At 47.6% G+C, this 140,023-nt stretch overlaps 7 protein-coding genes across 13 annotated transcripts; 2 read left to right on the forward strand and 5 right to left on the reverse strand.

Annotated features, from left to right (window-relative positions):
- Window positions 1-8,726: 8,726 nt before the first annotated feature.
- Window positions 8,727-17,120, reverse strand: SFXN3 (sideroflexin 3). Its single transcript, XM_060033605.1, has 12 exons — window positions 16,827-17,120; window positions 15,879-16,053; window positions 14,553-14,716; window positions 13,716-13,890; window positions 13,277-13,371; window positions 12,865-12,940; window positions 12,394-12,479; window positions 12,045-12,172; window positions 11,841-11,890; window positions 10,927-10,976; window positions 10,397-10,444; window positions 8,727-10,124 (listed from the first exon to the last, which is right to left on the reverse strand). Exons 3-12 carry the CDS (start codon window positions 14,711-14,713, stop codon window positions 10,028-10,030), a joined length of 966 nt encoding a protein of 321 aa, XP_059889588.1. The 5' UTR covers window positions 14,714-14,716; window positions 15,879-16,053; window positions 16,827-17,120; the 3' UTR covers window positions 8,727-10,027.
- A 157-nt stretch (window positions 17,121-17,277) lies between these two features.
- Window positions 17,278-36,121, forward strand: PDZD7 (PDZ domain containing 7). Its single transcript, XM_060034232.1, has 18 exons — window positions 17,278-17,351; window positions 18,008-18,395; window positions 22,573-22,713; window positions 23,018-23,192; window positions 23,698-23,874; window positions 24,111-24,258; window positions 25,455-25,515; window positions 25,881-26,288; window positions 26,789-26,986; window positions 28,161-28,253; window positions 28,565-28,615; window positions 29,207-29,382; window positions 32,418-32,509; window positions 32,635-32,726; window positions 32,878-32,949; window positions 33,807-34,400; window positions 34,709-34,809; window positions 35,231-36,121. The coding sequence occupies exons 2-18, from the start codon at window positions 18,173-18,175 to the stop codon at window positions 35,444-35,446; spliced, it is 3,018 nt and encodes a 1,005-aa protein (XP_059890215.1). The 5' UTR covers window positions 17,278-17,351; window positions 18,008-18,172; the 3' UTR covers window positions 35,447-36,121.
- Window positions 36,122-36,252: 131 nt separating this feature from the next.
- LZTS2 (leucine zipper tumor suppressor 2) lies at window positions 36,253-46,359 on the reverse strand. 2 transcript variants are annotated; one of them, XM_060034233.1, is made up of 5 exons: window positions 46,260-46,359; window positions 40,514-40,963; window positions 39,233-39,880; window positions 38,432-38,683; window positions 36,253-37,609 (listed from the first exon to the last, which is right to left on the reverse strand). In XM_060034233.1, the coding sequence occupies exons 2-5, from the start codon at window positions 40,919-40,921 to the stop codon at window positions 36,926-36,928; spliced, it is 1,992 nt and encodes a 663-aa protein (XP_059890216.1). In that variant the 5' UTR covers window positions 40,922-40,963; window positions 46,260-46,359; the 3' UTR covers window positions 36,253-36,925. The 2 variants fall into 2 exon arrangements, with proteins under 2 accessions (XP_059890216.1, XP_059890217.1); XM_060034234.1 differs by lacking the exon at window positions 46,260-46,359 and adding an exon at window positions 43,468-43,601.
- Window positions 46,360-48,603: 2,244 nt separating this feature from the next.
- On the reverse strand, window positions 48,604-54,256 carry TWNK (twinkle mtDNA helicase). Of its 2 annotated transcripts, none has more exons than XM_060033607.1 (5): window positions 52,824-54,256; window positions 52,391-52,622; window positions 52,148-52,255; window positions 51,698-51,839; window positions 48,604-50,617 (listed from the first exon to the last, which is right to left on the reverse strand). In XM_060033607.1, exons 1-5 carry the CDS (start codon window positions 54,064-54,066, stop codon window positions 50,297-50,299), a joined length of 2,046 nt encoding a protein of 681 aa, XP_059889590.1. In that variant the 5' UTR covers window positions 54,067-54,256; the 3' UTR covers window positions 48,604-50,296. The 2 variants fall into 2 exon arrangements, with proteins under 2 accessions (XP_059889590.1, XP_059889589.1); XM_060033606.1 differs by having other exon boundaries at window positions 52,391-52,631.
- Window positions 54,257-54,752: 496 nt separating this feature from the next.
- Window positions 54,753-56,209, forward strand: MRPL43 (mitochondrial ribosomal protein L43). Its single transcript, XM_060034237.1, is given in 4 exon segments — window positions 54,753-54,918; window positions 55,009-55,115; window positions 55,228-55,424; window positions 55,427-56,209. Coding segments are annotated over 4 exon segments (465 nt in total). The 5' UTR covers window positions 54,753-54,787; the 3' UTR covers window positions 55,457-56,209.
- Window positions 56,210-56,408: 199 nt separating this feature from the next.
- SEMA4G (semaphorin 4G) lies at window positions 56,409-69,973 on the reverse strand. 2 transcript variants are annotated; one of them, XM_060034236.1, is made up of 16 exons: window positions 69,885-69,973; window positions 66,451-66,929; window positions 66,208-66,356; window positions 65,879-65,941; window positions 63,074-63,172; window positions 62,859-62,952; window positions 62,599-62,712; window positions 62,240-62,409; window positions 61,987-62,156; window positions 61,577-61,721; window positions 61,226-61,448; window positions 60,708-60,823; window positions 60,406-60,566; window positions 60,145-60,206; window positions 57,706-58,760; window positions 56,409-57,580 (listed from the first exon to the last, which is right to left on the reverse strand). In XM_060034236.1, exons 2-15 carry the CDS (start codon window positions 66,572-66,574, stop codon window positions 57,934-57,936), a joined length of 2,517 nt encoding a protein of 838 aa, XP_059890219.1. In that variant the 5' UTR covers window positions 66,575-66,929; window positions 69,885-69,973; the 3' UTR covers window positions 56,409-57,580; window positions 57,706-57,933. The 2 variants fall into 2 exon arrangements, with proteins under 2 accessions (XP_059890219.1, XP_059890218.1); XM_060034235.1 differs by having other exon boundaries at window positions 60,391-60,566.
- Window positions 69,974-72,654: 2,681 nt separating this feature from the next.
- Window positions 72,655-115,227, reverse strand: SLF2 (SMC5-SMC6 complex localization factor 2). 4 transcript variants are annotated; one of them, XM_060034240.1, is made up of 20 exons: window positions 114,962-115,227; window positions 112,280-112,323; window positions 111,063-111,775; window positions 109,661-109,718; window positions 104,185-105,170; window positions 103,127-103,197; window positions 100,088-100,210; window positions 98,958-99,125; window positions 97,731-97,833; window positions 93,978-94,053; window positions 93,035-93,176; window positions 88,904-89,006; window positions 87,815-87,991; window positions 86,348-86,445; window positions 85,520-85,607; window positions 83,150-83,281; window positions 82,658-82,735; window positions 80,917-81,003; window positions 78,695-78,763; window positions 72,655-76,248 (listed from the first exon to the last, which is right to left on the reverse strand). In XM_060034240.1, the coding sequence occupies exons 1-20, from the start codon at window positions 115,099-115,101 to the stop codon at window positions 76,213-76,215; spliced, it is 3,492 nt and encodes a 1,163-aa protein (XP_059890223.1). In that variant the 5' UTR covers window positions 115,102-115,227; the 3' UTR covers window positions 72,655-76,212. The 4 variants fall into 4 exon arrangements, with proteins under 4 accessions (XP_059890223.1, XP_059890222.1, XP_059890224.1 ...); XM_060034239.1 differs by having other exon boundaries at window positions 104,185-105,173; XM_060034241.1 differs by lacking the exons at window positions 72,655-76,248; window positions 78,695-78,763; window positions 80,917-81,003; ... (6 more) ...; window positions 93,035-93,176; window positions 93,978-94,053 and having other exon boundaries at window positions 97,524-97,833; window positions 104,185-105,173.
- Window positions 115,228-140,023: the final 24,796 nt, after the last annotated feature.

Here is a 140,023-nt window from a genome sequence, read left to right on the forward strand (position 1 = left end):
ATACGAATTAGAAGAAAGAGTGCAGGTGCTGTGAGGGTGCTTAAGAAGGTGGTGGGGGAGTTTACACAGGAAACAGATATTTCAATCGAAAAACACAGGGAACAAGCCTGTTGCCCACTCATCCATTCAACACACAATTACTGAAGGTGCTCCAGAGCTCATGGTGAGCAAAGCGATAGTCCCTTCCCCCTGGAGCCCCCAGTCCAGTGGTGGAGACAGACAATAACGTAATCACACAGATAAAGGTGAAAGCACACATATGGTACATATACTGAAAAATATGACACGGGGAAATGAGCAAGAATAAGAAAAGGAATTGACTTGGGGGAGAGGGGGTCAAGGAAGCCTCTCCGAGAAAGCGAAGGTCAGTCCATCATTTAAGGTCAGAAATCCTTCAATCAAACCCTGGGGTTGGTGGGGGAGACCCCTGAAGAGGGTGCACCTGCCTCCCCTACTCGCCTAGCCTCAGAACAAGCCCAGGTCGGAGACAGAGCAGGGCCTAGAATTCCGGTCTCTGACACTCCCGACACCACTGTGGGACTCATCCGATAGCCTCAGGGACGCCTGGGGGCGGAAAAGGAGGTGGCAAGAGGGATGGCGGCGGCGAGTGGTGCGCCCGGCCCGCGCAAGGTTGGCCCGGCGCGGAGCGAGCGGCGCTGCAGCCGTATCTGGGCTCATCTCCCTGCCCCGAAGCTGGGCAACTATTAATCTTGGTTGACGGTTTCTAATGTCCTAATTGGGAGGTGGGGAGAGCGGCCCAGTCCGCCCTAAAGGTAGAAGCGGCTAATGGGCCTCTTCATCACCGCCAGGAGCGGGTGCCTGGCGGAGCGCAAGGCGTTGCTGCAGCAGGTGAGACGCGGAGCCGGCGGCGGCCCTTAATGAAGCTGTCGGGGCTGCGGCGGACCGAGAGGAAGCTTGGGGAGGGAGGCGGTTCCGGGGGTGAGAGGACGGGTCGCCCATTCCCGTCCGAAATCCCAGCTGTGGGGCTCACCTGGGCGCCCTTTATCTGAAGAGGCCTCCTGGGGGCGCAGGGCTGGGGGGAAGGTGCTGGGTTAGACCTGCGTAGTTAGGGATCTTTTCAGAGGAGTTGGGTGGGATACACGGGGAGGTGGAAGGTCTGAAAGCCCGAGTCTCCCTGCCGTAAGCAAGGGCCGGGCACAAAGTGGGCGCTCCGATGTTTGCTGACCTACGAGGCCTGTGCCCGACGTGTGCAGGGGGTAGATGTTAGGAGCAAGTGTGAATTCGCGGGCATCCATGACCCCATGGCTCCAGAGCGCCTCGTCTTTTCCTATTTGCGCTCCTTCCCCCTCTGTGACTCACCTTCCCTTCTGGGGCGGGTCTGTGAGCTCCCAGTCCTCCAACTCTCAAGCGCGTCCCCTCCTCCGGCATATGCTAGCGGGACCTGCCGCTAACCCAATCCTCCCAAGGCAGCCCTCCTCACCCCCACCCCCATCCAGGTCCAAACTGCCCGGGGAAGCAGGGTTGGGAGGGGATCGCCCACGCAGCCGCTCCTCAGCCCTCCCTTGGGGCCCGCCGCGCCGTGGAGCCCCGGCTTCTCTGCGGGATTCGCCGTCTCTCGCTCGCTGTCAGCCTCTTTCCCGCCCGCTCCCCGCTCCAGCCGCATCAGAAATATATTGTATTCTCACCTAATCCTGTTCAATTACAGCATAATAAAACACATAATAAAAACCTAATTCATTTTTCTCCCGTGCCCACCATCTCCCGGCATCTTTTTGCTCGGGATTAAAAATTTGTCTTCATGTTTGTGGCACCGCAGTCCCGGCGCCTCCGCATCTTTAATATATGAGCCGGGGCGCTAGGGACCCGCCAGTTCTGCAGTCTTCGCGCCGGGAAGGCGCCCACCAGTCACCTGAGGATGCGGGCGGGGAAGTAGAGAGAAGCATAGACCTGCATGGGGGCCCAGCGGCACCCACCCCCTCTCTCCCCGGGGATGGGGGCGGATCAAAGGCCCCAGATTTCCAGGGGCTGAGAGATAGCGCGTCTATTTGTCCAGCAGACCCAGTGTGGCCTCCAGGGGGCGTAGTGTGGGGCAGGTCTCTGGAGATTTTACCAAGGAGACTGGGCTACCTGGTGCAACCCAGCTGAAGGTGCAGAGCAGAGCCGTCAAGGCGGCGCCCCACTGTCCTCAGCCTCTATCCTCTCCTTTGCTTCTGATCTTCTGAGCTGACCAGGTCAACACGGCTCTGACTTCCAAGTTACCACCACCATCCCCAGTCCCTAGGGACACTCTACCACCCTCTGATCACATTGTGAACACCTGTATCACTGAAACAAGATTAGGACTCCCCAGAAGCAATTATTAAGAATTTAATAAGAGAAAGTTTCCTACAGAGGCACAGTACTTGCTGAGCTTACAGAGGGGCCAGGTCTGAGACCCAAATGCAACCCAGTGATATTCCCTCATTCCTTCATTCATTTAGGGCAGGGGTTCCCAAATTTTCTACATTCATGGAGCCCTTAGTTTTTCAGTGATTTTTTCACAGTACCCTAGGCCAAAAGAAATATCTTAACAATTCCCTTTAAATACTTAGGTCTAGGGCTTCCCTGGTGGCTCAGTGGTTGAGAATCTGCCTGCCAATGCAGGGGACATGGGTTCGAGCCCTGGTCCGGGAACATCCCACATGCCGCGGAGCAACTAAACCCGTGTGCCACAACTACTGAGCCTGTGCTCTAGAGCCTGTGAGCCACAACTACTGAGCCCGCGTGCCACAACTACTGAAGCCCGTGCGCCTAGAGCCCGTGCTCCGCAGCAAGGGAAGCCACGGCAATGAGAAGCCCTCACACCACAACAAAGAGCAGCCCCCACTCGCCGCAACTAGAGAAAGCCCATGCGCAGCAACGAAGACCCAACACGGCCAAAAAAAAAAAAAAAGTACTTAGGTCCAAACAATTTAATAAATATTTACATCCTAACTCCTTCATAGCCATTTGAAAAACGAACACACATAAATTGGAAGAAAAAAAGAATATTTTTTACATTATTCTTAAGTTCGATTACTAATGAATGGAATGTGTGTCTGTTGGGCTCTGCATAACTTCTCAAAACTTGGAATCAGCTTGGATACTGCCACCAGTTCCTGTTCCACACTGACTTTTGTGTAATTCTTGCTGTTTGTCACAGCAACCATCAAAAACCCAGTTTTGCAAAGACATCATTGAAAGTGATGTAGCACAAACTAATTTTGAAACTGTGAACTACCTCAAGCTAGTAGTTTGTGCAGTGTCTAGCAAATGTCGAGTATTGCTGGATTTCCCTCAAAAACTTTAAATGTCTGGCAGTCCTATGAGTTCATTGTGTCTCAGTATACAGTTTGGAAACCACAGACTTAGGGAATCTACCTGTTTTCTTTAAGCAACAAGCCTCCTTAGTGGTCTTGGAAAGGTTGGGACGGCTGAACAGAGGTCATCTGATTTGGCCACAGGAAAAGAACTTGAATCTTATGCACAACTCAGAGGTCAGATATAAGGAGGGGAGTCTGACAGCCTGGGGGTTGAGGTGTTAGTCTTACATCACTGTTATCCAGCACCACCTTCCACCCCACTGTACCTTGGTGCCCTGGAAAGGAGGTCATGACAATGAAACTATATCACCAGAGACCAGCAACTCTGCGTGGGACTACTCTATAGGAACTGGACAAGAATGAGGTGAAGGTGTCTCCTTTCCAGCATGCCTTAAATGATGGCTGCTCGGTGCCCTCCCCAAGAAGTGGCAGAGGTGGAGGGCAGGTCAGTACCCCCGGGAACTGCCAAAAGGAAAAGGCATTGGCATGTGCAAGGAAGCAGACAGCACAGTTGGAGACAGTGGCTCTGATTACATGTTAGATACTTTCTCCCTCACCTCCCTGCATTTAGGACTCCTAGAGAGACACAGAAGAGGGAGGGCTGAGCTCCTTCTCTTACTGGCTATCATATGTAGGGACATCTCTAGGGACAAGCTTCATTTTGCCTAGGGGACTTTTCAAGCCACATTACCCCCAAGATTCTGACATGCCTCCTTGGGAGGACATGCTCCCCATCCTCGAGGCTGAAAATCACTGAAGCTGTGAGCCATTGTTTCTGTTGTGAATATGTCATATCTTTTAGGTTTGTTGAGGAGTAGAACAGATTGAGAACCACTCGGTTAGTGGTTAGTAACCTAGGACCAACATATGAGTGGGGTTTAGGGCACTTCTGGATTCCACATTCATTTATTCAGGAAACATGTATTGTGTACCTACTGTGGTTCGGGCACTATTATAGGTGCTGTGGGCATATAAAAGTAAGATATGAGTAGTTGCTTAATGGGTAGAGAGTTTCAGACATGCAAATGAAAAAGTTATGAAGATCAGCTCCACAACAATGTGAATATACTTAACACTACTGAACTTAAACATGGTTAAGACGGTTTTTATGTTATGAGTTTTTCATCACAATAAAAAGTGAGTATCGGGCTTCCCTGGTGGCGCAGTTGTTGGGAGTCCGCCTGCCAGTGCGGGGGACATGGGTTTGAGCCCTGGTCCGGGAAGATCCCACATGCCACGGAGCAGTTGAGCCCGTGCGCCACAACTGCTGAGCCTGCGCTCTGGAGCCTGCGGGCCACAGCTGCTGATCCTGCGTGCCACAACTGGTGAAGCCCACATGCCTAGAGCCCATGCACCGCAACGAAGAGTGGCCCCCACTCGCGGCAACTAGAGAAAGACCGCGTGCAGCAACAAGGACCCAACGCAGCAAAAAATAAATAAATAATTTTTTTTAAAAAGTGAATATCACAATAAAATGCTGCCTGCCCTCAGGTTTTTCATTTAAGCTGGAGAAAATCATTCGTATAGGATCAATAGGAATGTGTTGTAGCAAATACCAATCAAGTTAAGTCCCAGCCAAAGTGAGCGAGTGGCATGGACATATACACACTACCAAATGTAAAACCGATAGCTAGTGGGAAGCAGCCGCATAGCACAGGGAGATCAGCTCGGTCCTTTTGACCACCTAAAGGGGTGGGATAGAGAGGGTGGGAGGGAGGGAGGGAGACGCAAGAGGGAGGGGATATGGGGATACATGTATACATATAGCTGATTCACTTTGTTATACAGCAGAAACTAACACACCATTGTAAAGCAATTATACTCCAATAAGGATGTTAATAAATAAATAAAGAGCAGTAATTATAAAAAACAAAACTTACGTCCCAGCTCACAACTGCCCTTCTTTGAGAACAGCCCCAACCACAGAGGTGGACCTGAAGTAATGATGTGTAGTGTCCTTGCAACTTGACCCTGACCTCTGGCCACCTCCTAGGGGTAGACAACTGATCTAAGCTGTACCAATTTTTCAAACTTGAACAGAGAGACTGAAGCTGGCTGAAGCTGTTACCTTCATGGCAGTGTCCATATACTCCCATTGCTGAGGCCTCCAGAACTGCCCAGCTTCTTGCCCTTTCCAAGGCCTGGTTGGTTAGCTCCATGTCTGATTCTGAGAGCTATGGCAGAATCCTTCCAATACATCCCTCCATTTACCGAAGCTAGCCACAATCATTCTCTGTTGCTTTCTACAAATAACTTCAATTATAACCCAAACCAGTGGTGCTCCTTCTAGGAAATAAAAGTTGTCAATTGAGGATTTGCTGGTGATAGGGGAGGGGAGGTCTTCAATCAGAAAATAGCATGGGTGGTTGATTTATAGATTAAAATAGCAAACTCCTGTTGCATAAGCAAACACTTTACCCTGAAGGAGCTGTGTATTGCTTGCTACAGGCACAGGGTTATTTTCCTACTGGAGGTATGGGGATGGGAGGAGGACAGAGTTGTGTAAGTAGCCTAAATTATTCCGAGTTCCTCCCCCATTCTCCTGGTCGTTATTCAGTTGCCAAATGTCGCTGGTCTGAGAAGACTGGAAGGAGGAAGCTGGAGGAGGCTGTGGCCTGAAGCTGAGGCTGCTGTTGCTGGGCTGGGACTGCCAGTCAGGAAAAAGATGTGTATAAAAGAAGAGAGAAGGGAGCAGCCCCAGAAGCTGTCTTTTGGACACTGATCCAGCTGGTTCGAGGTTCCTCCACAATTCCTAGCAAAAGGTTGCCCGGCATCAGGACCTGAGATCACTGCAACGTGCGGGGAGACTGAGGAAGAGGGGACCGAGAGAGGTGCCTTAATGCCTGCCCTGCACGGGGCTGTGTCCCTGCAGATGGGAAGGCCCTCTTCACCCAACAGCCCATTTCTACTCAGCGCCAGGCACAGAGCCACACTTAGCAGAGTTCAGTGAACTGTGGGATACAAGGGTGGAGAGACGGAGAGGCCACGGCAGGCGCAAGAGGCAGGACCAACAGCCTCGCAGGCCACTGGAAAAAATCGGGGCTTGGGACCCAGGAGGGGCCTCGCGTGATTCCTCACTAACCTCGCGGATTTCTAGGCGGGAAGTCAAAGGGCGGGCCCTGGGATGCTCTTGGATTTCGAAACTGGAAAGTAGGGAGGGAATTTGGCGGATTTAACGGTTCAGTACCGAGGTCATCAAGGAAGCGGATCTTTGACGTAGGTTCCAGGATCAGGTAGGCGAGGCGAATCGTATCCCCGGCCTGCGGCGCTGAAGTCACTGCCCGGGAAACGGGAAGGAGGCGGAGCCGGCCGAATTTTGACTGACAGGAGCCAAGCAGGGGCGGGACTCTGCTTCTGACTGGCTGTGTCCCCCACGAGGGGCGTGGCTCACCTATGACTAACAGGCCCAGGGGCGGGGCTGGCTTGAGACTGACAAGCTTGACGGGGAGGAAATGGGACTTGGTTTTGGCTCTTTGGACACCAGCCAGGGTGGAACTAGGGTAGTCTGACTGGCATGAGTCCACAGGGCCTGAGCTAAAGCTGGCCCAAACCACCTGTCCTTAAGATGCCGGCCATTAGCCCCAGCGACCAAGGAAAAGAGCAGGATATGGCCACCTGGTCCCCTCCCTATGGCCAGGGTAAGCCAGGCCTCCAGGTCCAAGCCATTTTTTCACTTCGAACATAGGCCAGGAGAGAGGAAGAAGGCTGGGGAGGAAGGCCAAGGATGCAGATGCAGGTTCCCAGAGAGGGTTCCTGGAGTCTGAGCACTGGGAGGAAGAGAGGAGGCCCAAGAATGGGGCCGATTATTTAACTGTGAGAAAAGTGCTATCTCTACCCAAATGCTGACTTCCGAGGAAAATTCCAAGCATGTGGAGGCAGTCTGGAAAACATGCCTGGCTAGGATTTGCCCCTAGAGAACCTGTGAAATTAGCTTAAACCAACCGTTTTTTCTTTGAGAAGCTGGTATGGAACTAGGAATGAAAGATGGCAGGAAAGCCTTCCTTCTAACTGGCCCACTGGTGCCCTGACCAGCCTTCTCTCTGACATGGTTTAGTATTATCTGCAGAGCACAGATAATTGTTATTAAATGTTCTTAATGATTTTGTTTTACAGAGATTCCAGCACCTCACTCCCCAAGTGGGTTTCTTTTACCTAGATTTTCCAGTAAAAGTGCAAGGCCTCTTTTCAAGGGTATAGCTGTGGGCAACTTCCTTAATGTCTTTAATAAGCCTGTGTCTTTGCTATGAATGGACATAACATGTCCGGCCTCACAGGGGTGGTTGTGGAGATCGAAGGAGACAATGAACTTAAAGTACTTGGCTTCAGTAAGCCTGCCTGGCACAACAGGGAAGGACTCAATGAGCAGTAGCTGGTGTCACCCCCACTGCCCATCAAGTAAACTCCTACTTCCTAAGAGGATCGAGTGAGCGCAGGCCAGGGTAACAGGTCACTTGAGGCTGTTGTGGGACCATTCAGCTCTAAAGATTTCTCCTGACCACCTAGTGTGAGAGCTTTAGGCTGGAAAAAAAGGGAGATGAGGGGTATTTCCTGCAGGGAATAGGGAATGGATTTTGTTATAGATTCATTCACGTTTATTCTTTTGAATCTTCCTAAGCCGAGACTTGGGGTAAGAGAGGCAACTATTGGGGGAATTCCCTGGTGGTCCAGTGGTTAGGACTCTGAACTTTCACTGCTGAGGGCAGAGGGTGCGGGTTCAATCCCTGGTCAGGGAACTAAGATCCCGCAATCCACAGGGCCAAAAAAAAAAAAAAAAGACAACTATACACTGTTTAATAGTAGCTCTCACCAGTTTTACATAGGCATGAACAGGACTTTGGGCCTTATTTTTCCTGGAAAAAAAAAAGGCGGGGGTCATAAGCAGGGAGGGAGTAGAGGGCCCTGGGGTCGGGGGAAGGGGTGTTAACTAGCAAATGGTCCCGACCAGGCTTGTTCCAGTGTTGCATCAATGAGAGTGTGTAGGGGTGTAGAGGTGTGCTGGCGCCCTAACAACTTCTCTGATGGAGCCAGGCAGTCCTTAGCCCTCTAGCCTTCCTCTCCCAGAGGCCACCACCCCATGCCAAATGCCTGAAGGGAACCAAGAAGCCCAGAGCCTGAGTTGGTTTGTAGGTGTGTGATCAGCAAACCCGCATCCCCCGCCACCGCCCCCGTCCAGAAAAGAAGGAAATGAAGCCAGCACTCCATCTCCTGAGGGAATAGAAGGTGGAGGCAATCTACCCACATCCCTCCTACTTTAGTACTCAGGGTGCTGATGGAGGACTGATTTTTCTATACTCAGAGCTCCCTCTGCTGGGGGCTGAGGCTCCCTACAGAAGGGGAGGGAAGAGACTAAGAACTGAACTTTGTAGGGAGAGAATGGAAGGCCGCAGGCAGCAAGCTCTTCCTGGACACTCAGGACATAGAATTGAATGAAGATCAAGAAGTAGACAGGTTTTCGGTTTATTGAGTAACAGTGGCACCATACTTTTATTACTGGTGGCGGTTGTTTGGGGGAGCAAGAAAGTGCTCTTAGAGGATCGCACTGGGGCCTTCACCCCACTTCAGCCAGAGGTCACAGGAGTTGGAGTCATGGTCCAGCTCTGCACTCCGTGAATTCACCAGCACATATTCCATCCCCAAGTCCACCTCCCCTATGGACCAGCCGTTGACTGCTGGGCCCTTCCTCCTCTTGGAGGTGGGGGTGTGGGGGAGCAGGGCCAAAAAGCCTCAAGAGAAGGAACTAAGATCAGGATCCTGCTGAACGTCCAGCAATATCAGTGGAACACAAAATCCCCTGTCTTGAGATCATATGCTCAGGGCCTAGTTGCCCTTGAGGTGTCCTAGTTACAGCCACTCAGACACCTGTGGAGTTTAAGCACCGTTCCCACGCTGTGTCCCTCCGTAAGAGGGTGCAGTGGGGGCTCTTAAACAGGAATGCTTGCTCTGCCTTTGTGGCTTTTTGGTTAGGGGAGGGGGTTGGGATTGTAACTTTAGACTTAAGGTTATGATGTCTTGCGGCCCAAGAACTCCTAAGATTGTGCCTGAAGATGCCCGTGCTACAGTGTGGGGGAGATGGGGAGATGGCAAGAGCAGTACAGGACACTGACACTCCTTTGTTCTAGCAGAGAAGAGGAGAGGAGATGACCCCTTCCAGGATGTAGGGAATGCGATAAGCCCCCTGCCTCCCTTATCTTGCCATGTCATCCTCTGCCAGCCCAGTTCCTGAGTCAGCTTCGGAAGCCAGGAAGCAGAAATCTGAAGGATTCAGCCCAGTTTAGCCTGCTAGTGTCCCTCAGTCTCTGTCCTGAGATCCTGGGTCTCCTCCTGTGTCCAGAAGGGGCAAGGTTCCATCAGGAACGACTCGGCTGGTGGAACTGTTTAGGCGAGAAAGTCCCATAGCCTGGCCGACTGGCAGGTGACAGGAGGCCAAGAAGGGAAGCCAGACATGAGGACATCCCAGGACAACCTGTACACACATGTATCACATATGTACATGTGTAGACACACTAGTGCAGAAGGGATCATGTGATCCTGCTCTTTGAAATCAGAGGAGAGAAAAAGGCTACGGGGGCACCTCTCCCAGCCCAATGGATTGCTGGTCTCAACGGCTGCTCCCACACCAGGCCCCCGCCCAGTACCAGGCAGATGGAAAAGTGGCAGGGACGGCAAGGCTCCACTAAAGCAGCAGCCCAAGGAGGTGAGAGAGGAGGCCAGGGGCTGACGCCCCCTCAAAGCCCCTTGTTGTAGTAAACCGCTTCGATACTGGGGTTTTGCTCATGGATCTGAGCTCTCAGCTCCGGCTCCAGCCTGCTCACGTGGATGGAGCTGCAACAGAACAGCGCAGGCAGGCTGAATGTCCCTTGAGCCCACCCCCTCAGCTGGGTGCCCCCCGATCACCACCCCTCTTCCTCCCAGGTTGCTGAATCTTCTCCTTCGACTGCCAGAGGCCCAGATCACTGTCACTCCCCCACCCCCAGAATAAGCTGAATGCCTGCCAGGCCTCCTCCGGGAACACACTGAAGGAACCTAAATCAGCTGCTCCCAGAGACGTGGAGACCTGTCTGAAGCCCCCAGCCAAACCTGGGGGCAACACTTACCTTCTCTGGGGGAACAGGGCACAGCACAGGGGGGTGGCAAATACCAGGCTGAGGGAGAAGAGTGTTGGAAAGGTTTGTGAAGCTCTGATCTAAGAGTGTTCCCTCCCGGCACCCCACCCCATCTCTGGAGACAGCCCCTAGGGGTGGAGACTGATGAAAGCCAACGATGACATTAGGTTCTGGCCAAGGAAAGAGCCTCCAGAGCAGTGACCCAGAGCGCCACAGCCAGTGACAGAATCAGGAATTAAATGTGCATGAAACTCTGGGCTGGTACCAAAAGGTATATTTCCATGGTTTCCGTGGTGGATGTAGAACCCCTTCGACTAGATTCTTGACCTTCAAGAACAGAGATCACTCCTAACACACACAGTATGCTCTACAGGTGTCCAAGACCCCTACCAGCTGAATGTATGATGTATTTAATGTATTAAATTATCTTAATTATCTTATCTTAAAAGCAATAAGACCCCCCCACATCCACCACAGAAAGGATACTCCCACACATTCTAGCTAACTCCCTGCACACTTACCAGAAGCCCACCAGTCCCACCTGCAGGGGCGCCCCCAGCCAGGGGCGGCGCTGTGGGGAGAGAGAGAGAATGTAATGGTGTGTGTCCCCTGGCCCCCCTCACCCCTACACATTCACCCACCGCGGCTCTATCCCATCAGCGCTGCCTTTGAGCCTCTGATATGTGGCCCTTTTCTTTCCCCCAGTCCCATAACAGGGACTCACCACCCTGCACTCCAGCCAGGCCCATTTGCTGACACCCTCCCTAGCGTCCCACCGCCCATCTTCACCTCTCTGAATCGCTTCCCACACTTCCTTCAGGAGCTGCTTTCTTCAGGAAGCCTCCTCTAACCCTCCACTCCCTCCCTCCCATCCCACTGCGTGAATCTGTCCCTTTCCAAACACATCTCCTACTCTGCACACCCTTCTTGATTTGCTCCAGCCTTAGAGGCCACCGATCTGTTGCTCCATGTACATGGCTGGCACTCAATAAATATTTGCGAATAAATGATTCAACAAATGAGCCAGAGCTTGTATCCCTGTGCCTTGCTTCTCCGTCCTGTTCGCATGCGGGTGAGCCTGTGTGTGTGTCTCAATGTTTTTTGTAGCTGACAGCACGAGCACGATATCAAGCGTGGCTGTGATAGTCCATCCCTATGTGTGTCAGAGGTCTCTGGAGTGACACCAGCTTTCTTCAGGACAGAAGCCCTTTCTTTCCTTCCCTTCCCTTCTCCTCCTGCACCCTCAGTGTTCCTTCCTTCCAGCTCAATTTATTCTTGCTGAATGAATTAATGAAGGTGGAAGGGGTAGCACAGGGGTGAGGCAAACAGGTAGCAAGTCTTAGACTCAAGTCAGGTTGGAGAGGAAGTTGGGGACCGGTCACTTCTGCCCCCAGTCACCACTATTTCTAGGACGGGAGAGGTGAGAGTGATGTACCTTTAGGAAGTCTTTCTTCTCCAGGGTGTCCATGATCACTGGGGGAATGGCTGAGGGGAGGCAAGGAGGGAGGGAGTTAGTAGAGTGAAAGTCAGGACCCTAAGGAAGGGGCGATCCCCCTTTGCAGCTCCTCCCACTCCCCCCAGAGTCCTCAAACCCCCCGAATAACGGCACCCCCTTCTCTTAGAGCCGCCCCTGCCTTACCCATGGCAGGAATCGCCATGCAGATTCTTGACGTCACCACCTGGAAGATTCCTTGCTTGGCTGCGGCCACCGAGTGGCCAAGCCTCTGACCCTGTTCATCGGTCACTGGGATGCCCACCTGCAGCTCTCTGAGAAGGGAAGGGGGTGGGGGTCAGATCACAGGCCCCAAATCTGACCTGCCATGCTCTCACGGGCAGCTAGTCCCCTCAGACAGCCTAGATTCAAAGGCTGGTTCTCCCACCCCAGGATCCCAGCACCAGACCGAGACTAGGCCCAGCAGCTCGTGTGGCTGGCTGGTGTGCCTACGTGCACCCTGGGCGTGCACACGCCCGGAGCTGGGGCCTCTCACCTCTGCCTCATCAGGGGGATGTTGATGCAGTTGGCAGCTGCCACAGCTGCAAAGGGCACGAATCTGCCAACCAGCGGGGGCAAATGCTGGGGGAGGAAAGATGTCATTTAGTGCAGGGGTCCCCAACCCCAGGGCTGCAGACCGGTACCTGTTAGGAACTGGGCCGCACAGCAGAAGGTGAGTGGCAGGCGGGCGAGTGAGCGAGGCTTCATCTGCCGCTCCCCATCGCTCGCATTACCGCCTGACCCATCTCCCCACCCCCGTCCGTGGAAAAACTGTCTCCCACGAAACCGGTCCCTGGTGCCAAAAAGGTTGGGGACCGCTGATTTAGTGACCCTAAGGGCCATGGGGTGGTAAGGAACTCTGAGGAGAGAGATGGGGAGCCTGTAGGTTGGGGTGGAGGAGTGGTAGGGAAAAAGGAGGCAGATAAAGCGTGAACTGAGGGGGGGCAGTGGAATGCGGGGGATTTACCTTAGTGAGGGATTTGAGTCCCAGGGCCGTGGCCACAGCCCCGGTGGTAGCACTCACGTAAGCCGTTCCCAGCTGCCTGTGGACGGAAGAGCCAGGACACAAGGTGGGAGGTAAACAGTCCAGCATGTGGCTCTTTGCTTCAGGGACGTGAGGCATGGGAGGGTGGCCTCAGTGCAGAGAAACGTCTCCCCTGCTCCAGGGCAGACTTGTCTGGAAGCCCCAATCCCTACCCTTGAAGAGGACTGGATCCCCCAAAGCATACACAAGAAGACCTCAGGCCCTCAGTCAGGCCAGGAAAGTGAGTGGGGGGCAGGCTGAGAGGAGGCCGCTGAGCCACTGGCTGCATAGGCCCAGGGGAACAGGAGAGAGCAATGGAGGGCCGGGAGAAGAGTCCCTGAGAACAAGCTCTCACCCCCCAGTGATGGGAGCATCGCCACTGCGGTTGGAGTAGTTAACGATGGCATTGAAGGACTGATTCACCCACTGCCAGAACACCACGGTTGGGGTCTTCCTGAGGGAACAAAGACACTTACTTCCACAGTGTCCCACATCCTTGGACACTGATAATAAAACCCCAAAGGTTAACCCCAAACCCTCAGGAGGGGCCCTGTTGATGCCCCTAGAACGTGCTCTGGTGACCCCTACATGACCCTCCTTACACAAACACACCCATTGTCTCTGGGGTGGGAGGACCCCGGGGGCTGAATTCTGAGGAATGGAAGGGATTCTAACGCAAGCTCTCACCCACCGACTATTTTCTGCCCAAACTGGCCCAGAGAGGAAGTGCCTAGTCATCAAGTCACACTGTACCTTGAACAGAGCACCCAGGGAGGAGACACACAGAATAGGACCTGCCTGTAGAAGGTGAGCATGCAGCCGGTGATGGTCATGTTCATGGGCACCTGGGCTGACATACGGCCAATCAGGACCACCTTCTCCCCTGTGTCCGGGTGGAAGGCAGAGTCGTACACATACTTGGCCCTCCAGAGCTGGTCCTCGGTGAGCCCTGGCGTCACCACGCCGGCCCTGCAGAGGTTGGCAAGGAGGAGACAGGCAATTCTAGGGGGTAGATCTGCCCTCCCAAGCCCTGCCCACCCAGCTCAGGGGAAGTCTGGGCAGAGGACCAGGCACTTTGGCTCCCAATTTCAAAACAAAGGAACTACTTGTCTCTGGGGAAGAATCATGTCTTGCCAGAGGGAGGGCTCCTATTTCTATTTCCCTTCTAGCCACACAAAGAGGGGTGCCCTTCTGTTTCTGCCCAAATGCTAGGTCAATGCTGGGTAATGGTGGTTTCCAATGAGTCAATGGCTCATTGGCTGGGGTGTTGCATGAGTTTTTCCTCCTGGAGACAAGGAGGCTGCCCTCCTACTTCCTTGGGACTCAGCTGAGCCCCTCTGTCCTTGCAGAGGATGGCCCAGCAGTGGGACAGGTCCTTGTACAGGGTTTGTGAAACACAGAGCAGCCCCCTACCCACAAATATCGACACCACCTCCTCAACCCAAACACCCTGAAATCCTTTAAGTTAAAGTTCTGTGCCCTAGTTGTCTGTGATTCCAACCGAGAGGGCAAGGGAGTGAAGGGGTGGAGGAGTGGAACAGGGTCACGCTCAAGTTAGGGGAGACAGGTGCAAAAGGTACTGTATTAACAGCAGGGAATGAGCCCCTGTGTTAAATGGGGTTGGGGGTCACCTGTAGTTCTGTACGATGTTCCGGGAAGCTTCTAGCTGTGCCCCAGACAACAGCAGATTTCGGGGGTCAGTCACAGTGAAGAAGTGCCGGGCTCTGCCCAGGAAAGTGCTCTGGTCCCAGCGAGGTTCCTGGATATTGATATCTAAGGGCAACTCACCCATTTTCTGCAGGGCAGGGACCAAAGTCAGAGGACTCCAAGGAGGGGTCCAAGGGGTCCACATGGGGGAGACTTTGGTGGTGCTGCCCTGGTCCCTGCCAATCCTTCTAGAGCTCAAGATGACTCTAGATAGGTAAGCAAGGATGTGGGGAGGAGCTGTGTTCTAGGCAATGTTCCAGCCCCCCTGGGCCACTAGAGAACATGGCCAGGAAAACAGATGTCCTTGCACTCTGGCCTGATACAGATTTTCATGAGTGAGGATTTACATGTGTGTGGTTGACGCATGAGCAGCAACTAATCCCATGCAGCTACTCCTGTGCTCTGTATGCACAGAAATGCAGATTATATGCATTACACATCCACGTTGATGTCAGCTTTAGGCCCCAGTTGCCTTGAGACCTACATACAAACCCCCAAGGCTGTTTGGGAAGATGGCATAAGCCATCTCACTCCCCAGGCCCTGACTGGAGGACAGCAAGGGTTCACTGGCAACTCCAGGGCTTACCTATTCCAGATCTCAAACAGGGGACTCTGATGCCAGCCAGCCAGGTGTGCTCGTGGGCATGCACAGTCCCCTCTCCAGACCCATCTTCCTCAGCCCACACTGTATGGCCCAAGGCTCGCCTTGTTCCCTAGCTGGGCAGGACTGGCAGGAACACACATCCACCTCTCCCTGAGCTACCTACCTCTAAAGGAGCAGGATTCAGTGAGTGAACCCTCCACTCGGCACAGAGAAGAAAGCCTGAAGCATTCATCTGGCCATGTTGGGCAATATCCTACAGAATGACTAATTCTCTCCAACCACACTTCCTCCCTCACAGGCAGACACACCCTCCCCTCTCACACACTTACATTCACATACCCACACACAAAGACACCAGCATACACGCCCTACACAGACCTGCAAACAGGGTGGACATGCCCTGCATACAAAGACCGTTACTTACACACACACACACACACAGCTCATATCCATCAGTTGCAGACACTTGAATGTGTGACCATACAGAGTCTCACCCCGACATTCCCTCCCCAACCAACCTCCCCTCGTGCTTTAGAGCCGAAGATGCTGAATCTCGCAGGACGGAGGCAACTTTCCTCTCTGACTCCCAGCCCTCAAGCCCCTCTCCCCTGACCCCCGAACCCCGCCCGGCACAATGGGCACTCACGATTTCCTAGGCTCCTGGGCTCCCGTCCTCTGCAGCTCTCAGTCCCGCCTTCCTCTCCGCGCGACGCCCCCGCCCTCACATCCATCACGGGTAACGTCACGCGTGACGCTCGCCAGCCTGAGGGGCGGGGACTCCCTTGGCGCATCCGCCCGGCGAGGCCAGGGATTGGCAGAGCCTGGGGGCGATGGGTGTCATTTAAGGGCGACGCCCCCAGCCCGGGCCACTGAGACCCGGCCCTACGCTGTCTCCCAGAGCCAATCCGACCTCAGGGATCAGTTCTGGTCACGTCCCCAACCCGAGAGAGGAGGGTAGGAGCTGCCCCATTTGCTTGCAGTCCCCTGGCTGGCCTCGGGAGGCACCCGGCCTCTGCAACCGGGGGTCTAGGTGCCCGGGGCGAAGGCGGGCGGCGTGGAGGGGCATCCTCTGACGGTACGCCCAGAGAGACTCGGGTTACCGCCCGGCTTGTTTACTTAATGGCTGCCTTGGCAGTGGCCTCTGCCTACTTGGACCCCTGGTCTCCTACCCCGGTTCCCTCAAGGTCCTCTCGCAGCACCTTGGCATTCTCACCCCTTCACAGTCCGGTTCTGCTCGTGCCTGTGCCTCTTCGGTGTCCCCAGCCCTTTCCTCCTCCCTAGTCCCCTTTATACTCCCCTCTATAACCTCTAGCTCCACTGAGTCCCCAGTTTCCTTATGCCCCAATCCCTACCCCTGCATCACAGACCCTGGCCGCAGTCCCTGCCCCGGATGTGAAGGGGCAGAAAGCTCAAGGTACCTCTGTCTGCATCAAGAAAGTGGATCAGAAAGAGTCTTCCTCCTTCTAGTGTCCTGGAACCAGCTTCCCTGCCTTGCGTCCTTTCCAGAACTGGGTGGCCAGAGAGACACTTTCTGACATAGGAGGATGCATATGAGGGCAGCGCTCAAACACACACACACACACTCCCAACTCACCCAGTCACCATACAGAGCATGCGTGCTGCACACCCAGGTGCCAGCCCGCGCTCCTGCCCACCGCAGGCTCACGCCCCGCTCTGCCCAGGTGGCATTCCCTCGCTGAGGCCTCAAGGGTGACCGCGGAGGGGTGGCAATTCCATGAGCCCTGGTAGCTGGTTTGGCTTGGAGAAGACGTGGTTCTGGGCTCCCCTGCGCTGAACCGGTAGCGGGAGCTGGGCGAGCTGAGTGAGACCAAAGGCCTAAGTTCGCGGTGCGGGATGGGGCACCAGAACTCGAACTGGAGCGAGTAGAACACAGAGGCCCCAGCCCAGATTACAAACGGCCGACCGGGGCACCCAAGGGAGGTGGCTGGAGGGAGTGATTGGCGGCCCTCCCAGCCAATGGGAGCCCGGGGCTGCGCTGGGCGGCCCTATTCCTTCAGCCTCGGCGAGGCCTGGGCGGGGATCCCCCTGCTGCTGCTGCTGCTGCTGTCGCCCGCGCCCGCGGGCGGGCGAGGCTGGCGGCTGCAGCACGCGCGAGCAGGTGAGGGGGGCCGGGAGGACCGAGCCGGGGGTAGGGTGCTGCGTTCTGGGTCCAGGAGCTGCTCTGAGGGATTTGGCCCAGGTTTTGCGCGGGATGTTGGGGGGCTCTCGCCAGCAGGTCCTTCCCCCAAGGCTGGGAGAGGTTCACGCCCCTCTTTGGACGGGAGGGAAGGGGGGACAGAGGGGACCGCAGCCTGGGGCCTGGGGATCTCTGGGGCCCTTGGCTGCAGCTGTCCCAGGTTCTGAAGCCCCTCGAGGCGCAAGTCCCTGGGGCTGGCCCCCTACCCACATACACAGGAGGGGTGGTTCAGCGAACTGTACTGGCCCAAATTTCTCTCACACTGCTTGCAGCCCTAGGGCCGGCAATAATCCCATCTCCACTATCTCAACCTCTACTGAGGACTGGGGACCTACCGGAGTAGATGAGAGCAGGAACTAGGGGTGAAAGAGAGGTTCTCACCCACCTTGTTGTATAAATGGCTCCAGAAGTCCACAATGGTGGCTGAACTGGGCAGTTCTCTGGCCAGGGGGTGGCAGAGGTGAGAGGCCTAAGGCATGGGAGGCAGGATGCTCCAAGCAGGGGGTGGGGTGGAAGTTCTGGGGGGCAGCGGAGGCAGCATTCACACCCCTTCCCCAATCTCTGCTCTCCTTGTGCAGGCCTGGAGCACACACTCCTGAGAGGCAGCAGAGATCAGGGACACCAGGTCCCTGAGATCCCAGTCAGCACAGAAGGCTCATGGAGCCTGGGGCACGTGGGGCCCTCCTCTCAAGGGCTAGCAGGTTCCCTCTGGACCTGTAGTGCACCACCCCCGTCTAGCCACCATGGCGCATGGCTTCCCAGTGGGCTTCGACCCAGTGGGCCTCAGAGACCTAAGCTCTGGCTCTCTGAGCTCCCTCTCCTCCCGAGGCCACCTGGGCAGCGAGTCAGGCTCTGCAACCCGATACCTGCTGAGAAAGCAACGGCGGCTGCTGAATGGGCCCCTCCGTGGAATCCGAGCCTCATCGCCCATGGGCCGTGTCATCCTCATCAACTCCCCCATCGAAGGTGGGAGCAGAGCCCAGCCACCGGGCCGGGAACTGCGGGTGGGGGTAGGGGACAGCAGGCACTAGGTAGGAGAGGGCAGAGCCAGTGTGGGTGGGGGAACTCAAGAAATGGCAATCATAGGGATGCAGGGAGAGAGAGCCTCTGGTAACCCATAGACTCTTCCTCATCTACCCTTTTCTCACCTTTAAGCCGATCCTTTAGTGTTCCAGGATTGTGGAGAGGTCAGAGGTGGGAGGTCTGGCATGAAGGTAGAGAAGGGGGGTGTGGTATGCCAGCCCCCAAGGAAGCAAGGCAGAGTATTAAATTGGCCCCTCACTCCTATGGACTCTTCCTTTCTCCAGACCCATTCATGTATGACTTTGGGGGGTGGGCAGGACGGAGAGGGACATTCTTCATCAACCAGTTCATTGTGAGCCCAGCTCTGTGCTGGGCTGTGAGGAGTGAATGTCCAGCTGGACAGAAAGAATTAAAGGCTTCAGGTGCAGAGGACGGAGACAGAGGTAAAGTGGAAGATGTTGCAAAGAGTGGGGAGAAAAGGAGGGTTGAGGATAGGGAGGGAGCCCCAGGTCTGGGCCCTGAGGGAGGGGGACACCTAATCTTATGTAGTTGCTTAACGTTTCATTGCACACCTATTGTATACCAGCTCTCGTTAGGTCCTGTGGGAACCTACAGAGAAATAAGGCTCAATCTTCACCTTCCAGAAATTTCCAGTGTAGCAGGACTTAGAGACAGAGCAATGACAGCAGCTGGTGGTGGGGTGGAGATATCACAGACAAGGTTGAAACAGAAAGCATGGAATATGATGGGTGGGCACTTAGGAGACAGCCTGGCTGCAGTGACAGATGTGAGGCGACAAAGAGCCGGTGACCAAGGCAGGACCTTGAATACCAGCAGGGGAGTGGGGCCCCCTGGGCCTGGGCTTTCCGTGGGTGGGACCAGATAAGTATCTCCAGCTCCGCTCTTCTCTCTCAGCCAGCAGGGCTCCCCTGGCTGGATCCCAGACTGGACTTTTCAGCCTGCTCCTTCCCGCTGACTCAGCTGGGTCCCTCTGTCCCCTACCCAGGGCACCAGGGCAGGGGAGGAGCATGTTGCTCAGGGAGCAGGCTTTCCTGCACCAGTGGCCCATCACGCTCACCCCCATCGTCCACCAAGCCCGGCCTCAACTTCAGGTGAGCAGCAGGGCGACATGTCATTCTGGACATGGAGCAGAAGTCGCCAGATAAGCTAGGAAACACAGAGGGGGAGAGAGGAGGTACTGTAGCACGGCCCTTGCAAGTCCCATCGTATTGGAAGAACTACGTCATACCTCCCCCTCACGTGCCCACATACTCCATGCCCAACTGTGATGCGAGGCCTATGCACACTGTCCCTCTTCCAGAAGTTCCATGAGGGCTCTCTCCCTCTGCCCCACCCCAGTGCCCTAGTGCAGCCAGGAGAGATGCATCCCCTAGCAATGGAAGGACTGGGGCATTGCTCCAGCCAGCTGGCTTCTCTGGGTTGGGGGCCTGTGAGCTCAGAATCATCCCCTCTGCCTGAGCACAAACATCTCCCAACTCACCACAGCCTGGAGCCCCTCCCCCACGTTATTATCAATATTTAGAACTTTCCAGAGGCCTAAAGTTAACTGATAAGGGAGACACAGTGGGAAGGGGAACACTACCACCCATATCACCCAGGAGTTCCCACCAACTCCTCAAACTCAGTGGGTCCCAGAGAAATGGTATAATCTTTAATCCCAACCAGCCCTTTCTCCTCACTCTCCTAATTCATTCATTTATTCATTATTCCACTTATTATTTCATTGATTAAAAGAAGACTTAGCAAATATCAAGCACAGTGCACAAAACTGGGGATACATTGGTGGAAAGAATTACTAAGTCCCTACCATGACTGAGCTTACAGTCCAGTGAAAAGAGAGCAAGGATAAATAATATACAAGTAAGCAAATGATGAGAAAGGATGGTAAGAATCTTGAAGGTACTAATTTGGATGATATGATAGAGCAGTGGTTCTCAAACTTCAGAATACAGCCGAATTGCCTGGGGGCCTTGTTAGATAGGTTACTGGGCCCTACACCCGGAGAATCTGATTCAGTGGGTCTGTGGTAAAACCCCCAAGTTCACATTTTTAATAACTTTCCAGGTGCTGCTATGCTGCTTGTCTGGAGAGCTCGCTTTGAGAACCATTCGAACAAAGACTACCTGGGAGGAGGGGGAAGGGACTTTCTTAGGTAGGGTTGTCCAGGAAGGCTTCTCTGAGAAAGTGGTGTTTGAGCCAGGAGGAAGTGGAAATAGGAGGTGGCTTTATGAAGGTCTGGGCAAGGGCATCGCAGGCAGAGGGAACACTGAAAGGACTGGCCGGTGAGAGGAACAGGAAGGTAGTCACTGTGGCTAAAGGTCATGAGGCTGGGGAGGGTGGCCAGAGGTGAGTGTAGAGAGGTGGGCAGAGGAAAGCCCAGGGAGGGCGTTATTGGGCATGGAAGGAATGTGGAGCTCCTTCTAGAAGCAGGGGTAGGCACTGAGGTTTTTAATCAGGGGAAAGGCATGATCTAGTATGAAAGTTGACTCTGGCCACTGTGTAGAGAATGGACTAAAGGAGGCAGGAGGGGAGGAGATAGTGAGGGGCTGCCGAGTGCCTGGAGGGATGCCTGGTGGCCCCAGGCTAGGGCAGTAGAGGTAGAGGATCTTCCCTCCTCAGAGGCCCCAAGCTCCTAGGCTCAAAACCCCAGATTTGACATCCCCCTGGCCCAGGGCCCTAGGGAGGCCCCCGAGGAGAGACTGAGGAGAAAGAGGGTTGGAGGGCGGGAGAGCAAAAGACTCCTTGTCTGGGCTGAGAAAGTCCTGGGACCTGTGCAGATAGAATCAGCTAGGAAGCCCCAGCATCTCCCACACCTCTGTCCTGCACTGTCCCCACCTACAGGCTGCCCTTGGGGATTACTTCCTGAGCTTCCCTGCTCACGTACTGTAACCTGATTTCTCTTAGATCGAATAGAAGTGTGTGTGTGTGTGTACGTGTGTGTGTGTGCGTGTGCGTGTGTGTGTGTGTGTGTGTGTGTGTGATATTTCTCCTCTCAAACACCTCTGAGTAAGCCTTCCCCAAGAAGAACTCTGACCTTCCCAACTGGGACCCAACTTACCCCTCCAGTCCCCTCACTTTTCTCTAACCAAAAGGCCACCTCTGAGCCTTTGCTCACTCCATCCCCTCATCAGTGCCTTTCCCTTCCCCTCCACCCATCCAAATCCCATCCTTCAAGAAACCTTCCCTGACAGCTCAAGTCCCTAAGGACCCCCTCCTCTGACTTTCCCCATCACTGATGGAGAGGACCACTTCTGTGCTCTGGGCACATACTGAGGCATGGTGGTTTGAGTTTCTTTCCTCATGTAGTCAGTTAGCTCCTAGAGCCCTCACCTCCAGGATCACAGAGTCTATGAGACACAAGGGGCCTCAGGGATCCTTCCACAACATCCCAGACAGGGACTTACTAGGTATCAGCTTGTATGCCTCCAGTGATGGGAAACTCACTACCTTTCCTTGGAAAATTCATTCCATTGTCTGCCAACTGAAGGTTTTAGAAAGTTTTCCCTGATTAAATCTTCCTCCATATAACTCCACTGCGTGGGCTTGGTTCTGCCTTATGGATTACACAGACAAAAACATCTAATGCCTTTTATAGAAGAGCTCTTCAACTATCTGAATATAGACTTACCATACTCATCTCTACTGCAAGCTGGAGAGCCCAGACTCCCTCAACTGTGCCTCGTAGAATGGAATCTTGAACATCTTTCCCATCCATCTGACTCTCAGAGTGGCAGGATTTTTCAGAATTTGGCCTATCCCAGGCCTGTGGTCATGGGTAGCTTAGTAAGGATTAGACACACACACACACACACACACACACACACACACACACACACACACACAGACCCTGCATTATGAGGAAAGGAGGACCGTGTCTTCTACCATAGAGTCCTGTCCTGCCTGTTCCCACACCCTCCCTGGCCCATGGTCTCAAAATCACCCAGAGAGGACTCAGAAATTAGCTACCTACCCCCTCATTTAGGGCCCTGGGTGCCGGTACCCAGCAACCCAGCCTTCGCAGGCCCCAAGCTGGGGAGGCCAGGGTCCCTCTCTGCCCAGAATGGGCAGGGGAGTCATGCCTGTGTCCCTACGCCAACAGCCAACAGCGATGAAAGTGACATCATCCATGCAGTTCGAGTGGAGAAGAGTCCAGCTGGGAGGCTGGGGTTCAGTGTGCGGGGCGGCTCTGAGCACGGCCTGGGCATCTTCGTCAGCAAAGTGGAGAAGGGGAGCAGTGCAGGTGAGTGGGGCCCAGGTCCTGGCTTCGGACGTGACCCCCACTTTGGTGGGGTGTGGAGATGCTGTTGTCAAGAATAAGAGGAGAGGGCCCTCAGCTTTGGAGGGCCTGATCCAATGGGGAGATGGAAGGGGCTAATGAACAGGTAGGTCCCTGTCTGATGGCAGATACTCAGACCCTACCTGGGGATCCCAATCTCATCAAAGAGGTTTTACCCCAGGGAGCCTAGTCTGATGGGAGAGGCTCAGCCTCAACCTGGGGGACTTCTCCCAAGTGGCCCATGCCAGCCATGCCTCCCCTGGTGCAGAGCGGGCTGGTCTGTGCGTGGGTGATAAGATCACCGAGGTGAATGGGCTGAGCCTGGAGAGCACCACGATGGGCAGTGCCGTGAAGGTGCTGACGGGCAGCAGCCGCCTGCACATGATGGTGAGGCGCATGGGCCGCGTACCAGGCATCAAGTTCTCCAAGGAGAAGACCACATGGTGAGCAGGCCTGGTCCCACCCCACCCACCCCAGCACCACCACCCAAAGCCGTGGAGGGAGAGGCCAATGGCACAGGGCTCAGCCGGGGGCCTGGCTAGTATGGCTTCCGTTCTTCCCATCCCCTGGCACTGGAAACACAGGGATCCGACAGCCTGACCTTGAAATGAGAAAAGACCATTTCTTTCCCCGAGCCCTCCTCTCAACACTCTGCTGTCTCAGACCCCAGTGGCCCTGCCCCTCCGTGCTGCGGCTGTGAGCCAGGGGCCAGTACAGGGCCTCTCCCTCGGGGCCTGGGGAGGATTTGAAATGGGGCCTGGCAGTTAGAGCTGCTCAATAAAGAGAGATTTGCATGGTTTCCCTGGCTTGATGAAATCTATGGCCCAGTGAAGATCTCAGGTCTGGGAGTCCCCCAGAGGCAGCCCTGCCTTTCCTATGCAATTGTCTTGGCTGCTGGGAGGTGAGGGGGTGGCCGGTGGTGGCTGAGGGCCCCGTGCTGTTGTCCAGGGTGGACGTGGTCAATCGGCGGCTGGTGGTGGAAAAGTGCAGCTCAACGCCCTCTGACAGTGGCTCAGAGGACGGCGCACGGCGCATCGTCCATCTCTACACAACCTCTGACGACTTCTGCCTGGGCTTCAACATCCGCGGGGGCAAGGAGTTTGGCCTGGGCATCTATGTGTCCAAGTGAGGGCCGGGGCAGGGTGTGGAACGGGGTTGGGCTGGAACCTGGGGATGGGTCAGCAAGTGAGTCCTGGCCAATGACCTAGGTCAGGGATGGCATCTGGAGAGGGGGTCGGGGGTCACCAGGCGGAGGGTCGAGGGGTTTGACTGGTGTATCCCTGTATGCAAGTGAAGAGTCTGGAAGAGGGTGAGGGAGAGCAGCCAGGTGGCCTATCAGAATGCCTCCTTTCTGACCCCAGAGTGGACCATGGTGGACTGGCCGAGGAGAACGGCATCAAGGTGGGGGACCAGGTCCTGGCGGCCAATGGTGTCAGGTTCGACGACATCAGCCACAGCCAAGCCGTGGAGGTGCTGAAGGGCCAAACACACATCATGTTGACCATCAAGGTGGGCAGGGCTGTGGGAGACAGGGAGAGGCCAGACTCTGGGAAGGACTTCCCAGGCCACTCTAGCACTTAGTGTTGCCCATCGCTGTGCAACTTATGACTTTCCACAGCCTCGTGAAAGGTAGGGCAGGCATTGTCCTCATACCTATTTCACAGAAGAAGAAACTGAGGCTCAGAGAGGCGACATAACTCAGGAATCACAGTCAATTACTCAGTTGATCAGTAGGAGGACCTGGTTTCTGTCCAGCTCCCCACCAGATGCGTAGGCCAGTGTCCCTTTGTATGAGTGGTGGACGTCTAGGGGCCTCCACCCAGAAAGGGGGGTGGTAGCTGTGGCTTTGGGCAGGACCTGGGTAGTGGGCATCCTCAGGGCACAGGGCAGGGAGGTCTGGGCTGGAGCCAGAGATTGTGTTTCAGGGGATACGCCTGGATTCATTATTCATGTGGGTCTCACACTTGCCTCAGGATCAAGTCCTTCTCACCCTGGCTCCCGGAGGAGGTGATGTCTCACTCTCCCCTAGCGCCCAACCCTGGCCCCTGCCCCCGTCGTCTCCCTTGTGAGACTTCTTCCCTCTCACCATTCAGTGCCTCCCCTGCCATCCCCCCCGCCACCGCCTCTATTTCCCACCTCTCCCACATCCCGTTTCTCTCTTTCCTTCCTCTCAGATTATCCCAAACACTCCTCCTCTCTCCCACTCTGCCCCCATTCATTCATTCAATATTTTTGAGTACCTACTACACGGCAGCCACTATGCCAGGTACTGGGTCACAGCAGTGAACAAGATAGACCAGGTCTCTGCTACTGGAGGGAAACAGACAAACTAGGTGCATGCGGACTGTGACAGCTGCTGTAGGGAAATTAACGGAGAGGTGGGATGGGGTAATTTGGGAAGGCTCTTTTAGCCAGGGGGGTCAGGACCTTTCAGCTCTGAGGAGGTGACACCTGAAGAGCTGGCCATAAGACGAGCTAAAGGAAGAGAAGCCAGGCAGAAGAGACAGCAAGTGCAAAGGCCCTAAAGTATAGAGGAACTTGGCACGTTCAGAAACAAAGTGGCTGGTGTGGCTAGAAGAACATGATGAGCTCGGAGGAGAGTAATCAGGTTGAAAAGTTGACTCCCGTCCCATCGCTCCTTCATTCTTACCCTCCCTCCTCACCCACTCCCCTGTGCCCTCCTGTGCCCACCATGCCCTCCCTAGGAGACTGGCCGGTACCCTGCCTACAAGGAGATGGTTTCTGAATACTGTTGGCTGGATCGATGTAAGTAGCCAAGCCTCCAAGGTTGGAAGGAAGGGGCTGAAATCTCTGAAGAATAAGTGGGCAGGGGCACCAAGATCTCCTCAGGACTTTCACACGCCCAGAGCCATTTATGGGCTCTCCTCCGAGAAGCTGCCGTTCCTTTACAGGCTCTCCTGGGGTCTGGAGTTGCAGGGGGTGGTTGAAGAAGTGACTTGCTTAAGATCTCTCAACCAGTCAGTGGCAAGACGGCTGAGCAGCTGGTTCCCTAGACCCCATGCTTACAACCTTGCTGCCGCCAAGCCCACGGGTGGCCTGCAGCCCCGGCAGGGCCCCAAAGCCACCCAGCCGGAATACTGAGACGCCCTTGCCCTCCCCACTGCCCGCAGTGAGCAACGGGGTGCTGCAGCAGCTGTCCCCCGCCTCGGAGAGCAGCTCCAGCGCCTCCTCGTTCGCCTCCAGTGCCCCCTACAGCTCGGCCGATGGCTGGAGCTCCCTGCCCTCGGACCACATGGATGTCTGCCTGGGGTCTGAGGAGCCGGGCAGCTGGGGGCCAGGCCGGGGGCGGGCAGACACGGCCATGCAGACGGAGCCAGACGCGGGGGGCCATGTGGAGACCTGGTGTAGCGTGCGGCCCACAGTCATCCTCAGGGACACGGCCATCCGCTCCGACGGCCCCCCGCCTGCCCCCCGCCTTGACTCTGCACTCTCTGAGTCCCCCAAAACTGCTCTGCTCCTGGCCCTCAGCCAACCCCGGCCCCCCATCACCCGCTCCCAGAGCCACCTGACCTTGTGGGGTATGTGGGGGATGGGTGGCTGCTGCTCTCTCCAAAGCCCCTGCTCCAAAACCTGTCCCGCACCCTGCCCTGGGCCCCAAAGCTTCCTTTGCGCCAGGCTTTGCCCCAGCGCCAGCTGCAGAGTACACTCAGACCCTGCTCTGGGCTCCATTTCAAACTAGCCCTGGACCCCAAACCTACCCTCAGCCCCAGCCCCAGCTTGTCATCCCTGGGCCCCAAACCAGCCCTAACCCAGCCCCTCCATCCTGGAGTTCCCAGCCCTGTCTACAGACAGACAGACACACGCACACACTCCTCACATAGCTGTAGCTGTGGGTGGGGGAGGGGTAGAAAGCTGAAAGAGGAACCCCAGCCCCGTGCTCATCCCCACCTCCCCACATGGCTGCAGATCCCGTCTGCCCCCTACTCTCCCTTTTCTCTGCCCCTCCCCACACCCCTGCCCCTCGTCCTTCCCTTCTGCCCACCCCTCCAGCCCCCCGGGTGCTCCCTCGTGTCTGCAGAGGAGAAGAAACAGCGGAGGAAGGAGAAGTCGGGGTCCCCTGGGGAGAAGGGGGCCCTGCAGCGCTCCAAGACCCTGATGAACCTCTTCTTCAAGGGAGGGCGGCAGGGGCGGCTGGCCGGGGACGGGCGCAGAGAGGCCTGGACGCTGGACAGTGGGAGCACAGCCAAGTCCCGCCCCCACCCGGACCTGGAGAAAGGTAAGTACTGGGCAGGTCAGCCAAGCAGGACAGAGGAAAAGTCCACTCCGGCCTCCAGCAGGTCTGAGCTTAAATCCCACACTGCTTCGTCCTAGCTGTGAGCCACCACTTCACCTTGCGAGCGTCATGAGTAAAATGAGAGTAATAATACCTATTTCTTTGGGAATAATGAGGAATAAGTGAATTAGTGTATGTTAATCATTTAGCACATGGTCTGACACACAGAAGGTGCTCAGAAAATATAATGGTCCTTGTTATACTGCCTTATCTTCCCATTTTACAGAAGGGAAAACTGATGAGAGTCACAGCATAGACGAGAAAGCCTTGGGTCAGATCCCCGTGCTCTTGGCACTGAGGGGAGGCAGGGCACTCCTTTCCTAGAGCATTTGGCTTCACCTCCCCTGGCCAGAGCTCCACAGGCTTTACCCAATTCTAGAACCATCTTGAGCAAGGCCATTTGTAGATCAAGGGCCAGGCAGGAAGGCCTAGACAGGCTTCACTCACGTCAGGGGCTTCCTAAGGACACTTACAGAGGGTGTCTCATCTCTCTCTGGTGAGATTCAGAGACTGGACCCAAAATGGATGAGTAGAGACTATAGGGGTTGCCTGTAACAGAAACTCAACTCAAGCTAGCTTTAAAAAGCGCTTCTTGGCTCAGCTACTGGTGGAAGCTGGGTCTGAACGTTTAAACAATCTTCCCAGACATCTGCCCCCTTCATCTTCTGGTTCCTCTTTCCCCTGGGTTGGCTTCATTATCTTCCTGGCTTTGCCACTTGGAGGTAAGAAGGCCACTGTCGCTTAGCAACCCAGGGGAAAGAGCTTCTCCTTAAATAGTTCCAGCTTAAGGCTCTCATTGGCCCAGCTGGGATCAGGCGCCCAACACATCACTTGTCATCTGGGAGAGAGAGAGGTGCTTTCATTGGCCAGCCTGGGTCATGTGTCCACCCTGGAGTACAGTGACTGAGAATGGGGTGGGGGGGGGTGGTCCCCAAGTAAAATCAGGGTGCTGTTTCCAGAAGGGAGAGTGGATGTTGGGTAGGCAAAAACAACCAGGGGATGAGGGGCTGGGCCTTGCCCCTCCCTGGGGTCTCAAGGTGACAGTCTCATGGGAGAGACAACCCCTTCAAATCAGGGCAGGCCAGCCCCCTCCCTAAAGCCATCTCTTTTTCCAAAGCCCTCAGGGCCCTGCTCTCTCCTGGTTCTCCTCCTACTTCTCTGGCCACTCCTCTCCTTCAAAGGCTCCTCTTTTTCTCTCTGTCCCTTGAAGGTAGGTGATTTGCCCTTGGGGTTCTTCCCTCCATTCATTTGCTTCCAAATGAACCTCCATGAGCAGGGTGCAGACTGGACCCTCTCTTGATCCAAAGCCTTCACTGACTCCCCATTGCCTGTGAATGAATCCCTGGCCTGAACATGGCCTTCAAGACCCTCCTCAATAGCCTGGCCTCTTGCTTCCCGGTCCTACCACCTTCCAGCCTTGAACGCTCCATTCCAGCCAGTGATCCAGCCAGTCCTGAGCCCCCAAACCCCATTTTCAGATTGGGGACCAGGGCTGCAACTGAGCCTCTTTCTTCTTCATAGCAGGGGGAGTGGGATCCATGCAGAAGTTTGTCACCTGGAGGCTGAGACGTGGTAATGCATGCATCCCTCTGCCAAGCCTGGTTTACAGTAGAGCTGCAGATGGGGTGCATATTGGGGGTAGTAGCTTAGGGGCTTTGGGCTAAACTCAGTTGGGGTCAAGCATGGGGGATCAGACAGATAGGAAGGTACACACTGGGGGGCAGCTAAAAGAATTGGACTATACTTTCTAAGAAAGATAGGGTTGCAGACAGATATTGGGGTGCATTTTTGAGGAATGGGAGCTTGAGTTGGGTCTCCCCAAAGACAGATTTTTGGAGAGATGAGGGAGGTAACCTTGCTAGAACTCCAGTGGGGACGTTCAGGGGGTCCAGGGGGCACTGGGCTAGGACTCCACTAAGGAACAGCCTGGGATAGGGGTCTGTGTTGGGGGCTGAAGGGCCTGGATTGGAGCTCCAATGATGAGCAGATTGTATGGGAGACCGTGGTGGGGAGCATCTGGGCTAGACTGGGATTCCGTCGGGGGTACATGGGCCCCTTAGCCAGTCTGTTCTGGGGTCTGACCCCACTGAGGGGAGCCCCCCTGCCTCCTCTTCTGGATGGCTCCTGGCTCCTTCATCATACCCTTTTGCTCCTGCCCTGCAGACCGGGAGAGGGGCCGGACTCTGCTCTCTGCCAGGTCCAGGAGCCCCTCCAGCCAGCTGCCCAATGTGGATGAGAGGGTGCAGGCCTGGGAGAGCCGAAGGCCCCTGATTCAGGACCTGGCCCGGAGGCTGCTGACTGACGACGAGGTGCTGGCTGTCACCCGCCACTGTTCCCGGGTGAGCCTCCAGCCCGTCCCCAGCCCTAGTACATGGTCACTCAGTCTCCCAACCCTTCATTCAGGCCACTATCAATTGACAAGTATCTGGGCTTGACACTGTGAGGCCAGTGGTAAATAAAAGCAGAAGTTACCCCTGTAACTCGTGAGTGCACACAGACACACAGACACATGGACACACAGACACACAGACACACACACACACACGCTGAGCTCACAGCCAGGAAGGGAAGATAGACAGTAACTAAAACCTAAGCACCCATACTGACAAATCATGTGAAGTACTGTGAAGAAAAAGAACAGGAGAAAATAACCTAAGAGGCACAAACTAGATGGCGTGGTCTGGGAGGGCCTCCCTGAGGAGGTGATATTTAAGCTGAGCGGAGAAGGAGCCAGACCAGACAGGTGATGAGTTCGGGACTTGAGTCCCTGCAGTCACCTGCTCTGTTCTCTGTTCTCTTCTAAACCCAGGCTTCCCCACCCCTCATGCCTCCTTCCACTCCTGGGTCAGCCAACAGGTCTGGCCTCATGCCAAGCACCCTCCCCTGTTACCCAAGTCAGTAATCTTTTGTCCTCCCAACATACCCCAAGCCTCCCCCAACACCTGCACTGTTGCTCTCTGTTTCGTTCAACTTCAGACAGAAGCAGAGGGCCCCACGGTGGGGCAGAGGGCAGATCTGAGGGAGTCTGTGTAGCCTGGGTGTTGGGGAGGCTGCAGGAGGCACAGGCCACGCCCTCCAGGAGGATTGGAAGGCCCTCTCCTACCCCTCTGCCTCAAGAACCTGCAGGTTTCCTGTGATGGGTTCCTTGTGCTCCATCTGCATCAGTGTGCGCGTGACCCTGTATACCAGGGCAAGCTGAGGAGTTTCAGGAAATTGTGGTTCCCCCGACCCCCTCACCTTGGCCACGGTGGGGCTGTGTTATGTCTGTGTGACATGTGCATTTGTTAATCTCTGGGGCACCTGAGTTTGTGTTGACTTAACTGTACGGTTGTATCTGTGTGTATGTCACCTGGAGACTGAGGCACACTAATTCATGCATCCTTTTGCCAATGCTTGGTTTACAGCAGAGCTACATATGGGGGTGCATCTGCGGGGCAGCTAAAGGCCTCTGGGCTAAACTCAGTTGAGTGTCACGCTCAGCTCTGAGCGCCATGTAGGGCTGTGCGTACCAAGCCTTTGTGAGCCTGCAACTCTAGGCCCTGGCCACTAGGTGGAGCTCTGCATCAGTTTCTTTGGTAGGCTCCTGTTCCTCCACCCCTCTGCTCCTCCCACCCTGCCCAGGCCAGGAGGGCCTCTCTCTGTGCCCCAGAGCACCTAGGGAGCAATGCCTACCACCCAACCTGACCCAAGCCCCACCCACACCAAGAGATCAGACCCTCGGGGTGGAGTCCTGGCTGGAATGATTAGTAAAGCTCCGCTAGTGACTTGGATGTGTGGTTCCCGAACCCCAAGCCTCCCTTCTCTCTCCCCCTCTGAGCCATCTCCCCACAGCCGCCAGACCAGGTATTATAAACCACCTCTCTGATCACTTTACACTCCCCAAGCCCCCTTGCAGCCTCATATCTTTGGCAGAATGGAGTACAAGTTCCTTATCCTCACATTCAAGGCCCTCCCTGATTTGATTCCCCAATTCACTAACCTCTGCTTTCCCATGGTCACCACATCACATCCTCTTCCCTTGGTATAACATATAACACTGGTTTATACAGCCTACGAATTGCACAACCCTAGGAGCACTACTCACACTGTAGTCACAAACTGTACAGCCTATATGGAGGCCCTCCATGTACCCCATGTTCCAGTTCAACCTCTATCTACCCATTATTCCACAGTACCCTTTCCTGCCAGCTATCATGCTGTTTCCCTGCATTTATCCTTAAGAGTCAGTGAAAGGCCATCTCCTCCATGCAGCCTCCTTTGATCTTCCCACCCTCCTCTGAGACTCCCTCTGCCCCGTCGCCAGTGGTCTGTAGTTTACTGGAGCATGTGGCTCTCTGTCATTGTGTCCCCACTGCCCAGTACAGGACCTGGCACTTAGTGGAAGCTGAACACAGGTTTGTGGACTTGAAGTGTGTGCACATATGTGACTGGTTCTGTGCAATTACGTGTATCTCTCTCCAGACAAAAGGGGGTGTATTGTCCATATTTGTAAGTGTGGGTCCCTGTAATTTTGTATGTGGTTTAGGGCCACACACACAGTTGAATTTCCAGATATTTATGAATGTCTCACTCTGGCCACCAGGGTGTGCTGTTTCCCTGTGTCTGTGCACGCCCGGGTTGCTCTGTGTGTGTCCCGGAACCAGTATGTGTGTCCCTCATAGCACTAGGGGGCAGTGTGCTGTCCAAGTCGGGTGGCTCCCAGTATACAGTTTGCCAGTTTGTCTGCGTCGGTGGGGTGTGGCTGGTGGCATCGGGGCAGTGCCAGGCAGAAAGGCCTCCACCACCCTGGGTACTGACTGGAGTGGCTTTCTGTAGGGCCACCCCTTCCCCAGAGTCCCCATTCCAGCCTTGAACAAAGCCTAATTTGTAGGTCTGTGCAGACACAAGCTGGGACAGCCAGGCGCACAGCCTAGACTTTGGCTCAAATTCCTTCCTTCAGCCCGGGAGGTGGGGTGGGGAGGAGAGTCCACGCCCTGCATATCCTTTTCCGGTACCACAGCAGGCAGGAGCCAGAGCTCTCAGGTTCCAGTCCCTCTTCACACTTCCTCATCTGTGTGGCCTGGGGCAAAGTCCTTCTCTCTGAGCCTCAGTTCCCTCATCTGTGAAACGGGAATAATTGACGTCTCTCTCAGAGTGGTTGCTAAATGAGGGACCGTGTGTACGAGGCCTAGAAAAAGGCCCAAAGCTGCTATTGTTACTGCTGTTACAGCTCTGTCATTATTATTGCAGGCTTCCACCCAGTCACCAAGATAAGACAGCCCGGGGGTGGGGAGAACCTCTCCAAAACGTGGGGTCCCTCCATGCCCAGGCATGCCCCCTCACCGGGCTCTGGAAGTCCCCGCTGCTATCTGACCTGTGGTGCCTCTCTCTGCAGTACGTGCATGAGGGTGGCGTGGAGGACCTGGTGAGGCCCCTGCTGGCCATTCTGGACAGGCCTGCGAAGCTGCTGCTGCTGAGGGACATCAGGTGGTGAGGGCCTGGGGGCAGGAAGGGGATCCCCGATACCTCCCCTAACCTCTCCAGGGCTGAAGTCCCTCCGGGCACCTCCAGAACTGAGCCCTGACCACCCCTCGTCTCTTGCCCTCCCCCAGGGGTGTGGTGGCCCCCACAGACCTGGGTCGCTTCGACAGCATGGTGATGCCTGTGGAGCTGGAGGCTTTTGAGGCCCTCAAGAGCCAGGCAGGTCAGCAGCCAGGGGGCAGGACTGTGGATCCCGAGCCACAGGTGGGGCTGGGGGCGTGGCCTCCCAGTGGAGAGGGGCAGAGATTGCCTGGGCCCTTTCAGCTGGGCCCATCAGGGAGCCTTGTTCCTGACCTGCTCTCCTCTCCAACCAGTTTGGCCTCCTGCCTTGCGACCAGCCCGGCAGGACACACCGCCCAAGCGTCACCTCATCACTCCTGTGCCTGGTCAGTCAGAGTCCCAGAGCCCGGGGAGGGGGCACACCCTAGGGGGGCTGGGGGAGGGAGAGTGAACCTTCCATCCTTGTCCCCATGTGAGCTGTCGCGGCTCCAGAGGTATGTGTGTTTCCCTGAAGGAAATCCCTCGTCTGCCAGAACCATTTTCATCATGTCCACTCACCATCTGTACTATTATTTACTTAATAATTAAAAAAATTTTTTTAATTAATTAATTTTATTTTTGGCTGTATTGGGTCTTCGTTGCTGCACGTGGGCTTTCTTTAGTTGCGGCGAGTGGGGGTTGCTCTTCATTGCTTCTCATCGTTGTGGCTTCTCTTGTTGTGGAGCACGGGCTCTAGGAGCGCGGGCTTCAGTAGTTGGTGGCTCGCGGGCTCAGTAGTTGTGGCTCACGGGCTCTAGAGCGCAGGCTCAGTAGTTGTGGCGCACGGGCTTAGCTGCTCCAAGGCATGTGGGATCTTCCCGGACAAGGGTTCGAACCTGTGTCACCTGCATTGGCAGGTGGATTCTTAACCACTGCGCCACCAGGGAAGCCCCTTAATCATTGGGTTTTAAATCCACTCACTTTTTAAATCATCTCATTCTATGCAATAACCTCTGAGAAATTACCAGCTTGGTGTGGGAGTCATATTTTTACTTGCTATTGTAATAGTTACTTAAATAAAACTGTAACTATGACAATAGAAAGTTTTAAAATACTATTGCAATAGAACCCGGGCACGCTGCCACAGGGCCTGAGCAAACCCAGGCCTGGGTCTCCCTACACCAACAAAGGCAAGGACTGGGGTCTGGTAAGGTGGTCTGGGCTGTTGAGGAGAAGGCGGCCTGACCTTGGCCCTCTTCCCCAGACAGTCGTGGAGGCTTCTACCTACTTCCTGTGAACGGCTTCTCAGAGGAGGAAGATGATGGGGAGCTGAGGGGGCGTCTGGGGGGCCTCCAGGTCTCCCTGGGTGCCTCTGCCTCCCACCACCCTCATAAAGGGATCCCCCCTCTCCAGGATGTGCCAGTAGATGCCTTCATCTCACGCAGAAGCGCCTGCACACCCCCTCCCCAGCCACCCCCCGTGGCTCCCCGGCCCCCAAGGCCTAACTGGCTGCTGACAGAACCCTTGACCCTAGAGGGCCCTCGGCAGAGCCGGAGCCAGGGCCCAAGCCAGAGCCGCAGCCGCAGCCGCAGCCGGGGCAGAGGCAAGTCCCCCGGACGCAGGCGTTCCCCATCCCCGGCACCTATCCCCACTCCCAGCACAGCCAGCGGGCGCTACCACAAGCCTCGGAAGGCCAGGCCTCCTCTGCCACGACCTACGGATGGGCAGGTGGCCAAGGCAGGGGGCAGTCAAGGGCCCTCTGAGAACGGAACTGGTGGGACAGCCGAGGAGGCAGCCACGAAGGTCCCCAGTGGGGAGCTGAGGACCGTCACACTATCCAAGATGAAGCAGTCCTTGGGTGAGTCCAGGCAGGACTGCACCTGCTGGGGGGCGGGGGCTCTTGGGTGTGGGTGAGGTTGGTGGGCTTGGTTTTGGGGTATAACTAGGGGACCTGGGACTAGGAAAAGAATCGGGGTATTAGGATATAGTTGGGAGGGTCCATATTTGGCAGGTTTGGGGTCTAGAGTGAGTTGAGGATTGAGTAGTAATAGAATCTGGGGGTTTGGGAGAAGTTGGGGGCTCTCTATTTAGGGCTGGGTTTTCCTGGGAGCTCTGGGCTTTAGGGGTGTGGCTGCATGGTGACCCAGTGTTTCTCCCTCTCACTAGGCATCAGCATTTCTGGGGGCATTGAGTCCAAGGTGCAGCCCATGGTGAAGATAGAAAAGATCTTCCCTGGGGGCGCTGCCTTCCTCAGTGGGGCCCTTCAGGTGGGTGAAGGGCACCCAGGCCCACTCCCTAGGCCCAGAGCTGAATTCTGGCAGGGGGCGGGGCTGGTACATGCTCATCTTCCAGCCAGACATGTTTAGACCAGGTCATGGGAGGAGGCTTGGGAGCAGCGGGGTTAGGCCTGAAGGATACGCAGACCTAGGGAAAAATCTGTCCCCTCATGCCAGCCTGCGCCTGAGGGTGGCCCATCCTGTTACACCGCTAGCCCCAAGGGACAAAAGGCAATTGTCTGCACCCCACCCTGCCCCCAACCGGCTCTGGACACAAAAGTCCCATTGTCCATCGCCTCCGCCCAGAGCCCAGATGGGGAGGAGTGTCCTAGCTGGTGGAGGTGAGAGGTTGGGTGGTGGTGTGGGGTTGACCTGAGGAGGGAGGTCTGTGATTCTCCCACCCCCATCCCAGGCTGGCTTTGAGCTTGTGGCCGTGGATGGAGAGAGCCTGGAGCAGGTGACCCACCAGCGGGCAGTAGACACCATCCGCCGGGCTTATCGAAACAAGGCTCGGGAGCCCATGGAGCTTGTGGTCAGGGTCCCCAGGCCCGACCCACTGCCCTTACCCTCTGACTCATCAGCCCTCACTGAACAGCGGCTTCCTGGTGACCATTCCCCTGCCCGCTGACCCCTTGATGGTACTCCAGCTACCTCCCACTGGCTCCCAGAACCTCCCATTAATGCCCTTTCCACCCATACCCAGACCCCTCCCGCTGATGCCAGGCTTCTCCAGCTGACCCCCAGCCCAGTGCCCTCTCCAGTCTTCCAGTCTCCTGATACTAATCCCAGACTCTCCCCGGCTACCCCGTAACTCTTCCCACTGACCCCAGAGAATCCTCCTGCCATCCCCTGGACCTCACCTACTAACCTCTTCAGGCCTCAAGAACCTGCCACTCCTGCTTGCCTTGCCTACCCGCAAAGCTCTGCACTGGTGGCTCAGATCCTCTCCCCCCACGTTCTCCCTCCCCAGTTGTCACTAAGGCTCTGCCCATTCCAGATAAACTTGGTGTCAAGGACAAGGTGCTACTGGGCAGCTCTGTCACCAGCTCACTATCCCTAACCCCCCAAGACAGGAAGGGGGTTGGGAAACCCAAGGTCTGGGGCTTAGGATTGGTGTGCACTTTCTCATGATTCCCCCAGTGAGGGACAGGCACTCTCAGATAGGGCCCTCAAGGGGGTCACTGTATCTAGCCCCCAGCCCCAAGCAGTGTTCTGTGCAAGGGACAGGATGGGAGTCTTTTCTAGTTTCTCAAACCCCAAGAGCCCATTTCATGTTGTGGTCCACTAGGAACTCAAGATTTTCTGCTGGATTTGTCCCTCCCCCATCACCCTTTCTCCCCGGAAGACCTCCATGAGGGGTTAGGGGAATAGCCAGCAAATAAAAGAGGGCGTGGGGGTCAAACAAGTTCCCATAATCTTTATCCAGCACACTCATCATTTTCTAAAAACAAAAATTTTTTTTTTAATTTTTTTCTTTGGGTTTGTACAAGAAATTTACAATGTGAAAAATATACAAGTGAAAACAAGGCCATAAACCTGGGTGTTGGGGAGGGGCCACTTGGTCACAAATACAAATAAACAAGACATTTCTGAGTTCTTCCTTTGGTCTGACTATAGCCCCCTTACCCCAGGAGAGAGGCTGCAGAGCTGGAACCTGGGGATCAGACCCCGCTCCCAGCCCTGTCCCCCAAAACGGGCAGGGTGGGGGCAGGCACATCTGGAGCAGCTGGCGCTGTTTGGCTCGCTCTGGCTGTGTGATGGGGAGAATGTGGAGATGAGGGAGCCCCTTCCTCTTCCCAGCCCCCTGGCTGGGTGGGCTGGAATGCTGGGGGTGAACGGGGTTGGCAGAGTGGCAATGGCAGTAGTTGGTGAGTGAAATAGGCTGAGTGAGTAGGAGCCTCGGGGTGACAGTGAACACAGGGACCTTCAAGGAGTCTGATCTTGCTCATCCAAATCACAGGGCAGCCCTGAGTCCTTGAAAGAGGCCCAGAGGCCTGGATCACAGGGGACAAGTGGCCCTGGGGCCCTCCGACTTCGGGGCCCTCAGTGGATCTGAGGCTACCATCTGCATTCAGTAGACCTCCCCGCAGAGCTGGATGCCAAGGCCCTAGATTTCGGTGGCAGTGATCTCCTCCAGGCAGATGCAGGGAGCTGGCTCCGCCAGGCCCAGGTCCGCGAGTTCCCGGGCCTCCAGCTCCAGGCTGAGCTGCTGCAGCTCCTGCTCCAGCTGCCGGTTGCGTCGGTACATCTGGATGTAGTTGTGCTGCAGCTGCTTCTGGTAGCGGATCACCTGCTCCTTCTCCGCCTGCCAGGCCAGCCGCTCCTCCTCGAAGCTGTCCCGCTGCTCCTCGCCTCGCCGCCGCTCCCGCTGTAGCTCCGCCCGGAGCCGCTCCACCTGGGCCCGCAGGCTGCCCCCAACCCCAGCTGCTGCCCGCTGTGCCTTGGCCTCATCACTCTCTGCCAGGAGGAACGGGTCAGCAGTGGCAGGAGGCACAGGGGGTTCCCGGAGGCCGGCCGCCTCGGTGTCCAACTGCCCAGCTTTCTCCCGCAGCCGCTCAGCCTCCTGGCGGTGCCGCTGCAGCTCCTGGGAACAGGCCTCCAGCTCCAGCTCCCGTGTTCGGGCCGCCTCCTGGAGGCCCCGTGCCCGGCCCTCACTGACCCGCAGTGCCGCCCGGGCCTCCCGCAGCGCCACTCGCAGGGCCACCAGCTCGCTGCCCTTCTGCACCAGCTCTGCCTGAGATTCCTTCAGTTGCTGCTTCAGGAGCGAGATCTCGCCTGACTTCTGGCACACCTGGGGGTGGGAGATAGTCAGAAAGGATGGTGAGAAGTGTTCTCCCAGGGTGTCAGGCCCTGACATCATGCTGGGCATTTAGGGAGAGGTGGTTTGATCATTACACCCATTTTACTGATGGGGATAATGAGACAGCTATTAATTGGCTACGGTGGAATACAGACCCAGATGTTTTGCTTTCAAAGCTGGGGTCTTTAAACCATCACAAAGCAGTAGCGCCCTGGGGACTGGGTGGTGGCGGGTTTGGTAGGAGTGGAAGTAACTGAGGGCAGTGCCCACATTTCCAGTTGAGAGGCACTACAGTATCCTGGTGAAAAGCAGAGACACTGGAGCCAGACTGCCTGGGTTCAGACCTCAGCTCAGCCACTGACTAGGTGTGATCTCTGGCTCTAGCCTTTCTGGGTCTCACTTTCCTCACCTATAAAATGAGGATATTAACAGCACCCACTTCACAGGGTTGTTACGAGGATTAGAGGATACACTCTACATTACACGCTTAGAATAGTGACTGTTGAGCAGTAAGCACTACATTCTCATTCTTATTATGGCGGGAAGGCAGTGGATAGGAACGTTACTGGCTACGTGCGCACTTAGACCAGACCAATGAGGAGACCAAATGTGGAGGCCCAAGAAGACCCGCACCCAGAAAGGGAGGTCAAAGGGGGAGCCTCATCTCACAAAGGTGAGGAAGGGGAGGCCCTCTGGGGGTGGCAGGTGAGGGGGTGTGGCTGGGCCCCTCCTTTCAAGGCTTACCCACTCCCCACCCCCACCCCCACCCCCCTGCCAAAGGCCCTGCTCCCTGCCCATCCTGGTCTGGCCCACCTCCCACTTGGTCTCCTCCAGCCGTGGCCCGAGCTCCCGCTGCTCCCGCTCGAAGGTGGCGCAGCGCCGCTCCAGCTGCTCACGTTCCTGCAGCAGCTGTGCAAAGTCATCCTGCAGCTGCCGCTTCTCCTGCTGCAGCTGGAACACCTGAAGCTGCAGCAGCTGTTGGGCCCGCTGCGCCCGCTGCGCCTGGGCCATGCCGTCCTCTCGCAGGGCCTCGCGCTGCCAGTGCCGCTGCCGTTCCTCGTACACCTATGGGCGAGAGGGTAGGCCTGGGTCCTGGTGGCTCCCCCAAACCTCAAGCCCTGGCCACCCCCAGCTCCCCAATCACCGACTGCCCTGGCTCCCGTCCTGGGCTCAGGGAAGGTAGATTCCATTCAATAATTACAATAATTACAATACCAACAGTAGCAGCTACTTTTATGAAAAGCGACACAACAACAACAATAACAGCAAGCACTTCCCAGGTGCCAGGCATTAGTCTAAGCACTTTACACCCTTCACCCTACTTACTCTTCATGATAACCCTGAGGCCAGGAATATCCCCATTTATAGATGAGGAAACCGAGGCTCAGTACAACTAAGTAACTTGCTCAAGCCTGAAGGACAGTAAATGGTGGTGCTGTGTCAACCACTCTACAGTGTAAGCCAGACAGCTGGGGTGGGGATGGGGTCACAGTGCAATAGCCCGACACCTGCCCCTCAGCACAGACAGAAATGCTTCTTGTATTCCCAGCACCTGTGGATGTCCTGCCATGCCACCCCCGTCACTGCCACTGACCACACCCGGCACATGGTCACCTCGCTCTCGTCCAGACTGTCCCGCAGCTGCTGCAGCTCTGCCTCCCGGTCTCGGAGCTTTCCTTCCAGGACACAATGCAGCAGGGCCTCATCCGAAGGGGGTGGAGGGGGTGGAGGCGGTGGCGGGGAGCGTTCCCCACAAGAGCTGCTGTCAGGGGAGGCCCGGGGACCGCTGCCCAAGAGCCCCCCGGCCATGCGGCCCCCCAGGGAGCCTGTGCTCTTGCTGGAGGAAGATCGGCCGCTGTCTGAGTGGGAGGGCCCAGTGGGGGCCCCTCGGGCTGGCCCAGGCAGTGCCCCCCGCCCAGGGCCGTGGGAAGGCAGGTGCCCGCCTGGGGAGCTGGTGGCTGGCTCTGCACCCCCGGTGCTGTAAGTGGGCAAGCTGGACAGTGAGTTTCGGCCGGAGTCGGATAGAGTTCCCGATGGACAGCTGCTGGCCCAGCCACTCAGGGTCAGGGGTTTGTCGGCAGCCGAGGAGGAGGAGGAGGAGGAGGAGGAGGCAGGGCCCCCAAACAGCTGCGTTAGGCTGCCTTGGCTTCCTGACAGTCCGGCAGCCCGAGGACCCAGGAAGCTAGGTAGGGATGGTGCCCCTCGAGGTTTGGGCAGCACTGGCTTGAAGGCTGTTGGGCGGATCACAATTTTCTCCATGTTCTGAAATGAGGTGCCACTTGACAATGGGGATGAGGCCGCCCAATCTTTCAAAGCCCTTATCATACTCCCTGCCCTCCCATCCGGGGTCCCCAATCCCCATATACTAATAACAATTGCTCCCACTGGCTGAGGGCCTCCTGAGTGTCAGCTTTATGTCAAGTAATTTAAAACGTTCCTCTCAGATCATTACAGCAGCCATACAAGCAAAATATTATCACTATCTCGTCCACAGATGAGGAAATGGAGGCTCAGCAGAGTTACGGGCCTTGCTCAAATTCAAACACATTGTTTTAAGTATAAAACAGTATTTCTAAGCAGCTAACACTTATCGAGTACATATTACGTGCCAGGCACTAGGCTAAACACTTTACACACATGATTAGATGTAATTCTCCCAACAATCCTGTAGGAGTTGACCTATTACCTCCATTTTACAGATATAGGAACTGAGACTCAGAAAGGTTAAATGACTTCTCTGAGGTCATACAACCAGAATGAGGCAGAGTTGGGATGAGAACCCAGGTCTGGTGAATCTGGAGCCCACACTCCTCCCTCTAAATAGGTCTCCTAATTTTGGCTTCTCCAGGGGACCCCTGATTCCACCCAGGCCCCAAAGAAAGGGCTGGTCCTCACCTTCTCCAGCTTTCCGGAGACAGGGATGAGCTTTGGTGGGGGACCACGGAGATGGGCATTGCGTGCCCGCTGCTCTCGGGCATCTTCGATGTCACTGCTTGGGCTGGGGGGTGACTCTGTCCGGAAGTCTTCATTGACGTAGGTAAAGTTGGTGCCAGGGACAGCCTTCCTGGGGGGCACAGCTGGGCACAGCGGCTCCTGTGCCTCATAGCCACCCTGCAGCAGCCCATCCTGCTGGCGGAAGAAGGTGGGCCCAGGGGGACCGTGATGGCGGGGAGGAGCCGGCCCCCCAGGGCAGGGCCGGCCTGAGATGAGGCTGCTCACGCTGCCCATGGCTGGAGCTTGTGGGGCAGTGGCGGCCTCAGGAGCGGGCTCCAGTGGCACTGGCAGCGTCTGCACAATGGCCATGGCAGCAGAGGCTCAGGCCTGGCCAAGGGCCTCCAGGGAAACCTGTGAGCAGGGCAGTGGTGTCAGTGTCTCCATCTTGAGCTCCCTCCCTATATAAGGTCTCGAGTTCCTCCTGGTCCTTTGTCCCAGGTCAAACAGCCCCCTGACATCAGTAACAAACAACGATACCCTCCCCGCAAGGCATCCTCTCCGAGTCTTGGCAAGAACCTCAATTATCCCTGGGCCCCAGGCCACTGCCCAATTCTGGTCTAAACATGGCTGAGGACTGAATCTACCAAGCAGGGATGATGACGGAATGGGGCCCCACAGAGGCCAGGACTCAAGTTAGGGAGGGAGCCCTCTCTACCAGCTCCCAGCACCAGTCCTTGGTCCCCTGGGACAGGTGGCCTCATTAGAGGCAGTCTGGGCAACCTCAGGGGTGCAGTCAGCAACTCAGATGGTAATTAGGAAACAAAGAGCTAAGGCCAGGCAGTGCCCAGCCTCCCCCAGCTGGGCCTCAGTTTCTCCCAGACAGACAGGCGGCAAGGGTGGAGCTGGTCAAACAAGAACTCAGAGCTCTTAGGGAGCCCACAGGTACCCTCTGGGGTCTCCTGCCTCCAAGAGGTGGATGCAGGCTCATGCCTGTTTCCATGACAACTAGCCTCACCACACCCAATCAGTCGGGCCTAGAGAAGCCTACACAGACCCACTGCCAACCCCTATGAAACCTTCTAGCTTTGGACATTCCCCATTGTAACCCCAAGGGGATAAGGATAGAAGCTCTACCATCACCTCTGGCAGCTGCTCCAAGATCTCATTTCCCTGGAGCCCAGGGAAGAGGGCTCCACCTCCCCAGGCCCTGCTCCTTCCTGGAAGGGGACAGCAAGTCTCCACCCGGAACTCCCTCCCCAGTCCTGAGGCTGAAGACCAGGACTCAGGCATCTGCTGAAGTCATCATGCAGAACGGGAGCCAAGAAGTGGACAGAGAATTGCGTAGGAGTAGGAGTGTATGCATCTTACTTATTTGTGTGTGTGAAACTGTGTGTACAAGAGCATGAATCTGAGCACTGTGTTTGAAAATATCATGAATGAATGTGTGAGTATATATGTTTGGATAGATGCATTAGTACATTCAGATATACATGCATATGTATGTGAACTCATATGTGCATATCTTACAAAAGTGTGTGTGTAAATAGGGTGTCTCTCTCAGAAAGTATGTGAAAGTCACAAACGCATACATAAGTGAATTTGTGGTGTATGACTGTGACTATGTGACAGAATATGTTTGGTTAGATGTCCATTCATATATACGTGAGTTTATGTATCTTACACAAGTGTGTGAGTAGGAAATGAGGGTGCACAAGTGTGTATAGAGCACCGTGTGTGCATGGGAGCATGTGAGAGAGAGGGTGAGAGCCTGGGTGGCACGCAGGGCCAACTGGGTGAGTGGGAGCCTGGTTTTTGTCACTCACTGGATTGTGGGGAGAGGAGAGACACGTTGAGTCTTTGCTTGATCTGCTCTCCTTCATTCTTGCGTGTGTTCCGTTAAGTCCGCCCCCACCCCCCCTCCCCGCTCAAGTCAGAAGATCTGGAGAACCAGGGAGGTGTCCAGACTGAGGAAGGAGGAGCTGGGAGCTGGGGGTCGGGGTGACTGGTGTCCACGGAGCAGGGGCAGGGGCTGAGTCCACCCCACAAGCGCCAGCCCTGAGCAAAGCCAATGGAACACCCCCTCCTCTGCCCTCTCCCAGACCACTCCAGGGTCTGGAGGAAACAGTGGGGAAGGGGCTTCTTAGGGGGCCATGGGGGCTGGCATCTCTGTCTCCATTTCCCCACTTCCGTGAGCACAGAGAAAGTGGAAACTGAGGGGAGGAGACAGAGATTCAGACAGGGACCCAGAAGACAAGAGACAAAGACTGAGAGAGGCCCCAGGGTCAGGCAGACCCAGTGAGCCGGGGTCCCTGCGCGCCACGGAGCCAGGAGCCCCTAAACCCAGAAGAGACACTGAGCTGGGCCCTGAGAGCCAGACACCCAGGGAGCCAGCGCCAGGCGTCTGGAGAGCCAGGCCCAGCCAGCCCGGCTCCTGCTCTTGAAGCCCGAGAGAGAAGGAGGGGCAAGTGGAGGCTCCATTTTGAGAAGTGCGTTTGTGGCTGTAGGAAGGGAACCCCCAGCTCTCCCCAACATCCTTGAGGAACCGCTCCGGCACAGCACACACTCCCCCCGCCCAGTGGGGACTACTGAGGGCTGGGTCCAGCCGGGGTCCGAGGGAGGTCTGGCCGAGGTCCGAGCTCCCACAGACCTGTTTTGAGGGCAGAAGAGTTCGGGAAAGTCTCCCCCTCACCAAACTCCAAGGACCATCCAGCGGGATCAAGTCTGGGATCACGAGTTGCCATTCCGAGACCGGAAGCCGGGAGCCCCCAATCCACCCTCCGGAATCCATCCCCCTCCGACCCCCGCCGCTTCCATAAAGTGGGGGCAGCTGTAGAATGCCGCCTCCCCACGGGACCTCGGCCGTGCATAAGTTGGGGTCACCCCCAGGTCGCCTCCCAGCCCCGGCCCCCCCTCACCTCCACCGCGCTGCTCCATGCTCAGCCCCGGGCCGCCCCCAGCGCTCCACAGGCGCGCCGACCGGCTCCAGCCCGCGCGCCGCTACTCGGAGCGGCCCGGTCCGGCCCGGCCCCGCCTCCGGGGAGCCCCCGGCCCGGCCCGGCCCAGGCCCCGCCCGGCCCAAGTGGGCGGTGCAGCGCGGGGGAGGGTCCGAGGGGCGACCCCGCCCCCGGGGCGCGGATAAGCGTAGGCACCCCGTGTCACGCGTGTCCGGCGAGGCGCACGCACGCAGGGGCTACGTAGCGGGACTCAGATTCCCTCCCTCCGAGGCGCCGCGGCTGTGTGTCTGGAGGCTCGGTCGGCTCAGGACTAGGCGGCAGTGGGTCACCCTGTACCCCTACCCGAGCCCCGGGGCCAGCGGCTGCTGATCATTGTTCGAGCACAAAGGGCCAGGCGCCGCGGCGGCCGCCCTTCCCCCTCCGCTCCTCTGGTCGATGCCAACCCCGCCCCCCCACCCCCAACACACTCTCCGGCTTCGGAGTCCAGAGAGGGAGGCCGAGGGTCAGCTGCCCCCCACGCTGGGCCCTGCGCCCCAGCACAAGTCGGGGGCCGAGGTTTGGTGGGTGCTTGCCCCACCCGCAGCGGGTTGGAAGAGGCACGCTTGGATTTGCGGAGGCGGCGCCACCTAGCGGCCTATTCGGAGAACACACCCAGTCACCCCAACCTTGGGGGGTCCCTACCCGACTCCCCAGCACTGTGCCCTCTCCCACTGGAGCCCAGGCCTCCCCCGAGCGCGGCTCTGTGCTCCCCAACCTTCCCTCCGAGTCATTTGCTAAGAGAGAAGTCATTGATCGAGAGGCAGCCCCTGAACCCCCAAAAGTCACTGGGGTGAGCTGGTCCAAACTTACAGGCCAAGCCTACACGAGCCTCACAGCCGACAACATTCCACTGTCTTCTCAGGGTCAGGGATATTCTCACCCTCTGGCAAACAACACTGTCTTAACACCCACACGATCTTTCCCATATTCAGTCTCACACAGCCACAATCACACAGTCTGTCTCGTCCATCACAAGGTTCCATGTCCCTTCTTTCCATAATCTTCAGGCCAACTCACAGAGATACACTCGGTGTCACACGCCTAGTTGTGCACAAACTTTCACAGCTCGAGTTCCTTCGCACCCAGTCACAATCTTAAATACACTTCGTCTCCTAAGTATGTTTCACACTGACAGTCTCATTCACAGTCACAAAGACAACTTCTTACACATACACGTTGTATTTCACAAACATTTTAACACATAGACTTGCCCGTAGGGGTCTCTGTGACCTAGTCAGGTCAGCTGATGCCCGCACCCCTGGGCAAGGACAGCCTCCTGCCCCCTAACCCCGCCCCCCAGGGCCAAGGCCCGCCGGAGCTCCTCCGCCCCAGGAAGGAGCATTCCCCCCCTTCCAGGCCACAGCCCTGGCCGGCTCTCAGCTCTATTTTTAGCTCTATGGAAAGGGTTGTTTTTCTTTCTTTTTCCCTGTAAAGGGAAACATAGCCCAGCCACCCTCAGGCTCACCCTAGACCCTCAACCTTACAAGAACAGACTGAGCCCCCCCTCCCCCGTGGAGACCCCCTCTGCTGGCCTTACCCTGATCCCAGCCTCCTGGGACACCAGGAGCCTCCTCCCCTTTCTGGCAGCCTGCCCAGAAGCTCCGGCAGCAGCTGGGCTCAGCGAGTGTGTAGAGGTGGGGGGTGGGGCAGGGAGGGAAGCCGAGGGCCGCTGCCCACTACCTCATTCCCTGGGGGGAGGGGGGCCGTCCTCCCTTCTACCAGAGGGAGATAGGCCCACTCTGGTATTGAGGTGATGTGTACGCTCATGCATCCTCTGGGGAAGGGGGACTCCCACTCTTGCATGAGTGGGCCTTCTGCTTCTACTTTGGGGGTAGGAGCTCCCAGTTCTGCAAGGAAGAGTGGTAGTAGGAAGGGGACCCACAGGCGCTCCCGCAGCTGCTCCCTGGGCTGGAGGACCGGGCGGGGGCTGCTGTACACTGCCATCCAGAATAGCACCCCCTTCAGGGATACTTTCAGGGATGGGGGCACCATGTTCCGGAGAAGGAGGACGAGGAACCCAGGTAACCCCACCCCAGCGCAACAGTCTCTGGTCCTCCTGCGCTACCCCAACTCCAGGGGGCGTTGTGTTCCCATTCCTGGGGGAGGGCTGATCACCTCCAGGAGGAGAATGAAATACAGCCCGGCAAGATACCTGGCAAACTTGCTGAGTACCGCGGAGGGAGGTTCCCGCCCCGAGGCTGGGGTGGGGGGAGGACAGCCCGCTGGTGGGCGAAGCGATCACGTGCTCAGCGCCTGTTTACGTCTTAGTCTTCACCTGCGGGCGGCAGGGAAGCAGGAGCCTCCGGAGGTGTCCCACCCGGCCCGCCCCCATCCGCGGTCACTGGGCGGCTCTTTCCTCCCACCCCCATCAAGTACGCGACAGCAGCGCGCCCTGCCCGCTGGGGGGTCCTCGCGGGCCAGTGGCGCTGCTCCACGGACTACTAGCGTTAACTCACTGGGCGCGTCCGCCCCGGAATGCACGTGTGTTCGTGTGTCTCCAGTACGCGTGTGTGTCTGTGTGCGCGCGTGTGTGGGCCCGTCAGTGTGAGTTTCCGTGTAGGTTCCCTGTTCAGACTCCTGGCCTGCGGCCCCCGGACCGGGGACCCCCCTCCTCAACCCCAATTCCCAGCTTCCCCAGATCGGGAAAGTTCGCTCCGGGGCGGTGTGCGGCAGGCGAGAGTTCCTGCACCTCCGCGGCCCCACCACTCACTCACCCAGCGCCACCTGCACCGCCGTTCCAGCTTCCGCCCGGCTTCTGCTCCAGAGCCGGTACCTCCTTGCCGCGGACCCGCCGGCTCCCAAGCCTGCTCCCGGTTGCGGACTCCGAGCGCCCGCCCGGCCGGGCTCGGTGGAGCGGGGCGGGGCGGCTGAGGCCGCGCCCCCGACCCCGGCAGGGGAGTGGTTTGCGCAGCACCCCCTCAACAGCCGACCCAGTACCCAGCCCAGCTGTGGCTCGACGGTGGCCCGAGACTGCTCCTCTGGCCTCTGACTTCACAGCTTACTGGATTTGGCTTTTGACTTACGAAGGGGCCAGTGGCGCGACAGCCAAGCTAAGCTACCTGGCTGCGCTAACCAAGTTGGCTATAGGGCTTTACTGCCACCCTCCTCTGCTTTGTAGGGAGCCCACCCTGGTCCACTCTCAGCCCACCCCCCAGACACAGGGGAAACCCCTGGGAATCAGACAAAGAAGGCTCGGGTTTCACCAAAACAGACCCCGCCCTTCCTCACACACACCTCGGGGCTGGGGCTGCCCGAGCAGAACCAGCGTCTCCCCCTCCCCTGGAGTAGGTGTCTGCCCAGGTGAGCAGGCTTGCCAGTTCTGGCCCCTACGGAGTATGGCCAGGCTTCTCTCAGGCTCATAAAGTTCCACCCACAGGCACAAACAGGAAGTTGACCTGTATTGCAGGGAGGCACAAAGGGCTCCCACCCTCCATGGCACTCAGGCAGCCTGTGATGTCTACAGGTATCTGGGCCATATTTGCAGCCTGAGTACCTGGGCAGCAGGAGTCCTGTGAGTTTAGTCCCTTCTCAAACCCATTCCCAGTAAAGGGATGGAGGACCAAGGCTGCCCCTCACAGGCAAGTGTGACAATGAATCGAGGACAAGGCTGCAAATGCAGCTGGACTCTGCTGGGCCAGGCTCTTCCTCAGCTCTCAGGAAGATTCTTAATGTCCAGCTGGGCACAGGCAATTTGCCTCAATACACTCTGGCTACGTACAGGGACAGTGACTCTCAGGGATCTTACACAGGACCCAGGGATTAACGACTGCTTTCTAGGTTCCAGGGACTCCTGAACACACTTTGGGCTAATTTTGATGTGAGGAGTTTAAGGCAGGTGTGGAATGGAAGGTGTTTGTATAGGGGGTGGGGCTGGGGGAACATTAGCTTCCCCTCTCCCCCATTCTGGTTTGTGCAGTGTGGGGGGTATCTGCTAGGAGGGTGGGGCAAGACAAGCAAGTGTGTATCTATCCCTCTAACTCCAATTCACACAGAGACCTCACAAAAGTCCCCTAATGGAAATCCCTAAAGGATTTCCTGAGAACACACCAGGCATCCTAGGGAGACCAGAATATGGAACCCACATCCTTATAGGTAGGACTGACCTGGTGGTGTGCATCTGGAAGGCATGGCTGATGTTCAACGTTATAGACCCTGGATGAGGCCTAGACCAGCCAGCGGCTGGGAATGATTACTGCAGGATTAGGAGGCCTGGCTCCAGCCAGTCTGGGAGAGACCCCCAAGAAGGGAGGCCCTGGAAGAGGTCCCCCCTCCCTCCCCCCCAGAGAACAGCTTTGCTCCAGGGTGTTTCAGGAGACAATTGTAGCCACAATTCTCACACACCACAGACCAGAGAGACCCCAGACCATTCCACAGGGTTCCAGAGCCCCCTCTTAGGTTGACAGGGAAACCTTGATAAAGCAGCCCTGCTTTCAGGAAGCAGGAACCCCACTGACCCCACCACCCTTTACAAAAGGCTTCTCCCCAGCCCCCTTAGAACATCTTGCATTCTCATCACGCTTGCAGGCAAATCTAAAGGGAAACAGACTTTAGGATATCAGAGGAAGTGAGATGGGAAAGTGTCACCATTTAGCAATATTTCTTTAAAAAAATTTTTTTCATTAGAAGCAGATTTCTTTCTTTTTTAAAATATTTATATATTTGGCTGCACAGGGTCTTAGTTGCAACAGGTGGGATCTTTATTTTTTAATTGCGGCATGTGGGATCTAGTTCCCTCACCACGGATTGAACCCGGGCCCCCTGCATTGGAAGCACCAGAGCCTTAGCCACTGGACCACCAGGTAAGTCCCTTAGCAATATTTCTGACAGGTCTCTGGGTAAGTTATCTTACAATCTCCGGCAGGGTTTCTTAAAAATGAGGAGTCCTTCAGCCATAAAAAGAAATGAAATTGAGTTATTTGTAGTGAGGTGGATGGACCTACAGACTGTCATACAGAGTGAAGTAAGTCAGAAAGAAAAACAAATACCGTACGCTAACACATATATATGGAATCTAAAAAAAAAAAAAAAAAAAGGTTCTGAAGAACCTAGGGGCAGGACAGGAATAAAGATGCAGATGTAGAGAATGGACCTGAGGACACAGGGAAGGGGAAGGGGAAGCTGGGACAAAGTGAGAGTGGCATGGACACATATACACTACCAAATGTAAAATAGCTAGCTAGTGGGAAGCAGCCGCATAGCACAGGGAGATCAGCTCGGTGCTTTGTGACCACGTAGAGGGGTGCGATAGGGAGGGTGGGAGGGAAATGCAAGGAGGAGGAGATATGGGGATATATGTATACATATAGCTGATTCACTCTGTCATACAGCAGAAACTAACACACCATTGTAAAGCAATTATACTCCAATAAAGATGTTAAAAAAATAGGTTCTGCATTTTTAAACAAGAGCCCCAGTTCTGACACACACTAACATAAGAGAAAAGCTGAGAGGGTACAAGAAGAGGGAAATGTATGGGGTGGGTGGGGGGTGGCCAGATAAGAATATGCTGAGCTTGGGTCCACGAAGAGAGGTCAGTGAGTGGCTCATGTCACAGAGGTACAGCTGGTCAGGCAAAGCCTTAGGCATGGGGCCCAGTGATCCGCACCTCTGCCAGGGATCACATGGAGATCCTCAGGGAAGACAGATAAAGAAGCACCATCCTGTCTTCCCTAGGCCACAAAGAGATGTAAGGGTGTGCATGCATGAAGACCCTTTAATACCCCTGCTTTCTTGGGAGTGCGCAGCTCAGACAGGGTGGGGGAGGGGACCTATCTGCTCCCAATTCAAAGTGAGAGGAAAATCCAGTTAAAGACTGGGGTGACACCCAGTGGTCAAATAAGAAAAAGCACAGAAACAAAGGCAATGGAAACTTTTTTCAGTAAAACTGGAAAAGGCTCTACGACGTCATGATCGCAGCCACTCCAGCAGTCCAGGCAGCATACCACGGAATGAGTGTCCAGGTGGCAGGCACCCTGGGCTAACAGCTCCCTTCCGTGGCTCTCTTCCAGGCTTCCACCCGTGTGGCTGTCCCTGGTATTATAAGGGCTGAGCACCTAGATCCAATGGTAGTAAGCACTACCTCAGGGCAGGCTCCAGAGTGGGGAGCAGAGGAGATTGGTATCCACCATGTCGCCCCTTGGCTCTGAAAGCCTGGGCTGGAGTTTTGGCAAGAAGTCCCCTATCCCCTTTCCAGCTTCCCCACTGCTTTTACCTCAACTTGCTCATTCCCACCTCAGGGCCTCTGTATTTACTTTTCCCTCTGCCTGGACTCCTTTCTCCAGATGTTCACATGGCTCAATCCTAGTTCTTCAGAGGCCCCAGCTCAAATGTCCTCTGCTCAGAGACACCTTTTCAGATCTTAATCTAAACTAGCCTGTAAGCATTATCACATTACTGTATTTTTTCCTCTAGAGCATTTTTCACTATCTAAAACTATGTTTTGTATGTATTTGTTCATTGCTTATCTTGTCTCTTCTACCACATTACAGGTTCTGTGGAAGCAGGGACCTCATCTGTCTTGTCAGTGCTATATTCGCAGGATGCAGAACAAAACCTGGCACACAGCAGGTTCTCAAATATTTGCTAAATTGAATTCTCTTGCAATGAAACCCTGCCCTAGGCTAGGCCCCTCAGATTGAGAAGGGCCCATAGGTCACAACTACAGGACAGAGGCAGCCCTAGCAGAGGACTAAGAGTCTCTACCCCAGCCTGTCCTGGTAGGCTCATTTCAGCATCCAGCTCTGCAATGCCTTCACCTTGAAGGCTTGGAGAGGTCTGGCTTGTTGGGGTTGGGGGCCTGGTCAGAGTGAGTCTCAGAGATCTGGGGCACAGCCCCCTTTTTGCCAGAAGAGGGCTTTTTGGCCACTAGCCCATTGTCATCCTTGATCTTCTTGAGCCGGGCCTTGCTCTTTGGTGGTATGGAGAAGGTGAGAGAGCTCTTGTTGAATTCAAGTGGGAAGACACCTACGTCTCCATCAAAGCGGTTCTTGGACACCTGTAGATACCGTTTCCCTGGTCCAGTTACCAGCCTCCTGTCCTGCAGGATCAGAACATTGTCTGCTTCCTGGCTTGCCTGGGGGATAAGGGGCAAAAGGAGGAAGGAGCAGTGAGAAGACGCATGAGAGAACCACAAAGGAAGGTTGAGGGTGCAGGGAGGAATAGCAAAAATGGGGGAAGGGAAAAGTACTTCCCCCATCACCAAAGCTCTTTGAACTACTGACCAGAATGCTGGGGCCACTTGAGCCTTTTAGTTCCCTGACAACCCTGTTGCTGTCCCAGATTGTGTACATGCTGTTCCCTCTGCTGCTAACATTTCTGGCTCCACAGCTCACTCAACCCGAGTTCCTTATCATTTAGGTCCTGGTCTAAATGTTACACTTCATCAGAGAGACCATTCTTGATCCCTGTAAATAAAAAAGGCACTACCATCTTTCCATTTCTGTTATTCTCTCCCCCAGTTCCATGTCTGTTCCATTGTGGCACATAGTTTGTGTTCCTTGCCCTGTATTCCCCGTGCCCAGCCCAGGCTTGGCGTGTAATAGGCACTCAGTGTACCACTGGAAGCTCCAGGATCTGGCTGGTCCCGCTGCCCAGAAGGCCCTCCCACTTATTTGCTTATTTAACACCTGTTGTTGGACAAAACCCAACCCAACCTCTGTTGACACATCTTCTAGGAAGTCTCCCCCCAGGCTGACTCAGATGCCTTTTCTCTTTTCTCCCAACACCTGTGCCGCCTATCGTAGCGCTTATCATACTGAGTTGTAATCACTGTCTCCTTTTTTCCCTGTTTTTTTTTTTTGGATGCGCCACGTGGCGTATCGGATCTAAGTTCCCCAACCAGGGATCGAACCCGCGCCCCCTGCATTGGAAGCACGGAGTCTTAACCACCGGACCGCCAGGGAAGTCCCTCACTGTCTCCCTCTTTTCCCCATAGAATATGTGAGTTCCTGGAAGGCAAGCAGGGCAAAGGACCCACCATTATCAGCCTTGTATTCCAGCACATGTGTTCCTCATGTCATGGCCCCAGAGGCAAGCTGCCTCCTGCCTGTTCCAGATGGACAGTCAAGATGATTTAAGGCCGAATGAGGGCTGTCCCTGGTCACACCTGCCCCCTCTACTTTCCATAGCTTGAGCTCCTCTAAAGCCCACTTACTTTGGCTGAGCCAAAAATGGATGCTGTCTGTAGTTCTTTATCATCATCTTCCTTCCGGGGGTGAATGACCAGTGTCACATGGCAGCTACTGTCTGTGGCAAACTTCCGAAAAGCCCCGATGATATAGTCTTGAGCTGCAATCCTACCCAACAAAGAGGTTACCAGACACAGAAGGACAAGAACAGACACATACTCCTGATTCGTTAACATCTCCCCACAAACCACCACAACCTCACTCTACTTCCCTCTACCTAAGGACTCACACTTAAGTCCCTGTCCATACTTCCCACTACCACACCCCACACCTCTACAAAGACAGAAATACATATGGGATGGTATGCTCCTGCACATATGTCAGAAAACAAGAGTACAGTGTGTCTGCCCAGAGGCCAGCTCCCTGAGAAGATGTGTGTCTAAGTGGGTTACAGCTAGACAAGAGGAGGATGTCACCTGTCTGTGGACAGCTGCTCATGACCCATCATGAATTGCAGATTGTCGATAACCACATGACAAATGTCATACACGTAGACTGCATGTTGCATTGTGTCTATCACAGTCCTGGGAAGAGGCAGAGACAATGAATTCAAGAGTCAGTTACAAGTAATCTCCAGACCATGGCAGCCAGAAAACTCTGTTGGGAGTCTGTTCTCCCACCCTCCTATTCTTTGAAAGCTCCACACCTAGGAATCTCACCTGATGCTCTGTTGCCCATGAAAAGTCATGAAATAGAGGGGCAGGTCTTCAAAGCGGTCGGCCCACTCGTCATATTTGTCCAGTTGCTCTTCCAGTCGCCCCACAGCGAACTGTGTCAGCATGACCCGGGCTAGTCTCACGTTGCTGATCTCAAAGCTACCCCATAGCGTGTTCACTCCCTGGGTACACAAGTCCAGGGCATATTCACTGATGAATGTCGTCTTTCCACTGCCTGTCGGCCCTGCATGGGGGGTTGAACACAGACCCGGGTGAGGAGTAAAGCCCTACCGTTGAAACCAAGACAGGCAAGGAGCTTCAAAGTTGGGAGGGGAAGGCGCCTCTTCAACATTTACTGTAGCCCAAACCCACATGCTTCAGTCATCTGACCCTCTGCCCCCAAACCCGCCCAAGCAGTGATTTCCCAAAGGGTCACCTGTGAAGACTGTCAGCTCGCCCTTCCGATGTCCCTTCAAGAGACGATTGAGGTCAGGGAAGCGGCTCCAGCGAACGCCAGCTGCCTGCTCCACATTTGACAGTTCTCCTAGCACCTCCTCCCGAAGCTGCCGGAAAGACACGATAGACTTGTGCCAGGCAGGCAGGGCAGTACGCAGAATACGAGAAAGATTTAAGCCTTGGTTCAGAGCCTCCAGGGGAGAGGGCTGCTGGTCCCCAGGCCGCACCAAGGAGCATCGTTTGGGGTTCAGTTTTCGGGCGAACAGCTTGGCAGCTTCCCAGGACCGAAGGTCATCCCCCAGCCAGAGCACAATGCGTCGAAACTGTTCGAGGTAAGGAAGCAAGACAGGGGGTAAGCAGGCTGTTCCTCGGGGTAGGGCAAGGGTGGGCAGCCCTGTGGACTGGCTCAAGGCCAGGCTGTCCAGCTCACGACTCGTCAGCACCACCTCAACATCTCGACGACTGATCAGGGGTAACCCAAACAGGTTGTGGAAGGCACCAGGCTGGGGGATGGTGGTCTCCATATAGTGCACTCTGTCACCCTGGCCTTCGGCCCCTAGTAGCTTCAGGCCTCGTAATCCCAATCCTCCAGGGGAGAACCAAGGAAAGACAAGGCTGTGAGCAGGCCGCAGGTAGCGCACACTGAAACGCTTGAGTGTGTCATCTGTCACTTTGGTGAGGCCAAACATCACGCGAGCCAGCTGGGCCTCTTTTGGTTCAGGCAGCTCCCAGAGAGGTACGGCTCGGTCCCAGATCCTCTGGACCTCCTCACTGTCCTCAGCTTCTGGGGCCTCACTAAGCAGGACCCCTTCTCTGGCCCCATCCCCTCGCCCCTCCACGCTGGCCTGGAAGTCTTCCCAGCTCCCCTCAGCTAGGCTGGTCATGCAGAGAAAGCGGCCTGTGGTCTTGTCAATGAAGAGGCTGAAGGAAGTGGCAGCACCAGTCTCGTCCTTGAGCTTCGAGGCACCCACAAAGGGACTAGGTGCCCGCACGCAGCTGTGCCCATCCTGGAAGGGGATCCCATGGGCCCGCAAATATTGCCGGATTTCAGTTGCTGTTACAGGCAACACTGGTACCTCCAAGGCGGCGAGAGCCTCCTTCCTGTACCGTCTGCGAGGAGGGCCCACGGCCAAGCTTCGTGGCAGGCCCCTCCACCCCATCCACAGCCCACGTAGTGGCAGCAGGATACGGAGGGGGTACCCACTTCGGAGGAGGACCCACATTCCTAGTCAAACGGGGGAAGTCACTGCTTGAAATGCCTTAGGTGCCCGGTTCGGGTGCCTTCACTACTAGGTCAGACCCTAGGGATCCTGCACGCAGCTCTCTTCTCCCTCTGAATCCTCTTCAGCCCCTCTACATTGCCACTTCACATCTATGCCAGAGGACACGGCCCTTTCACGTCCGTGTCCCTTTGGCCGGTTCCCTACCTCTGAAGTCCTCCACAGCTGCTGCCCCCGCCGCCTCCCCTCCGCGCCGCCCCTCGCCGATGCGGTTTTTCTCGATCATCTCCTCGCCACTACCGCCCCTCCACTGCCCCTCCTCGTCGTCCTCATCTCTGCGGCCGCCTGCGTCCCTTCCGTAGTCCCTCTCCTCTGAGCCCCCTGCTAGAGGACCGCTCCGCCGCTCCTTCCCTCAAGGGGACACCAGGCAACCTGAGCGCCACTCCTTCGCTCCCGCCGAGCTCCGCGCTCAGAGGGACGCCCGCCGCGCCTCCGCCGCGTGGTTTTCTCGGCTCCACTGCTAGGAGCTCCGCCGCTCCTGACCCCGGCCCCGAGTCACCACTTTCCTCTTGCCCCTGTTGCCTGCAACATGGGTCACTCGCGCCACTAGCCACGACCTCGGAAACAAAACTGCCGCGGCGCCAGTGTTCCAGGAAGCGGAAGCCTCGGGTTAGTCCCGCCCCCACACTGAGAGGCCGGGCTCGACGGCTTCGGAGCTGCGGCCATGACGGCGCGCGGGAGCGCGAGCCGCTTCCTGACCAGTGTCCTGCACAACGGGCTGGGTCGCTACGTGCAGCAGCTGCAGCGTCTCAGTTTTAGCCTCAGCCGTGACGCGCCCTCGTCCCGCGGCGCCAGGTGAGCCGGGGAAGGGCGCGGACGTGCGACTCCATGCCGAGGTTGCCCCGGGTCAGGAGTCACCTTGCTCACCCTTCTCCGGTCCCTCAGGGAGTTCGTGGAACGAGAGGTGACCGACTTCGCCCGCAGGAATCCCGGGGTCGTAATATACGTGAACCCGCGGCCGTGCTGCGTGCCCAGAGTAGTGGCCGAATACCGTAAGTGGGGCCGGACGAGGGCTGGAGGGAGGCGTCGTGGGGCTCGGCGCGCTTCCTGCCACTCGTGTGACCCCTGACCCGCTTCCTTTTATCCCCACCTCCGTTCGGCCAGTTAACGGGTCTGTGCGCGAGGAGAGCATCCACTGCAAGTCGGTCGAGGAGATCGCCACGCTGGTGCAGAAGCTGGCGGACCAGTCGGGCTTGGACGTGATCCGCATCCGCAAGCCCTTCCACACGGACAGCCCTAGCATCCAGGGCCAGTGGCATCCCTTCACCAACAAACCGACAACGCTGGGCGGGCTGCGCCCTCGAGAGAGGTCCAGGATCCTGCCCCAGCCTAGCGGCTAACACAATGAAGAGTTGCTCCACCTACTCCAGCCCCAGGGTTTGGACTCTGACCCCAGTAGAGCCCCAGTAGAGGTGGTTCTTCCTTCTGGTTTGGTTCACGGGAGACAGATGGAGCCCACCAAAGGGGAAGCTGATGCCAAATCTTTTGCTTGGGATAAAGAAGAGCTGCCTGTTTCTTTTTGATGTACCCTGTGAGGGGCAGAGACTGTGAGTCTCCTAATTCTGATCCAGCTGACATCTCGGAAACCCGAGAGTCTTCAGATTTTACTGGATCTTCATTTCTTAAATCCAGATCTCAAATCACAGTGAGAGGATTTAAGGCTGGCTTCTGAAGAATCCCTTATGTCCTGTGTTTGCAGCCATTGACCAAGAGAGAGCTAGTACCTTGTACCCTGCTGTGAGCATGGCATTGGGCTAGGTCCTTTATATCTGTGAATGTTTGTGTGCAGATTAGAAAACTGAAGTTAATAAACTTGTCAAGGTCACACTTGAAGTCTACTTCAAAATATGCACATATTTAAACTATAATGCCATTTTTTTATCTTAAAACCAGAAGCAAAATGAATAATAACTCTTCAGGATGGTGTAGTATCAAAGGCCATGTGATTAATCTAGGCTTGACCCTTGGAGAGAGTGATTCTCAGGCCAACTGATAAATAGGCAGCATCTTCTAGGCTTAGCTAAAAATGAGGTGAGGGATGGGGGGAGATGGTGAGAAAAAGAGCCAGGAGGTAAAAACCTAGAAACTGTTGTATGAATTCTTGAACTGTCGTAATTTTGTTTGTCATCCCCTTATCACCATGATCAATAAATAGTGAGAGCCTTTAAAAAAGGACTGTACCTGCCCAGGACAGTCAGGATGGAAGCTGAGGAGCCCAATTTCCTCTGCAAATGGCTTTATGGGAAGCAAAGCCAACCCTGCAGCACCTTTACCATAGGCTCAGAAGCCTGTCCCCTGGTGGTCAGGAGAAGACCAGTCTAGACCAAGCAGACCACTCATAGCTGTGGGGAAGGAGGGTATTTATTAACCAACAGTGGGGGGAGGAACTGAACCCAGCCTCCCCACCCTGTCACATGCCTCTCCCGCCTCCCTGGGTCGTGAGCGGGGGCATTCCTAAAGAATGGTAGCCGGTTTACAATAAATACATTCATTGTGGGGTAGAGGGGGGAGAGGCTGGGTGAAGGGCAGTAAAAATCCTGTGGGACTCCACGTTCTCAGCTACAAAAATAACAGTCACCCTCACCCAAGGGGAATGGGGGAGCTCAGTCAGGTTTTGATTGTCCCATATGGGCCTGGAGACTTCAGAGGCCCCTGGACCCTGAAAGTGCCCCGGTGAGGTAGGACAGGGGTGGGAGCCAAGCATCCAAACTCCCAGCCTCTTATCCTTTGCATAGTTCCAAGAACGGGCTTCATGTGCCAGGTGAGACATCAGATCTCTTCTCCCCCTGCTCTGGTCTAGGGGTAGCAAATGTTTGGTCCACAAAAGGGAGGCTGGCTCATTGAGTGCAGTGTTGGTCACCCATCCTAAGGAAGTGACTGTGAGGACAGCTAAATGGGAGAGAGCTCTCCCTCTGAAATGTTCATGGATCAAACCCAACAGACACAGGTCCAGTGCAGCAAGGGGAGGCTCAGAAGGTGCACGTGAGTGGAAATGTAAGCACATGTTCATGAGGAACACCATGCCTGGAACTGTCTCTGTCACTCTTGAGAGTGACTAAGGGGGTAAGGAGGCTGACTTACAAGGGCTGCACATTAAGGAAGAAGAGTGAATGATGCAGTAGTCTTACCTCCCCAGGCTGGCCTGTTCCCAAGCTCTTGCCAAAGAGGTCATCACATGGGGCTGGGACTACAGGAGAGGACTAGGTAGGATGGGATGTGGCAAATTGGGAGGGTACCCAAAGTCCAGAAGGGATGAAACAAGAATGCACCAGGAGGTGGGCGTGGGGGCCCTGCAGCCCAGCTGATAGACATTCTTCCATGTGCACACGTGAATGTACACAGGGCTCAGGTGGTTCTGGTGGCTGGCAGAGGTCTTGTCTGTTTTCAGGACCATCCAGCACATAGGGCCATGCAGAGGGTGGTGACATTGAGGCCATCTGGACCTGCAGAGCCCTGCCTGGGAGAAAGAAGGGTTTGAGCAGATGAATGGGGCAGGAGGATGGCATCCTCTCCTCCCAAGTGCTTAGGTTAAAAGGGAACAGGAGCTGGCTCTGGGTCTGCAGAGCCTGAGGGAGCACCTACCTCTGAGGAGCACCGGTTGGCCTGGGCTGCTCACAGATGGGTCCATGGAGACTGAGAAGGGGGCTTTGGCTGGGCCTGACTCTGGCCAGCCCTACAGGGACATCAAAAAGTTGGGAGAAGGGCCTGGAGTTGTAGGGATGAAGGTAGGGTGTCTGTGCTGGGGAGGCAGCGGCCCAGCCTGGGGCAGACAGGCTGGTTTGGAAGAGCATTTGTCCTGGGAGGCTGGGCTCAGACAGAGCTCTCATCCAGGTGCTCCACAAGCTGTGTGTGCTTCCTCTTCTCCAGGATGCGGCTGAGCTCCTCTGTGAAGGAGCAGGGCCCTGCCGGCACTCCATTGTTGCTCTGCCTCAGGAGCACGTAGCTATTGCCATTCATCCTGCGCAGCCGGCTGGGCAGTGCCACCAGCCCGTTGGTCAGCTCAGCCGGTGGTGGTGGGGGTGGCGGGGGTGGCGGGGCTGGGGCCCCCTCCCCGGGGATGATCTGGAGGCAGCCACCCTCCAGGCCCCCAGCCCCCTCCCCATCATCACCATCTTCCTCTCCGGAACACTGGCCTGACACTGTCTGCAGCTGCACAGCAGAGCCCCCTGCCCGGCCGGCCCGACCCAGTGAGTATTTCTGTCGGTGTCCTCGTCCACCTCTCCGAAGACAGGCAACGTAGAAGAGGGAGGAAGCCAGGATAAGGCAGAGGCCACCAAGTGTAGCAATGGCTAACACATAGAGCAGCCGCATATCAGGCGCCAGTTGTGCCCCAGGCATTGCAGGGGCCTGTGGAGCAGGGGCAGGAGTGGCTGGCCGCACTGTGAGGCTGTAGGAGGCCAGCAGGGTGCGGAGGCCATTCTCTTCAGCATAGCAGCCGTAGTTGCCACTGTGCTCAGGCTGTGTGTCTGTTACCAGCAGCCCATCCACACCCACGCGGTAGCCATCCTGCCCATCACTCAGGCCCATGCTCCCATTGACCATCCACAAGGCCCGGGCCAGGTTGGATGGCTGGTCACAGGGCAGTAGGACATCATCACCCCGGAGCACAGAACGGGTCTTCAGTGGTGGTGGTGGCCCTGGAGGGAGCGGGGGACAGGAGAAGTGGTCATTGCCTGCCTGTCCTGGGAAGGCATTGGAGATGGCAAGCCAGGTGGTCCACTGTTAGGTCCCCAGCACCAAGCACAGAATCTGGAGTTACGGTGACAACTGAGTAAGCTCTCTGTGCTCATGCTCCCACATAAGGTTCACGTTGGCCCTTCTCAGTGGTTTCAATTCCTGACATCTGCCAATGATTCCTCATCTCTACCTCCAACAAAGAGTTCTCTTCTTCTGAGCATCAGATTTGAATATCTTCCACATGCTGGGCATCTCTTGGACATGTCACAGGAACTAAGGCCAAAATCTCCCTCCCAGCCTACACCAGGTATTTTTCTTGAATTGTCATCACCATGTATGGTGCTACCAGCCATTTCCCAGAAACCTGAGTTTCCCTTGGCTGTCTCTCCCCCTCATCTTTCTATCTAACCCTCACTAAGATTCTGCTTCCAGAATCTATCTTAGACCTGTTCACGTCTCTCCTTCCCCAACTGCTGGCCCCCATCTAATCCATTCTGCATGCAGCAGTGGGGTGACCTTTTAAAAACACTATGCTGATCATGCCACTCCGCTGCCTCAACACAGTCCCGCCCATTTCCCCAGCCTCTTCTCTTGTTGTTCAAACACCAAGCTTGCTCTGCCTGCTCTTCCCTCTACTTGGGTGTCATCCCCCTCCCCATGCCCTCTATTTGCCCGGTTAACTTGGGGGAGAGAGCATAACAGTGATCAAAAGCACAAACTCCAGGCAGCCTGCTTAGGGTCAGGTTCAAATTCAGACCCTACTGCTTAATAGCTGATTTAACTTTGGGTAGTTTACTTATTCTCTCTGTGCCCCAGAGATTGCCCCTCACGGAGATGGTAATAATGGCACCTTTCTCATAGGAATGCTCTGAGAATAAATGAAATTGTTCATGTAAGTGTTTGATCAGTGCTTGGCGCATGGTAAGTACTCAGTACATATTAGCTATGATTATTATTATGATTATTGCTCTTGCTTCAGTTATCAGCTTGGTCATCTGATCTTCCTTGGGGCAAGCCCTTGTCATAGTTGTAATTATTCCTTTTGTAACAAAAACCAAAGAAAATAATTGTAATTAATTGGTTGTGTGATCATTTGATTGCCTGTGCATATACTGGGCTGTAAGCTCCAGAAGTGACAAAAAACTTCACATCTTGAACCTGTTTCCTTATTTACAATTTTTTTTTGCAACAAATATTTGTCGAGTACTTACTCTGTGCTGGGTCATTCTCGCTGAAAGCACAGACACAGCCATTTAGAATCATACATGCACATACAAGTGGCATCAAATGGTAAAGAGGACAGGCTATGCAGCCAGATGCACACACATCTGTGACGTCACTTACCTGTGTCCCTGTTGCCCTCACAGCCTCGGTTTCCTCTCTCTATGTCTTGTATCAGTGCTGTCCTGGAGATAGAAGATTGGGATTTATGAACAAGGAGAACTGGGCTTCAGTTTCCCCAGTGGAAGGGTCAGTAAAGCTGTTACCAACAACTGGTCCCAACTCCCTGCAGCTGGCAGGCCCTCTTCCACCCCTCAGGCCCGATCCCCTGGGCAAAGGGGACCCTCACACACCTCTATGGCCTCCCACCTGCTACCCTGGGACCTGTTGGCTCCGGTTGTGGTCACCACGCAGGTATGGGTGCCGGGGTCCCAGCCACAGTAGGGGTCCCGGGCCAGGATGCAGTCGTAGCAGGAGCGGTAGCGGGAGCAGCTGGACAGTGATAGCTGGATGACTCCACTAGGGGCCCCCACGTAGAGGCTATGCTAGGAGCCAGAGAGGACAGCTGGTTGGCAACACCCCACTCCCACTTACAGACACACACACACAGCCACTGCCCAGCCTCCCCACTCCCTCCACTTATTCTGGCAAGGCCAGAATATTGAGGGTCACAAGTCAGGGGCTACCTGTGTCGGAGAGATGACCAGGTTCTCCACAGACTGGGGTTCCTTGAACACCTGTGTCTCTTCAATAATGTGCATCCCAGAGCCCAGGACCACTGCCTTGTGGATCCAGCCATCAGCTGGTATGGGAATGGCAGAAGGTCAGACTCCAACAGTGGAATCTACTCTCAGCCCCCTGCAATAGCCTAATGGGAGCAGCTTGGAGTCATGAGGTCAGGGACAAGGATTCGGCCAGTAGCAGTGGGCCCTCTGGACATTGGGAACTCCAAGCTAGTCATGACAAGAAGTATTGGATTTAGAAGCATTAGTGACTAGGGTCAAATGTCACTGTGGTTGGTGACAGGAGTCAGCAATCACCAAGAGCTAGTGGTCATTGGGGACCAGTAGTGTTTATTGAAGAATCAACATCAGTGGTCATCAGGGTTTTGTGATCAGGGGTCATCCAGGGGGCTAGAGGTCAACAGGGATCAAGGACTCAGGCCAGCAGTCACCAAAGGGCTCAGGCCAGGGGTCAGAAGCACCTGTGCCCAGAAAGAGCAAGTCATAGGTGGGTCCAGCTGGCGTGGTGACAGGTGTCCCCGTGAGGTGTGTGTAGCGCACACTGCGCTTGAGCAGCAGGGGCCGTCCGCGTGTGGGTACCACGGGCCGAGCCATCAGTGGGTGTAACTTCACAAAGTCCAGGACCAGAGATGGCAAGTCCTGGGATGAGTTGTAGCCTCGGCTGCGCAATGAATCTGTAATGCACTGTGGTGGGGGACGGGGTGGTGAACCTCAGGACTCTGCCACCTGCCCGTCCTCCCCACAAGGCTAGACCTCCTGCACCTCTCAGGGGTCCCGTCTGCTCAGCACTGACCCCAGGCCTGGGCACTCACCGAGCCAGGCCGGGGCTCCGGCACCCCTCCCTCGTAGCGGCCCCAGCGTCGGACACCATCCTGGTATTCCATGTAGGGGCCTGCGAAGACAGCCTGCACCTCGGCCAGGTCATAGCGGCAGATGGCTGAGGCCTCCAGGGTCTTCCTAGAGATGGGACATAGGGGAGGTGGCTGAGTCACACTGAATGGAGCCTGCCCACTTGCATGGCCTGGAGCCCACTGTTACCCTGACCAATCCCTGCTCCAGGCCCACAGGGCCTCTCCTGAGGGTGAGCAGGCCACTGGACGTGCCTGAAGTTCTCTGTCTGCAGCCAGCCTCCCCCCAGTGGATCCTATCTCATCTTCACTGAACTCTGCTCCAGCCCCTATGCCGTCCCCGTTCCTTGCCTCCCCACTGTCCCTGCACTGACCACTGTGTGGTCAGCGTGAAGGCCGCATAGAAGTGCGTGCGGGCCGAGGTGTCAGCTTCCAGACTGCAGACACCACGTAGTGTCTCATACTGTGGAATGTGGCAGATGAGACGCGCCTTTAAGAAGGAGGTCCACTTCTTCTGCAGGATCTTCTTCCCTCCCAGGTCTCCCTGGGGAGGTAGGGGCATGGGGTCAGGGGCCAGGATCAGAGGTTCAGCCTCTACACCCTGGCCCTTCCCTCAGTCCTCCTCACCTTGCACACACGGGCCACACGGGCCACACGGTGGCTGCTGCGGCTCTGAGCAAAGCTTCCAGAGCCCTCCTCAGCAGCACGCTCTGTGAAGAAGTAGTAAACCTTGTCGTCGTCACCCGCTGCACTGGCCTTGCTCTCCCGCACCAGGACAGAGAACACAAACTCAGCATCTGTGGGTCAGGCAGTTCAGGTGGCTTCTGAGTTAGGCTGGGATCTCCCCCAACCGCCCTCACTCAACAACACACAGGAATAGACACGATCACCTGGGGATATGGGGATGGGATGGTCAACTGCCCAAGGGAGTAAAGATGAAGAAATAGTCCCCTGCCCCCCATCATCCTGTGCCTCGTCCTCCTAACCATTGAGCCAGTGCATTGGTGCCTCCTCAGTCCTCAGGGAGTGCGGGTGGCGGCTCCGGCGGATGTCAGGGATGCTCCTGAATTCATACCGAGTAGCTGTGTAGAGGCCTCCATCTGAGGCAGGGACATGCCAGCCATAAGACATGTCACACAAAACAAGACACATAACACATGGGTGGCAAGTCCTAGCAATGAGATCCGTGTCCGCAAACAGCATGCTTGTGGATGAGGGGCCGATGTGGGGAGGAGGGCATGCTTACCAATGATGAGGCCTGTGAAGCCACGGGCTGGGTCATAAGGACACTTCTCCTTCCCCTCCTCAAAGCTGGTTGGCAAGGTGAAGGCCTCAGCATCCTGGGGGAATGAAGGAAGGGCCAGAGGTCATTGATCCTGAGGATAGGCCAGGGTTGTTGCCGAAGATCAGACCAGTCCAGGGTCAGGGACCAGCAATCAGGGCAGGGACAGGAATACTCACAATGGCTGCACAGAGAGGCTGGAAGGCGTGAGTCCCGCACGCATAGAGGTGAGTGGCATTGAGGCGCTGCAGGAAACGCACGTGGTTGAAGCACTCGGTCTGTGGGATAGGTGGGGGAGGGCTGTGAGCCCTGGGCTTCCTTAGAGACTGCTTCCATTAGGCCAGCTTTGTGGTCTGGCTCTTGCCCCCACCCACAGGACAAATAGTTCTTTCCAAGAGCCTGGTGGGCTTTCTCACTGCCCAGAACACAGACTATTCCCTGGAACTCACTGTCCTTTGGTCTCCCAGGGGCATGACCCCTTTTCCCTTGGCTATCTCTTAGATTGCCTGACACACTTGGCTGGCTTCTCCTGCACCTTCTATAGTCCCCTGCACCCCCCAGTTCGGGGGCTCCAAGGGCTCTCACCACCCTAAGATGCTTCTCTCTTACATCTCCTCAGCACTGTCCCCCAGTCATGGAGCTCCCACACCTGCTTCGGGGTGGCACTACCAAATCTACCCCCAGGTTCTAGCCATTGCTCCACCTGATATCCCACAGACACATCACACTCATGCTGTCAGAAACCAAGCTCATCCCCTCCCCTCCCTCACCTGCATCCTCCCTCTTAAAACTGTTCATCCAGTCTTTCCCACTTCATCAGTCCATCCCATCACTCAGTCCAGAAACCAGGCGTCATCTTTGCTGCTTCCCATTCCCTCACCCTCACACTCAGTCTCTCTCTGTGATTAAGTCTTTGTCCTACATGTTTCATGACTTGGTCTACTCCCCCTCCACTACCACCACCCTAGTCCAAATTACCACCATCACCTCTTCCCTGGGCAGCTATGCGACCACCTGGCAGCTCTCCCAACTCTCTGCCACTCTTTACAGAAACCATTTATTTATTCAGTGAATGAGGAATACATGCACACAGTGTAAAATTCAAAAGGTAGAAAGGGATATGTTGTAAACAGTCTCCTTTTTATCCTCGTTGCCTTCAAAGGAGACTGCTGTTACCATTGTCTGGATTTTCCTTCCAGAGAGATTCTACCAGTCAGCACCGTCTTGCAACCCACTTTCCAAGGCATATTTAAAAAATGTAAACCAGATCATGTCACTGCTGTATTTAAAAACCCTTCAGTGACTCACCAGAGTCCTGAACATAGGGTCCCATATGCTCCCGGCCCTACATGATAGGGCCCTACCCCTTCCTGTGGCCTAATTCACCCTACTGCAGCTACCCTGGCCTCCTCTGCCCATCAAATGCCCTAAGCTGCCACCCTCTTGACTTCTTTGCCTTGTTAATGATTTCTCCTCCTGCCTATTACCCAGGGTTTGAGTCCATGCAGGCCTCTTTGTCTCATCCCGCTCCCTCACCAGGTGCAGTACTTTGGCATCCATCCCTCCTCTCCACAAGCCTGCTCAGGCCTCCCTCCTCTGACCCATATGATGCCCCCAGCCTCCTCACTGCCTTTCGTGCCTCCAGACTCACTCTATTTTAAGCCACCTAGTGCCTGGGACCAAATAAATATTCTTATAATAGTGTTTCCCCAAGATGTTTACATTAAAAAAATGGAGCTGGGAGGGGGAATTCTGTGGTCAAATAAGTAGGAAACCACAGGTAAAACCCACCTTTACTGAGGACTCCTCAAAGCCTTAAGGGTATTGCTGTGCATTGTGGGATTGAGCACACAGCATTTCCCAAACTCATCTATTAAACATCTCTTTTGAAAATTAATGCTCCTCAGAACATGCTTTGGGAAATGTTCTAAAGGCAAAGTGTGGTTCGGGACCAGCAGTGTCAGCTTCATCTGGGAGCTTGTTAGAATTGCAGAATCTCAGGCCCTTCCCCAGACCTACTGTGTTAGCATCTGCATTTGTAATACACCCAGATGATTCACTGCACATTAAAGTTTGAGACTCTCTAAAGTGTCATATGGTGAGGGTGCCCATTGTCCTAGAATAAAATCCAAACCCCGAGCTGGGTGTTTACAGCCCTCCATAAACTGGGCTCCATCTGCCTCACCAGCCCCATTTTCTACCCATGTTATACTAAGAGGCAGCCTTTGATGGAATCTCCTGGAGACGCCTCTTTAAATGCAGCTGCCTCAGCACCACCACAGACCCACTGAATCAGAATCCCCAGGCCAGTGGGCCTTGGGAATGTGTATTTTTAAAAAGCTCTCCAGGGATCTCCCTGGTGGTCCAGTGGTTAAGACTGTGCTTCTACTACAGAGGGCGTGGGTTTGATCCCTGGTCATGGCCAAGAAAAAAAACCAAAAAAAAAAAAAAAACCAAACCAAACAAAAAAAAAACCCCACTGTGTAAAAAGCTCTCCAGATGGATCTGTTACATAGCCAGACACAGGACCCCTGCAGACACCCTGTTCTTTAGCCAGAAAGGGCTGACACTTCACTAATACACCTTCCACGGAAAACTGGGTACTTGAGCTATTCCTTGACCAAAGCCTCATTTTTCTCATCTGTAAAATGGAGGATAATACTATTTTATAGGGTTATTTTAGAATTAAATGAGATAATAGCTAAGTCAGCACTTACTAGAGATTACTTATTGTTATCATGATTATTATTGGGGAGCCCAGAGGAGATTAAGATGCTGTCTCAGACCAAGCTAGTAGGTCACCAGATGTTTGGATTAAAAATACTGCTCCCAGGGCCTGCCACTCCAGTGGCACTTACAGTGCTTATTGTGGTTGCTGCAACAGACTGGCTGATCCGTACCTCTCCATCTGTGTCCCCACCAACCCTGACATCCCCCACTGAAAAGAAAGAGGAAAGGAGCTGGGGAGAGGGCAAACCACATACCTGGTTGTTTTTCCCTTTTTGATGACATTTGCTTTGCATCTCTGGGGAGGCCTCCCAGTGAATCTGGAGGGGGCAGTAAAGGGAATTGGCTGATGCATTGAACCCAATGCCTTTGCCTTTCCCCACTACCTGTGGGACAAGGTGATAGGACCCCAGCGTGGGGGTAAGTTTCAGGAAGAGTATTGGAGGTAAGGGAGACCTGGGCCAGGAAGGGCAGTGCTGTCTGACCAGGAGGCTATGGAAGGCTGACAGGGTTTCCAGGAAGTTGAGGTCCCAAGGAGCTGGATGAAGCTGGAGACCCTCTGGTGGTTCAAATTCCAGGGGCTGACCTCTTTGTGAGTCCCGTCTCCTATGTTGTGGGCATTGAGAGAGAACAGGGCGCCTCGGGCTCCCACCAGCAGCCTTGCTGAGGCCTCCTCCAACAGCAGCGTTGAGTAGTTCTGGGCTCGGCCCTTGAAGTGCTGGGTCCCGGAGAGCTCTGGGGAGAGGGGAAGCTATAAGCCCAGCTCTGGGGCTGCCTCCCCACGCCCAGCCCTGGCTCCTGCTGCCTTTCGAGGTTGGGGATGTCTAACCTTCGTAGGGGATGGTCATCCGCGGGGTGGCATCTAGTTCTCTGGATGGTCTCCGCAGCGAAGGTCCAGGGACTGCAGTTGCTGTGAGGAAGCTCAGGAGGAGGGGCCAGAGCCTCCCCCACATCTTCCTGGGGAGGCCCAGACCAACAAGACCCCCAAGGGGAGCCAGGGCCAGAGTTAAGGGGATGATGGGAAGAAGAGTCACAGGGGTTAAGGTCCAGGGAGGTGACTTAGAAGGTCAGGAGTCATGGGGCCAGGGGGGGTCCTGGAATTGGGGAGACATGGAATCACAGGGTTGTGTGGCCATGGAATCCCAGGTAAGAGGTCAAGAGGAGAAATGGATTACATGCTGCCTGTCGGCATCAAATACAAATGCCATGGTGAGAGGGAGTTGTGGGGTCACAGAGGGGTTGTAGGTCACTGATGGGGTCACCCTGCCCCAACAGCAGGACTGGTCCTGGTTCTCTGAGGTCTGTTTTCTGAAGAAAAAAAACAGGAAAAAAAGCCCTTTCATCTGTGGAAAGTAGATAGCATTACCCTCAGACTTCAGGTGGTACCAAAGGGAGGAGGCCCAGCATCTACGAAACTCCCACAAGAGGATGGATTCAGCCATTCTGTCCCCCTCGGTGTTCTGATGCAGGACGTTGGGTGGAACTTGTCCACTTTCAAGACCCTAGACTCCCTTCAACCCAAACCCAAGGTAATAGCCCTCCTCTGACCGAGTCAGAAGCTTGGCTAGGCCTCCATCTTGGTGGAGCTCGGGTTCCTAGGGAGAGTGCCTTTTCCTAACAGGGAGACCCAACTCAGGCAGCAGCTGCCCCTGCCGCCTGCGGGGGTGCCTTATGCAGGAAGGCCTGGGCAGAGATGCTTAATGGGCCTTTGTTTATTTTGTTCTGTTTTCCCTTTGTTTTTTCTTTTCCCTGACCTGAAAGCTCCCTTTGGAATTTGTCTTTAATTAGATACTTCTCCTCCTCGGCATTCCTCTACAAGGGGGTGCACATCTCTGCCCTGCCCATGCGAGTCTGTACTATACCCTCTGGCTAAGCATCCACACGTGCCCCTACCTGTAAACAGGCACTCACAGGCACCTCGGGGTGTATCTGCCTCCCTCTGCTCTCCACCCCCCGCCACTGTACAGTTGTAATACCTGTACAGGAGTCTCTAGTGTGCAAGGTCACTTAATTGAGACATAAGCAACATGTAAAAGGTGAACGATAGGATCCCTGAGCTCTCGGCTACCTCTCCTGGCACATCTTGGAGACTATTCCCACACCAGGACCCTCCCTCACGCCAACCAGCTGGGGGTGGGGTTGGGATGGGTGGCAGGTCTGATGTGATCCCTGTAATAGGCCTGATCTCTGAAGTTCCTGAGGCTTGGCTGGGCTAGGTGTGGAGAAAAACCTGACCCACCCAATCTCATCAGACAAGGCCAGGGGGGCAACTGGCCTCTCCCTTTCCTTCCAGGTCAAATATTAACTATGTGGCCTCGAAGAGAGAGGAGGGACTGGGAACTGGCCAGAGGGAGAACAGGAACTTGGAGGGTTTTTTCAAGAGGTAAAGGTCACCACTGTGGTGGGCAGAGCCCAGAGAGAATGGAGTATGAGTAGACTGAGGAGAGTGCCGGGCTCACAGAAGGGGCATGGGCCCCTGGTGTGGGGGCTGGGGCAGCAAGAGGCCCCAGGCAAACAGCGCATGCCCCACCTCTCACTGTGGAGGCACACCTGTTTACCTTTGGGCCTCCTGTCTGCTTAGTGCAGAAGCGGGGGTGTGGGGGAGCCCTATGGCTAGGAGGGATCAGCCTCTAGAATTGGGCAAGAGGAACACACCCCGGGTCAGAGTGTGGTGCATGGCACACTTACACAGGGTTAAACGAGTCACATATGTCCAGAGGAGGGTGATGTGCATGCACATAGGTACACACATACATACATATTCATCAGAGGGCTGTGAGCACGTGTACTTGCAGGAGAGTCATGCGCACACACATTCACAGGGAGGTTTGTGCACACACATGTTCACCTAAGGGGCCTGCCACATGTTTATACATACTTACATGTAAAGTTGTATTTACATGCCCATTTGTTCAGCAAGTCACCCAGCCTATGGGGTTAACAAGGAGGGTTATAAACCCACACATGTCCCTATGAAGGATTGTACACCTATTCACAGGAGGGTCCTGCACATACACATGTACATGTGGGGACATGCACACAAACCCATAGATATAGTGGGTCAGGCACCGTCATGTTTGCAAAAGGATCAACTACATGCGTACGCACACAGTCCTCAAACACACAGTTACATCTACGCAGAGACAAGCATATGTACATACAGGGGTCCAGTTTTCACTGCAGGCTTGGAGGCTGCCAGTGTCCACTGGGGGTGAGATGCAGAGCAGAACCCTGCCTCCTTTCCCGAAAGTCCCAATTCTAAGGCCAGAATCCAAGTATGTGTTTGTGAGTGTGTGTGTGTGTGTGTGTGTGTAGTGATGGGGGAAGTTTCTGACCTCGCATGCTCAAATAGGATGGGTGCATGGGTCAAGGCTGCTCTGTAAGGGAGGGAGGGGCTACCTAACCCAGGCAGGAGGAGGCCCCTAGTTTTAGCAAAGTAAAGATGCAATGGAATGTGTAACTTAGTCCTCCTCTACTCCCATGTATACTGCAGTTCTAGATATGGGAGTTGGGCAGGAGCTCTCAGCCCCCATTTAACTTGTTGGGAGGGAGGATGGGGCTAAAGGGGGGGGCGGAGCTGCCAACCCCCTCCCCCAGTGGCAACGAGGCTTCAAGGTCTCCAGTCCACATCCCACACTCCACCCCCGGTTCCACAGCTTGGGTTCCTCTCCCAAGGCCAGCCCCCTGAACTCTGACCACCTTCCCTCTATTAGATCTTAGGGCGGAGGGAACTGAGGAGGGGAGCCACCCTGCAAACAGGATCAGTGTAGGATGGGCAGGCTCTCGACCTTCATCCCAGATGTCCACCTGCCTAGTGTAGGTGGTATCTCCCTCTGCCCAGTAGGATGGCGGTCCCTCCAGGCCTGAGAACCCCTCCCCCGCTACCCCCTCCCTCCTCCATCCCGGACAGTCCGCGGTTCTCTCCTCTCCTCAGGTCTAACCTCAGTCTCTACTGCTGCAGCTCGAGGACAAGCTCTCCTTCGATGCAGCCAGATGCTGGGAGACGTGACCCAGATCCCAGGGAACACTGTTCGCCACGCGGGCCCCCGCCCCACGCCAGTTCCCGACTCTGCGGTGGCGGGTCTGCGCCCAGCGCGGCCCGAGGCCTGGCCCGCGCCCCTCTAGAGCCTTTACTCGGGACCAGGGGACTTGGCGGTGAGGAAGGCCTGGCCTAGCTTGGCGGGTTTAACAGACGTGGGAAGGCCTGGTCCCCGCCTCCCCGGTCCGGGCACCGCCGCCGCCCGCACTCCACGCCTCTCTCACCTTTGCGCTCAGATCCCCGGCCATAGAGACATTGGTGCGCGGCTCCGCGGCCCCACAGCACCACAGCACCAGCGGCTGGAGGAAGGGGCCGCGGCCGGAGGAGGGGCGGGGTGGAGGCGGAGCCGGGGGGTGGGGCGGGAGCCTGGGAGGCGGGGCCAACAGGGTGAATTGCGGGGAAGGGCGCTTCCCACCCTACACTATAGGTCAGGGCTCACAAACAGCCCTCGGGTGTCTGGCGTGCCCCGCCCCCTAGGGCCGCGGCCCCGGTAACGCCCCCTGGTAGTGGCTTCACCACCCCGTGCGCCCTCGAAGGGCTGATCCTACCTTCCCACCCCTCAGCCCTAGAACCCCTTGGACTTGACTGCTCCTGGGGATGTGCACACGTCTCTTCTCGGGGCTTAACTCTCCGAAGGCCCTCTGGCCAGTCCTCTAATCTGGAGCTCACTTCTTGTGCTTCTGCCACCTCCTTCTGCTCTCTGCCTAGGGCAGAGGGCCAGAGTAGGTGGAGACCAAGAGTTGGGGCAGCTCTCACCACAGAACAGTGTCTTGATTCCTAGCTCAAGGGTCTCCAGCCGAGGTCTGAGGAGGTGAAGGGGGTCAGGCTTGGAGGGATGAAGTAACAGCTTGACCAGAAGTGCACACAGAAAATGCTGTTTTTCTGATTAAATAAGCCACAACCATTTGCACCCGTCCACTCAACCAAATCTTAGATGTAACTGGGGTTCACCTCCTCGGGGACTGGGTCACTCAGACACCTGCCTTCCCTTCCAGCTCATCTTGAATATCATTCTTACTCCAGATCTTACAGTGAGCTCCTCCTAGGCAAATATCCTGCTCTGCCTAGGCTTAATCATCGTACCCAGCAACAACCTAGGAAGCCTCCTCAGAATCAATTCCCCAACTCTCTTAAACTCAGCTAGGGAAGTCCTCCCATGCCATCTGGCACCCCCTCTAGGGTTTGAATCAAACCTGAGCTCTAGCCATGATCTGGCCTGATCCTCCCTCTCTCATCCGTGACAGTATTGATACGGGCCCAAGAATAAGACCAAAATGATGAGGGCCACAGGGTCATAGGTAACTGAGTATCACATGTGCCTAAGAATCTGAGCTCTGGAGGAGCAGGCAGTGGGGGAATAGGCAGATGAGCACTGGCCTGAGAGGGAACAGGATTAAAGTAGCTGCCGTTATTTAACTGAAGGGACCCTGGGAAAGACATGTCATCCCTCTTCTCAGAATTCCCCAAAGCTCAGTTTGGCACTTCATCATATACAGTCTCGTAGTTTGTGCGGTTGTGTGTGACTGCAGACCGCTAGACAGCAGGGCCCACGTCACACTTCCACCACCCCAGCACTCTGTAAATAGGATGTGTGTATATGTGGAAGGGGAGATAGCTGGGGAGAGATGTTTATATTAAAGTATACACAGGGAATTCCCTGGCAGTCCAGTGGTTAGGACTCTGCACTTCCACTGCAGGGGGCATAGGTTTCATCCCTGGTTGGGGAACTAAGATTCCAAGATAAATAAAATGTACACAAACTTTTACAAAGAGTGTCCAACTTCTTTCTTTCATCGTAGCCTCATTCCACCCTGAGGGATTAATAGCCCTATTTTATAGATTGGAAAACAGGCTCTAAGGGGTTAAGCAACTTGCCTTGAAATCAGGACTGGAAAAGCCTGAGAAGAGGGAAGCAGGGTAAACCTGAAGGGGAATTGTCAAAGCAAAGGCAGAAGTGTGCAAGTTTGTGCACAGATGAGTGTTGGGGGAGTAGGCAGAAGGGAAGGGGCATGAAAGAGGAAAGTGAGTTTGATTTGATGAGATGAGAAGGTTCCTAGTAAGAAACAGAAGGGAAAAGTCAGCAAGTAGTGCAGAAAAGACTGCAGAAAAAAATCCTCAAAAAGAGCTGACAGATTGAGTAAGGAAGTCCAAGCTGGGAAGACCAGGAGAGACATGGCTATGAAAAATAAATCTGCAGTCCTTGTGGGAAAGTGGGTTGGGGGACAGTAGAGGGAAGGCAGGAAGACTGCTAGCCCCATGGTACCAGACAGGAGAGAAATTAAACTGCAGGGGTCCAGTGGACTAAGGGACACAGCTCCTCATGTTCTCACAGAACTCAGTGCCAACCTCAGATACCTCAGGAGGTGGCAAGAAGGCCAAAGTGACCTGGTGGTCATCCCACTTGTGTACACTCTACGAGGCAAGCCTTTCTCCTCTAAGGAGGTCTCAACCTATGTCTCCTCTCAGGTGGCATATCCAGAGCTGTATCTGCCTGGCAAGTTGGAAGTGGTCCTAAGCTCTGCCTCTGCACTGTATGGCTTCCCCTTTCTTTGCCCTGAGCTCTAGAACAAGGGAGCCAGGCCAAGGGAATTCTCTTCCAGGCCCCTTTGCCTAATAACCGAAAATATTTTCACCTGGATTTCAGAAAGTAAGATTCATGAGAGCTGTTTATGTTGTTTACCTAAAAAGAGTGCTTAGCATGCAGTAGGTACTTAACAGTTGTTGAATGGACATAGTAAATGAGGTAATCTAAAAATGAGATTACCAAATTCCTGACTGCAAAGGATGCAGCAAATTATTAATTGGGTTATATAAAAGTGAACTATGTACAACTATGGCTTTATGTATTCCAGAAACAGGAAACAACAAGCTAAAAATCTGACTGGAGAATCCAATGCAAGAGGAAGAAAGGAAGAAATCAGTTTAAAAACTAGAGCTTCCCTGGTGGCGCAGTGGTTGAGAGTCCGCCTGACGATGCAGGTGACACGGGTTCGTGCCCCAGTCCGGGAAGATCCCACATGCCGCGGAGCGGCTGGGCCCGTGAGCCATGGCCACTGAGCCTGGCGTCTGGAGCCTGTGCTCTGCAACGGGAGAGGCCACAACAGTGAGAGGCCTGCGTACCGCAAAAAAAAAAACCCACAAAAAACAAACAAAAAAAACAACCTAGGTGGGGCAGGGGAAGAATCAGGACATTCCAGATACTTAACCATCCCCACTCCCAAACAAATATTACTAAACACATGTCCAAAATGAAGAAAAAGCCATTTTAATAACAGACACATACATTCATAGGACTTAAAACAAGATGTAAATAGTATAAAATTAAAAAAAAAGAGGAAAGAAAAAGGAAATCTGCATTTACTTGTAAACTTCATAAAAGCTGGTGGATTAACTGGCTGATAGGATTGCCCAGGGAAAACAAACACACAGATAAGGAGGTGCACCAACACTGTTAATGAATAAGAAATAACTGCAGATCATGCTCTATATGCCCAAGCCACCTGTACCCTAACTTGTCTCCTTAGAGACAAACCAGAACAGTCCTCCCCTAATTCTCCAACTCAGTCACTTGTTAATGGGTCACCTCTTAAATTTTTGTTTTTTTAAATTTGAAAACTACTCTTGGTTTAAAGACTCCACACATTATTACTGGCCAGTCCCCACCAACTATACTTGTTTTGACAGAAATAAAAATACAAATGCTCCAACTGAGCCTGGATGACAACACACCATTTTCTTTTACATCTGGGGAGATTTTTGTGAAGTCCAAAGCAAGCTATTACTTGTACTTCAAAACAAAAACAAAATGCCAGCCTTCTAAAAGGTGACAAAGGCACCACTGCCCTCAGGAGATAGACAGAAAATGTACAAATGCTGTTACTTTACTGCTACATAGATGCATTTTGTGCATGGAAAGCCTCTTCATTTAACTTGATATACCCAAAAGAATTATATTTTAGGATAACAAGAAAAGCAGTTTAGAAAAGGCAAACAGTTACACACAGAAGCATAAACACAAGTACCTTATTTTTCAGCTTGCAATAAGGGTAATAAGTTTGACATACATATCCAGAAAATTAGACAAGGTGATTTTTGGCACAGTAATATTGCCAAACACACCACCACTCAGTGCAAGCTTTGTTTGCCAAGTCCAAAAAAGTGGCCTGACATTCTCTGTGCAATGAACGTATTCTCCCCCACTACCATCCCATTCACTGGGCAACAGCAGCAGGAGGGAGACAAAGCATGGGGACTCAGAGGGAAAAGGATAATACTTAATTTGGGAGAAAAACCATGGGCTAATTGTGCTAAAGAGACTCACAAAAATTTTTGAGAACCCCAATGCAAATACTGGCTGGAATATGACCTGGAGACTAAAGACACCTACCAAAGTCATAAATACAAGGGTCCCAACTGATGTTTGGCCATTGATTTTAAAGGGACAGATGAAGTATTTTTCTCTAATGGAGAAAGACAATTAAAAATAGAGACTTTTCTTATTGGAACTGCTAAATAAAAATGTATCAAAGTGGTTTTAAATTTGATGGGCAGTTATCTGTTGAAACTGCAATACAAAAGGGTCACTCAAAAAAAAAAACCTGAATAACCCACTTGTCCCCCTGTCAATGTACACAATTAGAAAATATTTACACACTGTAATTACAAGCAATATAAGCAGTATTTTATACTTTGAGATATTGTACACTTTACACAATGCAAAATGAGAAAAATATGGACACTTATAAAATTACACACAAATAATGTATCTACAAAGTATTAAATTACAGAGAGTGAAAGCCCCCATTGTTGGGCAGATAGATGCCAGAGTTTCAAGCTTCTGTCAATATAACTCTTTGTATCTATCTCATTAACCATAAGTGGCATTTTCTAACAATACCCTTGAGAGGTAGTATCAAGATAATAATATTCTTACCAGTAAACTCAACACAGAATAAAACTTTTGTTGGTCTGACTCTTGAAGCCTCATTCAGCCTGGGTTCTTGGGAACTGGATTAACTTAGTCTTCCCTATAAAATCTCCAACTGCTCAATGCTTGACATGGGCTCAAAAGTTACTGATACTATTTTAAATGATAAATTTAAGATAAAATGGTTTTTACTCCTAAGCCTCAATTTAGAGGTAGAAAGCTAGTTTTCAAAATTTATTTTCTCCCCTCTCAAACCCATTTAAACGTCAAGACCAATTCCCTTCCCCTCCATCATCCTTCCCCCACAATTGGAGGAAGCAGAGTGCTCAGGAGAGCAGTGTCATCCAAGTCAATATTGAAAGAAAGGAAAACAAAGCTGGCATTATCTTTCAAGAAACAAACCCTCCTAAAAGGGACAGTCAACAAAAGAATTTTTCAGTTAGCTAGTAAGAGGCTATTACTACCAAAGGCTTCAAAAGGCCCTTAGGCTAAGACCAGCATGTGCACTTCTACTAACCCTCCACCATTTAAACCAAAGGATGGCTTTCCAGTGTTTAAGAATTTAGAGCAGCTGTGGTTTTCAAGTGCAACAAATTTAAAATACAAGCACACATGCGCACACAAATACACACGCGTGCGTAGTGTACCAAAGAATAAATGCCATTCAGGTCTCTGCCAAGGTTATATACTCATGAAAGTAAGGTTTTTGGAAACTTGTCCAGATCTTTAAGCTTTTACAATATAGACTTCTGTAATATGGCTACAAAGGGCCAGAATTCTAAGATTTAGCCAAGATTCTAAAATTTAACCAGTATTAAAAAAAAATATATATATATATATATATATACACACACACACATATATATATATATATATATGCACTTAAAGAAAATCCAAAACAAACTGCATATGTATGTTTTGGAATAAAAACAGAGCCACTATTTTATAGCTTAAACTCTTCCCCTTAAGGGGATCTGACAATATACCAAACTTCTGTTTCTCAACTGTTTGTTTCGATGTATTTTAAAAACCCAACAGATTTATAATCTTGAATAGCCAAGAAAAATACATGGATTAAAACCCGCCAGTGGTTTGCAGGAGTAACAGAAGAGATTTATCCTTTCTATTAGTAAACTCAGTTCTAAGTGTTCCCTTTGAGTCGTAAAATAACCAAGATGGAAAATTAAACCAAACTGGAACTTGATCTTGGTTTCCATGTCCATCTCCTCAAGTTCATCCAAACCCTTTCTTCCATCCTTTCTGTGATTATCCAAGTGCCGCAAATACAATCCAAACAAACAAACAAAAAAGATAACTGGCTTAAAATTTAACAAGAGTTAACAGGGGAAGGTTAGACATGCAACTATCAGCTGCTTCCACCCCTCCCCTCTTGTTATGGGATTCTGCTCTTTTAAAAGGCTGGTTGCCTTTTTAAGCGGATCGCATTTCGTATCTGCTTCAGAAATGGCAATTTCTTCATTACCAGCTTCATACTAGATATTCAAGTAGCACATTTGCTGAACATTTTCTTGGCCTTCCACTGGGTTCTGTACTACTTTCTACTCCTTTAGGAAAGACTCTTATTGAATTTCTCTTGGTTCATAATTTTGCTGCTGAAACTCCTGTTAAGAATCTGGTACCCAGAAGTCATGAAGCTGCCCCTAGAAAAGGGAAGGGGGAAAAAAACAGAATAAAGGAAAATCAGATTATGAATTAATCCTTATAAAACCACTAATCATCAGACAATGCGCTTTGATAATGAAAGTAATAAAGTTTTGATATTATAAATTGCTCTGAAAATTTACAGTAATCAGATTCAAGTTTCACATTTTATAGTCTAAAAATTTTTAAAAAGTATAAATAAGTACAAGATGTTTTCCTCAGTAACACACACATGTGGAGCGACATATTTAAAAAGATTAAGTAAAAAGTTAAGCTGATTTTTAAAATATTTATTTATTTGGCAGTGCCAGGTCTTAGTTGCGGCATGTGGGATCTTTTTTAGTTGCGGCATGCGGGATCTAGTTCCCTGACCAGGGATCAAACCCGGAGCCCCTGCATTGGGAGTGTGGAGTCTTAACCACTGCACCACCAGGGAAGTCCCTGTTAAGCTGATTAATATAAAGTTTTGGTATTAAATTCTTTTCTGTTTTAATGTTACATGAACAAAAATGGCAAGCCTAAAAAAAAAGTCTACTGAGATTAAAAACTAAAACAAGAACAACAAAATGTTAACTTAAGATTTCTCAAAGACTTCTCTATCTTATGAAGAACACCAACAGCAAAAGAGCCAAAGTGTCATAACACAGTGAGACCGATTTTCTTAACTAATCTTCAGTGTTCCTGCTACTTTTATATAAAATATAAGCAACTTCTAGGCCCTATCTAATGAAAGTATGGTCCCCGGATCAACAGCATTGGCATCAGTCTGAGAACCTGTTAGGAATGCAGAATATCTCAGGCTACACTCCAGATCTATTAAATCAAAATCCGTATTTCAACAAGTTCCTTATTGAAGCCTATGTACATTAAAATTTGAGAAGCAGGGAATTCCCTGGCAGTACAGCAGTTAGGCCTCTGTGCTTTCACTGCTGAGGGCACAGGTTCAATCCCTGGTCTGGGAACTAAGATCTCACAAGCCACATGGCATGGCCAAATTAAAAATAAATAAATAAAATTTGAGAAGCATTTTCGACAATCCCATATTAGTTGGTTTGTAAATAAGCAGGATGGCAAACTTAATATCAGGTGTTTAAACAATGCTCCTCTTAAGGAAAGTCTCCTTAGATATAACACCAAAACCCTAAGTGACAAAAGAAAAAAAAAGATAAAACCGAACTTCATCATAACGAAAAACTTCTGTTCTACAAATAATATCATCAAAACAATAAAAGACAACATACAGGATGGGAGAAAATACCTGCAAATTATATACCTAATGAGGGACTTATATTTAGAACACATGGAAAATTCTTACAATTAGAAAATTTAAAAATGGGCAAAGGATTTGAACAGACATTTCTTCAAAGAAGCTATATGAGTGGCCAATAAACACATAAAAAGATGCTCAACATCATTAGTTATTAGGGAAATGCAAATTAAAATCACAATGACATTCCATGTCCAACCCCCTACTATGACTATATCAAAAAGACAGATAATAACAAGTGTTGGCAAGAACGTGGAGAAATCAGAAACCTCACACATTCTGGTGGGAATGTAAAACAGTGAAGCCACTTTGGAAAACAGTCTGGCAGTTCCTCAAAACATTTAACACAGAATTACTATATGATCCAACAATCCCACTCCCAGGTATATGCCCAAAATGTTTTCATTTGAAATCATACATTTACACCAAAACCTATATACAAATGTTCATGGAAGCATTACTCATAACAGCCAGGAAGTGGAAACAACTCAGATGTCCATTTAATAAGTAGATATATAAAATGTGGTATATCCATAATGAAATATTATTTGGCAATAGAAAGGACATACAACATGCTACAATACGGATTAACTTAACATTATGTTACATAGAAGAAGCCAGTCATAAAAGACTACATCATATATGATTCCATTTGTATGAAATATAAAAAACAGGCAACTCTATACAGACAGAAAGTGGATTAGTGGTTGCCTAGGGCGTGGAGTGGGGACAGGAGTGCAGGTGGTTGGGAATGAGAAGTGACTGCTAATAGGTATGTGATCTCTTTTTGGAGTGACAAAAATGTTCTAAAGTTAGATTGTGGTGATGACTGCACAACTCTGTGCATATACTAAAAAATACTGTACACTTTGGGTGAAATGAATGATATGTGAATTTTATCTTAATAAAGATATTAAGAAAAATACTCCACGAGAAATAACCTCCATTTGATGCAGTGTAACATTTTAAAATGGGGTCAAACACCTTTGGAAATAAATTAATGAATATAAGAGCAAACAGAAATTTAAAAACCATACATAAAATATTATACTGGGGTTTTCAGTTCATTTTAGGATACCTAGAAGCAAGTGCTCTGTCATGATTTTTTTTAACAGTATGAAGAAATAACATTTAGCAAAACTACTGAGAATAAATGAAACTGTTTAATAAAACGACACCTGAGTAGGTCGACAGTTCTGGATTATTTCCTGCCATTTTCCATGTATCCTGGCAACCAAGTCTTTTACCTTAAAAATATCAAGAAGGGGAAAAGGGATCAGAGCAAAACAATTTAATGCTTGATACAAAAGACCTGATAGCTGTGACAGACCCACACCCAACAACTCAATGTGGTTTCTGTTAAGAAAGAGAGAATAAACTCCTCAACTTCTGGAGGGGCTTTCAAGTCATAGTGATTACTAAGACCTTCCTTCATCACCATATCTAAAATACTGAATGCTTAGGACTCCATTTTCCCATTAGTTACTAACGATCATCCAGAAAAACACACTCCCTGCCTTCAAGACACTTATATTTTCAACTTGCTGTCTTTTGAACACCCAAAAGGGAAGCTGAAGAGTGGCCTTTGTTACAGGACCCAAAGCTTTGGCTGTTCCCTGCCTTCCAAGTTCTATTTGAAAGACTCAAGGCCACAAAAAAAGGGTTGTCATCTGTTCCTTTTCACACTATTACAAGATCCAAAATTCAATGTTAAGCCTCTCTAGGTTTTTGCAAAGTACAGTGGACTCTTGAACAACGCGGGGGTTAGTGGTGCCAAGACGCCGCACAGCAGAAAATCATACTGCTCTCTCTGCCTCAAAAACAAAGAAAGTGATAAATGACTTACCCAAGGGCAGGAAGCTAAAATGGTTTGGACAGAATCAGTACTCAAATCCGTGTTGTTCAAAGGGAGACTACACTATGAATCCTCTTCTTTTTTTTTTTAGCAGTACGCGGGCCTCTCTCACTGTTGTGGCCTCTCTCGTTGCAGAGCACAGGCTCCGGATGTGCAGGCTCAGTGGCCATGGCTCACGGGCCTAGCCGCTCCGCGGCATGTGGGATCTTCCCGGACTGGGGCACGAACCCGTGTCCCCTGCATCGGCAGGCGGACTCTCAACCACTGTGCCACCAGGGAAGCCCCTATGAATCCTCTTTAAATACCTGATCTATTCCTGTATTTGGAGGTTTAGCAAGTCTCTGTGTGAAACTCCTACCATATTAGAGATTCTCAGTTAGTTCCTGGACATAATTGCTTGACAAAATGTTTTATTTAATTAAATTAATTTATTTATTTGGTCGTGCCACACGGCATGTGGGATCTTAGTTCCCTGACCAGGGATCGCACCCACGCCCTCCGCAGTGGATGCACAGTCTTAACCGCTAGACTGCCTGGGAAGTCCCAACAAAGTGTTTTAAACAGGTCAGGAATTTTATAGTTGCTTTAAGTTATTTCAAGGTCTGCTTTTTTCTCCATTTAGAGTTCAGCAGATTCAGTTTCTCTAAAACAAGCACCACCTTTTTCTACCAGAGGCTTGTGGAGAGGCATGCAATTCATCTATTTCAGCAAGACCATCCCCTGAAAGCAACTGCCACAGACCTCTGTGTCATTCTCTGCTCTAAGTAAGAGGAGCCCTGGCACCAGTCTATGCCCAGCCTCTTGGCTTTAAGAAACAAAAACCTTGGGTGGTCCTCCTTAGCATGTCTGTCAGCAGTAGCCACTACCACCAAGTTCTATGGGCCAGTAACTCTAGTTAATGTTCAAAAGAATGTGCTTCTGAAACTACAGTTTCCACTCTAAGGCAAAGAGCTATCCGCTACATGTATTTGAAAATCTGCAATCTGATACAATTTCATTAGCTGCTCATTTTTGTATTTAACTTAAATCTATTTAAATACAGATACTAAATCTAAATGGGAATTGTTGAAATATCTAACCTTTACAGCTAATTAATGTAAAATATAAAGTTACAAAGCTGAAACCTCACATTCAATGACTATCCAAACACAAATGGCAAGAATGGATCGGCTCTACACTACAAAAGCTAAAAGATGATTTAGAATAAAAAAAATCCTTAGAAGAAAAAGTTTCCAGAAAATCCTGTTATGTTTCAGGAAAAATCGTCAAATTGTTTTATTAATACCGAAGTTGCTTTCCTAACTCCATACTCATATATTCAGCTTGTCTTAAAATGTATTTGCTTTGAGATTCCCCCCCCTGCTTTACTTTCAATCTAGCTAGAAGTACTTAGTAGAAGTTAATTTGTTATTAAAGGAGAAAGTCATATTTCTAATCTTATATGTTCCTTCTTAAAGAGAGGCTTATACGTATTACTCAAGTATTAACGAAACCAAGGTTAAACAAACAAACAAAAAGCTAACAATAAGAAAAACACACACTTACCTTAGTTCTATAAAACAGTCTTGCATCTTCCCTAATATCACACTTAACATGCTTTTCTAAAGCCCCACAGAGGTGCACAAAGTGTTTCTGTGTAAAACAAATGCAAGGGATGAAAACAACTCTGAAGCATTACAAATTAACAAAGAAAAGATCATGTAGCTAGGACAGCTAACAATCATTTTAAAAAATCTACCTTAGCAATTTCTGATATTAACTATCCAACATAATAGCAGTCATATCAGTAAAAAGTACTAACTGCCACAACAATAAGACTGTTATAGTTTATTGCTAGTTAATGCATAAAATATACACAAAAATAAAGGTTGTTTTGCTATGTATTAAGGCACATTAATGAAAATTAACCCTGGAATTCAGACTGTGAAGTAGTGCCTAGAAATTTAAGAGTCTTTCCATTAACACATTCTCTAATGAAATATTCAAGTAACAGCTAACCTATTTTTTTCTCTATGAACAAAAGGAGGTTTAGTGGTAGTTCCTCGAAAAATTAAGTGCCCTAAGTTTTAGAAGTGTATAGTCCAAAACAGTCACACTCATATATATATACTAAGGTTGAATATACTAAGGTGAGAATGTAAATGAACATTTTTTGGGAGGGAAATGTGATAACAACCATTTTTAAATAATTAAAATTTGAAATATTTATAACCTTTGATCTAGCATTTCTACTTCTAGGAATTTACCCTACAGAAATGCTTCCAAAGGTTTGTGTTAGCACTGTGTGTAATCACACAGAAAGGAATGTTCATCAATAAACGTTTTGAAATACTACAGTTATGAGATAGACGTGCCAGTAATTTACAGTGGGGGGAAAAAGAAAGACAAGTTGCAAATAATATGAATAACATGACCTCATTAAAATATAATTATGTTAGTATATGCATAAATTATGGAGAAATTTATAGGAGGGCACTGGATTATGAAGTCTTTCACTTTCTACCTTATATGGTTTTATAATAATTGAATTTTAAAGCAATAATCATTGATTGTTTTCTAACCAGAAAAAAATAATTTAAAAATGTAAAGACCATATATAAGAACAGATAGATGACTATGTTAGGTTCCAATCAGGAGAGCAAACAATAGTTCTATGTACAGCAGTGTTTATAAAAAGACATGAACCAGTCTTGTGTCCTTCTGATCAGGCCTAAGGAGATACAAAGTTTTAAACAGGGGTTGGATTACCTAAGGTGTGAAACATGAAGAATTAAACAAGAACTTTCCCCAGGAGTATGGAACATGATAGGACAGGAAGAATAAAATAATTCAAAATGAAAATCTTAATATGGTGAGATAATTTAGAAATGCATATCTGAAGTAGCCTGACTTACCATCAGTTTAATTTTGAAGGCAAACATTATTTCTAAATAAAAAGGAAGTGGAGTGGGAGTAGAGATGGGAAGAAACCAGCTAAGAGCTAGCCCATTTGGTATCTGGTGATCTTGATATCTTATTAATGTATTACACTACTGCCAAGTTATCACAGTTAAGTCCCACTCCAGTAAACAGAACTAACATGTGTAGACAAATAATTTTTGTCAGTGACATGGCTGCAAGGTTACTATTACTTCTCTCTTTCCAGTGTACACTCGGATTTCTATAGAGAATCCAAAGGTAACTTGATAAAAGTTATTTTATTAAGTTTTCTCCTATATAAAGAATGTTCATTTATTCCATCAATAGTGACACTTATTAAAAACAAAAAACACTAAAAAATACCTACCCGTTGTCCAGAAGAAAAAGAGTGAGAACAACTAACTTCACCGACTAAATGAAGAAGAATGTAGGTCAGGTAATATGCCTGGTAGAGAAATGAATAAAATCAACACCCATGAATTAGCTAGAATACATGTCATCCCAGTTTATACATTAGGAAAGCTGCCTAGGAAGGATTAAGGATTTGCTCAAGTTAACTGAGCTGGTTAGTAAGGAAAAGCCAAGCATTTATCCCAGGTTTCTGATTTCTAACTCAAGTGCATTCCTTTTACCACCTCACGACTGCCCTAGTAAAGGGCTACAAAAAATACTCCCAGTATTAAATTACCAACAACCATCCTTTTACCTCAATCCTCAAGTCAACTGAAGAATTTCATGACAGTAATAAACAAAAATATCATTCACTATATAATTGTGTTTGCTAGAATGTTATCTAGTCTCTAAACCCAGAAACGTCCATGGTTAAGATCATCTTTTGAGATGATCTAGCCGTGGATACCTGCTTTTCAAGTTCCAAATGAAGACTATCATCAATAGTGCCATTTGGTTGTTCAGCCCTTTTCTTCAAGACCATTTTCTTCAACAAATCTGAAGGCTTCATTTGCACAAGATAGCGATGCAAGACTGATATCTATCAAAAGAAAGAGGAGACACTGAATAATTTTTGCCTTCTCTAATTTTGCCCCTTTAGCTTCTTATAGTCCAGTGATATTCACTTAACTTAAAAGTCCCCAATTGACCCACCAAGGTCATGTGACTTTTCTGTACTATTAAACTTCACTGCAATAAAATGAGAGTAAAAAAAAGTCCCCAATTGCTTTAAAGGGATCTTATTTTATTTTTATGGCTGTGCCATGCAGCTTGCAGGATCTTATTTCTTTGTTCAGGGATTGAACCCAGGCCCCAGCAGTGAAGTGCTAAGCCCTAACCACTGGACCACCAGGGAATTCCCTAAAAGGGATATTAAAGATTTAGTACTTGTAATTGAGGATGAAAACTTAAGGAGGAGACCAAATGGCATTACAATAGAGGTCAAAGGGAGGACTTTCTTTGAGAAATTATTTGAAAGGCAGCAGAGTTGAATCTTCCTCCCTGTGAGTAGCATTACTGAATTCTGAAAAGAATTCTTTTTAAAAATAAATAAATTTATTTATTTATTTATGGCTGCGTTGGGTCTTTGTCGCTGCACATGGGCTTTTCTCTAGTTGCGGCGAGTCGGGGCAACTCTTCGCTGCAGTGCGTGGGGCTTCTCATTGAGGTGGCTTCTCTTGTTGCGGAGCACGGGCTCTAAGCACGCGGGCTTCAGTAGTTGTGAAGCACGGGCTTAGCTGCTCCGCGGCATGTGGGATCTTCCTGGACCAGGGCCTGAACCCGTGTCCCCTGCATTGGTAGGCGGATTCTTAACCACTATGCCACCAGGGAAGTCCAAGAATTCTCTCTTGATGGCAGTAAATATCACTGAAAGGACTGAGAGCTATTTGCTAATTACCCTCGTGGCTCAGGTGTGGTCCCCCAAAAAAATCTAAAATGAAATCTACGTCAACTCTACTAATGTAGAAACCAGCTGTCCTTTCAATCTCTCTGTCTCACAGCACCTTGTGCATACTTCCATCACAGTTCTTGCTACACTGTACCACAATGGTTGCTTAATTCTGTTTCGACCACTACATTATATTTTCAAGGTCAGAGTCTCTATCTTATTCATTTTTTTTTCTTAATCTGTAGGACCTAACGGATTATCTTGTACTGAACTGCAGTTCAAACAAGAACACCACATCTAGATCAGGTTCTGTGTTGAGTTTTCAGATTCAACTATGAATAACCCCATTAGTGTTACTATGCTTGTAAAAAGCCTTCAGGACTTCTCAGAGTGGGGTTTCTATAGGACATGTTTATACACACTCATATACACACTCATACATGATATATTCACTACTGGGCAACCACATTTAAGCTCTATAATTTAAAGACTTTAATATTAAAATAGGTACAAGATGAAATTAATGTTTAACAGTTCTACAATTTCTAATCTTGTGATAAAATTACTAACATTGACAAGGTGAACTAATTAAATAATGTCATATTTATATAGCACATTACGATTTTCCCAGTACTTTTTTTTTTTTTTTAATTTATTTTTGGCTGCATTGGGTCTTCATTGCTGCGCGTAGGCTTTCTCTAATTGTGGCAAGCGGGGGCTACTCTTCGTTGTAGTGCGTGGGCTTCTCATTGCGGTGGCTTCTCTTGCTGCAAAGCACGGGCTCTAGGTGTGCGGGCTTCAGTAGTTGCAGCGCACAGACTCAGTAGTCGTGGCGCACAGGCTTAGTTGCTCCATGGCATGTGGGATCTTCCTGGACCAGGGCTCAAACCTGTGTCCCTTGCATTGGCAGGCAGATTCTTAACCACTGTGCCACCAGGGAAGCCCTTTCCCAGTACTTTTAATACATTAATTCATCTAATTGTCCACAACCATCCTATGTGGTAGAGAGTGTGATACTGTCTCTATTTCACACATAAAGAAACTGGGTCTCATTAGTTAAGTACCATGCTAAAGATTACATGAATAGTATTATGCCTGAGTTAGGATCTTATTTTTTTTTTTTTTTTTTTTTTTTTGCGATACGCGGGCCTCTCACTGTTGTGGCCTCTCCCGTTGCGGAGCACAGGCTCAGCGGCCATGGCTCACGGGCCCAGATCTACCCGGACCGGGGCACGAACCCACGTCCCCTGCATCGGCAGGTGGACTCTCAACCACTGCGCCACCAGGGAAGCCCATAACCTCAGTATTTTTGACGTAGGATCCATCAATTTTCTCTACACGTCACTAGCTCTCCCATTTATTAAAAGAAAACAAAAATGTTATTTATACCTGCAGATTATTCGCATTAGGGATATCTTCATGTTTCTCATCCAAAAGCTTTGAAATAATCACTAGGCTGAGGCACTGTCTCAGTTGCCTGGAATTAGAATTTTAAAGTATTTAGAATGTGTTTAATGAATACTGCTTAAGAAGCAAATGAAGTTTGCAAAAAGAAGTTCTTCTAATTCGAAACATAGCTAATGTTTCAAAAGAAGGCTATACAAGAATATAAAAGCTATACTAGAACAGTAAAATTTTCATGTAAAATATTTGTACACAAAGTTAAAGTTGCCTGAAGCTCAGGAAAACCATTAAGAGCCTTTATCTTTGACCCTGATGATTTACTGTTAGAAAATCTATTTTACTGCCGGGATTTCTTTTTTTTTTGCGGAGCACAGGAGGCTCCGGACGTGCAGGCTCAGCGGCCATGGCTCACGGGCCCAGCCGCTCCACGGCATGTGAGATCTTCCCAGACCAGGGCGCAAACCTGCGTCCCCTGCATCAGCAGGCGGACTCTCAACCACTGTGCCACCAGGGAAGCCCTGGGATTTCTTTTTACTAAAGCCAAAAAAAAAAAAAAAAAGCAAACTGATTCATTTTCATGGTATATGCCATCCATATTATCAGATAAGCTAAAATTAAACATCAAGAATATTACAAACTGATCTAAGTATCAGAATCAGGCTGTCAATGCCTTTTCCCACAACTGAATATGAAATGAAATAAAAGACTCTGATTTAACATTCAAGGAATGATTAAAGGAAATAAAGGACCTAAAAGCATTTCATTAATGTAAACATACATTTTTCTTAGTGTTTAATTCTCACTTTTCAATACCTTCCACGTGATGTCCAGTTAGGGACCAGCTGTACCAACCACAGAAGGTTGTGGGGATGACTGGAGAGTTCATTTATGGCCAGACAGAGTTCAGGCACCTGAAAACAAACAGTGAGCAAGATTTTTCAAATAGGTCAGTGGAATCAAATATCTAACAGATCACCCACATCCCTTCTTAATGAAGCATTATTATAAAAAGAGCATTCAGTTTTAGAAACAGCATGGAGTACACATATTCAGTGTTTTTTTTTTTGCGGTACGTGGGCCTCTCACTGTTGTGGCCTCTCCCGTTGCGGAGCACAGACTCCGGACGCGCAGGCCCAGCGGCCATGGCTCACGGGCCCAGCCGCTCCGCAGCATGTGGGATCCTCCCGGATCGGGGCACGAACCCGTGTCCCCTGCATCGGCAGGCGGACTCCCAACCACTGCGCCACCAGGGAAGCCCCCACATATTCAGTTTTATCTTAAACTCTAGAATAGACTGAATAGATACATTTACCAGAATTTCATTTGGCTTTTGTGTTTTGTGCTACATCATATCTATCTGTATTTAAACAGTCCTTCGAAGAATAAAGTCTAAGTACACATACCAGTTTCCAAAGGTATATAATGAGAGTTGCACAAGATAATACATGTTCCTGATTTGGGATTTCTTGAATTTTAGGAATCAACTATTCCAGTATTTAAAGTCTAACAGAACTGCTTCAAAATAATCCCTGAGTAGGGAAGGGAAGTATGGGATGAGGGTAAGAGATGAGATAAGATTGATTATATCTTGATAATTGTTGAAGTTGGGTGATAAGTATTTAGGGGTTCATTAAACTCTTCTCTCTACTTTTGCATGTTTGACATTTTCCACCAAAAAAGGCTGAAAAATATAATTTAAAAAAACCTAACAAAAACTATACATGTTTACCACCAATGGCTGCAGAAATTCAACTCAACTTCTTGCTGTTATGTATGATTCACTCTATCATTTCATTTAGGTCTCTGTTCAAAGGTCACTTCAGAAAGGGCTTCCTTAACTGCCTCATATGAAATAGTAGAGCATCCCTGCCTTGTCCTGCTTTATTGTAATTTGTAGCACTTATTACAACTTAACGTGATATTATAATCTACATTTACATTGTTTATAACCTAACCCTTTGACTAGAATAGAAGTGCTGGGAGAGCAAGGGCTTTGTCTTCTTCACAGCTTTATCTCTAGCACCTGCATTAATGCTCGGCCCACAGTAAATCCCCAGTAAACATAACACATTTTTTGTGGAATGAATTAACTGCAGTTTTAGAAAAGATTCAGTTTCATGAATTTAAATACAGTGCCAGCACAGATAGTCATTTCTTCAGTTTATTTTTCATCTGCTGAGCACCTTAACTGAGGTTACAAACTTTCAATTCTGCATGCACTATGAAAGTCAAATTGTGATGCTATACAAAAAACAATATTAAAATTTTAAGTAATGTTACCTTTGTATTCCAATCTCTGATGTTTTTCATCAGGTTTATCAGGAGGCTTTGAAAGTCTACTAGAGGAATCTGTTTCAGTTGTTTTTCCAGACTCATTTTAAACAACATTAAAATCAGTAACATTATTTCACAATCCTGGTAACCTTCCGGATGTATAGATGTACACAAGCCTAGAAACTTTGACACATATCAGAGACAAAACAACTTAAGGAGATATATTTTGCTTGAAGAGTTTAATTATAAAAACTTTTTAACAAAAAATGCAAAAGAGAACTATATAGAAATTGAAACATCAGTTGTCTAGGAAGAAGGCAAGAAATACTCATGTTAATAGTTGACTTGATAAGTATCTTCTTCCTCATTTTTAATTTTCAAAATTTTCTTAACAGTTCAATATCATTGATTTGATTCAGCCACTAAAAATGTTTTAACACTGTTATTAATTCTTGGTCACTAAGTTATACTGTAAGTTACAATTTTTTTCTTCATATATTCTAATTCTAAAAAATTACTGGTTTCAAAACTACTAGTAGCAAAAAGCTTCTTGGTAAAGGTATTCCTAGAACTATTTTAATCACATAACTCTGATTCAAAGTTCCCTTTCGTTCCTAATATTAAAACAAAAATAAGGGACTTCCCTGGTTTGTGTCAGGGTTAGTGGTCCAGTGGTTAAGACTCCACGCAGGGAACTAAGATCCCGCATGCCGCACAGTGCGGCCAAAAAACAAAACAAAAAATAAATAAATAAAACAGCAAAAACAACCTTTAATATGAACATTATTGCTAAGAAATTTCAGAGACTAGAAATCCCATGGTAAAACACTAGTGAATTTTTTTTTTTTTTTAATTTGGCTGTGCTGGGTCTTAGTTGTGGCACACGGGATCTTCGTTGCTGTGTGCGGGATCTTCAATGCGTCCTGAGGGGATCCAGTTCCCTAAGATCGAACCTGGGCCCCCTGCATTGGGAGCGTGGAGTCTTAACCACTGGACCACCAAGGAAGTCCCTGATTTTGTTTTAAAACCATTAAGCAAAAAACTAAGTGGTTCCAGCTCTGTGCTAAAGACATACAAAAAAGAGTTTTCTCCTACCTTGACCACATTTAAAATGTTGGTTTCAGGGAGAGATGAAAATATTGGCTTACAAGAAGAACCTTCACTTCCTTTCACCCCCAGTGTCATCTGTGTTTCAGAACTATCGAAGAGTGAATAAAAACAATGTGAAATTATGCACAAAACTGTGAGAAGTACTGAACAACAAAAGTTTTACTGAGGTATAATTTACATACAATAAAAGGAATACACACATTTAAAATTTTGATGATATGTATACTAGTGTAACCACCATCCAAATCAAGAAACAGAACATTTCTATAATACCTCAAAAGTCCCTTCATGTCAGATCCGAGTCAATCGGCTATCTCCACTCCAGGTAAATTTGATTTCTATTTCTATGCATTAGTTTTCCCTTGAACAGCTACTTTTTTTTTTTTTTTAAAGGTAAGAAATGGATTTATTTAGAGAGAAACACACTCCACAGACAGAGTGGGGGCCATCTCAGAAGGTGAGAAAGGCCAAACAGCTACTTTTTATGAGGCGTTCTCTCTGTTGCTCTTGGTGTCAGAGAGCTATGTAGAAGGTGGCTCTGACTACAAAGAACTCATAATATTTAAAGGCCTCATAAGTGGCCGAACAAAACTTCCACAGCAATATAAACAATTCTAAGCACCCCAATTTTGGTTGAGGAATCAGTGAAGGTTCATGGAAGAGGAGACACATGAATTTGGCCTTCAAAACATAGATAATATTTTCTTGCTTTATTTTTTTTTGAATAAATAACCCTTTCATATGGTTAAAAAAAAAAAGTTAAAAGAAATTAAGGCACAGTGTGCTGAAGAGAATTGTCCTCCCAGTCTAGGCCTTCAGCCACTCATTTCCCCTCCTCACAGACAATCAGTACTAGTTTTAGTCCTTCCTCCCACAGGCATTTTATATACATATAAATAAATATGAATACACTCCCCACTGCTTTAATACAAATGGTAGCATACTATACACTCTGTTGTGCACCTCTCTTTCTTCATTTAATATGTCTTAGAGATACTCCTATAACTACATGGGAAGAACTTTATTTTTTAAAATATCTGCTCAGTAGTCCTGTGTCCATTCCTAGCTATACAACCTCAGGCAAGTTACTTAATCTTTCTGTGCCTCACTCACCTGTAAATGGGAATGAAAAAACTATCTAGTAGTTGTAGTGACTATTAAATGAAGTACTCTACATTAAGCCCCCAGAACCATGTCTGGCACATAGTCAACAATATGTAATGTTCGTAATTCTACTCTTATAAACAGTGCTTCAACAAGTGAGACAGATAATTTTGGTGAGCAGACACTGAGGATGGAGGTGAGGGACTAGCATGAGGAAGATCCCATGCAGCAATGGCTAATGTGGAGGAACAGCAACAGAATCAATTTGGTTAGAACAACAGGGTGAACAAAACAGAAAACAGGTCAGAGTCAACTGTAGAGTCTTAAATACAGGTGTAAAGGTTTACTAGTGGAGAAAAAAGCTTTCATAAAAGGAATCCTGTAACAATGAAAGGAATAAATATCTTGGAGGTGGAAAGTCCCCACGGAAAAGGAGATTTTTGCCAGGCTAGGCATGAAACGAGGATCTGAGTTAGACTGACACCGGGAATGAAAAGGCAAGAATAGTTGTGAGATAGGTAGAGGAAGAGGAACACAGGGATGTGACAACTGATGGAATACAGACTAGAAAGAGGTTAGGACTAGGTCTGTATTTCCTGCAGAATAATGGTAAAGAAAAGAACTGTCCTAGTATCCTTTAACATCTTACTCTCCCCACCTGAATATTTACTCTAACAACCTTTAAACATTTTTCACTCCAAACCTCCCATTTGGATAGCAACTTGCTACTGTGAACATGCACATATATACCAGCAAAAATGGATAAGCTGCATGTGAGCCCTAGTGAGAAGAGTCAGTTGTGATATTTCAACAGAATTCACTCTCGTGCTCATGTTGTTTAAACAGGTATTTGATTATGTTTCGCTGATTCCTTCACCAGCTTACTCTTGCTTACCTGGGTTCATCTTTGCCTACCACTACGCAGCAATGGTGGTGACTTACAGCCACCATATCCCGGCTCCCAAACCTGACTGAGGCAACTCTTCAGTTGGTAAATAATCAATCAAAAAAACAATTTTGCTAAATATTATTTGCATTTATTATGTCTTAATGAAATAATTATATATCTTTATTTCACTATTTCCACTACAGTACCTGTTCACTACAGTGAAGAAAGGAAAACAAATCTGTTGCACACAACATAAAAATTCACCACACACTATTCAGTTCATTAAATGTTAAATAATAAAATAGTATTTTAACTTTCTAAATATAGGTATTTGAGTATTTTGGTCATGTTTGGGGTTTTTGAACGGTCTGAGAAAGCATTATTTTTCCTATTTAAATGGAATAGGATGGATGATGGACTACACTCTTTATGTGAAAATTTGCTATCCAACATATTTTCAGATACAGGTTATATCTGAGCAACAAGGAGGGATCCTGTATGGGGTGGAAAGAAATGGAGAGATGAAGAGTTTGGTTCTGGATATACCAAGTAACAAAAATTTGCTTTTTTTTTTTGAAAAAGTGAAGATGAGAATATTCTCATAAAGTTTAAGAACTGTTTTAATTTTTCTTTTTCTGCCTATTTCCTTTGCCCATTTTTCTAATAGGTTATTGATCTTTTTATTAATTTGAAATTAAGCCTTTGTTTGTGACCAGAGTTCCATTCTTATATTGTTGACCCTATTTTGCCCTTTTTTTTGTATGTATGTATATATGTATTTATTTATTTTTGGCTGTGTTGGGTCCTCATTGCGGTGCATGGGCTTCTTACTGCGGTGGCTTCTCTTTGTTGTGGAGCAAGGGCTCTAGGTGCGTGGGCTTCAGTAGTTGTGACATGCGGGCTCAGCAGTTGTGGCTCACAGGCTCTAGGAGTGCAGGCTCAGTAGTTGTGGTGCACGGGCTTGGCTGCTCCGTGTCATGTGGGATCTGCCCAGACCAGGGATCGAACCCGTGTCCCCTGCATTGGCAGGCGGATTCTCAACCACTGTGCCACGAGGGAAGTCCCTACACTTGACCCTTAAACAATGCAGGGGTCGGGGCACCCACTTGCCGCAAAGTCAAAATCCTCGTATAAAGTATAGTTGGCCCTGGACTTATTTTGTTCCACTGATGGAGCTATGAATATCTATCTGCATTTGTCCCATGTTATTATCTGCTAAGGTCAGTCCCACCTCATAACTCTTCTTTCTCAAAACTTTCCTGGGTATTTTTTTCTATATGGCTTTAGAATCACTTGTAGAGTCCCAACTCCCCTCGTCCCCACAAAAATCTGACTGGCATTTCTTTATTTTATTTTAATTTTATTGGAGTATAGTTGATTTACAATGTTGTGTTAGTTTCATTTCTTATTAGGATCTCATCAAGTTCACAGTTTACCTCAGGGGTAGCTCTAATGTATTTATGATGCTGAATTTTCCTATCTGGTCTTCTATTTTTGTCTCTTAGTAATGTTTACACACACACACACACACACACACACACACACACACACACACACTTCTATTTAAGTTTATTCCAAGGTATTTAATATATTTTTCTTACTATTGCAAATGAAGTGTATCTTTTAACTAGCTACAGTTCATATACCTTAAGGTTACTAATTTCTCTTTATTAACATTGTACCCTGGCATCCATACCAAATTCTCTTACTGGTTTGCCATAGCTTTTCAGTTGATTCCTAGGCTTCTATGTATACATTAAATCACTTTTTCTGCAAATAATGAATCTTTCACCAACTAATTTCCTATCTTTATATCTCTTCTTTTTTCTTGTCTAATTGTTTTGGCCAGTAGCTCCAAAATAATGGTAAACAACAATAGGCAGTCTTATTTAAAAAAATTTTTTTTAATTTAAAAAATGTCCCCATTTCTTCCCTGTTAAACATGCTGATGGCATTTAGATTAAGTTAGATGTTAAGAATATATCTAATTCAAGATCCGTTTCAACTTTAAGTTTTAAAAAAAATCAAGCATGAATACTGAATTTATCAAATGAATATTAACTGTTTATATATAAATTGTTTAAAAGACAATTTTTGGAGTTAATTATGAAAAGAACACTTACACTAGGTCATCTTCATTAAAGTCTGGCTGAAGATTCTCCAGAGGGAACAAAGATTTAAAATCAATTCCCATATTGAAAAACACAGCAGCTATATCAGACAATGATGGGATCCAAGGCCAAACTGGTGAATCACTGAAGGTATCTAGTTAACAGAAGAAAATATTTTATCCCAAATCCTGGGTTCACAAACCCATAGTTGCAAGATGACAGTCTGCACATGAAACATGGATTATTACTATGATTTTATAGAAATGGCAGCCGGTAATGATATGTTAACCATATAGTTATTTAGAATGATCATATAGGAATTACAGATTTTCAAATAAATGTGAAGGAAATGACATTTATGAACAAAATATCTGCAAGTGATGGATAAAAGGGTGTAACTCAGGAGGAACATTTTCAGAAGACTGGAAAATAACAACAGTGAAAAACCAACTACTGCTAACACAAAGATTTTACCATGTTCAGTGCCTATATAGTCCCAAGCCTTAAAACAAGTGAAAAAGGTAAATCACAATGCTTGTTTCATTATAAGGGATCTCACAGGTAAGAATGCAAGTGTCATAGTTTTGCAGTAGATACTTTCAATCTTCTCAGTGCATAATCAGTACAATACTGTTGCTCACCAAAAAGCCATGAAAGTTAATTGGCTAAATAAACTTGCAACTATTTCCACTTATTCAGCACAGTAAGCTATGTCTTGGTAAAAATTAGGTAAGGGATGCCACTTGCAAGATCTTATACCCTTTTTCTCAATGCAACTAGAAAAATGCACTCATTTTTTATTGGAGTTTCATTTCATTATTAAAGTCTTTATATTACAAAAATAATTTTTTATTCTATATGTCCAAATATCCTAATTGTTTAGTAATACAAAAGAGTTCATGTACAAAGCAACCAATAATTCACACTGTTAATCTCAATAAATTTATCTACTCACCATTTCTTATTGTTATTTCCATTAATGTACTTAAAATCTGCACAGACACAATACAGTCTGTATGAACTGACATCATCTGCCAAAGTAGATAAATGATAGAGTATTAAGAGAGAAGAAAGAGCAAAGAGGCTCAGAGAGATGAACATACTCCACCCAACATAATACATGAGTTGGAATTCAAATCCAGGTCTGATTTGTAAGTCAGAGCCCTTTCCATTCTAACATGCTGATTTTTCTTTTTTACAACTTTCATCTACAATTAGATAAATATAACTTTAAAAACTATCAAAAATACCTTTCTAGTTCATATTATGCCATGAAACCCAAAGACCATAAAGGAGAAGGCTACTAAATTGATCACATCACAGGCAAAAATCAAACCACAAACTAGTAAAAATATTTGAAAAGATACAAATATACAAATTAATAGACCAATGTATATTTTTAAGAGCTATTCAGTATCACTAGTAATCAAAGAAATGCAAAGAAAAATGACATGATATCATCAGCTGACTTCAAGACTGGTAAAGATTAAGAGTTTTCATAATACCCAGTTTTCACAAGAGTACTAGGAAAGAGGGAGTATGTCCAGTATGAGTGTAATTTGGTAAAAACTGTAAAGTCATTTGGTAATATTTATGCAAAATCATTGTCCTTACACTTTGATCTACTCAGCCTTTTTTTTTTTTTTTTTGCGGTACGCGGGCCTCTCACTGTTGTGGCCTCTCACGTTGCCGAGCACAGGCTCCAGACGCGCAGGCTCAGCGGCCATGGCTCACAGGCCCAGCCGCTCCGCAGCATGTGGGATCTTCCCAGACTGGGGCACGAACCCGTGTCCCCTGCATCGGCAGGCAGACTCTCAACCACTGTGCCACCAGGGAAGCCCTACTCAGCCTTTTTAACGTACAGGAATTTATATACAGAAGCATATAATGAATGTAATTTTACAAGACAACTTTTTGGGAACAAAATCTCAAGTTTAAAAGACGTTAAAAAATCATAACATATTGAAAGTTATTTTAAAGTGGTTTTATAGAGAAAAACATGGTGTATTTCTATTTCTCTTTTGTTGTGAAACCATGGATTATGATTATAATAAATTTAAATCTAAAATATAAGGGTGAACAGCCCAAACTCTGGTTTCAATCAGGCATATAACTTGAGTCATTTCCAAGTCAACCTATGTGAAAAAATGTCTTTGTTATGATGTTTGAGTCATTACACTCTGCCACTAGGGGCAGCACCATTCAAAGCCATGTTGGACACAGGACAAGTTCTGCATAAGAATCTTTTTGTGGGGGGTGATGAATTTTAAGGTGGGCATTACAGTACGTGAAGCTAAATAAATATGTAAAGAGATACATACATACATATAAAACAATCTAATGTCTGTCAATTGACATTGGGTTAAATAAATAAATCATGGTACAGCACTACAAAGGAATACTATTACTATTACAATATAAAGCCATTAAAAAGAATGATAACATGTCTATACTGAGATGAAAATACTCAATAATTTATTGTTATCTAAAAAAAAAAGTTATAAAACAGCACATATTCTGTTCACATTGTCTTTCTGGTCAACTATGTTTAGACACATGATAAAATCATTAAGATGCAAACATTTCAATTACATTACAATTAAATTTCAAATTATCAGGACTATAGCATTAAAATGAATTCTGATATATTTTATAAAAAAAAAAAACTTGTAAGTTGGTAAGTCTCTCCATCATGAAAAATGGACTTGGAATTGAAAAGGAGAAATGAGACAAAGTGTCTTACACAGAAAAAGCACTTAACAAATGATTATTAGTTTGCTTTTCAAAGAATATAAAGAGTATAAAAAGCTGCTTACATGAAGATATGCTTGTATGTCATCATTAGGGTTTTAAAGGCTATAATGATGGGCCCTCACCAACAAGATGAAAACAGATAAATGCAAAGTCCTACTTGTAAGTTTAAGAAAAGATATATTACATAATTAGAGAATAATGAAGTCCTGGTGTGACAACAAATGAAGTTTTGAATCACAATAAACAAATATGTGGGGGCGGGGGTAGATGCGTAAGAGCCTTGCTGGAAACTGCTGGTAGGAAAGACCTTATCTGGAGCATATATTCATTTACTGGGGGGAAGGAGAAACACTTTAGGAGGGAAACTGACAAGCTAAAGGTCATTCAGAAAGGTGATCAGTAAAGGGACTGGATATTTAGTGACTCAAGAAAGTTTAGTGTGGGGAGTAATGAGGGTCATGATAGTTGTTTAACTGAAGGACTGTTAGACAGATGAGGCATACTGTGGGAAGCTGTAGAAAAGATAATTAGTACTACTACTTAAAAAACCATTTGGAGGCAAATTTTGATTTAATTAGGACTGTTTAAAAAAAAAAATCACTGGGATCCAAGTAGTGAGCTCCTAACAACTGGAAGCAAATGCTCCTGCCCCACAGTCTGTCCCACCTGTTATTCTCTCTGCCTAGAATGCCCTTCTCCCATTTACCATCTGACATATCTATAAACATACACACACCTGTTTATTGTCTATCTCCTCTATACTAGAATGTGGGTTTCATGAAATCAGAAACACTGATTTTTTAAATTGCTGTTCTCTCCAGCACCTGGCACAGTTGGCACTCAAACATGGCAGCTATATGAAAAATGAATGAAAAACTATATTGGAATATATAGCTCTTGCAAATATGAGATTCTTTGAAATGTAACCTTAAAGCCCAGAATAGAAACTGCATATATTTTTCCCACTTCTCACTTCACATATATAGAGTAGTTACAGTTCTCTGATACCACTGATATTTATAAAGTTACCATGTAGATAATACAAAATTATTTATTTAAGTGCATTTAAAAGTTAAATACAAATGGGGAAAAGAAATATTCAATTGGATTTGCGCTCCCCGCACCCAGTTATGAATGGGGAAATATCAGTATACAAGTCAAATCCTAAAAATGTATGTAGGCACCTCCACAAAAATAGGGGGGAAAAGGTAGAAAAAAATCCCCCCAGGTACACAAGCATTAGAAGACTTCTTCTAAAGCAAACTACAATAGTGATTTACCAGTGTGATGAAACGACTTAGGCACAACTAGCATTATTGCCTATCCTGCACACTATCTGCATTAGCATTTCTTTTTTTTTTTGCGTTACGCAGGCCTCTCACTGTTGTGGCCTCTCCCGTTGCGGAGCACAGGCTCCAGACGCGCAGGCTCAGTGGCCATGGCTCATGGGCCAAACCGCTCTGCAGTATGTGGGATCCTCCCGGACGGGACACGAACCCGTGTCCCCTGCATCGGCAGGCGGACTCTCAACCACTGTGCCACCAGGGAAGCCCCCCAGCATTTCTTTTTTTTTTTTTTTGCGGTACGCGGGCCTCTCACTCTTGTGGCCTCTCCCGTTGTGGAGCGCAGGCTCTGGACACACAGGCTCAGCGGCCATGGCTTACGGGCCCAGCTGCTCCGTGGCATGTGGGATCTCCCCAGACCGGGGCACGAACCCGTGTCCCCTGCATCGGCAGGCGGACTCTCAACCACTGAGCCACCAAGGAAGCCCAGCATTTCTTTTATAATCTCTTTATACTGACTCTTTTTGCTTCATTCTAGCCCACTAAAATCATGGGTTTGATATGCTAGATTTTTTCTCTAGTAATGTGCAAATAAGATTACATTTTAAAAGTTTATTTTTGACTGGGAAATATAGAAAGAGGCAACTATACCCCCCAAATATTTCTCTTACCCGAAACAGCCACTTTAACACAGGTACAGGACACTGGACATAGTGATAAGCAGAGGTAAGGAAGCCTTGTGTTGTCAAAAAAATCTGATCTGTTTTTCCTGATCTGAAAAAATACAGTGAAATCAATATGACTGTTATCTTCATGGCAAGAAATTTCTACCACCACATCTGACATAATCAGGGAAATGAGCAAGCAAACCATCGTAGTCCGTGGAGGTGGACTCTACCCCAATGTGGATGGGTTACTCATTAGAAATTCAATCAGTGGCCTAAAGCTGAACCAATCTGTTGGCCTGGCTCCAGATTTATCTGGTGGACAAATCTACAGTAGCTGGCAGTGTCGAAGAGCCTATCAAGTCTCAGAGCATCATCTGCTTTTGCCAGACTGGGTTTGTACTTCCATAAAACTTAGCACCACAATTAATGTGATCTGTCTGGATCTGAGCTATCACGTACTGAGAGAAATTAGACCAGTTTGGGTACTGTGGTAGAGACTGTTAATCCCAACATCTATTCTTGTCTTTCCTCTTGGTAACTGAACCCTGGGGTTTTTAGCTGGGCACACTGGCTGCCTGAAATGAAAATCACTTCTCAGCCTTCCTTGTGGCTAGGTGTGGCCATGTTGACTAAGTTCTACCCAACTAACCATAAGTAGAAATGTTGTGTGGGGTTTCTGGGAATTTAAAGGCTGGAGCTCCAGTAGCACCTGAAGCAACCAGGTGCTAAGGATGGTGGGGAAGAAAGATTATATGGTGAAACACCAGCCCTGGACTTCCTACCTCTGAACTTCTTCCACATCAGAAAGAAATATACTTCTTGTTTAAGCCTTGTTATTTTATTTATTTATTTTTAACATCTTTATTGGAGTATAATTACTTTACAATGTTGTGTTAGTTTCTGCCATATAACAAAGTGAATCAGCTATATGTATACATATATCCTGATATTCCCTCCCTCTTGCGCCTCCCTAAGCCTTGTTATTTTGACAGTCACTGTTACTAGATACTGATCTTAACCCTAACTAATAAAGGCATGTAATATGCCAAGCGATTACCTTACACGGCTTCCTATAACTAAATAATAAAACACAAAGAGCAACAGTAATAAGTAAGAGGATGAGGAAACTGGATAGGTCAGAATAGAAATTAACCTTTCAGAAGATTACATCAGTCAGAAACCTTTCAATTTTTATACAAGAATAAGTTAAATGTCTATTTTCCTACTTACTTAAGAATAAGCTTTTCTACAGCACTTTGTCCGATAAAACCAGAGTCTCTTAAATCCAAGGTATACTGATTGAAAATTTTTCCAGAATTAAGGAAATTAAATATTTCTTCGCCTGGATGATGATCAGGAATAGCATCAATTGTAACTGAAAATTTCTTTAGAAATTCTCTGAAAAAAAGAAGTTATTGAATACTGAACAGTTATACTGCATATAATTTTGTATTTGAAGATTGGGTGCAAAAAACCCTTTTCTTAGGACCACTATTAATCCCACATTAGAAGATGAACATGAGAACACATGTTCTGCTCTCCCACTTTTTGCTAGTATTGAATATTTATAGTCCAAAGCCACTAAATGTGTCTGTGTGAAAAGGAGAAAAGACAAAAAATCTAACTTGGCCTTAAAATCTGCCTTTCAAATCCACCCCAGATGGATTAAAAACCCACCATAGATTATTCACAGAGTAAATAACCGTCAATGGCTCATTTATTTTACGAAAACAAAATTTTAAAATGTATTTTTAATACAGCATACATCATGAAAAATGCTGTACCTGTGCTCTTTTTTCCTCTGATTTTATTTACTTATCCAGTTTTATTGAGGTATAACTGACATACAGACTGTTTAAGTTGAAAATATATAGCATAAGGATTTGACTTACATACATCATGAAATGATTATCACAAGTTTAGTGAACATCCACCATCTCATATTGATACAACATTAAAGAAATAGGAAATCTTTTTCTTGTGGGGAGAACTCTTAGGATTTACTCTCTCAACAACTTTCATACACAACATAAAGCAGTGTTAATTATATTTCTCATGTTGTACATGACATCCCTAGTACTTATTTATCTTATAACTGGAAGTTTGTACATTTTAACCACCTTCATTCAATCCCTCCCTGCCCCAAACCTTCTGCCTCTGGTAACCACAAATCTGATCTTTTTCTTTGAGTTTGTTTTTTGAAGTATAACTGACCTACAACACTGTTAGTTCCTATTACACAACATCATATTGATTTTGTACTTCTATACATTGTAAAATGATCATCATGATAAGTCTAGTTATGATACACCACTGTTTACAAAGATATTATACAGTTATTTACTATATTCCCCACATACCTGTGCTCTTCTAAGAGGCCATCTTCATCATCTGTACTGTCTTGATCGCCAATTCTGATTGGAGATTTAATGCCTCGGCCCTGCCTTATGTCTTCCTGTAGTTGCTTCTGCAGTTCATCTAGCCTGAGAATCGAAAGAATGTTATAATAAATGGCTTAAAGATTTTTTTATTTCTAGGGTCTGTCTAAAAGCAGCACCAAAGAAAACTCTCATTAAAAGATCTGAATATTTCTTTATGGCTAGGACTTCAAGAATGATGTCCAAATCATTTAGAGATCAGGGGAGGAAAAATCACAAAGAATAAACACCACTGATTTGATTATCCCTCTAATCTTTAATGCTCATTGGACTTCCAGTAGACCAACAACCTGATAACGTTAACTAGGCTTTCTAGAAGCAGCAGTCATCACCATTGTCACTATGATTATCACAACACCCAACACTTACTAAGCAGTTACTATGACACCGTACCAAGGACTTCATGTATTAACTCTTTTAACCCTCACAACAATTCCATGAGGTAGTTTATTACCCATTTCATACACGAGGAAACAGGCATTAGAAAAGCTTACTTGTTCAAGCTCACAATGTAAGGAGCTGGGATTCAAAGCCAGAGAGTTTAGCTCTGGAGTCCTTGCTTATATTGCTTGCCAAGATTAACTTACTTTAACCAAGGTCCTTATTCCCAGCTCCAGCTCCACAGTAGATGAGTATAATACAACAGTAAATGACCAGTAAAGGCACTGCTCTATCACTACAGCAAAGAGTTAATCATCAGATCAAACTAGAACCTCTGGGCTTCCCTGGTGGCGCAGTGGTTGGGAGTCCGCCTGCCGATGCAGGGGACATGGGTTCGTGCCCCGGTCCGGGAGGATGCCACATGCCGTGGAGCGGCTGGGCCCGTGGGCCATGGCTGCTGAGCCTGCGCATCCGGAGCCTGTGCTCCGCAACGGGAGAGGCCACAGCAGTGAGAGGCCCGTGTACCACAAAAGAACAACAACAACAAAAAACTAGAACCTCTGCCTTTGGTCTGTGCAATGTTCAATTTTAAATAAGCAATTTCAGATCTGACATCACAAATCACATGAATTCATGAAACTTTTAAAGAATTTTACAGTTGACGGGAATTCCCTGGCAGTCCAGTGGTTAGGAATCCATGCTTCCCTTGCAGGGGGCACGGGTTCCATCCCTGGTTGGGGAACTAAGATCCCACATGCCACACAGTGCAGCTAAAAAAAAAAAAAAAAAAAAAAGAATTTTATAGTAGAGACAAATTTCTCCAGTTAAATTCAGAAAGGGGAATACTCCTCACTTACTGTCTGCAATTCCTATGCTTAGCTACTTAAAGACACATATATACCAACTTCAAGCCAACTGAGTTTTCAGTGAATTTCTCTGCATTAGTTTCAAGGATAGTCTTTGAACTAATAAGGAATATTATTTTTCCCCTCTCATAAGCAAAAGCAGTTTGCAACTAGTTACATAAATTTCATTGGGGTTATTATAATGCCCAAACTTTCTGATTTCTATATGTGTGTGTGGGGGTGGGGTTATCAGTAATAATTCTAAACTTCTTCCTCAAAAGAGTAATTTGATGTAGAAATACCACTTCTGGTTATACTCATTTCAAAACTTGGACTAGGACGGCATACGAATGTTTAACAAGTATGAAGATGCCACTTCATACCTGTTAGGATGGCTATCATTAAAAAACCAGAAAAACCAAGTGCTGGTGAGGAGGTAGAGAAACTGGACCCGTGTGCACTACTGGTAGGAATATAAAATGGTACAGCCACTATGGAAAACAGTACAGCAATTCCTCAAAAAATTATGTATAGAATTACCATATGATCCAGCAATTCCACTTCTGGGTATATACCCAAAAGAACTTAAAGTGGGTACTTGAAGAGATAATTTGTACACCCGTGTTCATAGCAGCAAAATTTACAGTAGTCAAAAAACAGAAGCAACCCAAATGCGTCCATCAATAGATAAATGCATAAATAAAATGAGGTATATACATACAGTGGAATATTTTTCAGCCTTAAAAAGGAACGAAATTGGGTCATTTGTAGAGATGTGGATGATCTAGAGACTGTCATACAGAGTGAAGTCAGAAAGAGAAAAACAAATATTGTATATTAACGCATATACATGGAACCTAGAAAAATGGTACACATGAACCATTTGCAGAGCAGAAATAGGGACACAGATGTAGAGAACAAACATATGGACACCAAGGGGGGAAAATGACGGGGGGAGTGGTGGTGGTGGGATGAACTGGGAGATTGGGATTGACATATATACACTAATATATATAAAATAGATAACTCGTAAGAACCTGTTGTATAAAAAAATAAATTCAAAAATTCAAAGAGGAAATTCTGACACATGCTACAACATGGATGAACCTTGAAGACATTATGCTAAGTGAAATAAGCCAGTCATAAAAGGACAAATACTGTATGATCCCATTTATATGAGGTACCTAGAATAGTCAATTTCATAGTAACAGAAAGAGTGGTAGTTGCCAGGGGCTAGAGGGAGGGGAGAATAGGGAGTTATTGTTTAATGGGTATAAAATTTCAGTTAGGGAAGATGGAAAATAAAAGTTCTGGAGATGGATGGTGATGATGGTTGCACAACAATGCGAATGTATGGTAATGCCAGTGAACTATACATTTAAAAATGATTGAAATGGTAAATTTTATGTTATATATTTTTGTCACAATAAAAAAAATACAAAAAATTTCTACCCATACTTTTGATCAAGAACTTCAGCTACCAGATACCAGCTGTGATAAGTAGAAAGGAATTCATACTATTAATTAATGCAGTATGCCATAAAAACCAGGATCTTTTGATTCAGCCTGTAAATAAGAACACCTTATTTCTAACATAGTTGACAGCAAAACTGTTATAATAGCACTAGCACAAAATACATGCTAATTTCTCATGTTTTTTTAAGGTAAATTAAAAGCCAGCCATACAAACAAACAGTATGTTAAATTTAGCAAGACAGTCACGATGCCAACCTACCTTTGTGTGTCTTCCATCTCCTTCACTAGACGCTCTAAAGTATTTGTGTAAGTTCCACTATGAACATGTTCCTAAAACAAGAAGAAAATTTGACAATACTTTATAACGTATCTTAGTAGAAGAATTGGGATGTTTTAAATTATTCAGAAGACTAAATAATATTTTCTATTTCAATAACCTGGGCCAGGAGGATATCTTTCTTAAAAAGATAATTTTCACCATCATGCTTTAAATCTAGAATTTTGTACTGCAGGCAATTTGATTTTACCATCTATTAGGAAAGGCACTACTTATAAAAACCCTGCTAGCCTTAGGAACTGACTGTTAACACCCAAGGGCTCCATAGCTACCCTGTCTTTATTTTTAAATTCTATTTTAGTGGAATTAAACTACTAATTTTTAGGTGTTACCATGAAACATTAACACCTTCCCCACCATATTTTACACACATGAGAATTTAATTCAGCTTATTCCCAAGATAGAATGAAGCACTTTATAAATAAAATTGCACACCACAATTAACAACATTTCTACACTCTACCTTCATTTACAGCAGTGGTCTCCAAAGCAGGGGGTGTGCAAGGTGATCCATTGGGGTGCAGGAAGAAAATAATAGAACTTCTATTTATATGGAACTTCTATAGAAACTCCAGTAGAACTTACTCTATTGTAACTTCTATATAACTTATATAGGAAAATACTTTTTTCTTCTTCCTTTCAAATTCTGTTTTCTTCATATGCTTCAGAAAGTACATAGTAGTATAGTAGTACAGGTATATAATCTATAGGTATACATATATATTGGGGTACATGCTCAAAATTTTTTTTACTAATAAAAGTGTGTGTGATCAAAAAAAGTTTGGAGACCACTGATTTACAGTTATAAAGCTGAAGATATGGGAAATCCATTAACCAAAAAAGAACTATACCACTTTCAGTCTAATTATAATTGTAACAAACAGTGAATTTTAAAATAAGTTCTAACAATCTATCCCTCGTTCACTAGTCAATCCATCTTTCTCTCTTCAAGTAAAGATAAATATCATAGAACTACTTACTGTATAGTCTGATGACTGAGATCTAAGCCCCTTAGAAAGAGCAGGAGGCTTTCCTGTAGTTGCAGGAGTCTGATTGAAGTTCAAAGCCATTATTTCTTCCAGTGATTTTAATGTTTCCTCTTCCTCATCACTGTCTAGGTTATAACCTAAACTTTCTTCATCACTATCAAAATCACCCCTTAGTTTTCTTTTCAGTGCATTGCTACCTGCATTGGAATTTCCTGAACTCTCTTTATCTGAAGGGGCTTTATCTGAAGGTGCTGTTGGGCTCGGAATACATGGCACAACTTCCAAAGCAGCCGGGGGAGACTTTGTAGGAGTGCCATATTCTGAACGCAAAGATCCCCCACAAATTTTCCCTGTAGATACGTTAGAATCAGCCTTATTAGTCTTTGCTTTGTGTTCCTTGTGTTTGGAGGACTCTGTAGAATGCCCAGAACATTCTTTAGATGAGGAACGCTCTTTATCTTTTTTAGGAACTGGAAGAGTGCAATTTTTAGCGTTTAATGGAACCCGAGAGGAACCAGCACTTGGAACATGGGAAAGTAAAGGTAGAAGTTTTGTCTCCTGTGATGCCACAGAGCTAGCAGTTTTATTTTTCTGAAGGTTGCTAGCTTTTTTAACTGCAGACTTTTCCTGAGGTAAAGGTAAGTGGGGTTTCTGTATCTTAGTCTCTTTGGTACTTGCCACACGAATTTGGTCACTATTCCTGGAAGAATGGTGCCCAGTATTTGAAGGTGTCAAGCCTGCAGAGGAGCAATCAGCTTCTTCATTCGGTTCCTTGGATATATCTTCCAAGCGCAATACACCACCAGGTGTCTTCAGTGCAATATGCTTTATAAATTTTTCTCTCTGATGTGGTCCATCAGGACGCTTCTCAAGGAAGGACTCTTTTGCTTTTGGCATTATAGATTCTCTTGTGCTTTTCAGATCTGAGTCCACAGAGTTCCTTTTTCTTTTGTCAGGGAATTTATTCTGCTTAGAGCCTGCTAAAATTTAATTTTTGCCAGATTAGTGAAAAGTATACTTTCCTATCTTATTAAAGTTTATTCAGTAAGTGTCTAGAATACCCTGACAAAATGTTTAAATTCTAAAAGTTTAGGCTGAGATTATTAACCACATATGGAATGAGGAAACAGAGTTAATATTTTATTTATTAACTGATAAATACTAGTGTCCACGAAATTTAGTCCAAAGCTAATGACAAATGCTCACTTTCATTCAAAAGCTATTAAAAGTTTACCACCTAAATAGAATTAGAGGTGTTACACCCCAAAACACTGCGTATCTGTAACAAGGAAAGGATCCTAAAGGCACTTTTCCTCAAAGTGCATATACTCTTTCTTAGACTAAAGCCTACTTGGTTCTAGAAATCTAACACTTTTACATCTAAATTTATAGTACCTTAAAACACATACACAATAACTAGTTGAAGGCAGAAAAATTTTAATTTCTCAATTAAAAAAATTCCCCTAAGTCTTTTTCCCTACTATTAAATTTTTTATTCTTTCCCATGTATCCCTCTAGTCTTCAGCTGTGTTATAGGTTGAACTGTAGCTCCCAAAATGATATGTTGAAGTGTTAACTCCCAGAACCTCAGAATGTGACCTGAATTAGAAATAGGGTCTTTATAGGGGCAATCAAATTAAAATGAGGTCATTAGGGTGGGTCCTAATCCAATACAACTGGTGTCCTTATAGAAAGAGGAAATTTGGACATGGAGAAAGACATGCAGGAGGAAGATAATATGAAGACACATAGGAAGAAGATGCCACGTGACTGGAGTGATGCACCTACAAGTCAAGGAATGCTAAGGATTGTAGACAAACACCGGAAGCTGGAAGGGCAAGTAAAAGGAGTGTCCCCAATAGTTTTTAAGAGAGAGCATGGTCCTGCTGATAACCTTAGTTTGGGAATTCTAGCTTCCAGAATCATGAGACAATAAATTTGTTGTTTTAAGCCACTCAGGTTTAGGTACTTTGTTATGGCAGCCCTAGGAAACTAATACAACCTGTCTCTGTGTTAGGAGCTCCATCCAGAAGCATGTATATCATCCAGAAGCACATATATTTGAGTTAACCAGTTTTTTTAAATTTCTGTGTTTAAAAATGTGATGTTTCATTAATTCACTCTTAAAATTTATTATTCATTAAAAATTCACTATTTATATAACTAGTATTCTCAAAATCAAATTTCCCTAAATCAAGTTCTTTCTGCACATGGACAGATGTCCCCAAATTCTTTTTTTTTTTTTTAACATCTTTATTGGGGTATAATTGCTTTACAATGGTGTGTTACTTTCTGCTTTATAACAAAGTGAATCAGTTATACATATACATATGTTCCCATATCTCTTCCCTCTTGCGTCTCCCTCCCTCCCACCCTCCCCATCCCACCCCTCCAGGCTGTCACAAAGCACCGAGCCAATATCCCTGTGCCATGCGGCTGCTTCCCACTAGCTATCTATCTTACTACGTTTGTTAGTGTGTACATGTCCATGACTCTCCCTCGCCCGTCCCCAAATTCTTAACAGCTTGATTTAAAAAACAAAAACCAAAAAAACCTCGAGAGTTAAGCAATTATTTGCATAACTTGATCAATACATACTCTGGAAAACTCAATTTATAAGAATGAAAAATCAATTAATAAACAAATGCTCCTATCTATATTCTTCTACAGATATTTTTATTACCTGAGAAATCATTCCATGCCCACTAAGTTTTCTGGGGTTAAATGTCTTATAAAAAAGGACAGAGGTCCCTTATAGGGCAGGATGAGAAATCAGATAACTAAGAAAAAGAGAAGACTTACACTGATTATCTTAAGTTTGGGGGTTACAAAAAAGCTACAGAGCTGCTAATTTGAGTTTTGCTCCATTTCCTTAGAGAAGTCAATTTATACACAGCTAGTAATGAGGGGAAATTCCTGCTTTGTTTAAGAAGTAAAGACTTACCTAGGAGGAAAGAAAAACTGTGGGCAAAGTTTAGGAAAAATCAGCTTATTATTATTTTTTTAAAGTGGACGGTGTTTTTTTGTTTAATTAATTTATTTTATTTTTGGCTGCATTGGGTCTTTGTTGCTGCGTGCGGGCTTTTCTCTAGTTGCAGCGAGCAGGGGCTAATCTTCACTGCCATGCACGGGCTTCTCTTGTTGCAGAGCACAGCCTCTAGGTGCGCGGGCTCAGTAGTTGTGGCTCGCGGGCTCTAGAGTGCAGGCTCAGTAGTTGTGGCGCACAGGCTTAGTTGCTCTGCAGCATGTGGGGTCTTCCCAGACCAGGGCTCGAACCCGTGTCCCCTGCACTGGCAGGCGGATTCTTAACCACTGTGCCACCAGGGGAGCCCGAAAAATCAGCTTATTAAGAGCTTTTAACATCTAGTGTTAAGAGGAGAGTGAACTGGTACTACAGGTCTCCTTTTGCAAGCTCTCTAGGGCAGTAATGTAACTGTAAACGTTTCATGATTCTTTTCATACTTCTTGTACAACTTGTAGGCTGAATGTTTGTTTTACAACACTTCAAGTATCTATTAATATATAAAATACTCAGATAAGATAGGGACTGAATTTGTAAAAAGAAAAAAAGGAAAACTCCACATGCTCAATAGGGGATTGGTTATTAATAAATTATGGAATAAACTAGGGAGGGATTAAGTTGGTCCTCAGAATTCAGCCGAAGGACAGGGCTCTGGAAGACCAAAGAGCTAAATGCCTACACTACCAACATTTTTGAAATCCCTGAACTTGTGTGTGATTAATGAATGTGTGATTATGTATATCACCACAACTGTTAAGTGTAATTAGCAGTAATATAAATAAAACATAATATTTGGATTATTAATATCTATTCATTATTTATCTATCAGATAAAGATAAACATTGTTCATGTTATCTAGAGCGAAAAATCCCCTTATGCCCTTTATAGTCTGTTGATATTCAACAGAAGTATAAATGTATGTTTACTAAGATTACAACACCATAATTATTAATGAGGATTATGAAAACATGCAAACATATTAGAAATAAAAATACAAGTGAAGCCAATTATCTTAAACCTGCCTCTGAAAATACGTAGAAAGCATCCTTTTCAAGCAGTGTTCGAGAATGCGGGAAACAGTATATGGGAAACTACTTTAGTCACCACTGATGAAATCTGCAAACCCATGAACTGAAGAGAATTTTTATCTTAGTCATTATCAGAGAAAAAAATGCTGAACAGCTGGGTGGCAACACCACCACCAGTGGTCCCTTATACTAGCAGAGCTAGCCTAAAGATATTTTGTTTTCCATTCACCTCAGTGCAAAGTGATCATTTATTTAGTGTTACAAATATGTAACACAGTACAGGAGCAATCTCATGGCTCATGGCTGAGAAATTATTGTTCTTGTACTATAATGTCAAAATCCACTAAAATTTGATCACTAAAACAATACTGTAAAATTTTTTAAAATTAAAAAACAACACATAAAACCTCAAATTTATTCTTTTATCCTAGAAGGTCCTTCTACAATAGTAAAATATGATTTCAGCCTTGGCTGCAGATGGATTTTAAGACTCAAGATCACTTGGTCAAAATGCAGTACACCTCTAGAATGTATAAAAAACAGAGTTTTACATGAAACCTGAAGAAGAATGAGTCAGAACTGTCTCTCTGTACCTGCTTTTTCATCTCTAAAAGTAACCACCTTATAAGGATGTGAATCAAATGATTAAAAGCATGGCGCACAGTAAGTGCTCAATAAATGTTGGCTATTATCAGTATGTCCAATGTATCTTACTGATTGTGGAAATTTGTAAAGCCCATTTTTCAAAGTCTGCAGTTATAGCAGAAAAAGAAATTTGATACACCAGACTATTCTGAACAGTTGGCATTTCTGGGGGCCTTTCATTTTCTATGTTATACATTTCTGCGGTGTTTGAATTTTACACTGTTCTATCTTCTAGTTAAAAAGAATACTTTAAGAATTACTGAGTTAACAGTAGCTGTTTGTTATTATGTATTTTCTCAATCAACAGTTACTGAAAGTACAAATTAATATCATGTAGGTGTCCTTGAATTTGATACTAAAAAGGGACCTTTGTATTTGAAAAATTAAGAAACAGTTTTAGACCTTGATAACAGTTTCAAACTTAAACAAAGCATCTATAATATCAAGACCTCAGTCCATAATTCCAAGAATTTAAGATTATGCTTCTTAATGTAGCCAAGGATTCAGAAGTAGAACACTGAGTACCAATATGAAAAGCACATTGTTAGGAACTCTTGAAGAAGGCAGAGAAGAGTCAAGACAAACCACTGTTTACACATACTGAATTCAAGAACTATTCCTTCTGAATATAACATTACCAAACTTTTAACTAATCTGAGACACCGAATTTACCTCTAGGAAGGAAACTGCATATTTAAACAAATTTAAGTAAAAAACAGTTCCATTAAGATGCAAATTTATTTAAAATTCTGAAATTTAATTTTGATTCTACCTGAGGCAGGTTCCCATGAATCAGAAGAGGATCTTTTTCTTGAGAGAGGTCCATTTTCCTATTAGCAAAATGAGAAAAAAATAATTAGGAGTTGGGAGCAGTCAAGAATGTGAACTTTTCTTCATAATATTTAAACACAGATTTCTACTCTGAATAAAACAAGCACCAAATTTGGAGGTAAACCCAAACTTCTATAATAAAATATTTTAAATTCCTAAGTCTTTTCATAAAAATGAAGTACATTTGTATCATATGTAAAAATGTCAGTTTTCATAATGTAAATTTAGAAATTTTTATTAATAGCTCAAGATTAATATTAGAGCACTGTACTGTACTATTATTTTAATAAAGAAATAGCCTAATATTTGCCTATCAAATAGCTACAACTCTTCAACACTTCTGTTTACGTACTGATACACCACCAAACACTGAAATGTTATGAAAATGGACCAAATGTTACTAACTTCTATTGATCATTAGCAAATCTCACTGGTAAAGGCACCAACTTCCTTGCAAACAAACCCATGAGTTTACAAATATAATTTTCCAGCAGTATAAAATACAACTCCATTCACTCTTAGAATGTCAGTTTGGTTTATTTTTGGTCCATCTGATTTTAAAATCTCATAGTATCTTATCAACATAGCACTTTCTTGATATCTCATCTTCCTTTAGTTGCTCTGTATGTAGAAAAGCTTTCTGAAACAGATGTACTTAACAACTTGACTTTCCAGGGGACAGGAACAGCTTTTATGCTAATTCTCAAAACAGAAGTTTGATGAGCTTAAGATGTATCTGGATAGTTTTCATCATATTCTAAGTTTTCTAAGACCCATACTCAACTACTTAAGACATATAACCTAAACTAGTGATTTTCAAACTTTAAAGTGCAGCGGAATAATCTGGAAGGCTTGTTAATTGCAGATTGCTGGACTCTACTTCAGTTTCTGGTTCACTGGGTTTGGAGTGGGGCCTGAGAATCTACATTTCTAACAAGTTCCTAGGTGATGCTGATGTTGCTAGTCCAAGGAACGTTCTGAGAACCTCTGTTCTAAACCATTTCCTGTTGTTTTAGATTTTCCATTCCCTCAAGAATCTCCCTTCAGTGTAGCCTAACTTAAAAATGACTGCACTTGTCTACAAAAAAAATGCTTACTTTCCTGATTAAGAAAGATCTTTGTTCCTGGTCTGAAAAAAATTATCGGCAAAAAACAATGCTTTACTAAGTTTGAAGGACAGTTGGAGGGAATTTAATGAAACTAGCTTCTATACAAACTGTGTATCAGTATTTCCCTAACAAAACGTACCAAATTGTTTCTTAACAATTATCAAACATTTTTAGATTTAGTATCTAAATATGATAAAATAGTAGCCAAGCTAATTCAGCATTTATTGCACATACCAGGTTTGAAAGATTACTATTTCCGGCTGTGACATCATTCTGTTTACTCTGTTCCTGCCTTGGTTTGCATCTTCTTCCTATACTAGAGGATTTTAAGGAAAGAGTGCTTGCTGCTGAGAAAGAATTTTCTGAGTTGATTCTCTGCTCCATTTGCTCCCTTCTCAACCTCTTTAGTTCTCTTTCTCTGCAGTAAGAAGCTAGAGACAACTGGAACTTAGCTCCCAGTGGGCTTTCTCCTGGGTGGTGCCTGGACAGGCTGCTCCTGCTGCTAAGACTTCTGGAGCTGTTCTTGAAGATGTCAGCTTCTGTCACCGCGGCCTGCTTTTTAGAATCTGCACTGATTTTGCCTCGATCTCCATCATTCTTCTCCCTGCTATTTTCATGAATGAAATGTGACTTCCTTCCCTCTGGAGACTGATGTTTTTTCTTCGTCTCTTTTGACAAGAGATATGAAGGAGGAACGTATTTTGTAACTGCCTTTGGACATTTGGTGGCCAGTGACACACAAGGCTGACGTGACTCATGTACACCATGATCTCTATGGTGCTCTTTAACACCTTTCATGAATGCCTCTTTTTCTGATGGCACCCTTTTGGGTTTAGATCTTTTTGGTGAGGATAGTTTCCTTTCAAACTGCTCTGTCCCACTGATGGACAATCCACTTTCTCCATATTTGATGTTCGATTTTTGTGGAGAATCCAACATATGTCTATCTAAATAGCCAATTAAAACACATACACATTGTATGTTATTAAAAATAGCACAAACTATTACATTTGTATATTTATTATAAATTATTATACTTAAAATATTAAACTATCACAAAAGTTTTCAAATTGATAATTAAATGATATTATTGGGGGGGGAATTTAAGACATGATTTAATAGCCTTACTTTCACAAATCTCCCTTTTGTTACATCATGTAAGCTCCCTATAGCTCCACTTATGAAATAAGTTAATTTAATACAGAATCGAAATAGTATACATTATGAACATTATTAACTGGAATATTTTCAATTAAGAAAGCGTAACAGCAAAAAGTTTCTTCATGATGTTTAGAACTTGTTTATCTTTGTAAACAACACTGCATCTTCTTTATATTTTCTATTTTGAACACCATGTTTAATCAAATTAATAAGTTTAGAGTAGATTTAAAAATTGACTCCATCTTCCTCCCCAAAAGATCCCACAAAAAATGCATTAACAGTATACATACCTTGTTTTGAAGCTGGTTTGAAGAAATCTATAATTGACTGCTTCCTGAAAATAAAAGCATAACTAATATGGGATCACATTAGCAAATATTAAAACTTCAATAATTCAGATTAAGTGGAGAATATCAGTAGATTTATAGACTATAGGCTGAATTTCACTATCTGGTTTAATCAAGTTCTGACAATGACAATAATGCTTTGCTAAACTGATTATAAAAAATTTTAAAAATTAAATTCAGCACTTCCTGTAGGAGTAAATTTATAAAAGCAGTATTGAGGTTTATATACTCTATTGTACTAAAATGATAAGACTAGAGTGTGGATCTAAGGAATTGGTAGAGTATTTCCTAGGACTGAAAAGCTTGTTGCTATGTGGGAGAAGAAAAGAACTTGAGGGGATCTGATCCTATTCCTTCATATCTCCAGTGCCAGGTACAAAATAATGCTCAATAGATGTTTGCTGAACGAATAATGGAGATTATAAAAACTAAGTAAAACCTGAACAGACTCATAACAAGAGTAGATGGTAGAATGGCAAATATGGGTGATTTTGCTGGTCTGGAGAGGCAGATGAAGAGTGTGCTGGGCAAAAGAAAGAAAGGATCAAGTTCTAACCTTATATTATACTCTTTATACAATACAGTTAATGTTAATCTAAGTAACAGCAAAAACTGGAATGAATCGTGTTTCAAAATCTTAATTTTTTACTAAGAATTCTTAAGATATTTACGAAAATAATGCGTTGCCTGGGAAAAACACAAAACAGAGAAAAAGGAGTAAGTTAACAAGAATTACAAAAACCAAACTTTTAATTTTTAAGGATTTCTGCATCCTACAATGAACACAAAGTGAAGTAGGACCATATTACCATAATTTGTATTCTGATTTGTTCATGTGTTTAGAGTTGTCAACTGCATAGAGGGATGTTATTATATGTTGAGCAACAAATCACCTTTCTGGCAAATTTTGCTAAAATGTATTCATTTTAGCTGAAAGAAAATAAGCAGTAGATGAATTTCCCTAAATATTTATCCACTATGAGCTTGGAATGCTCAGAGGAAACTTGAACAATCCAAGTCCTTTGAAGGTTATTCTTCTTCTACATCTTGTACTCTTTACTTGCCACATTAGAATAGCAATGCCCATTCTTAATGGTTTAGTGAGAGTCCACAATGTCTGTTTGAGATGCTGGTAGAAAAGCTAAGCAGCTATGAAATGAATGAGTGGGAATCTATGCATTTTTTTCATAAAATAAATTATATCAGAGGGTAAAAGAAGAAATACTAGAGGTCTGCAAAGGGGAGAAGGATGATGCCTTCAGTTACTGGTTGAATAGACAGACATGAGAAAGGACTAAAAAGCAGCTAATTAACTCAAAACAATACTGAATGTTTTTATGTTAATTACTAAAAGTAACACTGTATCTCTTCCCTAAAGTATTACATCTTTTTGGTTAATACACCTGAGAGAAAACTGGCTTTGGGTAAAACATACAAGAAACCTGTAAAATAACCAGGAATGTGACTTTCAAGAAAGAACAGTCCCCTAAGTTCATATGCACAGAAAGGTCCATTACTTATTTATAACTAAACTAATTATAACTAATTAAAAAATTATTTGTAACAGCACACAAACCCTTATCTGAAACTTTTGGGGCCAAATGTGCTTTAGAATTCTAAATTTTTTTTTTTTTTGGATGCATTATGTAAAGCCCCCAGTGGGGTCTGAGACTGCACCCTATAAGCAAACACATTAGTATTTCTCCAGCAAAACTTACGGAAAAAAAAAAAAAACCCACACAAAAAACAAAAAACTTACGAACACTCACACCTAATGAGATAAAGACCATCTATAGCCTTCCATTAGTTCTGGTCAGGTTTGGCTGCCAAGTTAGATGTGGTGCCAAACTTACTGAAAACTTTGGATTTTCATAGCTTTCTGAATTAAGATAAGGGGTTGTGGACCTGTACAACAATATCTGAAGATAAATTTACTGTTAAACTTACGTTACAAGCTTTCAAACTTAAAATAAAAAAGACAGTACCAAGTGCGTAGAGAATTTAAACATGTTTTATTGTCAGAGGATGTCATTTGATTAAACTCCCCATCTCATTACATAGCTCCCACAAAATCTTTACAAAAAAATCTGGCCTCTTGGAGAGGCGTAAAGTTACTGAAGGAGAAAACATATCACATTCCAAATCTGCATGTTTTTTAAATTAAGACTTATCGTGCGTAGTGGACTTTAAAGCAATTCGTGGAAGGATTTTCCTCATCACATCTTACATAATATCACCCACAATACAGAAAAGGCTTATACTATTCAACCACTAGGATCAGTAAAACTGACAGCGTACAGAAAACCACTTAAATATGCACTTAGCAGCCAGGGCCCCGGGTCCAGCTAAAGTAAAGGACAAAAATCACATTCTACCTAAGGCGGGTGGTCCGTAGCCATCCAGGCTGTGGTCACTAGACCAAGAACAGCGTCCCAACTACAGAAAAGAAGACTCCAGCTCCCAGCAGCCCCCGCGCGGAGGCGGGGCAGTGGTTTGCCAGGCCCCGGACGCGGAGGCCTGAGCTCGCGGAGGATGGCGGGAACTGGAAGAGCGGCCGTCCGCAGTCCTCCCTCATATACCCTTGCCCCCGCGACCCGGCCCCTTCTCAAGCCCTCTGCACGGTACCTGTCCCCAGGACTCTCTGTTCTCTTTCCCGCTGCAGCAGGGGCGGTACTACCGGGTCTCAGATGGCAGCGCGGGGGCGACGACCCCGGGGCTGGGGATGAGGGGAAACCTGGCCTAGCGGGCATGCAGCGCCTTGTCATGTCGGCGCCGCTGGCGACGGCGGCATGTGCTGTGGCTGGAGAAGTTGGGTGCGTGGTTGCCGTCTTGCTGCTGGGACTTGGGGAGGCTGTCGGAGCAGAGGTGGGCGGCACCCCCTTCTCTCTTCATGGCGGTTCTCTCTCTTCGGAAGTGACTCCGGTGTGAGCGGGAAGGAACCTGAGGACCAACAGGGGGCGGGTCTTACTTGAAGCGTCGCGTTCTGATTGGCTTGCACGTCGGTCATTCCTGTTGTAGCGCAATAGAAAGCCGCAGCCTCTCAGGAGAAGGCGGGGTTTCGGTGAGGGGGAGGAGAGAAGGAAAACTGCCCCTTGTCACGTGCACAGGGACGGGGGCGCGGGGGGTGGGGTGGGGGCGCCGCAGCCTCCGGGTCGCTTCGGCTTCGGCGGGCGCGTGGGGTCGGGCGGGCGGGCGGGCAGGCGCGGGCAGCAGAGCGCGCTGCGGCAGCTGGCGACACCCATCTTGAAGAGGGCGAAGGGCGAGTCAAACCCCGAGCTTGGTAGCTGACCTCAATGAAGATGGCCAACAGTTGGGCTTCCAGTGTCACACAGTTGTGCCTCAGAAATCCCCAGCTGTTCATTACATCGTCTCTTTAACATCTTAGGCCAAAGTGCCCTGATGCTGTCACCATTTCCTCGGTAGTCTGCTCAGCCCAATCTGAAGACTTGTTCATTCTGTGAGGGTTCTTGCTAAGTGCTGGGGGTGGCTCCTTTTTCTCTTTTAAAGAAGAAAAAAAACCTCATTGAAATAAAGACTTTTTATTCCACAAACGCATTTTGTTTCTCAGTTGCTGAAATGAGTTATCCATAAAACCTCTGCAGCCAGATTCCTGGGAGATTTCTGAAAGGAACATAGGCTCAGCTTTCAATTACCCATGTTAAGTGTGGAGAGCATAGGTTAGTGAAAACTGCCAGCAGCCTCCAATCCCCCTTTGCAAAGGGCTTGTGCTTTGGAGGCTGTTAGCATTTTCCCTACAAACTGAGAGGCTGGTCAGAGTATCTCTGAGCTTGTTTCCACATCTATAAAATGGGCATTCTACTTTTCTGGGCAATTGTAAACCATAAAAATGGTAAGCAATGCAAAGTGCACAGCTCAGAGTCTCTCATGTAATAAGTACTGGGCAAATTAGTGTTCCCTTCCCTTGTCCTTTAGACAGACTCTTTTTTTTTTTTTTTTTGCGGTATGCGGGCCTGTCACTGTTGTGGCCTCTCCCGTCGTGGAGCACAGGCCCCGGACGCGCAGGCTCAGCGGCCATGGCTCACGGGGCCCAGCCGCTCCGCGGCATGTGGGATCTTCCCGGACCGGGACACAAACCCGTGTCCCCTGCATCGGCAGGCGGACTCTCAACCACTGCGCCACCAGGGAAGACCTAGACAGACTCTTAACACTTTAACTTACTACAAAATCTTCCAGAGACAGGTCAGATATTATAATAACTATTAACCAAAATATCAATCTCAAGTTTGTTCAAGCCTTAACTGTCAGACCTGTTCAATCAGTTGGATGGAACAAAATCTTAAATGACACAGAATTTAGACGGTCTTTAAAGTTTATTGTACTCAGATTTAACTGCTTTGCGAGCTAAGCATGCCTGACTGGCCTCAAGTTCACCTCCTTCCCTTCCCCGTTAGCCTTCAGGAGGAAGAATTAATGAGGAACAAAGTGGTTAACAGGGTGGCAAAGTGGAGGATAGAAGGTAAACTGAATGTACAGGTCTCTCATTCATCCCCAAAGTATATATCCATAGGTATATACTAGGTAGCAGGGATGCAAGAAAGGAAATACTGAAATAAGAGGCATTTTTCTCCTAATACTTGAGAAGTTACTGTACCTAGCATTGTTTCTTAGATAAAAAAAGAATATAATAAATGCTCAAAATGTGTTGAATGAATAGTGCCTTATATGTTTGTTTATTAAGGGCTTTTCACACATATTATTTCCCATCTCCTCTTACTGTGTTCTGTTGGATGTTACTACACTAGCAAGCTCCTGTTTCTATAACAGCACATCTACAAAACATTTAATCTGATTCATTTCATTGCATGCTTGGATCATAAAAAAGAGTAATGCATAAAAACACGTTCTGCATAATCAATTAGTTGCTTTTCTTGGATTATAGTATTTGAATCATCCAGCTTCCAAGGTGTCGCTTTAAAGTCTATACTCATGATACCAAACAGTAGTTTTTGGATTTTCTTAATCTGAGCAACAGATTATGGAGTTAAGTGAGGCAAGAAATCCCTAGATCAATAAATGGATATGGAGTCATAATGAAAACACAATTTAAAAAATCTCTTCTTAACAGTGAAGTAGTTATCCAAATCCTCAATAAGCATCAAGGCTCTTCTTTGTTTAAACTGTGTTTGAGAATGATACAGATTTGGGTTGCGGGGTGAAATATACTCAACATATCAACCAGAACTGCCGGGAGCCTCTAAGGCTCTTCCCGACCCCCCCCCCCAAATAGTGCTGGTCAGTCTATTATGTGTTTATATCCCTTCTCTCACTTTGAATTTGTGTGTGTGTGTGTTTGTGTATGTGTATACACACACACATACATACACTGTGTGCACACACATGGTTAATGTAAGGGATTTTTACACATTACTTTGTAGTGGGCTGGAAATAGATGGCCTGGAAGCTGTACACTAGGTGAAAGATGTGAAAGAGCCAGGTATTTGCACGTGAGGAGACCAGGGGAGAGAAAAACTGGGGTGGGGCTGGGGGAAGAAAATGATGAATAAAGTAGACAAGACTGAATTAGAGACTTAAGACAAAACATCAGCCAGGATTGGAAAAGTAATTTAGAGAAATGAAGGCTGGATGACCATAAAAGGCTAGTTGGAGAAGATTTCTGGGCATGGGGATGAGGAAGCAAAGATCACAGGAATGGAGTGGCTTCTAGGCCTGAGGCTTCTATGGGGTACCCCTCAGCTCAATTTAGCACCCTGAGCTGTTAAAGACAATAGGAGGAGCACAGACTCTGGCCTTGATGGGAAGGGATGGGGCAGCCACAGAAACAATGTTACTTGCACGACAGATCAAATCTGCTGGGAGCCTCAAGCCCAACGTGGGAGTCCTGAGAGGAGTGACAGTATAGCTGATGCCAGAGATCTCAGCAGTCACAGAGAGAAAACTATTTAGGGAGATTGGCTCACGCTGTACCTTAGCAGGCAGGGGCTAAGAGAACAAAAGGTCAGTAAATTGCGCAGAATGTTACTAATAAGCAGGGAACTCTACCTTTTGATTCAACAGTAATGACATACTTTTGCTCTGAGATTGCTGCACTCTGGAATAAACCCCAAGGCTCTTGTTGGAGGGTGCTCCACGGCAGGCGAGAGACAATGATGGGTTTGCTGCAGAGCTGCTTGATGGTGGCCAAGAATGTGTGTGTGGAGGGGAGGGTAGAGGGTGACCTGGGAAAGGGGATAAGGAACAGACTCAGAAAAACAGGAAATAATTAACTTGAAAGCCTGACAGAGAAAGACCACGTGATGATCTGAAGGAGGGAAGGCGAGCTCCAGCATCTCAAGATCTGCACAAATCACTTTGCGAATGGATGCTGAACTCAAAACTGCCTAACAAGTGCTTGGAAAAAGCACTAGCTTGGGTCTTAGGGGCTGCTTGGGAAAAGCCAAATGTAATATAACATAATGTCATGTCATGAAACCTAAACTTCCTGGGAGTAATTAGTAAAACTGTGCAGAAGCAGATCTAATGTTAAGGAAAGTAAGTTTCTTGTTATTTCATTATGGAATGGTGCAAGATAGAGTTTCCCACACTTTAGAACACGAGTAACATATTTGTAAATTTTGACATACCTGAATGTTTCCTATATTAATAGTTAATTAATATTTTTCTGTAAATCACTTTTTAAACTTAAATACATTTATTTTAGAAGAAAACTTAAAATCATTTCCACAAGTGGAAAATCAGTATCACTTGGAAAGGGATATCTTTTCAAATGGAAGCTAACTCTAAAAACTAACAAATCACTGAATAATAACTAGAAAAAAGTCTCTGTGTTTCTTCTAGAGACATCTTGTTTTCTATTGGTGGTAGGTACAGATATTACCCATACATCTGAAATATAAAAGACTCTTTGGGAAATATTGGTTTTGGGAAATCCAGCCTGGAATCAGGTGTTTTTCACTCTGGGTTAACAACCCATTAGGTTTTGAAATTGGTGTAATGGGTCACAGACCACATTAAAAGAAAAAAGAAAGAGAGAGAATGGGATAGAGAGTATTGATGCACTGCATACAGTGTATGAGTATGTGTTTTGCAAGACTTTTACTTATTCAGTTGTACATATATATTTTATATGGCAGTGATGTAAAAGGTATTCCTGTGGCCCTACTGTAGGTGGTGGCATAAACTTTTGAAAGTTGTTGCTGTAATTTGTATTCATATTTCACACTTCTGGGTATTGGTGGCAATGAACAGCAGAAGCTGCTTGGGGGGCAAAAGATGGGCTTTCTTTGGTCACTCCTGCTGGTGGGGAGACATAACTCCGGCTCTCCTTATGCCCTTTTTTTTTTTTTTTTTTTTTTTTTGCGGTATGCGGGCCTCTCACTGTTGTGGCCTCTCCTGTTGTGGAGCACAGGCTCCGAACGCTCAGCGGCCATGGCTCACGGGCCCAGCCGCTCCACGGCATGTGGGATCTTCCTGGACCGGGGCACGAACCCGTGTCCCCCGCATCGGCAGGCGGACTCTCAACCACTGCGCCACCAGGGAAGCCCTCCTTATGCCCTTTTAAGGCCATACCCTCCAGGAGTGGGAGAGGATTGTAGAGAGAGGCAGACTGTCTCTCCAAAGAAGCTTTCCTTTACCCCTCCCGGGCTGTAATAGCTTCAAGATGGGGAGGAGCGGCTGAAGTGGTCCTATCAGATCCCTCCTTGTCCTCAGTAATCTTGAGACTGCGAGGGAGAAATGGGAGAGAAGGGAGAATGATCCAAAAGAGGTGGAAAAACCTTATATCCCTTACCAACTTGCCCCTCACATAAAACCCCACCACCCTGGAAAGAAGAGAGTCTGTTGAGGATAGTACATGTGATCTCACACCTTTGCAATGCTCTTCCCAGAATTCATCACACCTATCATGACCCATAAAACCTTTCTTTATCGGGCTCAGACTTGCCTCTTCGGAGTCATTCTACCACTACTGTCCTTAAGCTGTAAACTTCCAGAGCACCAAAATACTGAACACTCTATGCCAGGCATGATAAGATGGCCTCCTGAAGGAGCCATCCTTCATCTCCTTCTTTTAGCTCCCAAAGAGGTTTTTTATTTTTTTAAAGATGTGGGGTAACATTTAAAACTCAAGAGATTTCCCACAAAATTCTAGATTTCTGGCTTCAAGAATTATAAAGAGCGGTCTCACATTTATGTCCACAGGGGCTAGGTAGACAATATAAGTATGTGAATCAGGTCAGTTCAAGGCCCCCGCAGGCTGCTTGGCCACACAGAATGGATGCCAAGGCAGCAATATATGGAGTAATTTAGCTGAACTCTCAACACTTGTAAACAATATAAACTGGTATGGAATAATCTCTAAAATATGTTAAGTGAAAAATTAAGTTGCAGAACAGTGTATGCTACAGTGTATATATATATTATGTTATTGCTTGTATAAATAAAAGGGGTTATTTGCGTGTATATGCCAAGAATATCTCTGGAAGGATGCTGTGCTTTCCAAATAACTTCCTAATGCAACATAGTATTCTACTGTATGGATCCGCCATAATTTACTTAACTAGTCCCCCACTGCTGGCCTAGTTAGTTTCCTTTCAGCCTTATGTTACTGATAATGATGCAACAAATACCTTTATACATCCACCTTTGTGAACATAGAAACATATCTCTAAGATACATTGGGAAGGGAATTGCTGGGTCAAAGGACATATACATTTTATATTTTGATAGACCTCAGCCATTGGCCCTTTTAAGTGTCTAACTTGAGCATAGGTAAATAAGCTCATAACAGCAGTTGCCTCTGGAGAGAGGTTTTCCCCTAGTTGTGAAATTTATATTTTACCCGGTGCATATATTACTTTTCCAAAGAAACACATATGTCTATCTCTATCTATCTATCTATCATAAAATAAAAGGTCAATGGTTTTTGATGAAAAATTACACAGTGTTACATTAATTGCTTTCCATGAAGACTTCACCAGATATGTTCCACTATTTCTGTTAGCATCTGCTCATTTCTCCTTCGTCTCCCTCCTGTGGAACCTTGCCACTGACACCCCTATTCCTACCTGCCCCTTTCAGGCAGCATGGAGCCTATTAAGTTATGTTGCCTGACCAGGGATTTGGTAGTACAAACATTTGTTGTTGGGTTCTCAAACTCAACATGTCTTAAATAGAACTAATTATCTTCCCTCCCTGACCTCCAGATTTGATGTTCTCTCCTCCTGTATTTCTTATCTCAGTGAATGGTGTCATCATCTTCTCTCATCTGTCACTCCAACCAGAAACCTGGGAGTCTTACTAATCTCTCCCCTCCGTCACCCTCAACCCCCAACCTGTTATGTCACCAAGTCAATGGTTTTGCTAAATATCACATGTATGCTTTCTTTTCTCTTAAAAACACATGTTCACACCTACCCATCCACCCATATTTGATTCTTTGTAGAAATGTAAAAGATATAGACAAATACAAAGAATAATATTACAAACACATATTCACCGTTCTGAACTCACAACTGACTGTTAAAATTTTAACCAGTTACTTCTCTTTTCTGGTTTTTATTTTTATAATAAACATTACAGGAGTAGCTAAGTCTCTTTTTATTGACACTCCAGTTTAATTCCCTTCTCCCCTACTCCTGTGATTTTTCAAATCCACAAGCCTCAGATTCTTCAGTTTTTACATACATGTATAGCTCGTCATAAAGAATATAGAGGATTATTTTGTATACGTTTTTTAAAAAATATGCACACATTTACATTTTATTTATGTATGCAGTCCATACATCACATTTTATTTGTCCATTACAAACAGTACTGTCACAGACATCTCTGTACATGTTTCTTTTCACCCACGTGCAAGAATTTCCATGGGTTATATAATCACAAGGGAAATTGCTGGGTCGTAGGGTATTTGCATTATCAAGTTTATTGTATGCTGCCAAATTGCTTTCCATGAATGGCTGAGTTAATTTGCAGTCCCACTAGAAATATATGAGAGCACTGTTTTCCCCATGTCTGCTCAAATATTTGATATTGTCATCCATTTTTATTTTTGCTAATCTGAAAGGTGAAAATGGTTTCTCATTGTTTTATTTTGCATTCCCCTAATTGGGTATCTCTTCATACATTTGGGAGTGGGTCATTTGGATTCTTCTTTTGTTAATTGCCTATTTCTATATTTCACCCATTTTATAAGCCCCTGTGTTTTTCTTATTGGTTTGTAGAATTTAAAAAATGCATATTTTGAATACTCAAAAATTCTTTCCATCCCTCCTGCTGCACCCCAGTACAGGTCTTAATCATCCTTTGCAAAGTCTCTTGCAACAGCTTCCAAATTGATCTCTCTGACTTCAGTTTGCCCTTCTTCATTCCATCTTCCACACTACAGCCTGATTGATCCTTCTAACAAGCAAATCTGAGCATGCCACTCCCAAATTCATTACTGACAGGGAAACAAGGCAAAATAAAAACGTCATCATCAACAACACAATTACCAAATAAACCAACTTTAAAGCCCTAAACTCTCTGGCATACCATACCAGCTACTCCATGATCTGATCCCTCTCTACCTGTGCGGGGCCATCACGCTGTTCCTCCCCATACATCTTATATCCACCCATTCAGAACGATGGTGTTGTCCATTCTTTGAACACATCAGCCTCACTCATGCTTCTGGGCTTTTGTGAACCCCAATTTGTACTGCTATCTTGTCCTCCTAGAAAAAATTTCCCTGACATCCCTAAAGAGACCTGGTTGCTCCTTGCTCAACTGTTATATGCACTATAGCTCCGCTATAGTCTTTATGATTTTGCATTGACATGATTTATTATATATATGTCTTCTCTCTAGATTGGAAGCTTCGATAGAACAGGGCTCTGTCTCTTGGTCTCAAAAGGCAGTATAGCAGTGTGGTTAGGAATGTGGGCTCTGAAGCCAAACTGTCTGGGTTTGAATCTTAGCTCTTTTACTGTTTGGGAAGTTGTTTAGCTTCTCCATGTCTCAGATTCCTCATTTGTAAAGTGGGGATAATAATAGTACATATCTCATCCACTTGTATTAAATCAGTTAATAAATATAAAGTGCTTATTACTAGCCAAAACGTGAAAGCGACTAAAGTGTTGATTAATCGATGAATTGATAAACAAAATGTGGTATATATATACATACAATGGAATGTTATTCAGGTTTAAATAGGAAGGAAATTTCTGACATGTGCTACAACATGGATTAACCTTAAAGACATTATGCTAAGTAAAACAAACAGGTCACAAAAGGACAATTACTGTATATAATTCCACTTATATGAGGCACCTACGATAGTCAAATTCATAAAGACAGAAAGTAAAATGATGGTTACCAAGGGCTGCAAAGAGGGGAGGTTGGAGAGTTAGTGCTTAATGGGTATAGTTTCAGTTTGGAGAGATGAAAAAGTTTAGAGATGGATGGTGGTGATGGTTGCATAACAATGCGAATATACTTCATGCTACAGAACTGTACACTTAAAAATGGTTAGGGAATTCCGTGGTGGTCCAGTGGTTAAGACTCCACACTTTCACTACCGAGGGTGAGGTTTCGATTCCTGGTGAGGGAACTAAGATCCCATAAGCAGCATGGCACAGTCAAAAAAAAAAAAAAAAAAAAGGTTAAAATGGTAAATGTTATGTATTCTTTATCACAATAAATGAAAAAAAGTGCTTATAATGGTGTCCAGTATATAGTAGGTGTTCAATAAAGGTTAATTCTGATTATCTCTATTAACAACCCATTATTAATAACCATTATTTATTCATGGTAGGCACATAGTATTTTTGCATGAATGCCTTGTCCACCCACTCTGGATATCTTAATGCTATCTTCAGAATTAGGACTGAGAATGTTGAAACACTTTTCCACTGTCCTTGAGGTGTTACAACCTCCAAGGGGGCTAGCTCCTACAGCTGGGTCAGTTCCCCCAGTATGTCTCCTGTCCAGTCCTAACTTCCTCTGATTTCCTGACACAAGGCCAATTCCTCAGAAGGAGATTCCTAGGGCAAGAGGATGTACTTGGTGTAGGAGCAATGCTAGCCTAGGTGACACTTGGGCATCCCCAACTATAATTTCAGGAGTAACTCCTACTGTTCACTTAATCCTGGCTTGAGTTCTTGGTCAGTAGTGACCCCCGCTTCCTTCCTTCTTTCCCCAGCTCATCCGTCCCAGCCACCTAGCTACCATACCAGAAATAAGTGGAGGCATTAGAAAAATACATTACATTAAATGAATCTGAGAACATTCTTAGCACTTGAAGAACCTGTGCTAATTCCACTCCAGGCCTCTCCAAGCCACTGACCAAATCTGCACTTTCTCTCTTCTCTTCATCCTAGATGCAGGCTTCAGTCTGAGGTCTCAACATGTGGTAAACCCAAACCATCCGTTCCAAGATTCCTCCAGAATCCAATTTCCCATGTTGGGGCCTCAGATGGTATTTACCATCATGTTCTCTTTTGGAAGTCTTTCAAGCACAAAATTCTCACTTTGTGTTCTTATGACCAGAATAGAAACAAACCTTTCCTGGGTAGTTGAGAGCAGGAGAATATGCTTTGTTTTTGTTTTTTAGAGCACAGCCTAGAAATGCCATGCCTGATTTTCTAGAGGCCCTTGGAGTGCTGCTGGCTTAGATCACAAATGAAAAATTCAGATGTGGACAGGTGTGAAAGTCAAGGGCTCAGCCTGGGGGATTCTGGGTGTCTCCAATTCAGCAGAACAAATGGCAAAACAACAGGTGTCCACAGATGTACTGACCCATGAGGCACTCATACCCAAAGCTCGCCTTGGGATTGAATTATCTCATTGAAATCTGCCCCCTCTTTGTGCGGCCCCCATCACCTAATCTCTGCAGGGCTTGGGAAATTATGCATTCTGCTGGCCTTATATTACAGGTACCAGGAGGTTATGTGTGACTCACCCAGGATTAGCTGGCTTTAGGACTAAAAGTTCTGACATTTTCAAGCTGTTTATTAGTCATAGAATGTTGCAGCCTACCTACAGATGTTGCATAATAATGAAAAACTATAGTTGGAGCAAATGCTCGGGGGTGACCACAACTGACAGGACAGAGAACTGTGGAACTGGGAACCCAGTCTAGGGTCTTCAGTGCTGTAAAGCGTTGTCTTTTTTAAAAAATATTTATTTATTTATTTTATTCTTGGCTGTGTCGGGTCTTAGTTGCAGCAGGCGGGATCTTTCATTGTGGTATGTGGACTTCTCTCTAGCTGTGGTGTGTGGGCTCACGAATTGTGGCACGAGGGTTTAGTTGCCCTGCAGCATGTGGGACCTTAGTTCCCTGACCAGGTATTGAACCCATGTCCCTTGCATTGGAAGGCAGATTCTTTACCACTGGACCACCAGGGAAGTCCCTGTAAAGTGTTGTCTTGAAATAAGACATTTGCAGGCTGGGGAAGAAGGAATACTATGGAAAAAGAATCAGTATGACTTTTCCTAATTAGGGGATCAGAAATGGTGCTGGTAAACCTTGGAAATTAGGTATTCCATTTACTGTTTCTTAAGGTAGACAGAAACCAGAGCCAGGAACTATTAAAGTAAAAACTTTACAAGCTTTGTACCATCCCATATTTGTTCTTACTGTTATTCTGTGTTTGTTTCTTGGAGTGATGGCACAGAACACAAAAAACCGAAAAAGCCTGTGTGCTAGTCATCAGGAGCACCAGCAAAACAGGGAGCTTAGATAACTCCATGCTGCTCCTTAGCCAGGCTTAGGATGGGTGGGTGGAATGGCAGCCTCCAAAGGAGAGGGTAGCAGGTTGAACACCTGAGTCTGCAACAAAGAAAAAAGAGGAGAGCTTTGAGTGAGGTACACAGTGGAAGGGAGCAGTTGCCCTGAGAAAGGACCGAGCCAAGCCGCAGCAATTTTGTGTGTGAACCAAGGTTGCTCATAGCAACATTGACTGTAATAGAAAACTAGAAGCAACCCAAGTGTCCATCAACAGAGGATTGCTAAACAAATTATGGAGCAGCTCTACTATGGAATACCATTCAGCCATTAAAAAGAATGGAGAGGATATAAATATGCTGACATAAAAAGATGCCTGAGGTATGTCAAGTGAAAAAAGCAAAGTGTATAACAGTATACATACGTAAAGTCCCATTTCTACATGGTGTTCCCTTTAAGGTGAGGCATGTTAATATGTTTTTGCATTTTCTTGTATGTATATAGACAGTGTCTGGAAGGAAATACATAAAAAAGTTAACACTGCCCCACTTCCCCCCTCTGGGACTGAGACTTAGGAGAGGTATTAGAAATTATTACTTTCCACTTTATAATTTTTATTCTGTTTGAAAGTTTTAAAAAGCATTTATAGTTAAAAAAATCTTTTTTGTAAATCTTTTGAGGGTTTCAGCCAGGCAAATTTCAGGACTTACAATTATTGGAAACCTGTCCCTCAGTTCTAATTTCAAATTAGGAATGTGGACTTTAGTTTCCTGATTTCTTCCTTCTCCCAGGATGGTGGACAAACTTGCAGTTTTAATATATATTCTTTTCAAGCACACGTGGAATATTTACAATGACCATGTTCTAAGTCACAGCCGGATTCAACAAGATGCCAAAGAACTGATAGCATGTAAATAACATTCTCTGTCCACAATGCAATAATATTAGAAATCAGTAACAAAAGCACCGTATTTAAGCAAGAGTTAAATAACCAAATCAAGATGTAGTCTAATTCTAAATTCTCTCTCTAACAGTGATAACATAAAGGAAAAACTTCTATTAATGAATTTTCTCTGATTTTTACTTTCACCCTTAATTATGATGAGGATATTCACTGCTCCTAAGTTGATCTACGCTGTGACTAAATGAACGAGTCAGTTTATTTATTTATATCTCTTCTCTTTCCATAAAGGTTTGAAGGCAGTTCAGTTGCTTGAACTCAATTCTGAATCTGGAGGAATCTTCTTTGTCACTGTTTATAATGTTAGTGTATTAAAGCCATAAAATTCCTCCAAGATCCTTACCCTTGGCTACAGGCACCAGCAGTTGAAAGATCCTTTCTTTCTCTGGAGAGGAGCCCACACCTGCCAGTCACAATAACGTTTAGATACTGACATGGACAGATGCCCAAGATACATCTTACGTGAAAAAGAAAATCAAGTTACAAGACAATGTGTAATATATGTAGTATTGGATGAAAATGTGTAAACCAGGCATATACTTAGGGTGCCAAGAAAGCTAAAAAGCAGTTTCGAAAGAATATATATATATATATATATATATATTTTTTTTTTTTTTAAATACTGAAATAATAATTAAAGGAAAAATAAAAACTTTGACCTCCATATGCTTATTTTACTGTTTAGTATTTTTATTTCGAATGAAACACGGGTGGGGTAGGGGACATCCTAACCATTTTCAGGTTTAGGGTTGCCTAAGTTCTAAGTCTGGCCATGATTTAATGATGCTGACTTTGTAAAACTTTACATATATAGCAAATATTCATCTATGAAGAAAAAGCAATCTGGATAAATACACCTCTGATTAAAAGTGGTTATCTCTGAAGGATAGAAGTTTAATTTCTACATTATATATTTCTGTAACTTTTAACATTTTTACAATGAGTATGAGTTCTTTTGTAATCAGGAAAAGAATGAAGATTAAAAAACAAAATAAAACAAATTCATTTTAGGCAGCAGGCAGTTAGGCCTTGTCTGGAAATATCACTCATCAATTGTGTGGTTGTGTGGTCTTACTACTCGTTTTCAGCTTCTGAGATATTGCTGCCAAACTCAGGTACAAAATCTTTCCCACATGCGTGGCCTGAAGGTTCATCCTTGCTCACTGCAGTTTCCCATGACTTCTTTGTGACCTTCTGCTGCCACCTCTGATCTCTGGCCACACCCTTCTTGTCCCGTCGTCCAGCTGGGCTCGGTGGGTGTTCATCTAACTATTAAGATTCTCAACTCTTTCTCTTTTCCAGCTTGGCTTGATCCCCTGGGATTGACATTACTGCAGACCTTCTAATGAAACCCTACTTCTTTTTCCTATGTAAACAGGCCTTCTGGCCATTTTCATGCATGAGTCATAACTTTCTGTAAATGCTCTGGCAACTGGATGAATGTAAAATGTGGACGTGATCCATTAAAGATATTGAGCACAGTAAGTTCTTAAAGCTGCGCTTGAATGGGAGATGGCTGACACCAGGCAGAGGATGCTCACCAGTTTCCTGACAGTCTAGGGATGAAGGCGAAACCACTGGAAGAGAAGAGCAAGACAAGAGGTGGCTAGTTGGCAGTGAGGAGATAGCAGAGTTTGGGGAGGTGGAGGTATTGGGTGGCGTTGAAGGGTTTTGACAGATGAGAGACTTCTCTGGGTGGAGAATTCATCAGGGTCTGGAGCTTCCTGAAGGCAAAGGCTATTGGGGCCAACTGGGATTTACTGGGCTTTAGCTAATCCTGGGCTTGGAGACACACAGATTACCTGTCTGGCCTATTTGTGGGTGTGTCACACAGAGAACAAAACAGTAAAAGAAGGGTGGAAGAGCAGAACTCCTCTGAGGTGGAAGGACCCTTCCCCAAGGTAAAGCTGATGGCAAGTCAGTAGGCCTCGCTTGGTGAATAGTTGGCCACCCTAAGAGAGAGGCTCTGAGAAAGACTGAGAAAGGGAACGAAAGGGGACAGAGGCAGTCCAGTGAGCACTTCCAGCTCCCATATTAGAAAGGAGACAAGAGCCAGCCCTGGGAAACAAACCTGGTGACACCTGTATGATTCTTTTTTGTTGCTGTGTTGGGTCTTCATTGCTGTGCGCAGGCTTTCTGTAGCTGTGACAAGCGGGGGCTCCTCTTTGTTGTGGTGAGCGGGCTTCTCATTGCACTGGCTTCTATTGTTGCAGAGTGTGGGCGCGTGGGCTTCAGTAGTTGTGGCACGCAGGCTCAGTAGTTGTGGCTCACAGGCTCTAGAGTGCAGGCTCAGTAGTTGTGGAGCAGGGGCTTAGCTGCTCTGAGGCATGTGGGATCTTCCCAGACCAGGGCTCGAACCTTTGTCCCCTGCATTGGCAGACGGATTATTAACCACTGTGCCACCGGGGAAATCCCACCTGTATGATTCTTAACTGTTGTGTGGCTTCCACATTAGTGGTGTTTATGTTTTTCCATGTCAGTTTCCATGGTGATTAGCGTAAACCAGTAGCAGTAAAGCAGCAAAAGCTTTAAAATGAAATGGGTTTGTCTTTGGGGGCAGCAAGGATGGGGGAGCTGGGGAGGCTGGCAAAGGCACCTCCCTAAGGAGACAAAAGCCTGCCAGTCCCCAGGGCCTACTGCAAGAAGGTGGAGGAAACCTGGACCAGGCAGCAAGTTGGCGCCAAGGAGGGCCTTAACTTAAAAAGAAGCTCTCCTTGTGGGATTTTCTTGCCCCTACCCTCATTTTACTTATCCCTCTATGTGGCACTTATTTTGCACCTCATAGGAGAAAATAACTTGCCCTGTGACTTTTGCTTTTACATTTCCAGCTAGAGTGAAACCGTGTCTCACATGTTCCTATATTCTCAGGAGCCTTGTATAGAACTGAGCATGTATCAGAGGCTCAATATATCTTTATTTTTGTAAATTAAAAATAATTTTACTTTTATACAGATATATAATGCGTAAGTGTGTCCTTTTTGTTTACTGTTTTTCCCTGCCTCTGCCCTCCTCCTCTTCTCATATTCTTACGACCATATATAAATAGGACACACACACACACACACACACACACACACACACACACACACATATATATTTTTTTTGTCGATAGATGTTTTACAAAAATATAATTATGTCATCTTAAACATTTTCTGCCCCTTGCTTTTCTTCCTCAACAATACCTCTTGGAAATCTACCAAGTAAACTTCTATAGGATGACCTTGTTATTTTTAATGGCTGCAGAGTAGCTCAGGGTATGGCTTTGCTATAATTCATTCACGGTGGGATTGTGCTGGAGCCCCCAGCTTTCTAGAGTCGATTGCTCACATCTCTTCCCAGCTTGGCATTCAGTGACACTAGGATGGTAGCTTGAAATTGGGCATGGTGGGAATATTTACATGTCAGGAGTATGCAAAAACTACAAATCAGGGCTTTTCCAATGGTTTTAACTAGCAAACCACTGATCTCTATTAATGGATTTTAGTTTGTTTCTAGTTTTTTTTCTGGGGTGGAGGTGTAGGGGGAGAATCGGCCAGTACAAATAAACAATGCTGATACACATACACACACACACACATACATACATACATGTGTATATACCTATATCTCTTTATGTACTGGTGTTTTCATTTCTGTGGGATATAAGAGTAGGATTGATGGATCAAGGGAATACATTTTTTTTTTTTTTTTTTTGCGGTACGTGGGCCCCTCACTGTTGTGGCCTCTCCCTTTGCGGAGCACAGGCTCCGGACGCGCAGGCTCAGCCACCATGGCTCACGGGCCCAGCCGCTCCGCTGCATGTGGGATCTTCCCGGACCAGGGCACGAACCCGTGTCCCCTGCATCGGCAGGCAGACTCTCAACCACTGTGCCACCAGGGAAGCCCGGGAATACATATTTTTAATTTCAAAAGATGTTCCCAGATTATAAAGGATTGTAGAAACGTACATTTCTACCAGCAATGTAAAAACTTTTTTCTATGCCTCCCTGCCAACAATGGAAATTAGCCTCATTTCAATTTTTGCTAGTTTGAAAGGTATAAAATAATATCTCATTGTACTTTAATTTGCACGTCTTCGAATACTAATAATTTTGAGCTTTTTTTCCTAAGCATGTTGACCATTTAAATATGCTCTTTTATGGGGTGCTTTCTAATAGCTTTTGCTCATTTTTCTATTGGGTTATTTGTCTCCCTCTTGTCCATTTATAAAACCTTTCTGTTTATTGTTGTTTTTAATTATCTGTCTGTCCTGTACATTATGAATATTTTCCCCCAAATCTGTTGTTTGTCTTTTGACTTTATTTTATTTATTGCCACACAAATTGTTTTTATAGTTACAAGGTAAAATATATCTATATTTTCTTTTATGGCTTCCAGATTCCAGTCTTGGTTTACAAAGCGCCCCACAACCCCCACCCCTATATTGAACATGTAGCCTCCTAAATTTTCAAGGTTATTGTCTTATTTTTTATATTTGTCTTTAATCTATATGGAGTTTATATTTGTATGTGGTATAAAATAGGAGTCCAGTTTTATCTTATTCCAGATGGAAGCTGTCTTGGCACCATTTATTAAATAATCCATCCTTTTTCATGGAATTGAAATACCAACTATGTCATACAGTAAATTCTCACATATACACACTTGGTCTATTCCTGGGTTCTCTATTTTATTCCAATGATACATTTATTTATTCCCATGTCAATACTGAATTGATTTAATTACAGTAGTTTTATAGTACATTTTGATATCTGGTAAGACAAATCTCACCCTTTTTCTTTTTCATGTTTTTATTTGCCATTCTAAAGCATTTATTCTTCTATGTAATTTTAAGTTCATTTTATTCAATTTTCCTCCCAAATCAAAACTCTCTTGTTATCTAATTACAATTGCATCAAATCTGTACATTAATTTTGGAAAAAAATGACATTTTAATCAAGATTCTTTCCAAAGATATTTACTGAGTACCTACTTTGTGACAAGCTCTGGGGATATAGCACTGAAAAAGACGGATGTGGTCTTTGCTGTCTTTGAGTTCAGGTTGGTTTTTTTTTGTTTGTTTGTTTTTGCGGTACGCGGGCCTCTCCCTGTTGTGGCCTCTCCCATCGCGGAGCACAGGCTCCGGACGCGCAGGCTCAGAGGCCATGGCTCATGGGTCCAGCCGCTCCACGGCATGTGGGATCTTCCCGGATCGGGGCACGAACCCGTGTCCCCTACATCGGCAGGCGGACTCTCAACCACTGCGCCACCAGGGAAGCCCCAGGTTGTTTTTTTTAAATAAATAAACAGCCCAGCAATTCCACTCGAGTATATACCCAACAGAAATGAGTGCTAACATCCACCAAAAGACGTGTATAAGAACACTCACGGCAGCTTTACACATAATAGAAAAAAAACTGGAAGTAACACCAATGTCCTTTCAGTAGAATGGATAAATAAACAACGACGTAGACAAATCTCAGAGATATTATGTTGTGCCTAAGGAGGTGGACACAAAAGAGTATATACTCTATGGTCTCATTTATATGAAGTTCAAAAACAGGCAAACCTTATCCTGAGATAGGGTAGAAGAGTGGCTACTTTTAGAGGATGGATGCATATTGAATGAGGGGACACAAGGGAAACTTCTGGGGTGGTGGTAATGCTTTACATTTGGTCTGACTAGTGATGACACGAATATATATATACTTTCATCAAGCCATACATTATGCACCATCCACTTTACTGTTTGTAAGTCATACTTCAATTAAAATGTAAAGGAATAAAAAGGCAATTTATCCTCACAAAACTGCCCTCCTCCCCTTCACGTGCCTAGGGTGAGCAGCCAACTGCCCACTTCTATCTTCTGCCTTCTCCATCGCTGAAAAATGGATTTTTCTAGTACTTTCTAGGCTGGGCTATTGCTGTCTTGAAGTGCCTGCAGCTGCTGTTCACTTCGTGATTTTCCAGCTCCCTCCCTGCTTTTAAAAAAAATATTAAAAAAAAAATATCCTGATGGAATACAGTACAGTATTGTGAAAAAGCAGCAGGCCTGGACCAGCCAGCTGAAACTCCCTCTGCCCCACTGGTCAATAAGAAACCCTGGATTTTTGTGCCTTACCCCCAAAAGAGTTATAAAGTTCAGTAAGTGCCTGGAAAGCAGGCAAGACTCTGGGATGCAATCTGGATCACCCATTACCAATTTGCTTTGCTCACCCACCGTAGTGGCTGGGCCTTATGCTTCCTAGGGGAAAATGAGCAGTTTGAATGCCTGCCCCTCCTCCCTTCTCCTATCTCACCCACTCTCCTCCCTTTGTTTTCGATGAATGGTTCCCGATGTGGGGATGCCTGTATTTATGGCTCTTTGGGGAGAAAACTTTGAGCCCAACTTGGGGTTTCACATGTAACCCCAAGATGGTAAGCATCAGATGCAGCCTGCAGCGGTTACAAAAGGCAGATTACCGTGTAGCGCTGCTGAGCTGCAGTTCATGTCATTTTGTACTTCCGCCCTCTAGGGTAGTGACTCACTGCTTTGCAGTTCAATGTGGGGACATGTCCCACGGTGCTGACTGCCTGATGCTCCTGGAGGACATTCCTAACCCACCGCTCAAGTTATTAGAAATCTAACTCCGAAATCACTAATCCCCAAACAGCCTCTATTCTCTCAACTGATGGCTTCCTTGCTTTGATTTTACGCACAGTAGTTCTAAACTCAAGGCCAAAAATTCTACCCCATGCCGAGCCACTTTCAAAGGAGAACCAATATGCTAAGACTAGAGGGGGATCTGAATAGTGGCTAATTGTCAGTTTGTCTAGTGAAAAAAGCTTCCTCTATCCCCTGAGTGGGCTGGTTATTTGTTAAAGTTTGCTGGGGTTTTGGAGCACCTCGCTGTTAGGGGCAACTCAGACTCAGCAGTTTTAATTATTAATCAGGTCAAAGGCTGATGACAATTTTTCTTCTCTTCAGGGGAGGGTCTTGAAAGTTCACAGGAGGGGCTGTCCAAGCCCTTGTCCTGTGATGGGTGGAAAAGAGGGAAGAGGGAAGCGATTCATGCCAGAACGGTCTGAGTTCTTAATGGTTGCCCTAGACAGACTGTGTTGGAAAGTTGCTTATTCTGCCTCCGGATTGATTTTTAAGTGAATATAGGTGTTTATACTTTCCAGGGGGTTGTGGCCTTCTGACCTGAACAAATTCCAGACCTGACAGCACACGTGAAAGCGTATCCAGTTGTACCCTTGCAAATTGGAGTGCAGGAAAGGTGCTATCCTCTCCAAAGAATATGTCCATGTGGGGCATCAGCTCACTCGGGTGGCAGTGGGGAGGGCTTCTCTGTACTTCAGCGCACTTTGGGAAAGGCACCCGGCTTTTTCCAGTTTGGGTTTCTGACGTTTCCAAAAAGGCTGCCTCTATTCCTGCCCTGCCTCCCACGCTTCTCTCCTGGTGTCTGTGGATCTGCTTTCTCTTTTTGGCCTGAGACCCCAGGTTGACAAGATCCAGAAAGGTCTCCTTTTCTGTCTGCCTCTCCGTCAGCCATTCTACACGATTCCAGCAGGCCCCGCCTCCCGCCCCTGTTGCTAGGCAGATTCCCCTGTTGCTAGGCCACCACTGCTTCTTACCACCCTGAGAAAGAGGCACAAATTCCCTGTGACCCACTCAACCGTCTGCCCACCTAGCCACACGCTGACAAAACAAGTCGATCCCAAACATCTGCTATACGTGAACTCCCGTGCCCAATGTAGAACAGTTACAGACGGAGAAGAGGCAGCAAGCCCAGGGCTGTCAGAGATAGGGGTGACCAGTTGTCCTGGGGGTGGTGATCCGGCTGTCTTCTGGGAGGTTTCTCAGGGGATAGATACTAACTTGAAGACTTCTCCCTGGTCCAAGATTTGACCCTCAACCTTACAGGTTCAGAAAACTCATTTTGCGTGCAGCTAGAAACAGATCTTTGTCCTGGTAGCAAAAGCATATTAATGAGGCTTGAAAGACTGATACCTAAAATGAGAATGTGAATTTATTCATTTATAATGAGAAGTCTGTCACATGGAGATAGGACACTCCTGCAGGTATCACTGTCTCACGGAGGAGGCCGACTTTTCTGGAAACGGTAGCATCACTGAAGGATATTGGAGAGTTGATATGAAGCACCAGTTTGCCTAAGAAAGGGAGTGTATTTATATATATCTATACCCGTATATCTATTTTTTTTTTTTTTTTTTTTTTTTTTTTTTTTGGTACGCGGGCCTCTCACTGTTGTGGCCTCTCCCGTTGCTGAGCACAGGCTCCGGATGCACAGGCTCAGCGGCCGTGGCTCACGGGCCCAGCCGTTCCGCGGCATGCGGGATCCTCCCGGACCGGGGCACGAACCCGTGTCCCCTGCATCGGCAGGCGGACTCTCAACCACTGCGCCACCAGGGAAGCCCTATCTGTATATCTATTTTTAAAGATGTAATTTTGTTAATTCCTCACATCAGCCATGAGAGGGAGCTACAAACACTCATCCCCATTTCACAGAAAGAAAGCAGTTCAGGTTAAATTGCTTAACTGAGGTCATCCAGCTAACAGGTGACAAATCCAGGGTTGGAACCCACAGCCTATTGTAGAACTAATAGATCTCAGCTCCCTGGCAATGTTGAGATGACAAATTCGGTTGGGGGCGAGTTGGATAATGGATACTGAGGTGCTGATGACTCAGCCAGATGGAAATTTCCTTTAAGTGATGGGACCTTTGGAAGTGGAGCTCAGCTGAGCCTAGATCTTGAGGTGGAAATTAGAAGCACCATCCAACATAGGCTGCACCCCTTCTGGAAGTGTTCTGAGAGAACAGCTTTTAAGTTCTTATTGATAATGGATAAGTATCTGTGCTTTTTAACTCCACTGTAGTAATAGAATGCAGGAAGGTCACCTGTGCTGGGTAGGCATCTGAACAGGGTAGGACCGGGCACCTGAGGGAGTTGCCAGGGTTAGAAGCTCAGAGGAGAAAGGCTTCTGGGGTAGTGGCTTCACCACCATCTTGCCAGTTGGCCATTAACTCAAGAGGCCCAGTACCTCAGCAGACCAAGAGACCAAGATCTTAACTCTAAGGACAGGTAGAAGCAGCCTTGGGGAGAAAGTGGTATTCACTGAGCTCCCTGGAAGGGGCAGCCTGGAGCCCCTGTAAGAAGAAGGGGACAGAGAAGTGCCTTCCTTGTCCAGGGGCCTGGTCAGGAGCCCCTACCAAAGGGCAGGGCAGATGTGCAGATAGCCCAGATCTGGGAGCTGGATCAAGACAGGGGCCAGAAGCCTCGCTGCACAGCCAAAAAGAGAGAGAGAGAGAGAGAGAGAGAGAGAGTGAGAGAGAGAGAGAGAGAGAGAGAGAGAGAGAGAGGGAGAGAGAGCGAGAGAGGGAGAGAGAGAGGGAGAGAGAGAGAGAGAGGGAGAGAGAGGGGGAGAGAGAGGGAGAGAGAGAGAGAGAGGGAGAGAGAGAGGGAGAGAGAGGGAGAGAGAGAGGGAGAGAGAGAGGGAGAGGGAGAGAGAGAGGGAGAGGGAGAGAAAGGGGCCTGGATGGCAGTTTCTGAAAGCAACTAAGAGCTCCATCAGGCATGGCCATCGCCTTTATCTCTGTTAACCTCTATCTCTGGCTAAAATGTGAGCATCTTTATTCCGTATCCAAGCCTTAAAGAACTGAGAAGGAGTGAGAGGCAGGAGACGTGGGTGTCCAACAAGCTGTAGCTTTTCTTCTCTCCCTTTCCCCCCATCTTTCTTATTCACGTATTCTTACAACAAACTTTCCTGTGTCTAGACTTGAGTCATTCCGGGAGAAGGAATCTGTGCTCTATAAGCTGTCTGTTTCTCTGCTTTTGTAATTTACTTTTTTGGCGTTCCCCCCAGTTTCCTAGTGAAGTACTTTTTGAACAATCTTAGCCTTGTCTGGACGCCTGAGATTTGCCCGCATTTGGGCCAAGAGAGTCAAGGGGTTCCAGGGCCCCTGGAAATTTAGCATGGTAGGCCAGCAGCTGTCTCAGCTGGATTTGCAGGAAACAGCTGGTGGAGCCAGGGCAGAGAGAGGTGAAACCTCGAGAGAGGAAGAGATTGAGCAAGAGAGAGAGATGGGAGCAGCTGCGGTAGCTAAGCCTTCCCGCCTGGGCTCCTCCATCACGGAGGCCAGCTAGGCTCTAAGGCTCTCCACCCCGGAGTCACTCAAAAAGAAACAAACAAGTTAAAGTTATGCCCCGGGGACTATAAACAGCGGGCAAGGCCAGTATCTGATGGGGGAATCAGACTAGGGCTCTTACCTTAGAGCACCGGGTGCGTTCACCTGCAAAGCTTAAGGGTACCTGGGGTGTGATTCAGCTAGAGGGGGATTATGCCCCAGACATTAGACCGTGACTGTTTGGGGATGAGATCCAATCAGGGTACACTGCATTCAACGGAAATAGCAGAGAATTGGAGGAATCTGGGCCTCTTCTGTTAGTTTAGTAAACTGAGAGTCTCTTAGAGATTTGTGCACAGCGCTAGCCTGGGCCTGATTGGAGGCCCTCCCCAAGCCCCATCTCCCTTATTCAGGTGAGAGATGATTTTTTTTCCTTAAAGACTCAGAATTATGTAATAACTGGGGAAAGGCAATACTTTCCTGGACTTATTACTGGCTGGCCTTTGGGAAGGAATGGCTGGAGTTGGGAAGATGTCTGGGTCACTCTGAAAGTTTTGGGGGGTACCTTCTCCTAACCCACTAATATATTGCAGACTCAGACTTGGTTCCTGGGCAGCAGTGGTTAAATTGAAATCTTGATTCTCTTGGTAACTTGATGGCTTAGTTTAGGCCTCAGGTTGCTGTTCCATGAACTGCCTTGAAATTTAATCACCCAAATTTATTTCCTAGAGTGTTTTTCATCGTCTCCTCCTCTAGGCCCATTAGTCACCATCCCGTGACCTGACAGAGTGATTATCAAAGACCCTGTGGTTCCCTTTCACTAGATTTAGGGGTGTTGGTAATTCTGGAGGCAGGTCCTAACTTGAGTCACAGTTGGGTGGATTTTCCCCCGCAATTGGTTGTGAATCTTCCCTAAGGGCATCCTCTCAAGGCTTGGGAGAATAAGCCTTGTGGACCTTCTGTTCCTTCTTCAAAACCAGGGAGATGGTTTCTGGGTTCTTCTAGGGCTGGTGTTCTTGGGCTGAGGGTTATATTATCCTTTGCCCCTGGGCACATCACGGACATCTCCCAGCTTCAACTGATGGGGATAATGCACGTAAAAAAAAAAAAAAAAAAGGAGCGTTGAGCCAAGCACACAGGCCTGCAACACATGTTAGCTCCCTTCCCGTCCACCTGGGACAAGGCTCAGGCCTTCTGCTGGGAATCTTGGAAGAAAAATTTTATCAGTCTGATTTCGAAGCATTCTCAGAAATTTTTATTTCAAGAGTAGGTCCATAAATGAAATTTTAGCTACCTCCCCCTCCAACCTGATCCTCTAAAGTAGGAGTTGCAAACTTACACGATTACAGGTGTCAGGCAGATAATGTAAATATATAGCAATCTGGCTGAGCACTGTTGGTGAAAGGAGGGCATGAGCCCCGTGAAGACAAGACACTGTCTCTCTGCTGGAAACAGGCCCAGTTTGATGTTCCCATTTTTTAAGAGATGCTAGATATCAGCTTATTTTGGTGAAAAGTCTCAAATTTTAAATGCTTTCAACCGATCGAAACATTTTAAAGTGGGATGAATGAAACACTGTATAGCTCTCCACCGGTTAGAGTTTCACCCTCTGCTCTTGGCAGGTTCTGGAGAGGGTGCTTTCCCCTCCCCCAAGACTGGGCGTTCCTACTCACTGCTTGGCTGACCTTGGGAGGCATCTACCCGGACCTGCTCCTCTCCTGCAGACATGTTGGACCAGTTAAAGGTTATTCTGTAGAAACCTCCACCAACAAGTCAAAAGATGAGTTTCCTGCTCTTAATAGATAATTTTTATTGGTTTTGCAATAAACGTATGAAATAGAAACAATGGCAATAAACCAGCTCAACAAGAAATCGAAAGGCACAGGCCCCCAAAGCCCTTCGCGTCTCTTCTTAATGAGTCTCTAATTTATAGACTGGCTAGAAGGGCCACTTTTCTTTTTCCAAGCTTTGCAAACTTTTCCATCTCGGAGACTGGTGTGCTCTGGAGGCTTGCGTGCTTGTTTCTGCAGAGCTGCTGTAATGGAAGCCAGGACACAGCAGAGCCAGACAGGAGCGGGTGGCACAGCTTTGGGGCTTGGGGCTCTGGTCCTAGCCCTGTTTCCTCTGTCTTTGAGCGTTTGAGCCTTTTTCATTTCGTATTTATCAATGGAGGGCAGAAAGGGAGAGTAACCAGGATAAAAACTCATGCTGAAATGACCAAACACCACAATTTAACTTTTGGAGAGCCAAGGGACTAGGATGGGAACAAAAAGCATCCCGAGGCTGGGGAAGGGGTTTTTCACCCTTTAAACCTCTGACCTTTATCTTTTGAAATGTACAGAATATTTTTAGTCCATGGTGCTATGTGTTTTCTGAGGACCCACATCTGCCTCCCCCCTGTCTGCTAAGCAGCACCAAGGGGTGAGGGGGATGAACTCGGTACCTTTGTGACAATGATGAGACCTCCTGGCTGTTGTACTCAGTGGCAACTCAAGCGAGCTGGAGGCCCTGGGTCCCTGCCAGCGGGTATTTACTTGCGGGGTTACTGGCGGTGTCAGATGAGTGATAGCTGGAGTCAGAAGGGCTCCGTTCGCTGTTGGAACATTTCCCCTGAGGCCTGCAGCCCAAAGAAGGGTTCTCTGTGTTCCTGATCACGCCTCAAAGAAAGTGCAGGCCTCCTCAGGGCTCATTCCTCAACAGTGAAAGGGAAAAAACAAGACCAAATGGGTTTCCATACCCACCCCTTCAGGGACTGGATGACCCCGGGCCCATGATGACCCCTGGCAGCCCGTGGCAGGAGAGCACAGAGCGCTTTCACTGGGGATGTTTATGCTCTCATGCCCTCGGCCAGCTTGGCTTACCAACACCGCCCCCTTCCCCACTTCTTGCCATGCCCTGCGTGAGGAAGGAGTAGTGGGTGCCTCTCCTAGGAA

Source organism: Delphinus delphis, chromosome 16, assembly GCF_949987515.2.
Source record: "Delphinus delphis chromosome 16, mDelDel1.2, whole genome shotgun sequence".
Classification (NCBI taxonomy): domain Eukaryota; kingdom Metazoa; phylum Chordata; class Mammalia; order Artiodactyla; family Delphinidae; genus Delphinus; species Delphinus delphis.

Coding starts and splice junctions, on each gene's coding strand:
- SFXN3 (XM_060033605.1), bottom strand. CDS start 14,713: ATGGGTGAGTTGCCCTTAGATATCAATATCCAGGAACCTCGCTGGGAC. Junction 12,480..12,864: donor GACTCAAATCCCTCACTAAG/GTAAATCCCCCG, acceptor TTCCTCCCCCAG/CATTTGCCCCCGCTGGTTGG. Junction 12,173..12,393: donor ATCCCCCTGATGAGGCAGAG/GTGAGAGGCCCC, acceptor TTCCCTTCTCAG/AGAGCTGCAGGTGGGCATCC.
- LZTS2 (XM_060034233.1), bottom strand. CDS start 40,921: ATGGCCATTGTGCAGACGCTGCCAGTGCCACTGGAGCCCGCTCCTGAG. Junction 38,684..39,232: donor ACAGTCTGGACGAGAGCGAG/GTGACCATGTGC, acceptor TCTCGCCCATAG/GTGTACGAGGAACGGCAGCG. Junction 37,610..38,431: donor TGGAGGAGACCAAGTGGGAG/GTGGGCCAGACC, acceptor TCCCACCCCCAG/GTGTGCCAGAAGTCAGGCGA.
- SEMA4G (XM_060034235.1), bottom strand. CDS start 66,574: ATGTGGGGGAGGCTCTGGCCCCTCCTCCTGAGCTTCCTCACAGCAACT. Junction 63,173..65,878: donor AAAAAGGGAAAAACAACCAG/GTATGTGGTTTG, acceptor CCTATCCCACAG/ACCGAGTGCTTCAACCACGT. Junction 60,567..60,707: donor TGGTCATCTCTCCGACACAG/GTAGCCCCTGAC, acceptor TCTGGCTCCTAG/CATAGCCTCTACGTGGGGGC.
- SLF2 (XM_060034239.1), bottom strand. CDS start 115,101: ATGACAAGGCGCTGCATGCCCGCTAGGCCAGGTTTCCCCTCATCCCCA. Junction 97,834..98,957: donor GTAGAAAAGCTTATTCTTAA/GTAAGTAGGAAA, acceptor GTATTTTTTCAG/ATCAGGAAAAACAGATCAGA. Junction 76,249..78,694: donor AGAACTGTCGACCTACTCAG/GTGTCGTTTTAT, acceptor TCCCTTTTCTAG/GGGCAGCTTCATGACTTCTG.
- TWNK (XM_060033606.1), bottom strand. CDS start 54,066: ATGTGGGTCCTCCTCCGAAGTGGGTACCCCCTCCGTATCCTGCTGCCA. Junction 52,632..52,823: donor CGAGCTGACAGTCTTCACAG/GTGACCCTTTGG, acceptor CCCCCCATGCAG/GGCCGACAGGCAGTGGAAAG. Junction 52,256..52,390: donor CATGGGCAACAGAGCATCAG/GTGAGATTCCTA, acceptor GCCTCTTCCCAG/GACTGTGATAGACACAATGC.
- PDZD7 (XM_060034232.1), top strand. CDS start 18,173: ATGGCGCATGGCTTCCCAGTGGGCTTCGACCCAGTGGGCCTCAGAGAC. Junction 25,516..25,880: donor ATACTGTTGGCTGGATCGAT/GTAAGTAGCCAA, acceptor CACTGCCCGCAG/TGAGCAACGGGGTGCTGCAG. Junction 34,401..34,708: donor CAAGATGAAGCAGTCCTTGG/GTGAGTCCAGGC, acceptor CCCTCTCACTAG/GCATCAGCATTTCTGGGGGC.